At 46.4% G+C, this 134270-nt stretch overlaps 1 protein-coding gene across 1 annotated transcript; it reads left to right on the top strand.

Annotated features, from left to right (window-relative positions):
* The first annotated feature begins 13276 nt into the window (after positions 1–13276).
* LOC121874412 (lachesin-like) lies at positions 13277–92598 on the top strand. Its single transcript, XM_042378541.1, is given in 10 exon segments — positions 13277–13869; positions 41374–41492; positions 55089–55296; positions 64513–64671; positions 79690–79797; positions 79860–79913; positions 81799–81874; positions 81876–81934; positions 92131–92220; positions 92507–92598. Coding segments are annotated over 10 exon segments (1029 nt in total). The 5' UTR covers positions 13277–13805.
* Positions 92599–134270: the final 41672 nt, after the last annotated feature.

Below are 134270 nucleotides of genomic sequence, written 5' to 3'. Positions count from 1 at the left end.
TCTGTATCCTGTACTGTCTAGGTACATTGTTTGTATACCTGTACTGTCTAGGTATATTGTCTGTATACCTGTACTGTCTAGGTACATTGTTTGTATACCTGTACTGTCTAGGTACATTGTTTGTATACCTGTACTGTCTAGGTACATTGTTTGTATACCTGTACTGTCTAGGTACATTGTTTGTATACCTGTACTGTCTAGGTACATTGTCTGTATACCTGTACTGTCTAGGTACATTGTTTGTATACCTGCACTGTCTAGGTACATTGTTTGTATACCTGTACTGTCTAGGTACATTGTTTGTATACCTGTACTGTCTAGGTACATTGTTTGTATACCTGTACTGTCTAGGTATATTGTTTGTATACCTGCACTGTCTAGGTACATTGTTTGTATACCTGTACTGTCTAGGTATATTGTTTGTATACCTGTACTGTCTAGGTATATTGTTTGTATACCTGTACTGTCTAGGTACATTGTTTGTATACCTGTACTGTCTAGTTACATTGTTTGTATACCTGTACTGTCTAGTTACATTGTTTGTATACCTGTACTGTCTAGGTACATTGTTTGTATACCTGCACTGTCTAGTTACATTGTTTGTATACCTGTACTGTCTAGGTACATTGTTTGTGTACCTGTACTGTCTAAGTACATTGTTTGTATACCTGTACTGTCTAGTTACATTGTTTGTATACCTGTACTGTCTAGGTACATTGTTTGTGTACCTGCACTGTCTAGGTACATTGTTTGTATACCTGTACTGTCTAGGTACATTGTTTGTATACCTGTACTGTCTAGGTACATTGTTTGTATACCTGTACTGTCTAGGTACATTGTTTGTGTACCTGCACTGTCTAGGTACATTGTTTGTATACCTGTACTGTCTAGGTACATTGTTTGTATACCTGTACTGTCTAGGTACATTGTTTGTATACCTGTACTGTCTAGGTACATTGTTTGTATACCTGTACTGTCTAGGTACATTGTCTGTATACCTGTACTGTTTAGGTACATTGTTTGTATACCTGTACTGTCTAGGTACATTGTCTGTATACCTGTACAGTCTAGGTACATTGTTTGTATACCTGTACTGTCTAGGTACATTGTCTGTATACCTGTACTGTCTAGGTACATTGTTTGTATACCTGTACTGTCTAGGTACATTGTTTGTATACCTGTACTGTCTAGGTATATTGTTTGTATACCTGTACTGTCTAGGTACATTGTTTGTGTACCTGTACTGTCTAGGTATATTGTTTGTGTACCTGTACTGTCTAGGTATATTGTTTGTGTACCTGTACTGTCTAGGTACATTGTTTGTATACCTGTACTGTCTAGGTACATTGTTTGTATACCTGTACTGTCTAGGTACATTGTTTGTATACCTGTACTGTCTAGGTACATTGTCTGTATACCTGTACTGTCTAGGTACATTGTTTGTATACCTGTACTGTCTAGGTACATTGTTTGTATACCTGTACTGTCTAGGTACATTGTTTGTATACCTGTACTGTCTAGGTACATTGTTTGTATACCTGTACTGTCTAGGTACATTGTTTGTATACCTGTACTGTCTAGGTACATTGTTTGTATACCTGTACTGTCTAGGTACATTGTTTGTATACCTGTACTGTCTAGGTACATTGTTTGTATACCTGTACTGTCTAGGTACATTGTCTGTATACCTGTACTGTCTAGGTACATTGTTTGTGTACCTGTACTGTCTAGGTACATTGTTTGTATACCTGTACTGTCTAGGTGCATTGTCTGTATACCTGTACTGTCTAGGTACATTGTTTGTATACCTGTACGGTCTAGGTACATTGTTTGTATACCTGTACTGTCTAGGTGCATTGTCTGTATACCTGTACTGTCTAGGTACATTGTTTGTATACCTGTCTAGGTACATTGTTTGTATACCTGTACTGTTCCTAAAATTACATTGTTTATTATCTACTATACTATCTAAATTGTGTTTATGCTCACCTGTACTATACATTTTGTGTTTGCCCTATTACTGTCTAGGTACATTGTTTGTATACCTGTACTGCCTAGGTGCATTGTTTGTATACCTGTACTGTCTAGGTACATTGTTTGTATACCTGTACTGTCTAGGTGCATTGTCTGTATACCTGTACTGTCTAGGTACATTGTTTGTATACCTGTACTGTCTAAATACATTGTTTGTATACCTGCACTGTCTAGGTACATTGTTTGTATACCTGTACTGTCTAGGTACATTGTTTGTATACCTGCACTGTCTAGGTACATTGTTTGTATACCTGTACTGTCTAGGTACATTGTTTATATACCTGTACTGTCTAGGTACATTGTTTGTATACCTGCACTGCCTAGGTACATTGTTTGTATACCTGTACTGTCTAGGTACATTGTTTGTATACCTGTACTGTCTAGGTACATTGTTTGTATACCTGTACTGTCTAGGTACATTGTTTGTATACCTGCACTGTCTCTCACATTGTTTGTATACCTGTACTGTCTACGTGCATTGTTTGTGTTACCTGCTGTCTAAGTACATTGTTTAACCTTTATACTGTCTCATTGCATTGTTCACTGTCTAGGTACATTGTTTGTATACCTGCACTGTCTAGGTACATTGTTTGTGTACCTGTACTGTCTAGGTACATTGTTTGTATACCTGTACTGTCTAGGTGCATTGTCTGTATACCTGTACTGTCTAGGTACATTGTCTGTATACCTGCACTGTCTACACTCATGCTAATTGTTGAACCAATGTGAATTTGTGTGACAAATTTCCTGAATCTCTCTCTCTCTCCCTCTCCATAAGAAGGTCCCCGTTACATGGCTAAGGATCAAGGGATATATATGCAGTAATTCCCACATCCACCCTCACGTAACCCCTTCATTACTTGACCTAAAGGACGAGCCAAGCTTTTAGAGGGACCAACATGCTGAACTTCCCTCTCAATAACACACGGTCACTATGGTGGTCCCTTACCCATTAAAACATTAAAGAGGAGGAAAATTGATGAAAATTGATGGAAATTGATGGAAATTGATGGAAATCGAGGAAAATGGTTTAATACGGGTTAGAGAGATTATGTAGATTAACTGGTTTATTTTAGCGAATTAAACTAGGTAGATTAGATACATTGATATTGTTTTATGCTGTAGATTAAATCGATTACTATAGATAAGATAGATTAAATAAATTCATATTACTTTCATAGATTAAACGGATATGATAAATTGTATCGATTAAAGCAGAAACACTTTTACCAGCAACACTCTTCACTGGAACCTCTTTATAGCAACACTCTTTACTGGAACCTCTTTATAGCAACACTCTTCACTGGAACCTCTTTATAGCAACACTCTTTACTGGAACCTCTTTATAGCAACACTCTTTACTGGAACCTCTTTATAGCAACACTCTTTACTGGAACCTCTTTATAGCAACACTCTTCACTGGAACCTCTTTATAGCAACACTCTTCACTGGAACCTCTTTATAGCAACACTCTTCACTGGAACCTCTTTATAGCAACACTCTTTACTGGAACCTCTTTATAGCAACACTCTTCACTGGAACCTCTTTATAGCAACACTCCTTACTGAAACCTCTTTATAGCAACACTCTTTACTGAAACCTCTTTATAGCAACACTCTTTACTGGAACCTCTTTATAGCAACACTCTTCACTGGAACCTCTTTATAGCAACACTCTTCACTGGAACCTCTTTATAGCAACACTCTTCACTGGAACATCTTTATAGCAACACTCCTTACTGAAACCTCTTTATAGCAACACTTTAAAATAAATCTTTTAACAGACAATTTGAGTGAGATTTTATCCCCTTCACTTTTTGTTCTATTTTATTTGTTTAACAGACGATTTTATTCAACAGTGAGATCCCCGGACACAAGGGGTTTAACAGACAAATTTAACACACACTTTTATCACACACTTTTAACATGCACTTTTGACATGCACTTTAACAGACACTTTTAACAGACACTTCAGCGGACACTTTTAACAGACACCTTAGCGGACACTTTTAACAGACACTTTAGCGGACACTATTAACAGACACTTTAGCGGACATTTTTAAGACACTTTAGCGGACACTTTTAACAGACACTTTAGCGGACACTTTAGCGGGCACTTTTAACAGACACTATTCAGAGAGACAAAACCAGCCGCCTGTCGTCCAATCCTCGTTTAGCCTCAGCCTGACCCCAGCACATGAGCCTAATTCACTGAGGCATCCCATATTTATTTACTAGTGTCATGTTCTTGATGTTGTTGTTATTGTTGTTGTTGTTGTTGTTAATGTTGTTGTTGTTGTTTTTGAGGCTGTTGTTGTTGTTGTTGTTGTTGTTGTTGTTGTTGTTGTTGATGTTGTTGTTACTGTTGTTGTTGTTGTTGTTGTTAATGTTGTTGTTGTTGTTTTTGAGGCTGTTGTTGTTGTTGTTGTTGTTGTTGTTGTTGGATGTTGCTGTTACCGTTGTTGTTGTTGTTAATGTTGGGTTGTTGTTGTTTTCTGAGTGGGGCTGTTGTTGTTGCTGTTGTTGTTGTTGTTGCTGTTGTTGTTGTTGTTAATGTTGTTGTTGTTGTTTTTGAGGCTGTTGTTGTTGTTGTTGTTGTTGTTGTTGTTGTTGTTGTTGTTGTTGTTGTTAATGTTGTTGTTGTTGTTGTTTTTGAGGTTGTTGTTGTTGTTGTTGTTGTTGTTGTTTTTGTGGTCACGAGAGATTTAACTATTTGATGTACGAGAAAATTTGGTCTATAATTCCTTCTGTGTTAGCTGTAGAAGTGATGACTCCCCAGTGGTTGATATATGGTCTCTCTCTCTCTCTCTCTCTCTCTCTCTCTCTCTCTCTCTCTCTCTCTCTCTCTCTCTCTCTGCGTCACACAGCATTATTCTATGTACTGTGTGGACATACGTTGCTGTACCTATTAGAGTTACATCAATAAACACGGAACTATCAATTCCCTTTCTTGGTACAAAACAATAACCTAACCTAACCTAACCTAACCTAGCCTAACCTAACCTAACCTAACCTAACCTAACCTTAGAGAACATAACACCCCCTTTTTCTCGGGGCGACACATCACACTGGACGGTCAACAAGAAACAGGAGGAGCCGAAAGTGTGTCCAAAAACCTCATTAACGGCCCACCAGGTGTGTTAATTAGTGGTGATAGTTGTGTTATCGTCCCATGTGAAGTATTAAATTATCGATAAAAGCCAGAAAAAATCCCAAACTGGTTGAATGTTTTAATTGTAATATTGTTTTTGTTGTGGTTGTGATTTCCAAATGTTAAATGTTGGTTATTATTACGAGTTGTGTTGTTATAGTAAGTTTTGTCAGGTCAAACTAAGCCAGTAGAAAAACGTACATCTATGAGGTTATTGTTTGTATTATGTAAGGATGGATTATCGCCTCAGAGGCTATTCTTGATACTGTCCATGATATTACCATGATAACTGTCTATTGTGTCATCAGTTCTCTGGTAAGGAAGTTTTGGTCTTGGCGGGAGGTGTAATGATTGTTTATCAGACCACAACTTACAGCCCAGAGAAATACAACACATATAACAGTAAGTAGATGACCACGTGGTAACCCACATAGGTTGACACACCCTACAGTGACAGTAGGAGAGGTCACGGCCACTAGGTACCTGAGTTAACCCGGCGTTATAACCATGTTAAAGAAACTACACCTGGACAAGCTGTCCAGACCTGATCCAAGAGAGATCAGTCTCATTGACCCAGAGTTCTCACTGCCACGCAATTAGCTTAACCCGGCGACATGACCGTGGTACTCAAGAAGCTACCCCCCAGCCAGTACACCTGTCACCTGACCAGACACACCCAGATTAGTGACGACACCTTCCGGCTGGAGATCGTCAATATATAGGCTCTACAGCTCCCTTCAAGCGAGTCGCATTCGGATTATTATTGTAATAGGGAAGGAGCCGACACCTCCCTAGAGGAGGACTTCCCTCCCCAACACCGCATCTCCAGCTAGCAGAGTCTCCCACAGGCGACATAGTCCAGCACTCCCTCCAACAGCACCTGCTGGGCCTCCCTCAGGTTACACGTGAGTCTTTGTCAGAGCGATCCAAGGGTGAGTTACTTACGGTGGGAAATGTGTCCATTTTCATGTTTGTGTCCAAGAGTCAGTGTCTAGTAACGTCGGTATATTGATCTATTAATGTTCTTATGCCATTCAGTTAATTAATAAATAGTTGTATTGAAAGTGATGTTTAGAAAGATTTCCCTTACGAATATAATATACAGTTAAATAACTAACCAGCCACGCTACCAAGCTTCCTCTCTTTACAATCCCTCTACTATAAGATATATCTATACTTGTTACCCTCTAAACCCCCCATTACATTATGGTTGTGATAAGTGAAAGTTATGGATCAGGAAATATTGATGGTAATATCTGAGTATTTTCTGTTCGTGATTCTGTGAGTTGTTTTATATATTAGCCAAAGTCTTAAGGGAATATTGACTAGAGTTGTATAAGATGATGTTATTACGTAATAAATATAACCAAACAACTGTGACGTATTTATGAGATACTTACATGATAATAACCTAACCTAACCTACCCTAACCTAACCTAACCTACCCTAACCTAACCTCTGTACGAGTAAACATGGAGACACTCTGCCTTAATTAAGTAGTGTTTCAACAACTTTAGTTCAGTATTCTTTTTATTCAGTATCAACACTTAACAAACTTAACAAAATACTAAGTGAGTACAACTTGGCGACCACTTAAGTTAAGTTGGTTTAGATGGAGTAAAAGTAAAGTTATTGGCGACGACTGGCTATACTGACACCAACTCCGCGAGGTGACTCAGACGATACAGACAGAGCGATACATTGCGATAGATTTCTACGATCACCCTGAGAGAGAGAGAGAGAGGCGCCTGGAAATATTTTAAGTGCAAATTGGGAAGGTAGAGGTGTTGGGCAAGTCGTACCATTAATAAGTTGTCTTGTGTTTAGAGGTGGGTAGAGGGAGAGAGAGAGGGGGGCAATGCTGGTTGTGGTGTGCCATCTGATGTTAAGGGGGAGGGGAGGTGAGGGGGAGATCATTTGTATAATTTCTCTGTATTTTTCCTACAGTTGTACATTCTGTCATCATTTTCTACAGTATCTCCTTACATTTATTATTTAGACAATCTTCTGGAGCCTTGGTTAAGTTCTTTGGTAGCCTTAATTCGTCTTATTAATTATAACATTATTTTTATTACACGTCTGGTTCTTGTTTATCAAAGTCTTCCTCCAGCTGTAGTGAACATATGTTTTGGATTTCAAAGTCATAATTTTTCCCCTGCCTCTATTTTTAGCTTCACTAAATTCATTACTGGGACGTGGTCTAACCCACACTCTGCCCCTGGATAGGTCTTGGTTTGGGTCACTGAAGTTCTAAATCTTTCCTGAGTTATAATGTAATCTGTTTGACTCCTGACTATGGTGTTTACATTGTCCTGGGGTGAGACCCATTTATACAGATGCCTAGGGTGTTACTCAAACCAAGTATTGGCAATTATCATCTTGTTTTCCTTACAAACGTCAATTAATATTTCTCCTCTCTCATTTCTGTTACCCAACCCATGTGGTCCTACTTCAGGTGCTACTTTCCCTTTCCCAACTTTGGCGTTAAAATCAACCATTATAATCAGACATTCGTTAAACTTTACTGTGTCTTTTGCTTTCTTTAAATCTTCATAATATTTTTCTAAGACTTCATCCTCACTATCATTTGTTGGTGCATAAACCTGTATTATTACCAAGTTCGTCGGTTGAGCATTAAACTTGACTAACACAACTCTCACACTGCCCGGTATCCCTTTACATAACTGCTCATCTTCTGGTCTATAACAATACCAACACTTATCTCATGTTTTTTCACCACCTGACTATATGCTGTTTGAACCAGTCCAGCTTACTTAACTTAATCCCACAATGTCCCACTGCCTTCTGTTCATTTCCCTACAAACAGATGCGTACTTACCAGCCTCATACAGTGGCCTCACATTCCCCGTTCTAATTTTTATTTTGTGTTTATTTAATTTTAAACTTTCCTTCATGTTTAATGTCCAAGACTTTGTTTTGCTCGGACAGTATTTGCTAGCTCTCGATGGCACACTGCCCACCAACACGGGAGACAACACCGTTGGACCTTTAGATTAAGTTAGGTTCGAATGGGATAAGTTAAGTTAGGTTAAGGTCTAATTGGTTATAATTATTAAACTAGACTAAATTCGAATTGGTTGTGTCAAGTTAGAATAAGTTACGTTTCATTAAGTTGAGGTCGAATAGACTATTTTAAGTTAGGTTAGGTTAGGTTAGGTTAGGTTAGGTCCGGGTCGTTAATCTTAGAGGGAAATCGGTGAGTCTCGCTTCCCAGTTCGTAAACTGGGTGACTCACGACGGAAAGGAACATACACCGCGATTCGGCCTTGTAATATATTAATACTGAGTCACTGGGGGATATATGTGTGTACCATCCCTCCTGCCTGAGAGAGCGAGAGGGAGATGGCCAGTGTAGAGGGAGAGGGCCAGTGTAGAGGGAGAGGGTCAGTGTATAGGACGAGGGAGATGGCCAGTGTAGAGGGAGATGGCCAGTGTAGAGCGAGAGGGAGATGGCCAGTGTAGAGGGAGATGGCCAGTGTAGAGCGAGAGGTAGATGGCCAGTGTAGAGGGAGAGGGAGATGGCCAGTGTAGAGGGAGAGGGTCAGTGTATAGGACGAGGGAGATGGCCAGTGTAGAGGAGAGGAGAGATGGCCAGTGTAGGGGGAGAGGGGTCAGTGTAGAGGACGAGGGAGATGGCCAGTGTGGGGGGAACAGCAGTGTGGGGCAGGGGAGATGGCCAGTGTGGGGGAGATGGCCAGTGTGGGCGGAGGTAGATGTGGTGTGGGGGGAGAGGGAGATGGCCAGTGTGGGGAGATGGCCAGTGTGGAGAGGGTCAGTGTATGGGACGGGGAGATGGCCAGTGTGGGGAGATGGCCAGTGTGGAGCGGGGAGATGGCCAGTGTGGGGGAGGGTCAGTGTATGGGACGAGGAGATGGCCAGTGTGGGGGAGAGGGAGATGGCCAGTGTGGGGGAGAGGAGATGGCCAGAGTATGAGAGAGAGGGCCAGTGTGGGGGAGAGGGTCAGTGTATGGGACGAGGGAGATGGCCAGGTATAGGGAGGAGGGGGCAGTGTGGGGAGAGGGAATGGCCAGGTATAGGGAGAGGAGAGGGCCAGTGTGAGGGAGGGTCAGTGTATAGGGAGATGGCCAGTGTGGGGGAGAGGGAGATGGCCAGTGTAGAGGGAGAGGCCAGAGGGAGAGAAGGGTTGGAGAGAGGCCAGTAGAGGAGAGGGTCGTGTGGGGGAGAGGAGAGGCCAGTGTAGAGGGAGATGGCCAGTGTATAGGAAGAGGCCAGTGTATAGAGAGGGTCAGTGTAGAGGAGAGAGAGGTCATGTATAGGGAGATGGCCAGTGAGTGAGAGGAGATGCATGGTAGAGGAGAGATGGCCAGTGTAGAGGGAGAGGAGATGGCCAGTGTAGGGGAGAGGGAGATGGCCAGTGTAGAGGGGAGATGGCCAGTGTAGAGGGAGAGGGAGATGGCCATGTAGAGGGAGGAGGGAGACACAGTGTAGAGGGAGAGGAGATGGCCAGTAGAGGAGAGGAGATGTAGAGGGAGGGAGAGGCCAGTGTAGAGGAGAGGGTCAGTGTATAGGAGGCCAGTGTAGAGGGAGAGGGAGATGGCCAGTGAGGGAGAGAGATGGCCAGTGTAGAGGGAGATGGCCAGTGTGGAGGGAGAGGAGATGGCCAGTGTAGAGGAGAGGGCCAGTGTAGAGGGGAGAGGAGATGGCCAGTGTAGAGGAGAGGCAGTGTAGAGGGGAGAGGAGATGGCCAGTAGGAGAGGGAGATGGCCATATAGGAGAGGGAGAGGCCAGTGTAGGAGAGGAGAGCACAGTGTAGAGGGAGATGGCCAGTGTAGAGGGGAGGAGGAGATGCAGTGTATAGGAGGAGATGGCCAGTGTAGAGGGAGAGGAGATGCATGTAGGAGAGGGAGAGCAGAGTGTAGAGGGAGATGCAGAGTGTATGGGGAGAGGGAGAGATGGCCAGTGTAGAGGAGAGAGGGAGATGTCGTGTAGAGGGAGAGGGAGATGGCCAGTGAGAGGGAGAGGCTATGTATAGAGAGAGGCTGTGTAGAGGAGAGAGGAGATGGCCAGTGTAGAGGGAGAGGGAGATGGCCAGAGTATAGGGAGAGGGGAGAGGCCATGTAGAGGGAGAGGGTCAGTGTATGGGAGAGGAGATGGCCAGTGTATAGAGGGAGAGAATAGTGTAGAGGGAGAGAGCAGAGTATAGGGAGAGGGAGGTGAGGAGAGGGTCAGTGTATAGGGATGGCCAGTGTAGAGGGAGAGGAGACGGCTGTGTGAGGAGGGCCATTGTAGAGGAGAGGGAGATGGCCAGAGTATAGGAGAGGGTGTGTAGAGGAGGTCAGTGAGGAGGGTCAGTGTAGAGGAGAGCCAGTGTAGAGGGAGATGCCAGTGGGAGGAGAGGGCCAGTGGAGAGGGTCAGTGGTAGGGAGAGGGAGGGTCAGTGTGTATAGGAGATGGCCAGTAGGAGAGGGAGATGGCCAGTGTGGTAGGAGAGGGAGAGCACAGAGGGAGAGGGAGCCAGTGTAGGGGAGAGGGAGACAGCTGTGTGAGAGGCACAGTGTGAGAGGAGAGAGGGAGATGGCCAGTGTAGAGGGAGAGGGAGATGGCAGTAGAGGGAGAGGAGATGGCCAGTGTAGAGGAGAGGAGAGGCCAGTGTAGAGGAGAGGTAGAGGAGATGGCCAGTGTAGGAGGGGGGAGATGGCCAGTAGAGGAGATGGCCACAGTGTAGAGGGAGAGAGGGTGGCCAGTGTAGAGTGAGAGAGGCCAGTGTAGAGGAGAGGGAGATGGCCAGTGTAGCAGTGTGTGGAGGAGAGGAGATACAGTGTAGGGAGAGGGAGATGGCCAGAGATGTAGGGAGAGGGTGGGAGGAGGCCATATAGAGAGATAGTGAGAGGAGATGCCAGTGTAGAGGGAGAGAGGAATGGCCAGTGTAGAGGGAGAGGGAGATGTGTAGAGAAGAGATGGCCAGTGTAGAGGAGATGGGGTTGAGAGGGGATGCCAGTGTAGAGGGGAGAGGGAGATGGCCGTGTATAGGGGAGAGGGAGATGAAGGTGAGAGGGGAGGGGAGATGGCCAGTGTAGAGAGACAAGTGGGAGAGGGAGATGGCCAGTGTATAGGAGAGGAGATGGACAGTAGAGGGGGAGAGGGAGATGGCCAGTGGAGGGGAGATGGCTGGTGTAGAGGAGAGGGAGAGGCCAGTGTAGGGGAGAGGGAGGCCAGTGTAGAGGAGATGGCCAGTGTAGAGGGAGAGGAGATACACAGTAGAGGGGAGAGGGGCCAGTGTATAGGGGAGAGGGAGAGACAGAGTAGGGGAGAGAGGGAGAGGCAGGGTAGAGAGGGGAGATGCAGAGAGGGAGAGGGAGATGGCCAGTGTATAGGGGAGAGGGAGATGCATGAGTATGGGGAGAGAGATGCACAGTGGGGAGAGGAGACCAGTGTAGAGGGGAGAGGGAGAGGCAGTGTAGAGGGGAGAGGGGAGATGGCCAGTGTAGGGGAGAGGGGAGATGGCCAGGTAGGGAGAGGAGACACAGTATGGGGAGAGGGAGATGGCCAGAGTAGGGGAGAGGGAGATGCCAGTGTAGAGGGGGAGAGGGGCAGTGTAGAGGGGAGAGGAGATGGCCGAGTAGGGGAGAGGGAGATCAGTGTAGAGGGGAGACCAGGTAGGGGAGAGGGATGGCCAGGTAGAGGGAGAGAGGGAGATGGCCAGTGTAGGGGAGAGGGAGATGGCCAGAGTATAGGGGAGAGGGAGACACAGTGTAGGGGGAGAGGGGAGGCCAGTGTATAGGGAGGGAGATGGGCTGTAGAGGGGAGAGGGAGATGGCCAGGAGAGGAGATGGCCAGTGGGGGAGAGGGAGACCAGTGTAGAGGAGAGGAGAGGGCAGTATAGGGAGAGGGAGACACAGAGTATAGGGGAGAGGGAGATGGCCAGTGTAGAGGGAGAGGGAGACATGGAGTGTATAGGGAGAGGAGAGGCCAGGTGGGAGAGAGGGAGATGGCTGGGGAGAGGGAGAGGGAGACGCAGTGATAGGGGAGAGGATACAGAGTATAGGGAGAGAGACAGAGAGCAGGAGAGGGAGAGGCCAGTGCAGAGGAGAGAGGGAGAGACAGTGTAGAGGGGAGAGGGACAGTGTAGAGGGAGAGGAGATGGCCAGTGAGAGGGAGAGGGGAGATGGCCAGTGTATAGGGGAGAGGGAGAGGCTAGAGGAGAGGGAGAGGGGAGAGGCTGCAAGAGGGGAGAGGGAGATGGCTGTGTGGAGAGGAAGATGGCCAGTGTAGGGAGGAGATGCACAGTGTAGGGAGAGGGCCAGTGTAGAGGGGAGAGGGAGATGGCAGTGTAGGGAGATGGCCAGTGTAGGGAGAGGGAGAGGAGATGGCCAGTGTAGAGGGGAGAGAAGGCCAGTGTATAGGAGAGGGAGACAGAGAAGGGGAGGAGAGGCCAGTGTAGAGAGGGGAGAGGGAGATGGCCAGTGTAGAGGAGACCAGTGTAGAGGGGAGAGGGAGATGGCAGTGAGGGGAGAGGGAGATGGCCAGTGTGAGAGGGAGAGGGAGATGGCCAGTGTAGGAGGGGAAGAGGGCCAGTGTAGAGGAGAGGGCCAGTGTAGAGGGAGGGGTCAGTGTAGAGGGAGAGGCCAGTGTAGAGGGAGATGGCCGGGTATAGAGGGAGAGAGTGTGGAGGAGGGCCAGTGTAGAGGGACACAGAGTAGAGGAGAGGGTCAGTGTAGAGGGAGAGGGCCAGTGTTGCCATGTGTTGTCTAAATACGTTCATTACCTGTGTACTGAATCATCATAAACTTGAATTTATCTTAACCAACAATTTCTAACAAAACGAAGACAAATTTATTGCATTAGGCACACACACACGCACACCCACACACACACACACACACACACACACACACACACACACACATCTCACACACACACACACACACACACACACACACACACACACACACACACACACACACACACACACGCACACACACACGCACACACACACACACCACACACACACACACACACATACACCTATGTTTATGAAAATGTTAATTATTTCTATATATTTTCTAAAATCTTGAATACTAATTCCTCTTTTCTCTTTATTTACAGATACTGACTAATACAAGAAGGTCAACCACAGCCGCCTACTCCACCATACAGTAATACACTCAACCAAACTGACTCATTAATCTAACAGTGACTCAGCAACCTCAACCTAACTGACTCACCATCTAACAGTGACTACCCATGTAGTGTGAGTTGAGAGAATATCTAGTATTGACTGACTCATCTGAGAGACCACCTGGTATTGACTGACTCACCTTAGAGACCACCTGGATCACTAACTGGCTCACCTAAATACGTAACATTTATCGACAAGTTGAAAATAAGGAAACAGGTTCACAGCAGCAGAAAAAAATAAATCAGTTTTAAACCAATTCAACACCGATTCGAATCATGTATTAATGCTGTTCACTAAACCAAAATGAATGAAACCAAATTTTCAAGTTTAACGCTGCTGTAAGTTACATCTTGGCGCGATAAAGAACAACAGAGCCATGAGAGACGGAACGATTATCCCTCAAACATCCAGTTCTCAGAGGCCAATGGATTCATGAGAAGTGAAGCAGTGTTGTTTCAAGATGGCTCGTTGTCCAGCAGCTCTGTCGGTGAATCTCGCCTTTCTGACCATCGCGTCGCTTGGAGGTGAGATGTATAGCAGTGTATGTATCCGAGGGGTTGGGGAGGGGAGGTTAGATAGTGCTATGCCACCATGGAGACATTATATAAGACGGTAGTGACTTTTATCGGGGAATATATTTTTTTTCCTCGCTCTGTCTTGATGTGTGTATAAGATTTTTGGCGTCGTGTGATTCATTCCGTTAAGCCTGGAGCCGCAGAGAGTGTTGGCAAGATATGTGATTCTCTCTTTCTCTCAACCCTAATTTTTCTTCATCCCAGACTTTTTCTTTCTCTAGCCCCATTCTTCTATCCCCTCCTCCTTCTACTACTCTCTGTGTACCTGTCTGATTAGTTGGACGTAGAAGCATCAAGAAGAAGAAGGAACAGGAGGTTGAGAAGAAGGAGGCGAAGGCTAAGAAGGAGTAGGAGGAAACGAAGAACATGGAGGATTATGTGTGAGTGTGTGTATGTGTGTTACGGTCGAGGGATAGTCCACCACCACAACCACCCCCACCACCACCCCTACAACCACCACAACCACCAACCACCACCACAACCACCCCACCCACCCCCACCCCACCACCACCACACCCCTACAACCACCACCTCTCACCACCACCACCACCTCCACCACCCCACTCACCCTGCACCCCACCACCACCCCCACAACCACCACCACAACCACCACCACAACCACCCCCACCACCACCACTCCCCCACCACCACCACTCCCACCACCACCACCCTGCAACCACCCCCACCACCACCCCCACCACCACACCACCACACCACCACCACCACCACCACCACCACCACCACCTCACCACCACACCACCACCACCACCACCCCCAACACCACCCCTACAACCACCCCCACCCTACAACCACCCCCACCATCACCACCCACCACACAACCACCACCCCCAAACCACCACCACTCCCCCACAATCACCACCAACACCCCCACCACCACCCCCATTAACCACCATTGCCAACCACCCACCTCCCACCACCCCCCACCACCACCACACCACTACAACCACCACAACCACCACCACCATCCCCACCACCACACAACCACCCCCACAACCACCACCACAACCACCCCCACCACCAATTTCAACCACCACACCAACACCACCACCACCACCCCACCACCATCACCCCCACCACCACCCCACAACCACCACAACCATCCCACCACCAACACCACCACAACCACCACCACCCCCACAATCACCTCACCACCACCCCACCACCACCCCCACAACCACCACACACAAACACCTTTACCCCACAACCACACCACACAACCACCACCCCCCACCACCACAACCACCACCCTCACAACCACCTACACCCCCAATAATCACCACCACCACCACCCCACAACCACCTCACAACCAATCTCCCCACCACCCACCACAACCACTCACCCTCACAACCACCAACGCCCCCACAGTCACCACCACCACCACAACCACCACCAACCCCCTCTAACCACCCCACCACCCCCACTCACCACCCTACAACCAACCCTACAACCACCACCCCACCACCCCCCACCACCCCACCACCCCACCACCACCACCCCACAACCACCCCCACCACCACCACCACCACCACCCCGCCACCACCACCACCACCACCACCCACCCACCACCCACCACCACCCACCACCACCACCCCCACCCCCACCCCCACAACCCATCTCCTTTGCCCCCACCACCCCTGCCCCACCACCACCACCCCACAACCACCCCACCACCACCACCACCACCCCTGCCACCACCACCACCACACTCCACCACCACCACCACCACCACCCACACCCACCCCCACACCACCTTCAACCACACCACCCCACCACCACTGGCAGCAGCAGCAGCAACACATAGCGGCCGTCTTCAGCACCTCCCACAGCAACATTCCAGTAGCAGTTGATCACCCAGTCTGGCGCCGCCACCGACTCTCCTCTCTGAACCTAAACACTTTAAATGGGATTTCTGTTTTTCACTCATATATTGTAGCAGCAGTGGAAGAGCCAGAGTTTTACACACCTCTTATTCCCTTAGTTATTGTTGTTCCGTGTCCTTGTGTTTTGCTTTATTTTATTGTTGTTACGACCTCTTACTGCCTGGATCCTCACTCTACCTGATTGTGTAAGATGGTGAGGGTGTAGGCGTGTGTGTGTGTGTGTGTGTGTGTGTGTGTGTGTGTGTGTGTGTGTGTGTATTATGGTGTGTGTGTGTGTGTGTGTGTGTGTGTGTGTATTATGTAGTGTGTGTGTGTGTGTGTGTGTGTGTGTGTGTGTGTGTGTGTGTGTGTGTGTGTGAAGGCGTATTATCTAGGTGTGTATGTGCGTGTGTAATAATAATAATAATAATAATAATAATAATAATAATAAACTATTTATTAATAGAGTTGCAGCCGGTGGTTGAAAATATACAAACTTACATTTGATTTAGATATAATGATATAATATGCGTTGAATACAATTACAGGGTTGTACAGTACATAAATCAGGAGTTGTTTATTATTTTAACAATAGATGGGATGGTGCTGTTCTTATATCTATCAGTGCAGACTCTTATGGGCTGAATTTTGTTGTAGTGGCGGACTGCGCGAGGTGGGTGGGGGACTGCCGGTGGCAGGAGGTGGCGATGACGAGGATGGTGCACTAGTCCACTGCCAAACCTTGCTAGTGCTTGGTGGTGGAGGTCACTGAGGGATGGCATTTCCAGGGTGGAGAGAGCGTTGTTGTAGCCGGAGTAGTCTGTGCCGAGCATGATTCTGCAGGCCCTTTTCTGTACCTTCTCTAGCTGGCGTTGTTGGGTAGAGTTGAGAGAAGACGACCAGGCTGGTGACGCATACGTTAGTTTGGGGAGAATAAAGGCATTGTAGATAGTCCTCAGCTCTAGCGTGGGTGTCCCAAGTGACCTAAGTCGTCGCAGCATGTAGAGTCGGTCCGAGGCTGCCTTGATTGTGTTGTTTACATGGGCCTTCCAGTCCAGTTTGTGGTCTATGGTAACACCCAGGAGTTTGGCAGACTGCACTAACTGGAGAGGATGGGCACCCACTGTGACTGCTCGAGCTTGCACTGGAGTGGTGGCGGTATTGATGTGCATGACTACGATTTTGGTGTGGTTGATGGTGACCTTATTCTCCGTAGTCCATGCCTATAGCCTGTCCAGGGTGCCTTGTAGCGATGAGTAGTACGTGCAGTCATCCACGTACTTCCATCTGTGAGGAGTGTCCGATAGAGCATCGTTGATCAGGATGAGGAAGCACAGTGGTCCCATCTTGGTCCCCTGGGGAACACTGCAGAAGAGGTGTTGGAATGTGGAGACAGAACCCTGGTACCTGATTGCCTGACGACGTTGACTCAAGAAATTAGTGAGTCATGAGACCAGGTTGGTGGGCAGCCCTAGTGCAATGGCCTTGTTAATAACAGTGCAGTGATCAATAAGGTCAAAAGCCTGCCTGAAGTTAACAAGGGCAACGGCCAGTGATGTCTTACGTTTCTGCAGGTTTTTGTGCAGGAAATCCAGGAAACTACCTAAGCAGTATGATGAAGAGGAGGTCCTCATATTGCCAAATTGCTGTGGATCAATTGACTGATAAATTCTAGCAAATGCCCACTCAAAAACAAAGTCTTCACAGAGTAGACTGGGTATAGGGGTAATTGCAACTGGCCTGAGGTCGTTAGGGGACTGTGGGGTGGTGACCTTGGGGATAGGGGTGACAAATGCGGTTTTCCATTCATTAGGGTATTTGCTTTGTCTGAGGGATGCATTAATAATAGAACAGAGGGGGTTGGCAAGTTCGACTGCAAACTCCTTGGAATTTTTTATTGGGAGGTCACTTGGGATTGTGTATGTGTGTGTGTGAGTATTGTTACGTGTCAAAGGAGTAAGGCTCGTAACAAACAAAAAGTGAAGGTATTTAAAGAGAATTACAATATATGGTTCTTAAATTTGTATCGAGAACAACTCCAACTACGGTGTAATGTATGAATTGAATGCAGCCCCTTTTAATAAATGAATACTTGATGACTGGAGTAAAGAAACTTAAATAAAATGTATAACTATATTTACAAACGCTTACCACTAATAACAATGAAATAAGCTAATCACATGAACATACTGGGTTACTTTAAGGTTGCCAGTATCACTAACAACAAAATCAATACACGATTCTAGAACATAAATACATAAAACACCAAAACGGTCAGCCAGCCTCAACGATGATTACCATGAGTACATCACCCGATCAAAGACAGAAGTCAACTGACAACGCAGGCCAGTGGTGGAGGTCCGAAGACTACGCAAAGTTTGTGCTACTAACCCCGGCTCTGAAGCCGTCTGCTTTTATGGGTTGCTTTGAGCAGACTGATCCAAACATCGTACTTAAATGTCACTGTAATACTATTACAGTATTACAGAATTTAATATTATGACTATTCCCACAAAAAACAATGTAATTCTAGTCGGGAAAAATATAAAATTGTCCAATATATATATCAAGAATACTTACTCATATACAGTATGTCTGGCAGGGGCATACAGCTCATTTAATAATTGGTTGTTAAGGGTAGTTATATCATGAGATACGTTGCACGTAATAGTGTGTGTGTGTAGATGGAAAGATGTTGTTAGGAAGTGTTAAGGAGAGGTAGAGAGGGCAGGGCAGGTGTAGCCGGAGACAGTTTGTGCATGAGGAACTCTTTCATCTATTAATGATTCCCAACATGGCTTCACAAGCGGTTGTTCATGTCTAACTAATCCATTAACATTCTTTTCATCAGTTTTCGAATCAGTGGACGAGGGGCACAATTATGATGTGGTATATCTCGACTTTAGCAAAGCCTTCGACAGAGTCCCCCACGAAAGACTAATAAGAAAAGTGGAGGCTCATGGCATTAAAGGAGATATTCTAAAATGGATTAGGGCGTGGTTACTGTTTTGTTCTGGGTAATAAGTTCAATATACAGGAGCGAACACAAACACCTGTATAGATTTTGTAGGTTCGATTTACTGGATAAGAGATATGTACACAAGGAGAGTAGCGCTCTTCGACCTGTCTGCTCGTCAACTGCTCTATAGACGACGTATGGCAAGTGATACATTAGCAGCTTCCATAAGTCGCCAGGCACATTAATTAAGCATGTGGGACATTGATAAATACATTGCCACACGCTACTAGCTAGGCTAAATAAATATTACATAAATGGAGCACATACATAATATACATAGCATAATATAAATACAGCATACAGAGTATACATACAGTTACAGGACAGGAAACAGAGAGTGAGCATTAACGGCACTAAATCCGATTGGAGTAACGTCACTATTGGAGTTCCCCAAGGCTCAGTACTTGGACCATTATTATTTATTATATACATAAACGACATAGATATCGGCGTAAACAGAACTTAAGAAAATTTGCTGATGACACTAAAATAGGCCGTGTAATTAAATCTGACGAGGACTCCGCAAAACTACAGGAAGATCTAAACAAATTCTTCGAATGGTCTGAAAAATGGCAGATGAAATTCAATGTGGACAAATGTAAAGAACTCAGTATAGGAGATGTAAACAGAGAAACCAGATACCAGATGAACAACGATGTTATTAAGAAATGCGACTGCGAGAAAGATTTTGGAGTAATGATAAGCAGGAATCTTAAACCAAGTAGTCAATGTGTATTTGCTCGAAACAAGGCTAATAGAGTACTTGGGTTCGTACAAAGGAGTGTTAGTTACAAGACTAGCGAAGTCGTCTTAAAACTATACCTTGCGCTTGTGAGACCTCACTTGGATTACGCAGTTCAATTCTGGTCACCGTATTACAGAATGGATATAGAATCCTTGGAAAGAATTCAGAGGGGAATGACAAGATTAATCCAAGGCATTAGGAACCCTGAGTACAGAGACAGGTTAAAGAAGCACAATTTGCACTCCTTCGAGAGACGTAGAGTGAGGGGCGATACGATACAGGTGTATAAATGGAAGTCAGGGCTAAACAAAGGTGATATAACAAAGGTACTCAAACTTTCCAACCAGGAGCGAACTAGCAGCAATGGTTTTAAATTAGACATTTAGATTTAGGCGCGAGATAGGTAAACATTAGTTGTAAACTTATTAGTGTTATAGGCAGCGGTACTCCTGTTCAGTGTTATCGGGAATATTACTACTGTACAGTGTTACCGGGAGCGCTACTCCTGTACAGTGTTATCGGCAGCAATACTCTTGCTTAGTGTTATCGGCAGCAATACTCCTGTACAGTGTTATCGGCAGCGCTACTCCTGAATAGTGTTATCGGAAGCAATACTCCTTTACAAAGTTTTTGGGAGGAATACTCCTGTACAGTTTTGTCGGGAGGAATACTCCTGTACAGTTTTATCGGGAGCAATACTCCAGTACAGGAACACCGTGAGATGAGCCAGTTGGAAACACCAACATAAAATAAATAAATAAATAAATAAAAAAACCAATGCCTTGTTGTAGCGCATATTTGTTGACTGGACTGAAACATATATCACATTTTGTTTCCCCGATTTTACATAGGAATATTATCGTATCCGGCACATTTGTTATTTAAAATCTTATAATCCTTTAATGTAATCTGTGCCGGCATAATTATAAAAGCACGAATACCGACGCAAAAATTCGTAACATAGTATAATAATTTCCAAGAATGAGATCATATTTCATTTGTAATTTGTAAGCGATTTTCTGTATAGCGGAACGTCAGCTTCCAGCCAAACTTTAGCAACGTGAGTTATGCGTGCGGGAGGGAGCGGACGGCGGCAAGAGGTACACATCAGCTCTTATTTCCTTGAGTTACCTAAAAAAAAATCACAAGTTTCAAGTCTTCAAAGTGCGCCCTGACAGAACAGTGGTGTGCCAGGCCCGTGTTCATCTCACCCACTGCCCTGTATACTTGGCACTCTGCCTGGCTCTCCTCCCTCAGCTCCCTCCTGCTAGGTAGAGTCAGGTCACTGATGAATGTGATTCTGAATGTTTCTTGTATTCTGAATTGCATTTTAACTGAAAGTAGATTTGTAGTTTAACTTAGAAATGTTTTATTTTCGAGTTTCTTCGTCGTCAAGATTGAGAAGCTCAACAGAGAGGAACATTGGTCACTAACACCTCGCGCGCGCCTCGTAGCTCGCGTCTCTCTAATATAATGCTCACGGTATATTCCCCTGAACGTGTCGCCTCCATGACTTCTCCCACAACCAGCACTGCTCACTGGAGACGATCGTGAACAGCCATACAGCCAGCCAAGAAATGTAAACGACTTAACAAATTGTGTATATATAATATATATATATATATATATATATATATATATATATATACAAGAAAACACTAAATTCAAAGATTTCCATCCATAAGACTTGGCAATGTGTCCAGCCCCTGTTAGTATAGGAAGGCGAACCATCCATAACGCTGTTGATGTAGGAAAACCTCCAGGCAAGATGGATCATCCTTCCCTCCTTACTCCATCTCTCCAAACACGAGGAATCAGCACAGTTCCCTCACTCCATCTCGCTTATGGGAGATAATTAGCACAAAGGAGGATGAGAGGGACTGTTTACCCTAAAGGAGGATGAGAGGGACTGTTTACTCTAAAGGAGGATGAGAGATTAGGTTTGGCGATGTTGGGTTAGGTTAGGTTAGGTTAGGTGTGACTATAGAGGGTTAGGTTAGGTTAGGTTATCCAACGAACGCCTTAAAATAGACCCACTCGGTGTTACATGACATAAACACAGTCAGATATAATTGTTTCCGGATTTATATGCATACAAATATATCACACGTTTACTCCGGTATATTTTGACTTGTCTTCCAAATAGTTCTTTGAGCATAAATAGAATATCTCTGTTTTGTCTCTATGTCTCTCTCTGTCTCTCTCTGTCTCTCTATGTCTCTCTCTGTCTCTCTGTCTCTCTGTCCCTAACTGTCCCTGTCTGTCTCTCTCTGTCCCGCTCTGTCTCTCTCTGTCTCTCTCTGTCTCTCGTTTTCTCTCTCTGTCCCCGTCTGTCTCTCTCTGTCTCTCTGTCCCCCTCTGTCTCTCTGTCCTCTCCTCTCTGTCCCTCTCTGTCCTCTCTGTCTCCTCTGTCCCTCTCTGTCTCTCTCTGTCTCTCTTGTCCCTTACAGTCCCTGTCTGTCTCTCTTGTCCTGGGCCCTGTCTCTCTCTGTCCCTCTCTGTCTCTCTCTGTCCTTCTCTGTCTCTCTCTGTCCCTCTCTGTCTCTCTCTCTCTGTCTCTCTCTGTCCCTCTCTGCCCTCTCTGTCTCTTCTCGCCCTACTGTCCCTGTCTGTCTCTGTCCTCTCTCAGTCCTCTCTGTCTCTCTCTGTCCCTCTCTGTCTCTCTCTCTCTGTCCCTTACTGTCCCTGTCTGTCTCCCTCTGTCCCTCTGTCTCCTCTCTGTCTCTGTCCTCTCTGTCTCTCTCTCTCTGTCTCTCTCTGTCCCTTACTGTCCCTGTCTGTCTCTCTCTGTCCTGCCTGTCTCTGTCCTCGTCTCTCTCTGTCCCCCTCTGTCCCTATCTGTCTCTGTCTTTCTATCCCCTCTGTCTCTCTTCTGTCCCCTCTCTCTCTGTCTTTCTCTGTATCTCTCTCTGTCTCCCTCTGTCCTTCTCTGTCTCTCTCTCTCTGTCTCTCTCTCTGTCTCTTTCTGTCTCTCTCTCTCTGTCTCTCTCTGTCCCTTACTGTCCCTGTCTGTCTCTCTCTGTCCGCTCTGTCTCTCTCTGTCCTTCTCTGTCTCTCTCTGTCCCCCCTGTCCCTATCTCTGTCTTTCTCTATCCCCTCTGTCTCTCTCTCTGTCCCCCTCTGTCTCTCTCTCTCTCTGTCTTTCTCTCTGTCTCTCTCTGTCCCGCTCTGTCTCTCTCTGTCCTTCTCTGTCTCTCTCTGTCCCCTCTGTCCCTATCTGTCTCTGTCTTTCTCTATCCCCTCTGTCTCTCTCTGTCTCCTCTGTCCTTCTCTGTCTCTCTTCTCTCTCTCTCTCTGTCTCTTCCTCTCTCTCTTCTCTCTCTTTGTCTCTCTCTCCCTCTCTGTCTCTCTCCTTCCCTCTGTCCCTCTGTCTCTCTCTCTGTCCCTCTCTGTTCTCTTCCTCTCTCTCTTCCTATCCCCTTTCTAGTCTCTCTGTCTCTCTCTCTCTCTGTCCCTCTGTCTCTCTCTGTCTCTCCCTGTCCCTATCTGTCTCTCTCTCATCCCGCTCCGTCTCTCTCTGTCCCTCTCTGTCCTTATCTGTCTCTCTCTGTCCCTGTCTGACTCTCTCTGTCTCTCTCTGTCTCTCTCTGTCCTTCTCCGTCCCTATCTGTCTCTCTTTGTCTCCCTCTGTCCCTATCTGTCTCTGTCTTTCTCATCCCCCTCTGTCTCTCTCTGTCCCCTCTGTCTCTCTCTCTGTCTTTCTCTCTGTATCTCTCTGTCTCTCTCTGTCTCTCTGTCTTTCTCTCTTCTCTGTATCTCTCTGTCCTTCTGTCTCTCTCTATCTCCCCTCTGTCCCTCTCTGTCTCTCTCTGTCTTTTCTCTGTCTCTCTCTATCTCCCTCTGTCCCTCTCTGTCTCTTTCTGTCCCCCTCTGTCTCTCTCTGTCTTTCTCTGTATCTCTCTGTCCCCCTCTGTCTCTCTCTGTCTTTCTCTGTATCTCTCTGTCTCTCTCTGTCCTTCTCTGTCTTTCTCTGTATCTCTCTGTATCTCTCTGTCTCTCTCTGTCTCTCTCTGTCCCCCTCTGTCTCTCTCTGTCCCTCTCTGTCTCTCTGTCTCTCTCTGTCTCTTTCTGCCCTTTATCTGTTTTATGTATGTCTCTGGTACTGCCCCTCTCTTTGTCTCTATATTCTTTGTTTGTTTGTTTCTTTCTTTCTTTCTTTCTTTCTTTCTTTTCTTTCTTTCTTTTCTTTCTTTTCTTTCTTCTTCTTGTCTCTCTCTCTCTCTCTCTCTCTCTCCACTTCTCTCTCATTCCATCTCTCTCTCTCTCTCTCCCCTTCTCTCACTCTCCTTCTCTCACTCCCCTTCTCTCTCTCTTACTCCCCTTCTCTCTCTCCCCTTCTCTCACTCCCCTTCTCTCTCTCTTACTCCCCCTTCTCTCCCACGCCCACCCTCTCCCTCGCTCAGATAGTCGCCACATTTTAACACAGCCACCTCAACAGTCGCGGGATAACACCAGCCAGCCGTCCACCACCACCAAGTTATATCCTTCAAGGGTCATCATTATTTTACAACAGTTTCACCTGAAGCCCATGTAAACACAGACCTTTTATAGCCTTTTATAATCATGAGCAAGAGATGTGACAAATGTAGAGAAAATACAGGGGATATATAGGGAAATATAGGGAAATACAGGTAAAATACAGGGAAATACAGGTAAAATACAGGTAAAATACATTGAAATACAGGTAAAATGCAGGGAAATTCCGGTAAATACAGGGAAATATAGGTAAAATACAGGGAAATACAGGTAAAATACAGGGAAATACAGGGAAATACAGGTAAAATACAGGTAAAATACATTGAAATACAGGTAAAATGCAGGGAAATTCAGGTAAATACAGGGAAATATAGGTAAAATACAGGTAAAATACAGGGAATACAGGTAAAATACAGGTAAAATACAGGGAAATACAGGTAAAATACAGGTAAAATACAGGTAAAATGCAGGGAATACAGGTAAAATACAGGTAAAATACAGGGAAATATAGGTAAAATACAGGTAAATTACAGGTAAAACAATACACACATTGATATTCGTACGTAGAAATATACATAATTCTCAAAGGTGATTCATTTATATGTAAAAAGAATGGGGGTAAATACACACGTTGTCGGATGATAGTTTAGGAAATATATATTAAAAAAACAACAACAGGAAAATATATATGTTGTAGCAGTAACCTCTAGCGCTCGTGTGATAAGTGTGTTGGTCAAAGCGTGAAATGGCAGACCTGTAGCGTTAAAACAGAGATCAGGGAAGGCCTCAGCTTTACAAAGTACCACTCATTAATCCTGACTATAAAATACATATCCTAGCTTGAATGTTGAAGGGATGGTGAGGTCAGTTGGGATATATGACCTGAACTGACCTGGTCTGACCTGGTCTGACCTGTACATGCGAATTTTTTTCTATCAATGTGAGGGTTTTTTTTTGGGGGGGGGGATGTTTATTTTTTCGCTCTCGTTGGATTTAGCGGTATTTGGCCTCGGTCTCGTTGGATTTAGTGGTATTTGGCCTCGGTCTTGTAGGATTTCGCGGTATTTGGCCTCGGTCTCATTGGATTTAGCGGTATTTGGCCTCGGTCTCGTTGTTTTTATTGGTGTTTGATCTCGATCTTGTTCAGTGTGTGCGTGTTTTTTCGTCCTCGATCTCGTTTAAGTTAGTGATATTTGGCCTCGCTCTCGTCTCTGCCATAGTTATCTTGTATATTATAGCCGGCCTCGTCTGGTCGAGGTAAAGGGTTCATTATGATGTGCATAAATTCTATCTCGTGATCCAGGTGCGTTTTAATTCAGACGAGTGTGTGTGTTAACCCGGAGTACGAAGTAATTGATATATCTGTATAGACTATGCACACACACACATTATATATATATATATATATATATATATATATATATATATATATATATATATATATATATATATATATATATATATATATATATATATATAGGAACTTTAACGGTGTGTGTGTGTGTGTGTAAACAGTGAGGGAGGTTCACTTGATACCTTCCACAAACAGCATCGGGTGAAGGATGGCTCGTCGCTGCTCTCAAATAATTTTACATCCCGACGCAGTTCCAGTCCCAGCCTTTTTTTTCCTCTCCTTTCTCTCTACAAATTTCAAAAGGTTGAAAATGTTTTAGCAGCAGTAGAGAGATAATGTTGGAACAGCCAGCACCACTACCCTCCTCGCTCACTGCCGGGGTGCAAAGGTTCTTAACTCTTAACTGCCAGCCAGGCGGACTGTCTAGCTATGTAAATCTTGTAGCGGAAAGAGAGAATGGCAGACAGAGAGACAGGCAAATATTGATAGATCAAGGGAGAGAGAGAGAGAGAGAGAGAGAGAGAGAGAGAGAGAGAGAGAGAGAGAGATACCTGATATATTTACGAAAAACTGAAAGAAGGGAACAAATTTTAAACCTGAAATAAAATTGACCAAAATAACTATGTAGAACACTTCACAAAATCTCTTTCAAAACGACAATAATTTACATTCTGATGCAGGTAAGGAATATCATCCCTTCTTAGTGCAAGTGACGGCAGGTAATATGAATATTGAAGTTATAATAGTCTGAAAGATACCTGGAATATTTATTATGAGGAAGTATGTTGGTGTATTTGTTTATGGGGGGAGCAGTCGACCTTTAACCCTGAGCAGGAAAGAGAAGAAACCAAGCACCTGAGAATGATGAAATGAATAAAACAAAAATACTCCCTCATTCTCCCCATCTCTGTCCTTCCCATCTCCTTCACTCCCTATCTCTCTCACTGTCCATGTCTCTCACTCCCAATATTTCTCATTCTCGATCTCTCTCATTCCCCATGTGAGTAGTAGTAGTAGTGGCCAGTGGAAGGCATGCCCGCCCAGTGTGTATGTGGAATACTCTACGAAATTAACTACACCATGCTGTGCAATAAAAGGAGGTTTTGTGTAAATGAGGCACGACGAAGTAAGGGACTTTACAGTAAATATGTTAAAAGAAATATGTAGCGACATCACTGTGGAAGTAACCCTCCTCCCATTGGATGGTGAGCGCTTCCTTCACCACCAAACTGCCAACACAACCAACCAACGAAGACTGTGTGGACGTTAATGCTCGAGAGTTGCATGGGCGAGAGGACAGCGAGCCTCTTTTATATCAGGATATTCGATTCCCTGGGAACATGTCACCGTGACCTGTCTATCGAGGCTGCACAAAGGAGGAACGAGAATGAGACGAACAGAGATTAAGCAGAGACTATAGAACATGGGCCAAGTCAGCTTCACTGCTCTGGTGTTCACGACATTGGGTGGGGTGGGACCTATTATAGTGCAAGGTGCTTATATTCCAGACTGACAGAGGTGTTATCAGTACATGAAACAACAACCAAGAAGTTACGTTGTGGCTCTGTTGAGGTATCTCCTATCCTTCTCTTTGCTCAGGTCTGCTCTGCTCTAACTCTGGGGAACAAGATCATTGGCCATTAAAACAACAACAGTCGTAGACATAGACTACGAGGCAACAGTCATCTGAATTCCTGCGGTTTAACTAGCTCAGGGTAGACACTTTTGCCTTATGATTGGTAATAATATAGCGAAGTGAGAGGAGGATCGAGGCCATACCAAAAGTAGTAGTTGTAGTAATTAGAATATTTCAGAGATCTGTTTCTACATATATTCCAGTGACAATATTCCCATATAATAATTAATTCACCAAAACCAAATTTGCACAAACAAAATAATTAATATAACCAAAAATGTTAGACACATAAAATATTATTCTTTCGAGTCGTCAAAGTGGTCACGTGCTTGTGCCTCAGGTGAGCTAAGACTCCAACTTGTTATGTAATGATTCAATTCTCATTACCAACCTTTCTCAGATGTTTTACAGTATCAGATATTCCATGTATTAATCATGATAACCTTTTGTCAGAAATTTAGATATGTCTTGTCTGATGAGAAAGTTTGTGTGTGTGTGTGTGACGTACAGAGATAGGGAGAGAGTGTGTGTGTGCATGTATATATGTGTATGCGTGTGTTTGAGAGAGAGATTGATTGAGTGTGATAATTACATCCCTGGCTGTATGAGAGAGAGAGAGAGAGAGAGAGAGAGAGAGACCTAACTTAACCTAACCTAACCCAGATACCTCAACACTACTGCTCCCACTAACCAATCTTGGTCTCTAAGGGATGAGGCAGGTGAGACAAGAGTCGTTAATAAGTGACGAATCATTTTACCTGGATCTCTGTAGTAATATGTCAGGTACGTCTCTGTGACCAACGCCTCACACTAGAGCGGCTTTGGTCTGGAATAAAATTAGCGGATACCTGTGTGCTGAAGCCTGGGTACATGGAGGTGCTATACTGTTTCAACGTGTGGAGTTTAGATTAAGAATGGTTTCATCTGAGAGCCCCTTATGGGTATGTTGGTAGGGGTATATGAGTGTATTTGTGTATGTACTGTAGGTATGCCTGGGTATGTGTGTATGCATTGTACGTGGGCATGTATGTTTATGTGTATGGCAATATTTGTACGTGTTGTGTAATAATAATAATAATAGTTAATAATTAATGGTTGATTGAAAGAGCATGGCAGGCAGAAGGCTGAAAATATACAGTTACAAAATTGGGGAATGGGTCTCTTGATTGACAAATAATATAGAAGTAACATAAGTGATACAAATATGATATATAATAACTAGGTGGGGAAACAGTCACTCCTACATAGCATTTCAAAATAGTAACAGTGCAAAAGGTAAGACTGACTGGGAGTGAACACACTGGTTAACTACGTGTTGTTGATAATTTTACAATGGTTGGGACTAGACTGTTCTTATAGCAATCAGTACGTGCTCGTATGGGCTAGATGCGGTTGTGGTGTCGAACAGCAATTCACGGACAAGGGATTTCGGGTGGAAGCAGGAGCCGGTGTCGAGATGGTAAAGAAGCTTCTTCCCAAATCATGGTGATGATCCGAGAGAAGCGAGAGGGCCAGTGTGTTGAGCGCTTCTTGATATGTTGAGTAGGAAGAGGAGAGAATAATTTTACACGTCCTCTTTTGCACTTTTTCTAGGTTTTTCCGCTGTGTGGCATTTCGGGAGGAAGAGCAAGCAGGGGAGGCATAGGTGAGCTTGGGAAGTATGAATATTGAGTAAGCACTGAGGAGCTCGGGTGCAGAAATTCCGAGGGACTTGAGTCGGCGGAAGAGGTGGAGACGAAAACTGGAGGAATTGACAATTGTACTGACGTGTATTTTCCAATTCAGTTTGTTATCTATAGTAACGCCGAGGAGCTTAGTGGAATCCACAACCTGGGGTGTGTTGAGGCCCAAAGTAATGGAGAGAGGTGGGACAAGGTCAGAGCAGAGGTTAATGTGCATAGCCATGGTCTTGGTATGGTTGATGGTGACATGTTGTTGGTGGCCCATTTCTGGAGACTGTTCAATACCTTCTGGAGGGCACTGTAGTCGGGAGCCGAGTTGTTCACACAGATCCCAATGGTGTAATCATCGACACATTTCCAGCGAGCGGGAGTTTCTCTAAGGGCATCATTGATGAGCATAAGGAAGCAGATCGGTCCCATTTTGGTGTCTTGGTGTCTCCCCCCCTCCCTCCCTCCCTTCCTTCCTCCCTCCCTCTCTCCCCCACTCCCTCCCTCCGTCTCTCCCTCCCTCCCTTCTCTCACGTACGACCAATCGAACAGTCTCCCGGTAAGTACATATGGATGTGGTATTAACTTGCTAAACGAACCTCCGATGATGTCTCTCTCTTCTGTCTCTCTCTTCTCTGTCTCTCTCTCCTGTCTCTCTCTTCTCTGTCTCTCTCTCCTGTCTCTCTCTTCTCTGTCTCTCTTCTCTGTCTCTCTCTCCTGTCTCTCTCTTCTCTGTCTCTCTCTCCTGTCTCTCTCTTCTCTGTCTCTCTTCTCTGTCTCTCTCTCCTGTTTCTTCTGTCTGCTTTTCTCAACCTATACATTTCTCACTATAAATGTAAAAAACCTAACCTAACCTAACCTAAAGGAAGAGACGAGGGTCAGCGCGTCATCATCACAATACAAATTTGATTCAATGTGACCCAGCCTCTAGGAGTAGGAATATACATACATACATACATACATACATACATACATACATACATACATACCAGGGTTGGATCAAATACTGATTTTTAGCGGTCAAATACAAGCCCAATACCTACATATCAGAATTACATTTTATCATCATTAATGCCCGGAAGATTTCTGGGCTCAACTTAGCTCGCTCAGGAGTGTAAAAATTACCAGCTTTACTAAACACTCTCTCAGAAGGTGCCGACGGTGCACCAGTCTAGAATGCTCTTGGCAAAGTGCCTCAGAATTTTGAAGGTTAGGATATCACGCCAATACTTCAGTGGGTTGATGTCAAAAGGCACAACACCTTCCTCCAGGGACGTTTCAAGCTCCGTCTTCACCACTGTAGTGACTAGTGTGGTTTGTTGACGGGCTTACCATCGATGGCCCAGGTGGAGGCATGTAGGCAAAGAGACCAGGTCGTTTGGCAATTATGCCATCTTTGTCTTGGACCTTCTCCTTGTGGTCCACAATCTTCGAAATCTTTTCTTTCTGCAGTTCCTCACATGGAATCCACGCCAACTTGAACCTGGGGTCCATGGCAGCTGCGGCAATGACATCAATCCTCTCCACAAATGGATGCAAACTCTTTTTGACGAATACAGATACAAAATACATTTTCTTCTGGGTGCCAAAATACAATTATAAATACAAATACATTGAAAATGTATTTAAATACAATTAAAATACAAATATAATTGTATTTGATCCACCCCTGATTATACTTACATACATACATACATACATGCATACATACATACAAAGGAAAATACAAGAATTTTCGGAATCAAACATTTGAGAGTAAATGAGAGAGAGAGAGAGAGAGAGAGAGAGAGAGAGAGAGAGAGAGAGAGGAAGACGTGAAGGAAGAGGAGGAGGAGTGGAGGGGGACAGAGGAGGAGGACGTAAGGAGGAGTGGAGGGGGACAGAGGAGGAGGACGTAAGGAGGAGTGGAAGAAAACGGAGGAGGAGTAAGCTGGTAGAGGGACAGACTCACAGTAGGTCGTGGTCGGTCACAAGACGAACTTATTGGTTGAGTCAATTTCCTGTGTCATTGTGTTAGGCAAATCGTCGCGGCCTAGAAGCTGCCAAACCAAATATCCCGTTGAAAGTTATGCTGTTCCTCTCACCTCTCCCTCTCTCTCACCTCTCCCTCTCTCTCACTTCTCCCTCTCTCTCACTTCTCCCTCTCTCTCACCTCTCCCTCTCTCTCACCTCCCTTGCTGTGATTCCTGGCTGATGCTCTGACGCACATTGATATACATACAAGGAAATATACACACACGTACACAAGACACATACACCCCTCCTCCTCCTCTTCCTCCTCCTCTTCCTCCTCCTCCTCCTCCTCTCCCTCCTCCTCTCCCTCCTCCTCCTCCTCTCCATCCTTCCCGGTACCGGTGATGTTATTTGATTCCCGTCCTCTCCTCCTCCTCCTCCTCCTCTTCTTCCTCCTCCTCCTCTTCTTCTTCAGCCCATACAATGCACATACCTCTAAATACATACACGTGCACACCTACACAAGATCCTGTTACCAGCAGTTGAGTAGTTACCAACGTGTGTGTGTGTTGGTAAGCGTCCTCTACTTGGTTGCTGGGTTTAATGTTAACGTTTCTAAATGTTTTAAATATAAAGTGTATTGATATAAGATGACATTGTACTTGATGTTGTTGATATATAATGTAATGTATTGAGATAAAAGTGTTAAATATAGTTGTTACTTATGTAGAGGACGAGTCACAGTAAACAATGGTAGGTTTGGGATCCCTGAGTCGGGCTGCCGGCGAGAGAGTCAGACGTGGCTCAACTTGGGGAACATTTACTCAGGTTTTGTATATCAGTACTGCTCTAGTGATTTATATTACATGACCATTGGTTGTGTAATTGTGTTATATGTGTGTGTTGTGAGCTTATGAATTAGATTACTGTGACTGTAGCTTTGTTATGGAGAGTCGAACCAGAAACTTTTATTGGTCAATGTCCAGCTTATGATCTACCATACACTAGTTTATCTATATTTAATTGATCATTTGTCAAGCATAGTGCCACATTGACATTGTTACTCACAGTAAATTCCCTTTATTTATTATAAGTGTAATGTAAGATCTTGGAATAGTGAACCCTAACCCTCCCTCTAAAGCAGTCAACAAACCTGCCCCCCCCCCCTTTTTTTTACGGGGATTAGCCCACCCAGGCACAGGTCACTGACCCACATCAGGGCCTGGGGGGCGAAAATGTAATAATAATAATAATAATAATAATAATAATAATAATAATAATAATAATAATAATAATAATAATAATAATAAAGAAATACAAAAATGAAAAAAAGGTCAATAGTGAGAAACAATATATGTATGTTGTGTTGTCAATAGTAAGAGAAACAATTGAGACCCTGCAATTGTGTGTAAATGAGGCAGAAAGTCAGATCATCAACCTGGGACTTGGTCACAGTTTTCGTGATGCCATGTGGCAGCAGGGTTTACTATAGACAACACATTATGCTTCCAATATCTTCCCAGGCTGTAGTACCTCCCTGTTTGGTAGCTACCTACTACCTACTACCTACCATTTATTGTTTGTTACCCCTGGAACTTACAAGTACTGCTATATTAAATTACCCAATCCTATGTCCATATATTATAGTGTACACTCTCACCAAAAACTTCTTGAACGCTATAAGCATGATGCAATCTGAAAAAAATGAACGAAGAATCTGAAACCATTCCGAGATGACAAGCCACATTCTCACATCCACCGTGCCCAGGTGCTCGAGTAGTTTTTGTTGACAGTGTATACATAGATAGACATTTTAGCCATTAAATTATTATAATGTTGTATGCTTTCACAAGACCCTAAACCAAAGCTCCACTTAATTAATGGGGGCTTTATTGAATTTCAACTGAACCCATTACCATTTTTAGTCAGTCTGTGTGCCATTTGGCCTTCCTGGGCAACATTGTAATACATGGCATAACATATACACACACACACACACACACACTTTATCTTCTCCATTATCATGATTTATTGTCCATCTACATTTAACTCTTTTTTTCCTTCATCTCTTCCTTTCTTTCCCATTTCGTTTCTTTATTTGTCATATTTCTATCTTTTTGCCATCTCTCTCTTTCTCGCTCTCTCCACCGTTTTTCTCCTTTCTCTTCCCATTCTCTTATCTGGCGTTTTCTTTCTCTTTCTGTGTTCTGTTCTGCATCACTTCCCTCTACGCTTCATTTAACCCACTTCGTGTTTTTCTCCGTGTTCGTTTTCCTATTCTTTTTCCTTCCCTTTCCTTCTCTCTCCTCCGTGTGACTTTCTCTTCTCTTCGTTTACTCTTCAGCATCTCATTTCTGTCTCTCCTTCTCTTCCTTCTTTTTTCCTCTAGTCCCCCTCTCTTTATTTTTCTCTCTCTTTCTCTCTCTCCCACTCTCCTCTTCTCTTCTCTCTCCCCCTCTTCCTCTCCCTCTTCCAATATCTCTTCCTTTCCCCCCTCTTCTCCCTCTCCCTTATCTCATTGTCTACTCTTCCACATCATATTAATTCTTCTCCCTCTCTCTTCTCCTCCTCCGCCTCCCTGTCTTCCTCTCGGTTCCCACTTACCATCTTCCTCTGTGACGGCCGATGTAAATTAAGTCTGACAAATGAAGATTGATCACCTCTTGTCACGCTGCAGGACGCCACTCAAAATTTCATTCTTTAATTCCCACTAAAAAAATTGGAGATGCCTGAGGATATTTTTTATTTAATTTTAATTCTTTCCTATCTTTCCATTTTCTTTAATTCCCATTGGTATTTTAGGATACTTTAACATCCTTCAGGTGTGGATGTATGTTAAGTGGATGTAGTTAAGTGAATGTATAATAATCGTAGACATGTAATTTGGGAACAATAGACGTGGGCCACGCTCGAAGTCAAATCGCGTGTTAGTTACAAGACTAGCGAGGATATCTTAAAACTATATCTTGCGCTTGTGAGACCTCACCTGGATCACGCGGTTCAGTTCTGGTCACCGTACTACAGAATGGATATAGAATCCCTAGAAAGAATTCAGAGGAGAATGATTAGACTAATCCCGGGCATTAGGAACCTTGAGTACAGAGACAGGTTAAAGCATCTTAATTTGCACTCCCTCGAGAGACGTAGAGTGAGGGGCGATATGATCGAGGTGTATAAATGGAAGTCAGGGTTAAACAAAGGTGATATAACAAAGGTACTCAAACTATCCAACCAGGAACGAACTCGTAGCAATGGTCTTAAATTACCCAAATTTAGATTTAGGGGCGAGATAGGTGAACCATAGTTTGGAAATGTAGTAGTGGATGAGTGGAACAAGTTACCAAACATCATCATTAACTCGAATACGCTGGATAGCTTCAAACATAGGTTGGATGGATATATGAGTGATAGAGGTTGGGTGTACATGGGACTGCCCAGTTTGGGCTAATAGGCCCGCTGTAGTTTCCTCCTTTCTTATATTCTCATGTTCTTATGTTGTAAATGACCCATTTTTGCAAAGGAACACCTTACTTAGAACATGGATTCATCCCCTTCTCATTCTATCGCAACTTTAGTATTTTCTTCTGGCTAGCGCTACACGATTACATTTAGCAGACGATACCTCATCAGTATTGTCAAGATTTTATCCTTCATTGTACTGTAATCACTTCCAACTGATATACTGTACATTTTCCGTCCTCATCCCTCTACTAGTACCCAGTCTCCTCCCCACAGAAAGACAACTATCCCGACACACCCCTCCACTCTCCTTCCTGCTCACTAGCGAATGCTTTGGTTCACACTTGTGAGTTCGAGGGTTCAGACCTCAGGGAGAGAGAGGATTGTCAATGCTAAATGGTAAACGCAGGAGTGGAGCCAACTATACATAAAGTGGATGTACAGTACGTTTAGTGGATGTACAGTTTGGGACTTTCCAACTGTAACACTCAGCATTGTCAATCCACACTCCCAGAGAAGTGTGAACCCCGAGAGTATCGACTCTTGAATCCAAGGCATTCACCTAATCTAGGGTTGATAGGGGATGATCCCTCCTGGAGTCTCTAAACATTGTCTCCTTTTACGACTTTCGTGACCAAATAAATAATGGATGGATTTAATTATATTGAACATTAGCATCAAAACATTAATCTCGTATAATAATAATAATAAGTGTTTTTTGTCTGTAACACACCGGGACAGCTCCTCGTGAAACATATTACCAGACAACTGAATAAAGTCGGGTCGGGGGAGGGTGGGTTAGGCATGAAAAACATTGGTGTTAAGTCTACAGATATAAAATTATTACACGAATGGTATTTGTGTATTTGGCCTCTTTATACCCCACAAAACAACCCTAAATGGGGGTTGGACAATTTCGTTGACAAGTTAGAGTGCACGATGCCACAGTGTTATCATTTTTATTTATTATTATTTTGGGGTAACGGATTAGAAAAAAAGTGACGACAAACACTTCAGGGATCCCACAGGGTATCGTCATCAAGTTTCATAAAAATCGGTAAAGCACTTTTCTGACCTTCTTACGGACGTGTGCTTTAGAATATAAGGCAAACGCTGGCAATTCGAAGGCCTCAGAGGGCCATTATTGTTATTATTATTATTTATTTTTTGGGGGCACACATCATGTCAAAAAAGCGAATTGTGATATGCTTTTTGTGATCAGTGACCCCAATTACCCCTTGGTGCAAAAATTGAGTAATGTTGCTTGCCTGTATCTCAGTTAGAAACTTGATGAGTCACTCAGTCACAACCACCTGTATATAATAGGGGCTTTGAAGCTTGCTGAAAAGCCTATTTTTGGCGAGTGAGCAAAGCTAGTGCACTTGCTATATTAGACCTCAAGATATCACCCTAGGAGGTGACAAGGCCAATATTAACACATCTATATCAGTATAGGTTGCTACTAGCTTGAAGAAAATTGTAAACTTGAGAGAATGGGCACCTTTGCAGAAGAGCTCCTTACTGCCTGCACTGTGCACGGCATACCTGAGTTAGATTCAGGTGGTCATTACTTTCCAAAACCTACATCAAGAATAGCAAGGGGGTGGAGCCGAAGGAAGGGTGGGATAAGTGCGTGCACTAGCTTCGTTCACTCACCGAAAATTGGCTTTTCAGCAAGCTTCAAAGCCTCTATTTTAGTGAGGTGAGTTTTGCTAGAGCAATTGCCATATCCCACAGGAAGGAGGGTGCTAGGATGTAAGGGGACCAGTAAGCACACGAAGGACCATTGAATTTATTTATCCTTAGATTAAGCTACATAACTTGTTTTTTCTAGCGTGCTCCCTGTGGGTTGAGGGGTGAGACTCATTGCCACGCAGGGTATGGCTGACACCTGGTGAGACAGGCATCTTGCTATGAAACAGGAGGCCGATTTCCACTGACCCCCTTCCCGGACTTGTGAGAAGGTGTGGGTCCTCAGGAAGGCCAGTGGAGTCGTAGGGACGTGGGGCCTTCCCAGGGTCACCCTCTTCTATAACCTGCCGCAACCTGTCTGCCAATCCTCTGACTGACAGCAGGCGGACCAACCGAGGATGAACAAAGAGATGACTCTGGCTGGTGGTGTGATCGGCCGTAGCGGAGAGGTATTGGCGGAGGAACCTGACTGGCAGGGTGGTGCTTGCCCTCCACCTTCCATGCCAGAACAGCTACTGTCTGGAGCCTGTGGTTCTCCCTCTTATTTTTCGCCAGGGAGGTGGGAGAAGGTGCCAGGGACACTGCAGAATCTCCTTTGGCGTAAGAGGTCCAGTGGTCGAACCTAGTGAGTGCCATGAGCTGGGAGGACCTGAAGCCCGTGGCCAGTGCTACTAGGAAGAGGGCTTTCTGTAGTAGGCGGTTCTTTGACGTTCGGAAGGTGAATGGATCCTGGGGTAAGACAGATATCAGAATAATCTATGTCCTGGTAAAACCTTCATAGTAACAAGAACATAAGAAAAACAGACAACATAAGGCCAGCAGCCCTCAGGCTAGGTTGTCTGTATAGTTCACAGGACTGAAGGAGTAATGCCGAGTCTGGGTGGAGGGAGTTTGGGTTGTTGGCCAGTGCCTTCAACTTGGCGCCGAGTTGTTCTGGTCCTGCAGTAGTGGAGAAGGCGAGGGCCGCCTTCTGCCTCTACATGGTGTCCTTGGTTAGGGTGGTCTGGGCTATCTGAGAAGGCCTGCATTGGGAGAGAGGACTGGGTTAATTTCGAAGCCCACAGGAACTCCACCAACTTGTCTGGCACCCAGTCATCCTGGGGGGATAAGACTAAAGGGACCAGAGAGGGGGTGAGGTGATGGGGGAGCTGTTCCTTCCAGCCGCCGCCATCCAGATCGACTGGAGGTCCAGGTCCACCTTCTCCCATGGAAAGAGGGCTTAGCCGGCTGCCCAGGCACACCCCATACCGTCCTGTAGCGGTGCCACTCGGTAAGGAACTGCAGTGGACAGCACGGAACAGGAGGCCAGAGAGTCGAAAGCGTCCAGGGTCGCGACTGGGGACGTTCCTAACAGGGCTGGGACCATCTCCCTTCTTGACAGGTGGAGCTGCCAGAACTCAAAGTGCTCTTAACCTAGTTGTCTGCCCGTCGGCCGACCTCTAGGTCGGAACCTGGGAGAGAAAACTAAGTCCTCTCCCCTCTTTATTATCAATAACATGGCCAGTCTCCCCTGGTGCCGGTGCACAAACCAGTCCCGTGGAACCCGAGCCCACTTGTACGCCCCCTGGCTAATGATGTTATCCTGTGTCTTAAAAGAGAGGGGAGCATCCATAGGTGTGGGAAAGTTCCCTTCTCCTGACTAAGGCCTAGGACTTGTAAAGACTGGAGATGTTGCTGAGACCGGTCCCTGGTCCAAGTCGGAGTAGTCAGGCAACCCCTGTGAGGACCCGGCCCTCCTTGGCTTGGAACCCGACTCCGAGAACACTGAAGGGTCTGCGGAGGGGGAGCGAGGGAGGGGTCCCCGAACCAAAGGCGGGTGGTCGGAGGTGGCCTGGGTCTGCTGCTGCTGCAGCTGCTGCAGCTGTTGCGCCCAAAACCAGGAAGACAGAGCCTTCAACATCTCCAGGGGCAAGGCTGGAGGGTGGGTGCACTGCCGGGGGTGGGGGGGGGGCTGCGTCTCTGGCTGCGACGTCTGTGTGGCTGGGGCCAGTCTAGACGGAGCGATGGAAAAGTTAGAGGGACAGTCCCCCCCGGCGACGCCGTGGAGGTTCTCGTGGCCCGGGGAGGCGGAGGGGGTACCTTCTCCTGACGAAGGCCTGGGCCTTGTAGGGGCTGGAGAGGATGCTGAGACCGGCCCCTGATCTGAGCCGCAGGAGTCAGGCAGCCCCTGTGAGGACCAGGCCCTCCTTGGCTCGTAACCGGACTCCGAGAACACTGAAGGGTACGGGGAGGGGGAGCAAGGGCTGGATCTTCATGCCACAAGATGTTGGGTGGAGGGGGCCTGGGCTTGCTGCTGCTGCAGCTGCTGCGCCCCAAACCAGGAAGACAGATCCTCCAACATCTTCAGTGGCAAGGCTAGGGGGATGTGGGTGCACTACTCAGGATGGCCAGCATTTCCAGCTGCGACATCTGGGCGGCTAGGGACTGAACCTAGACAGAGCGATGGAGGAGGTAGAGGGGCCGTCCTCCCCAGTGGCACCGTGGAAGGTCGCCTGACCCGGGGGGAGGGAGCCATAGTAGGTCGGTAGGGGAGAAGGGCCCATCCTAGCCGAGCCACCTGAAGGGAACTGGTGAAGGTCCGAAGGAGGGGTGAGGACTGTCTCTCCAAGGACACTCTGGGCTGCCGGGACAAACCAGCTGGGGCCCTTGCGTTGTAGAGGGGTTCAGAGACTGCCGCTTCCTCCTAGCAAGCTCGCTTCCCCTTGGCCGCTGCACTAGGCTACCTGGGGCGGTGGTGCCTGTTGTAGAACTCCCAGAGCCGTGACGGTGGCGACAGGAGGAAGAGTGAGCACTCAACTCCCTGTGGAAAGCCCGAAGCCCCAGGGTGGAGAGAGGTGGGCTCCCCGGTGGCCGACTGGGACGCTGGAGGAGGAGAGCTCGGCCTGGGGTTCTCGGTAGAGTGGTGTCTACCCATTGGGCCTCGGTGGCAGCACATCCTCAACCGAGAACGGAGATCATGGTCCCTCCAGGAAAGTGGGGTGCCCCTGTGTCTGGCGGAACTGGAGGCTGCCACCCAGCGGTGCCGAAGCTGTTGCTAGAAAATGTGGGAGGTGTCCACATCTCCTTCGGCGTCGCGGAGAAGCCCTGCCACCCACTCAGAGCACACCATACAGTGACTCCAGTCGAACTTGTCATTGTCTACGCACTGGGCATGGGCTGAACAGGCAGAGTGGCCATCCTGTTGGAACCTGGCCAAACCCCTCGGGGCCGAGCAGGGCACCTTCTGGAGCTAGGGATGAAAAACAAACAGGAGAAATAAAACAATGGAGCAGGGAAGAAGAAGGGACTACAAACGTCTGTCTCTGCCACCAAAACCCGGGCCAGACAACGAAACCGAGTAACGACTCGGTGCATGGGGCTAGACGAGAGAAAACACAAGCAGAGGGTGGAAAAAGAGAGCCACCCATGTGGGGAAACCAAACAACGAAGCGACGCCCTTCGTGTGGAGCACCACACAAGAAGGAAAAAAAGGGGGAGGGAAGGGGGGGGACTAAAACATGTAAACAAGGAAAAGCAAAAAAGTCTGAAAATGGCCGAAACAAGGCGGGCACAGGCACAAGCCCAAACAACCCGAATTAGCAATACAACACCCCCCCCCCTCTCCTAAATAACTAAGAAAAGAAAACATCCTAGCAAACTTCTGACTAAAAAACTTAGATAGTGTGAAGAACAACAGACATAGACCATAATGCAAAGAAGAAGCTGAAGCAGAAGAAGAGTCTGGAAACGTTTACCTACAGCAGTGAGGCCAGGAAGAAATGACCACCTGAATCTAATTCAGGTACTCAATGCACGGCACAGGCAGTGAGGAGCTCTTCTGTGCAGGTACCCATTCTCTCAAGTTTACAGATTTCTTCAAGCTAGTAGCAACCTATACTGATATAGATGTATTAATATTGGCCTTGTCACCTCCTAGGGTGATATCATGAGGTCTAATATAGCAAGTGCACTAGCAAAGATCACCTCACTAAAATACTTAATTTTTATGTTCCTTACATCATCTTATATCATATAGCACTTGGGGATGCATGGGTCTGGGGGAGGGGGGCTAAGGGTGAGGGTCGGGGTGGACAGGGGGTGGATCAGGGAAGGTCGTGGTGTCGGGGGATGGGGGTCAGGGGGGGGGTGAGTTCATGGAAGTTCTCTCGGTTCCTGCTGGTATAAAGTAATTTGCCATAAAACATACCCAGAAAGCTGGCAAACACATTTATTATAAATAACAGTAATGCGTATTCATTACCTCTTGGTTGCACCATAAACGGGTATGACAGATCCACACAACCTGAATTATATTGTCAGTAGGGCGTAATAAATATGGCGTCAATCTACAAAAATATTAGTTATCATTCCTAATCCAGTATCATTGTAAAGTCATCTGGAAGTGAGATATGTATTGTAGAAAACATTTTGATTTGGCAACTCTCAAGTGACTTGGCGAGACGTGAGGTGCACACGGCAGTCTGGAACGAGGAGAATATTTTAGAACAACTTGATATAATTTTACTCATTACATGGTCCGGCAACGTTGATGACTCACATGCTTTCTCGTTTACATATGGTCTCAGAGATTAATAGATGTAGCATGGGCGCCTATTACCTAAACAACATGTGTCATTACAGGGGGTTGCTTATGTCATTATTAACGATATGAGTGATTATCGTATTATGAAAGAATAGTATAGTCACAAGTTATATTAAATTATGTAAATTTAGAGGTAACAAAAAGTTATAGTGGGTGTCTCGGCTGTCTGCCTCCTCCCCCCTTCCCTCCCTCCACTCCCCACACAAGTAAAGTTAGAAATGGTTGCCCTTCGTGTATGAGGATGGCCGGCCCTAGGGCCATCTGGGCGTGAATTTATTTAAGGTGCAGAAGCTGTTGCTAACACAACAACCACACCCTAAGTTAACGAGTTGTATGACCCAGTGTCAGGGAATAGTCCGAGAAGACCGGACAACTCGCCAACTGCACTGGCGAACCATTTCCCCGAACACGATCCGCAAACAGATTAACATTCAAGTCCCCAATTACAATTTTATTCAGCTGGGGAAAGTCCATCTCGTAATCAAGGGGTTAGACAAAACTTCGCTGCTTCTACAAGATATAGATTCAATCATATCCACAATCTATGTGCTCATAAATGCCCCTCCCCCGCCAAACTCACATTGTTACCAGATATATGAATCTCTGTCTGTTGCTTCAGAATCCCTAGTCTCACATTCACGGGTTCACCTTTGTGAGTGTGTGTCTAACGTGGAAATGTCCGGGACTGTACGTTAACCTGATATTAACTGTGTGATATTTCCTTTCTACTGAATAAAGGAATAATAATGGGTCACCTTTTTATTCCTTTCATCTGTATATTCAATGTTAGTTTCCTCTGTCCAACACTCTCTTAATCCCTCCCACACTCACCCAGTCCCTCTCACACTCACCCAGTCCCTCTCCCACACACCCAGACTCTCCTACACACACCCACACTTCCCCCGCACAGACCCACTTCTCTCTCACATTTATTCACCCTCTCCCACACACCCTGACTCTCACTGATCTTCTCCTTCGCCCTCCAGGAAGCAGCGAGGACGTGGGACTCCTGCCGAAGTTCACAGATAACGTCCCCAACATCACAGTGACAGTAGGACGGGACGCCCTTCTACCTTGCAACGTTGAGCAATTGAGAGATTATAGGGTAAGGCTTTTGTTTATCTTAAGGTAACCAGGTAAAGGATGTGCCTCCGTTCCCGACTCCGTATCTCACGTATGAACCACAACCCTAGCCATGAACCACAACCCTAGCCATAAACCACAACCCTAGCCATGAACCACAACCCTAGCCATGAACCACAACCCTAGCCATAAACCACAACCCTAGCCATGAACCACAACCCTAGCCATGAACCACAACCCTAGCCATAAACCTCAACCTAGCCATTAACCACAACCCTAGCCATGAACCACAAACCCTAGCCATACAACCCCAGCCATGAACCACAACCCTAGCCATGAACCACAACCCAGCACCACAACCCTAGCCATGAACCACAACCCTAGCCATGAACCACAACCCTAGCCATGAACCACAACCCCAGCCATGAGCCACAACCCTAGCTATGAACCACAACCCTAGCTATGAACCACAATCCTAGCATGAACCACAACCCCACATGAACCACAAACCCAGCCATAACCCTAGCATGAACCACAACCCTAGCATGAACCACAACCTGAACCACAACCCCAGCCATGAACCACAACCCTAGCATGAACCACAACCCTAGCCATGACCCTAGCCATGACCACAACCCCAGCCATGAACCACAACCCAGCTATGAACCACAAAATGAACCACAACCCTAGCCATGAACCACATCCCTAGCCATGAACCACAACCCAGCCATGAGCCACAGCCCTAGCATGAACCACAACCCTAGCCATGAACCACAACCCCAGCCATGAACCACAACCCTAGCCATGAACCACAACCCTAGCCATGAACCACCCTAGCCATGAACCACAACCTATGCCCTAGCCATGAACCACAACCCTAGCCATGAACCACCCCATGTGAACCACAACCCTATGAACCACCCCCATGAAGCCTAGCCATGAACCCAGCCGCAGAACCCCCACCACATCCCTATGTGCCATGACCTACAACCCCCCACAATCCCTATGAACCACAACCCTAGCCATGCACAACCCTAGCCAGCCATGAACCACAACCACAACCCCTAGCCATGAACCACAACCCCAGCCATGAACCACAACCCTAGCCATGAACCACAACCCTAGCCATGAACCACAACCAGCCATGAACCACACCTGCCATGAACCACAACCCCCATGGCCTAATACAGCCCCAGACCAGCCATGAACCACAACCCTAGCCATGAACCACAACCCTAGCCATGAACCACAACCCTAGCCATGAACCACAACCCTAGCCATGAACCACAACCTCAGCTATGAACCATAAGTCCGTAACCACTTACACTCACTTCATCCCCCCATAAAGGCCTCACAGCCTCTCCTATGAATTCCACTTCGGCCTGCCCCTCTCCTCCCAACCCCTTCCTGCCTCTCCCCATACCCCTTCACTCTTGCCTACCTCTCTCTGCATCTCCTTGCTCCTCCCCACTCCAACTCAACATTCCCCAGTCCTCCGCACCCCTTCTCTCCCCACCCTTCCTCTTCCCACCCCTAAACACTCCTCCCAACTCCTCCCTTTCCCACTCCTCCCCATTCCTCCCTTTCCCACTCCTTCCCGCTCCTCCCCTCCACACTCCTCCCCACTCCTCTCTACCCATCCCCACCTTTCCCCGCCCCTCCCCGCCCCCAGGCCGTGACCTCAGCCGAGATAAGGACCACCATAGAAGCCAACAGGGATAATCACGCTTTTCAGAGGTTTCAACCATTTCGACGCTTCGACCCCCGCAAGTAAATTGGTTCTCACAGGCAGTTTAATGCGTCTAAAGGAGAGAATTCCGTCCCCCCTTTTTTCCACTATTTTGGTGATGTCTCGATCTTGGTGTGTGTGTGTGTGTGTGTGTGTGTGTGTGTGTGTGTGTGTGTGTGTGTGTGTGTGTGTGTGTGTGTGTGTGTGTGTAATATTAACAAAGGTCTTTCAGGGACCCATGTCTGCTTGGAGTATGTGTCATCAAGACTGTGGAGTGTATCATCATGTCTGCTGAATGTGTGTGCTGGTTATGTTCTGTTCAGTGTGTACTATCATGTCTGCTGAATGCGTGTGTCATTATGTCTGCTCAGTGTGTGTCATCATGTCTGCTTTAGTTTGTGAGACATCATGTCTGCTGAGTGTGTGTATGCTTCATCATGTCTGCTGAGGTGTGTATGCTTCATCATGTCTGCTGAGTGTGTGTCATCATGTCTGCTGAGTGTGTCATCATGTCTGCTGAGTGTGTGTCATCATGTCTGCTGAGTGTGTGTCATCATGTCTGCTGAGTGTGTCATCATGTCTGCTGAGTTTGTATTATCATGTCTGCTCTGTGTGTGTCATCATGTATGCTGAGTGTTTGTCATCATGTCTGCTGAGTGTGTATGTCTGCTGAGGTGTGTAGAGTCTTAGAATCACGGGAAGACTAAGAAAATCTTAGTGTAGCTTTTTTTCTTCTGTCCTGCTCTCCTGACCCCGGGGTGATGTTCCTCCTCCTTCTGAACCCCGGTGATGTCTCCTCCTCTATGAACCCCGGATGTTCCTCCTCCAGACCCCCGGGGTGATGTCTCCCACCCTGGGGTGATGTTCTCCTGACCCCCGGGATGTCTCCTCCTCCCTGACCCCCGGGGGATGCCTCCTCCACCCTGGGTATGTCTCTTCCCCAGACCCCGGGGTGATGTCTCCTCCTCCAGACCCCGGGGTGATGTCTCCTCCTCTGACCCCCGGGATGTCTCCTCCTCCCCCCCTGGGTGATGTCCTCCACCTCGGGATGTCTCCTCCCAGACCCCTGGGATGTCTCCTCCTCCACCCCCGGGGTGATGTCTCCTCCTCCAGACCCCGGGGTGATGTTCCCTCCTCCTGACCCCCGGGGTGGTTCTCTCCTGACCCCCGGGGGTGATGTTCCTCCTGCGTCCCTCGGGGTGATGTCTCCTCCTCCTGACCCCAGTGATGTCTCCTCCACCCCGGGTGATGTCTCCTGACCCCGGGGTGATGTCTCTCCTCCAGACCCCAGTGGTGTTCTCCTCTCAGACCCCTGATGCCCTCCTGACCCCCGGGGTGATGTCCTCCTCCTGACCCCCAGATGTTCTCCCGTCCCCGGGGTGATGTCTCCTCTGACCCCTGATGTCTCCTCCTGGACCCCCGTGATGTCTCCCTCCAGACCCCCGGGGTGATGTCTCTCCTCCTGACCTCCTGGTATGTCTCCTCAGACCCCGGGGTGATGTCTCCTCCTCCTGACCCCCGGGTGATGTCTCCTCCTCCAGACCCCCGGGTGATGTCTCCTCCTCCAGACCCCCGGGTGATGCTCCTCCTCCTGACCCCCGGGGTGATGTCTCCTGACCCCCTGGGGTGATGTCTCTCCTCCTGACCCCCGGGTGATGTCCTCCTCCTGACCCCCGGGGGATGCCCTCCTCCAGACCCCCGGGTGATGTCTCCTCCTCCAGACCCCGGGGTGATGTCTCCTCCTCCTGACCCCCTGGGGGATGTCTCCTCCTCCAGACCCCCGTGATGTCTCCTCCTCCTGACCCCTCGGATGTCTCCTCCTCCTGACCCCGGGTGATGTCTCCTCCTCCTGACCCCCGGGGTGATGTCTCCTCCTGATCCCAGGTGATTTCTCCTCCTCCTGACCCCGGGGTGATGTCTCCTCCCTGACCCCGGGGTGATGTCTCCTCCTCCTGACCCCTGGGGTGATGTCTCTTCCCCTGACCCCTGGGGTGATGTCTCCTCTCCCAACCCTGGGGTGATGTTTCCTCCTTCTATCCCCAGGTGATGTCTCCTCCTCCTTTGACTCTAGTGGTGATGTCTCTTCCTCCTGACCCGAGTGATGTTCTCCTGACCCCGGGGGTGATGTCTCCTCCTTGTTGCCCACGGGGTGATGTCTCTTCCTCCTAAACCCCGGGGTGATGCCTCCTACCCCGGGGAGATGTGTCCTCCTAACCCCGGGAGATGTCTCCTCCTAACCCCCGGGGGATGTCTCCTCCTGACCCCCGGGGATGTCTCTCCTCCTGACCCCCGGGGTGATGTCTCCTGACCCCGGGTGATTTCTCCTCCCTGACCCCCGGGGTGATGTCTCCTCCTCCTGACCCCCGGGGTGATGTCTCCTCCTCCTGACCCCTGGGGTGATGTCTCCTTCTCCCAACCCCTGGGGTGATGTTTCCTCCTTCTATCCCCAGGGGTGATGTCTCCTCCTCATCTTGACTCTAGTGGTGATGTCTCTTCCTCCTGACCCCCGGAGTGATGTCTCCTCCTGACCCCCGGGGTGATGTCTCCTCCTTGTTGTCCATGGTGTGATGTCTCCTCCTGACCCCCGGAGTGATGTCTCCTCCTAACCCCCGGGGAGATGTCTCCTCCTAACCTCCGGGGAGATGTCTCCTCCTCTCCCCCGGGGTGATGTCTCCTCCTCTTAACCCCCGGGGTGATGTTTCCTCCCAACCCCCGGGGTGATGTCTCCTCCTAACCCCCGGGGTGATGTCACTTCTCCCAACCCTGAGGGAATGTTTCGTTCTCCTCCTCATTCCTCTTCTCTCCTCCATCGTTTTCTTCCTCCTATCTCCTCCTCATCACCCCTGAGGGATGAAAGTTTATCACCCTGCCACACAAACTTCGTTTATCACCCTGCCACACACACTTGGTTTATCACCCTGGCCACACACACTTGGTTTATCACCCTGCCACACACTTTTGGTTTATCACCCTACCACACACACATCACACACACACTTGGATTATCACCCTGCCACACACCTTGGCTTATCACCCTGCCACACACACTTGGTTTATCTGCCCTGCCACACATCACCCTGCCTACCACACACACTTGGTTTATCACCCTGCCACACACTTTTGGTTTATCACCCTACACACACACACTTGGATTATCACCCTGCCACACACTTGGCTTATCACCCTACCACACACACTTGGTTTATCACCCACACACACACTGGTTTATCACCCCCCACACACTTGGTTTATCACCCTGCCACACACACTTGGTTTTATCACCTGCACACACACTTGGTTTATCACCCTGCACACACACTTGGATTATCACCCTACCACACACATTTGGTTTATCACCCTACACACACACACTTGGTTTATCACCCTACCACACACACTTGGATTATCACCCTGCCACACACACTTGGTTTATCACCCCTGCCACACACACTTGTTATCACCTACCACACACACTTGGTTTATCACCCTACCACACACACTTGGTTTATCACCCTACCACACACACTTGGTTTTATCACACCACCACACACACTTGGTTTATCACCTTGCCACACACACTTGGTTTTATCACCCTGCACACACCTGGTTTATCACCCTGCACACACACTTGGTTATCACCCTCCCACCACACACACTTGGTTTATACCTTCACGGTTTATCACACACACACTTGGTTTATCACCCTACCACACACACACTTGGTTTATCACTCCTACCACACACATTATACCACACACACTTGGTTTATTGCACACACACACTTGGTTTATATCACACTTGGCCCACACACACTTGGTTTATCACCCTACCACACACACTTGGTTTATCACCCTGCCACACACACTTGGTTTATCACCTTGCACACACACTGGTTTATCACCCTACCACACACACACTTGGTTTACACCCTACCACACACACTTGGTTTATCACCTGCCACACACACTTGGTTTATCACCCTGCCACACACACTTGGTTTATCACCCACCACACACACTTGGTTTATCACCCTACCACACACACTTGGTTTATCACCTACCACACACACTTGGTTTATCACCCTACACACACACTTGGTTTATCACCCTGCCACACACACTTGGTTTATCACCCTACCACACACACTTGGTTTATCACCCTGCCACACACACTTGGTTTATCACCTTGCCACACACACTTGGTTTATCACCCTACCACACACACACTTGGTTTATCACCTTGCCACACACACTTGGTTTATCACCCTGCCACACACACTTGGTTTATCACCACACACACACACTTGGTTTATCACCCTGCCACACACACTTGGTTTATCACCCTACCACACACACTTGGTTTATCACCCTGCCACACACACTTGGTTTATCACCCTACCACACACACTTGGTTTATCACCCTACCACACACACTTGTTTTATCACCCTGCCACACACACTTGGTTTATCACCCTGCCACACACACTTGGTTTATCACCCTGCCACACACACTTGGTTTATCACCCTACCACACACACATTTGATTTATTAGCAAGTATGGTATTGGGTGAGTGAATACACGCCCGTATTATTAAACATCTTCCCTTGAAGAGGGTCGTCGTGTTTCAACCCGAGTGTTAAACTAAATTAGTTCTGAGGGACACCGCAGTACAGTACTTAACGGGGTGGTGTGGCTTTAGAATTAACTAATTCCAATAAAATTAATTTATGATATTGGAATTAGTTAATTTTACCGCCACACCACCCCGTTAAGTACAGTACTGCGGTGTCTCTCAGGACTCATTTAGTTTAACACTCGGGTTGAAACACGACGACCCTCTTGAAGGCTTTTCGTCTACGACATCTACAGCAAAATATTTCTACTTGTAGGGGAAGTGATCAGGTGTGGTGAGATAATGATAACATAATATCTCTTTTTGTTGTAGACTGAAGTAGAAGCGTTGTATGAAAACTTCTTAAATAAAAAGTCTATTAACCAGTTATTAAGGCAGATAAGATGTAGTTAAACTATGGCAGAGACTTGGGTCATTATATAAAGGCTTGAAATATTTAAAGATAAGTACACTCCCACCCCTCCTAACATTAACCTAACCTATTGTTAATCTAACATTACCTAATCTAACCAAAGAAAAATGAAGATAACCTAACCTAACCAAACCTAACCTAACCAAACAAAACGCTAATCTATTAGAACCTATGAAACACAATCTCCGTTAACTTAACCTAACCTAACCTATCCTAACCTAATCTAACCTAACCTATATTTAATTTATCCAATATCACCTCACTTAACCTAACCCATCCTAACCTAACCTAACCATTCCCCCAGCAAGCATTAGTGTTATATAAACGGGTAAAATAAGCAAAGGCTCTAATCTTAAGGTGATCAGAAACTTCAAGGTAACATTCCTCTACAAGTGATAGTATCTTAAGGCAGAAGAGGGAAGGAAGATGGCGTGAAGAGAATGAAATGATCTAAAGAAAAAAAAACTAAAGCGGTAAGACTTTTTGCTAGTGAAAGAAAGAAAATTTTACTGTGAAACTTGTGAGATCATTAGCATATTTCAGCTTCTTCCATGTTATGTTGAAGCGTTTATTTATGTAGTCTAGACAGGGTTGGAAAAAATCATGATTTTTTAAAAAAAAAATAAAGAAAATCGATTTGATTTGATTTAAATCGGATTTTTTTTATTTAAATCGATTTTTTTTATTTTTTTACTAATTGCATTAAAATAGTATTTTTAAACCATAAAAACAGTATTTTTCAACCAAAGCGTATTCAGGATAATAAACAGAAAATTGGCATTAAGATATTTATGCAGTAGATGTACCAATGGAATTTAACACAAAAATATTCTTTTTGTAAAATAAAAGAAAACTGGTAACATATCTTACATTTGAGTGAACAAATCCAAACGTAATAATGAAATTTAACATAAATGCTCTTATAGGATTACAGTGTTTCAAAAATTCATAACTTAACTTCTTCAAGTTAACAGAATAATATTCTCATTTTGTAACAAAAATAATACTGGAAACAAGTTTATTTTCTTACATTTGTAGGATTATAGTGTATTAAGAATTACCGGTAATAACTTCAAGTCAACACAACATTCTCATTCAGTAAACAACAAAAATAGTTCAAAACATTTAAATTAGCTTAGTTGAACATTGAAATGCTTATGTACTGTGACAAGCTTAGATGCCTTTTCCTGTCCTAGGCGATTTCTTACCATTGAGTACAAATACATATGTGGAAAAAATTCTCTCAACCCCTGATGATGACGCAACAGCTGTAAATAATTGCCTAGGAACAGCCATTACATTTTCTGTCATATCATTGGCCAAATACTGCCACCAAGCAAGGGGTGAGAGAGATTTTACAACATCTTTACCAAAATAGACCTCTTTAAATGGTGCACTTCTTCCATGGAAGGACATTAACGTTGAAAGGAAATGTGGAAGAGACTCGCACACATACTGTTCTGCAATGTCTCGCTGCTCAGGAGTCAGATGTCTGCCCTGATACCTTGGATCTATCACATTAGCTAGAAAATGGGCAGGTGTCAATGCTACTTTGATTCTTTTTTCAAAATTACCCATATCCTTCTTATCTGTTAAATACTCCTTAATATCAGTTTTCAGTTTTACCCACATTTCTACAGCATCACTTAATAGGGTATGTTCTCTCTGGACACAGTCCAATGCCACAGCAATAGGCTTAAGTCTCTCTAAATAGTCTTCTTCAGTTCTTTTTAATGCCTTATCATTAACTTTCCTTTCAATTTTCTTATCAATGTCTTCACTATTTTCTTTGCACACTTTGACAAGGGTCTCCCAGTTCTTTAAATAAGATTCAATAGAATCTGTCACTGTGTTCCATCGTGTGTCTGATGGCATTACTAGCATTGTTCCTCCTGCTCTTCAAACCAAAGATCCTGGGATGTGATGATTTCTGAATTTCAATAGTATTTATTATCTTAGGTAACAATATATTTCATGTAAATATATACATTAATAATGAGACCTTATGATATGATCAAAGTTTCACAAAACTGGAGAGAACAGACTATAGTACAGTACATAATTATGTAAATCCAAATAATGTTATTAACCTGCTGCATTGCATATACTTCTCAATCATGTAGAATAAAAAGAGAAAAAAGTTATTAGTAAAAAAATCATTTTGATTTAAATCATGATTTTTTTACTCAGATTTAAATCGATTTAAATCATGTGATTTAAATCATTTGATTTAAATCATAACAACCCTGAGTCTAGATGAGAATGCCTCTTGTAGTGTAACCTTAGCTCCGATGCCTCTACTGTTTGTCCCTCTAAATCAAAATGCCTCTCCAACTTTTTTTAAGTAAAAACGATAACAAGACGAACCACCTGAAGATTAGACACCCAAACTTATTTCACTTGAAGATCAACCTAACCTAACCTAACCTCCCTCCCAATATAACGATAGAATAGTTAATCTTCAGATGAAATATACTGAGGTGTCTAATCCCCACATGATAACAACCGCTATACAGTAAAACCTTCCCTCTTATCAAAGCATTGCGATGGATAAATAAAAACACCAAGAGAGAGATGCCGTCATTGAGCTGCACAAGATAAAGACGTTGTAAATCTATACTGGACAGCATACACCACATCGTCTTAGCTCTTGAGAATCTGGAACAGCGCCAAACTCTGGTATTTTTCTTGAAGCTCGCTCTATCTACTGCCTGGGGGCCCACTGTCTCTTCTGCCAAATTGCTCACCAGGTTTGTACCGAGTCGAGGTAAATTGTGGCGGCCGGATGCGGTAGTTTCTTCACTGTCGTCTCCGCTCCCCTACCCTACAAGGATGCTTTTTCTTGTATACACACTACTTGTCTCCTCACTCACTCATGTGTCTACAGTAACAGTTTGATTTGGATTTTTTGTTCTGTTTTGTCTCTGTCTTTTGTTCAGTTTTATTTGTCTGTATTTTGTATATTTACTTGATTTGGGTTTTGTTCCTGACAGATATTTTCTTGTGAGTCTTCCTGTCTGTCTGTTTCTCTTTCTCTACCTGTCTGATAATCTCTCTCTCTCTCTCTCTCTCTCTCTCTCTCTCTCTCTCTCTCTCTCTCTCTCTCTCTCTCTCTCACTATTGGCAGACTCATACACCCTCATACAATATAACTTCTTATCTATAAGTGAAAATCTGTGAGCGTTCCTTCCTCCCGGTGGGTGCCGTAGGATCTGTTGTTGTTGCTCTTGTTAATGTTGTTGTTTATGTTGTTGTTAATGTTGTCACTGTTTCTTGTTGTTGTTGTTGATGTCACTGTTTGTTGTTGTTGTTGTTGTTGATGTCACTGTTTATTGTTGTTGTTGTTGATGTAACTGTTTGTTGTTGTTGTTGTTGTTGTTGATGTCATTGTTGTTGTTGTTGTTGTTGTTGTTGATGTCACTGTTTCTTGTTGTTGTTGTTGATGTCACTGTTTGTTGTTGTTGTTGTTGTTGATGTCACTGTTTGTTGTTGTTGTTGTGGATGTCACTGTTTGTTGTTGTTGTTGTTGTTGATGTCACTGTTTGTTGTTGTTGTTGTTGTTGATGTCACTGTTTGTTGTTGTTGTTGTTGATGTCACCGTTTGTTGTTGTTAATGTCACTGTTTGTTGTTGTTGTTGTTGTTGATGTCACTGTTTGGTTGTTGTTGTTGTTGATGTCACTGTTTGTTGTTGTTAATGTCACTGTTTGTTGTTGTTGTTGTTGATGTCACTGTTTGTTGTTGTTATGTCACTGTTGTTGATGTCACTGTTTGTTGTTGTTGTTGTTGTTGATGTCACTGTTTGTTGTTGTTGATGTCACTGTTTGTTGTTGTTGTTGTTGATGTCACTGTTTGTTGTTGTTGTTGTTATGTCACTGTTTGTTGTTGTTAATGTCACTGTTTGTTGTTGTTGTTGTTGTTGATGTCACTGTTTGTTGTTGTTGTTGTTAATGTCACTGTTTGTTGTTGTTGTTGTTGTTGTTGATGTCACTGTTTGTTGTTGTTGTTGTTGATGTCACCGTTTGTTGTTGTTGTCACTGTTATGTGTTTTGTTAATGTCACTGTTTGTTGTTGTTGTTGTTGTTGATGTCACTGTTTGTTGTTGTTGTTGTTGATGTCACTGTTTGTTGTTGTTGTTGTTGATGTCACTGTTGTTGTTGTTAATGTCACTGTTTGTTGTTGTTGTTGTTGATGTCACTGTTTGTTGTTGTTAATGTCACTGTTTGTTGTTGTTGTTGTTGATGTCACTGTGTGGTCATTGTTTGTTGTTCTTGTTGTCATTGTTGTTGTCGTTCTCACTTTTCTTGTTGTTGATAATGTCACTGTTTGTTGTTGTTGTTGTTGATGTCACTGTTTGTTGTTGTTAATGTCACTGTTTGTTGTTGTTGTTGTTGATGTCACTGTTTGTTGTTGTTAATGTCACTGTTTGTTGTTGTTGTTGTTGATGTCACTGTGTGGTCACTGTTTGTTGTTGTTGTTGTCGTTCTCACTTTTCTTGTTGTTGATAATGTCACTGTTTGTTGATTTTGTTGTTGTTGATGTTATTGTTTGTTGTTGTTGTTGATGATGATGTCACTGTTTGTTGTTGTTGTTGTTAATGTTATTGTTCTTGATGCTACTGTTGTTATTGTTGATGTCACTTATTGTTGTTGATGTCACTGCCTGTTTCTGTTGTAGGTAATGGTGTATCCGTTTGTTGTTATTCGTGTTGAGTTTGCTAGTGGTGATGTCACTATCATTTAATGCTCTGTTATTGGTTACGTCACTATGATGATCTATTAATGGTGACGTCACTATCCTGGTATATTATTGGTAACGTCACCATCATAATTTTTTATTGGTGACGTCACTATCATTCTCTATTGTTGGTGATGTCACTACCCATCTTAGTTCTTCTCCATTCCCTTATGTTCTTATGTTCTATCCTAACCTAACCGACCCTAACCTAACCTAACCTAACCTAACCTAGCCTAACCTAACCTAACCTAACCTACCCTAACCCACCCTCCTAACCCTAACCTAACCTAACCTACCCTAGCCTAACCTAACCTAACTTACCTAACCCTACCCTAACCTAACCTAACCTAACCTAACCTAACCTAACCCTAACCTAACCCTAACCTAACCTACCCTAACCCACCCTAACCTAACCTAACCTAACCCACCCTAACCTAACCTACCCTAACCTACCCTAACCTAACTAAATCTTGTATTCAGAGTGGTATTATCAAGCTCATAATGACTCTTACTGTTTTTATCGGACTGTATATATCCAGAACACACTGAGTCAGTTACAGCCTCAACACGTCACACCCTGATAAGCTTACATTAAAACTGGATATAAATTATCACTTGAAAACCCCAGGACAAAAATCACCCCTAAGTGTGTGTGTGTGTGTTGGTCAGAGAGGCAGCCGGTTGGTCTGTGTATAGTAGCACTGCCACGCCTATATGTGCGACGTAAAAAGCTAAAGCTATCCTGGTGTATTATATAATGACGTCACTGGCACGGTTAATGGTGACGTCATTATTATGGTAAGTGTAATATACCCTGCATTATTTTCTCTTCCTTTAATTAATACTCTGATTCACTCACTCACTCACTGGACTGTTATACGAGGTCATCTGAACAAGGACACAAACACCCTAAAGTTTCAAGATAATGATATAATGACCTTAAACGCATTTAAAGTTTATCCATTTCACAATTAAGTATAATGACATAACAAACACATCCAAATTGTCTTCGTCACTTGTCCTGTTCTGCCATGGAGCATCACAATGTCCCAACACAACACGTTACTATGTTCATTAACTCCCAAAATCCGTATAAATGAGAGATTTATCCTAATTATTCTGTTAATGATCCCCAGGTAATGTCACTTAACACACTTGAGTTAAACAAATCGTCCATCTATGTTCTTTAAATACCCTGACTAGTGCCTGATTTTCTAGTAAAAGTCCCTAGCGTATTTTAAATGTATTCTTTGTTGTCCGTGGTGGAGCGGGTATTTAACAACCGAACCAGGTCATTTGAGTCATCCGCTTTTGTTCATGGTAGCGTGGGGGGCTGGTGGGGGCGGGGGTTGGGAAAGAGAGGGGGGTGGGGGGGGGGGGCTAACCATCCACACTATGTTGAGACTCTCACTTGTCCGTTCCTAGATGGCGTGACGGATAGTGATCATCCATATTATATCAGTTTTCACCTTCCTATCCACAGAAGGTGACTTAGTTGTAAGTGAGTCATCCAGGTGGTCTTAACTTCCAAAATATCCCATCCATAGGTGTTGTTATTTACACTGTCAACAAAAACTACTCGAGCACCTGGGCACGGTGGATGTGAGAGTGTGGCTTGTCATCTCGGAATGGTTTCAGATTCTTCGTTCATTTTTCAGATTGCATCATGCTTATAGCGTTCAAGATGTTTTTGGTGAGTGTACGTGAACCATTCAATCAATCCTTACCCTACAAATATCGCCTAACACAGAGACGGACCAACTAACCATTCAAGCTATGGTCTAATTTATCCATCCAGACTCAATCTATAAACTGTCCAAAACTTATTTATGTAGAGAAACAATCTAAGCCTGCCTCCTAACCACCCATCCTTCTATGTAGACTCGGAACCACAGGCCGACCACCCCACCCCTCCTCTTAACCACCAATTCTTCCCGGTCCACAGGTGGCGTGGGTGCGGGTGAACTATGCAGGTAATAATGTGTTCCCACCTTTCCATCACAGGTGGCGTGGGTGCAGGTAATAATGTGTTCCCACCTTTCCATCACAGGTGGCGTGGGTGCGGGTGAACTATGCAGGTAATAATGTGTTCCCACCTTTCCATCACAGGTGGCGTGGGTGCAGGTAGACACACAAACTATCCTTACCATCCACAAGCAAGTCATCACCAGGAATTCAAGGATCGCGCTGCTACACAACGACCACCGCACTTGGCATCTCCAAATCAAGAACGTGAGGGAGATCGACCGTGGGTGGTACATGTGTCAGGTGAACACTGATCCTATGAGGTACCGCCAAGGATACGTTGATGTTGTAGGTGAGTGACTTGGGGTTGTGAGTAGTGTGTATGTGTGAGGTGTGCAAACAGGGTGGTGTAATGCGTCTAGTGTGGGAGCATTATGTTAGTGTTAAGGTGCAGGCACTGCTTGCTTCCTCTTGCTTTCAGTTACTGCCGCTGGCTAGCCCTCGTGGTGAACAGGGAAGCAACCTTAAATAAAACTTCCCCTACCAGAACACAGCCTCTTCACCATCCAGACTCCTGCTGTGCCTCCTCGTGGCAACACACGGTAACTGGGTGCCTCGCGGCCCAAGGCTAGACTACACTGGGATCTCGGAGCAGCAGTGGGCGCCAGAGGGACGGCGCATTGGCCCGCCGACATGTGGACAAGTGCTGGCGCCTACCAACCACTGCCCTGCTGCCTTGCTGATTAACCTTGGTAGGTATAAGGCTACGGGGGTAAACTCCGAAGGAAAATCTGCGGTGGAGCCCCACATCAGGCAGACATGCTTACAGAGATCCAGTAAGACCCCAACGGCAGAATAGGCAATGCAAGATGGACCGGCTACTAAGGCGAAACCCAACAAACTAGGCCATCGGCAGTCCGCTGCGACTCTCCCTCTCTCCAGTCGTTGCAGCTGCTTACACAACTGGATCAGGTAAAGGGAGAGCCAAGATATGTGGCTGCAGTCTGAGCTCCTGCCTCACCTCAATATTTACCAGTTACACTTTCCAAGATACAAGATCTCCCACCAATCACATTTCAGGATGCAATCATTCTGCCAAATATGCTAAGCCTCACCAATTCGTCTAAAATGTCATGGAAGCCACACATCCACAACATTGCTAAAGCTGCCTCCAAAAAGCTGGGAATGCTGTACAGTAGGGAGTGACAGTTTGGCAAAAGTTTTCAAAATCTAATTGCATGGGTTGGATTATTTGTCTATCGGCCACGCTAATTCCGAATATGTTTGAGTTTTTTACATCATTGCATTAGAAGGTTTGTGGATACTTTTGGGTTTGGCATGAAAAACGCGAAAAAACTGTAAATAATAAAGGGACTGGCAATGTGGCACAACCTGTTAAAATCAAGTTATTGAATTGGATTATTCGACGACTGTGTACACTGGTTCATAATATGCTATTGTTTTACAACTCAATGCGCTACAAATTATGCCGATATTTTTGCTGCAAGTCACCACATACATATATTTCGAAAACCAGGGCCCAATATTACCAACGGCGTGGATAGATTCCGTGGAATGAATTCAGGACATTCCCGCTCATGGAACATTACCAAACTCCGTATATGTGCCAATGGCAGGCCAATGGCAATATTTACAGAGTTTGTTGAGGCTCCCTGGACGGGAATGCCCTGAATTTATTCCACGGAATCTATTCACGCCGTTGGTAATATTCGTCCCAGGACTGATCAACGAATTCAGCCCAAGTAGCTTGACTTGGACAGTTAAGGACAAAATCTCAGTCCGTACTTTTGAATAAAATATTGTTCCATAGGTGGTGATATTGAAGTGCTGAAAGTTGTTTTTTCTGTGTTGTTTTGCAGTTAGTTCAAAGGGCCGTCACCAAGATGGGTCGTCCTAAGATTAGCAACACTCAGCTGCGCCAGGGTAACGATAAGGTGTTCGGGGTTCGGATGCCTCTGCCATCTAACAAGTTGCCTCTGAACAAGGAAGTTGGAAGTGCCCTGGCTTATGAAGCAGAAAACGAGAGGTTAAGGAGAAGAACAAATACTTTTGATTATATGGATGCCACCAACAAGGTGACTGAGAAGGTACTGGATGTGTATAGGAAGGCCACTGTCCCCACTATCTCTGAAATCAGGGTGAAAATGAGAGTCCACGACCTGTGGAGGATGCGGAGGGAGACGATGATGATGAAGGGAAATGGACAGAAACAGAAAACGAAGAAAACGAAGAACGGGAAGCTGAAGATGAGGTTCGAGGATATAGCTGAGAAGTTGTTTGATGTGGCAGACGACAGCAAAGTGCACGAACGAGAGAAAAGCTTCCTGGCAGCCCAGAGGAAACCGGGAAGGGAGGGCTGCATTGATGGCGTTGACAAAATTGTGACTGCCAAGCTGAAAGAAGAGAGGGAGAAGGAAGCGAAGAGGGCAAAGAAAAGGGCTGAGGAAGAGAGGAAAACTGAGAAGATGAGGTCAAAGAGTAAGGAGGAGATGGAGAGGATGTCGTGTAAAGTATCGGCAGTGGATGACAGTGCTCAGGAAGAAGATAGTGATTATAAGGATGTCAATGACAATGAGTTCAAGGCTATGGTCGACAGGAGAGCAAGATCAGAGAAAAGGAAAAGGGAGAAAGAAGCCGAGGACAGGATCGGAGAAACTGCTGACAGGTTCAAGGTATCCAATGATGCAGTGGCTCACATCGCAAACACCATCAGAGCTGCAGACAACATCATAACTGAAGGGGACAAGTCTGAAGTGACTAACTGGAAGAAAGTGGAGAGAGTCAGGAAGAGGTCACGAGAACAGAAAAAAGAAAAGTTCAGGGGATTCAAGGTCAGAGGTCTCATGGTAGATGAGAGGATCAATGAGAACAAGATAGTGACTGGTGTAGGTGAGAAGAACCACAAGAGATTCGCCATGGAAAAGAGGGAAGACTGTGCAGTGATCGGCTTCCCTGGTGAGGAGTTCCTTGGTCACCTGGTCCCGGTGGGGGGAAAGGGGGTAGACCTGGCCACCAGCCTGCTGGCCTTCCTGGAGGAGCGCGGTATTGACACCACCGACCTCCTGGTTGTCCTTAGCGACGGTTGCAACAAACTGAGTGGCTATAATCACGGTTTCATCGCCGAGTTTGAAAGGCTGTTGGGACGGCCTCTCCTCCACATCCACTGCCTGATCCACAGTCTGGAGAAGCTCTTCGGCCATCTATTCAACCATTACGCTGGCCCAACCACTGGTCCCGCCTCCTGGAGTGGTGAGGAGGCTCGGAAGCTGACCGGCAACGTGTGGGACCTTCCGGTGGTTGAATTCGAGGCCGTCACCAACACCTACCTCAGGTCTCTCCTGGATGCCATCCCCTCCGTCGTCTGGGAGGAGTTCAGCTGGGACACCCGGTATCTGTTGGAGATGGCCAAGACGGTGGAGTCCGGCCACATTGAGGAGAGATGGGCCAGGGCACGGGCCGGAGCCATGACCAACGCCAGATGGCAAAACACGGAGAGCAGGGAGCTGAGGGCCTACATGAGCACCACCTCCCCCAGCGAGTCACAGAGACGGATGACCTCCTTCATCATCCTTATCTACGTGCCCTCCTTCCTGGAGATCAGGCAGAGGAATCTGCTACTGGAGGGCCCACGCCACCTCCTCGCCATCATCAACCGGGTGAGGACGTACTGCACCCTGGAGGAAGTGGAGCTGCTTACTCCATACCTCCAGTTCAACGGCTACTTCGGCCAGCACGAGGTGGTGCTGGTCTCACTGCTGGCCTCCATGGACAAGAGTGAGAGGGAGTTGGCCCTAAACATCATCAAGCAGCTGAGGAAGAAGGAAAAAAGGCACAAGAGAAAGACAGTGAGGAAAGTGAGGAACCCTCAACTGAATCTGGCAGCCACCAAGCTGTCAGAGTTGGTTGATCTGCAGAAGGCCAGCTCCTCCCCTCCCATCCTGTTCCAGCACAGTGACCAGGAACTGGAGCAATTTCTGGAGGAACCGTACAGTGAGCCAGGTCTGCCCTGCACCACCACCGCAGTGGAAAGAGGAGTGAAGCTCACCACGGAGGCGGCAGACGTGGCCAGCTCTGCCTGGCAGCAGGACCAGGTCACCTGGAACAAGCTGGAGGCCAGGAAGAGAAACAAGCGGAGGGCTAAGAAAGAGGACTACCAGTGCTAGACTGTGGGGACACTGGGACTGAGGGGACACTGTGGGGACAGCCAATGTTAGTGTGCCAACTGTGCTAGTGTGCTGCTGATAAATTGAAGCATACATGCCAATAATAAAGAATGTCTACCATTATTCTTGTTTTTTTTTTATGTCGAACCGAAAAGTATCCACAAACCTTCTAATGCACTGATGTTAAAGATTCAAACATATTCGGAACCAGCGTGGCCGATAGACAAATAATCCAACCCAAGCCACTTGATTTTGAAAACTTTTGCCAAACTGTCACTCCCTACTGTACAGATGCCGTAGCTACTTCACCCCTGAGCAGTTGCTTCAAGTTGCTTCGTCCTAACTTGGGGTATTGCTCTCATATCTGGGGTGGCTCTTCTTCTGTCCAACTGTTAGATAGGGTGGAATCAAAGGCATTTCGTCATATTAACTCTCCTCCTTTAGTTGACAATCCCTCTTCCCTTTCTCTTCGCTGCAATGTTGCTTCACTCTCTCTCTTTTACAAGTATTCCAACGGGCAATGTTCGGTGGATTTGGCATCCTGTGTACCGCCGGCAAGGCCGTGGGCTCGTAAGGCTCATCTTGCCTGTGGTGTCGACCGTTTCTTTGTGGATGTCGATCGCACTAGAATAACCCATTATAGTACATCCTTCTTTCCTCACACAGCCAAACTGTGGAATGCTCTGCTTCCTTCTGTGTTTCCATACTCTTACAATCTGCCTCACTTCAAAAAGCTGGTTTTCCGGCATCTTCGTGGTGTAGATTGATATAGTCTTTTTCTCTTCTATTTTATTTTTTTACGTCTTATTCCCCCCGCCCCCCCCTCAAGGCCTCGTTGTGGGTAGATGACCTGTGCCCGGGTGTTCTCTTCCCCGTAAAAAAAAAAAACCTCCAGCTCATCTTACTTTTTATCAATATCAAAACCCCTAAAAGTCCTATGGCGACAGATGCGTGGCGATGGGGACAGGCAGAAATGGCTGCCGGGAGTATCTAGTCACAACTCTGCACCTGGCAGCATAGATACGATGGTCGTCTATGCACTGAGATCTAGGTAGCAGTGCAATCCTGTCCTGTCTGTGCGACTGAGCAGCCCTTACCAGGAGCCACTCTGCTCACCCCACATGGGGGAGGGGGCTAAAAAAGGTGCCCTAAACAAAGCCTGCCTAAAAAAACAACCTGACTGGGCAACCGCACCCAGTAAGGTCATCCTTATGCGGTCAAAAACATAATGATAGATCAAAGCAAAAACACATTATACAACCTCTTATGGTCGCTTCTGGATACTGATACAAATGAGCATCCTGAAAGAAGAACCGCTCTTGTGGCAAAAGATCTGGTTAGGTATAACATCGACATAACAGCCATTAGTGAGTCCCGGACTCCCGGTTCTCAAACGAGGAACGACTCACAGAACAAGGATCCGGCTATACCTTCTTCTGGAAGGGTAAGACTCCTACGGAGAAAACCCCCATTTATTGAGTTGGATTTGCCATCCGCCAATCCATCCTATATAGGCTAGCTGAAATGCCTGCTGAAGTCAACGAGCACCTCATGACACTCCGAGTCCGAATTACTCACTTTATGCCCTCTTCCTCGATGCATACGCCCTAACGCGGGATGTAGAGGATGACATCAAGGAGGCTATTTACGCTGACCTTGACAGAGTGCTAACCTCTATCTCCCGAGAAGATAAGGTTGTGCTCCTTGGTGACTTCAATGCCAGAGTCGGCAAAGATGCTGACATACAGCAGGGAACCACAGGGAGAAAACTAGTGGGCAAGTTTAATTACATTGGCCTACTCCTCAGCAAGTGTGTGCTGAACAAACCACACTATCACCAAGACTTTGTTTAGGCCAGCCGACAAGTTGAATGGGTCTTGGCAATAACCACAATCCAAACATTGGCATCTCATTGCTCATTGACTCTCCCTTCACTCGTCGATGGTAAAGGTACTGCACTCACTGACTGACGGAACAACCCTCAGTCATGAACCAAAGCTGATACCTTCCACTAGAAGAAAGCGAGAGGCCAGATCAAACTTCGCAATCTAATGAACGAATGGTGGAAAAATGAAGCGTATGCAATGCCAAAAACAAATGCCGATCAACAAAAGTTGCATGAACTTTTCAATTCAATAAAACAATGTATGGCCCAACTACTCAAGGAGCGGCCCCCCTCCTCTCATCCGAAGGCAACTCCCTAATTAAAGATGAAGAAGGCATTCGTCAGCTCTGGAAGGACCACTAATACTCGTTGCTCAACCGGAACACCTATGTGGATGTCCTGACTACCCAGTAGGTCCCAGCAACTAGAACTGACCCATCTCAGCTATTCTCCATCCGGGATGAGGTGGCTACTGCCTGATGGAATTTCAGTTGCGGGTATAAAGTAGGAGGACCTCTGCTTACTAGCCGTCTCCTCTCTTTCCTGGAGAATGTATGGGGGAAGGAGGAAATCCCCCAAGCTCTTAAAGACGCCTCCATCGTCAATATTCCTAAGAACAAGGGAGACCGGTCAGACTGTGCCAACTACCGCAGGATCTCGCTGCTGTCCATAGCTGTCAAGATTGTCGCCAGAGTTCTACGGAATAGACTTCTTCCTGAGTCGGAAACTTCCTCCCATAATCTCAATATGGCTTTAGACCAAAACGTGGCACCACTGACATGATCTTCGCTGCCCACTAGGGACAGGAAAAGTCCAAAGAACAGCGTTTTGACCTGTACATGGCCTTCACCGACCTTCCTAAGGCCAACAGGGAAGCCCTCTGGTGGACCCTCAGTGGTTTTGTTTGACCATCATAATTCATCGCCATTGTGAGGTAATTGCACGATAACATGAACGGCAGTGTCCTGCTCAATGGCACTCAGTCTGAGTTTTTCTCCATCCAAACTAGAGTAAAACATGGGTGTGCATTGGAATTAACTCTCTCTTCAATTTTCTTGGCTGCCTTCCTTACTCGTGCCAGTGCCAATTTAGCCGGATGAAGGGACTTTTCAACATAAGACGACCCCAGGCAGGAACAAAGGTGTCGGCCACTTCCATCACTGAACTTAAGTATGCAGATGACTTCACCCTCGTCGCTCACACTGAACGCAACCTACAGGAGATCCGGAACATGTATGCAGTTGTATATGCACACTTCGGTCTTGAAGTGAATACACGTAAGACTCAGATTCTCTTTCAGCCTGCCTCTGATTCTGCCACAGCTCCACCATCCATCCATCCAGCTTAATGGTACCATCCTCTCTAATGTTACCCACTTCCAGTATCTCGTCTCCCACCTGTCCACCACCGCCGACATCCGATTCAACATTAGATCAGATGTGTATTTCATGGCTTTGGCAGACTCTGTACCCGTGTCTTCTGCTGTAGGGAGCTAAAATCATCTACAAAGCTGCACGTATATAGATCAGTGGTCCTCCCCATCCTGCTATACGGTAGCGAGACATGGGTTACATAAAGGAGGCTACTCAAGACAAGAGAATAAATGCCAGTAGTTTTCTTGACACCAACTGTAGGATCATCGAGGATGTCATTATCCATGAACAACTACGTTGGACTGGCCACGTTACCCACATGGACGACAGTAGACTGCCAAAGCAGCCACTTTAAAGTCGCCTAACGAATGGTAAATGTAGCGCTGGTGGGTAGCGGAAAAGGTGTAGAGATAGTTTTAAGACAAACTTGAAAGAGTGCCAAATCAACCTCCTCACCTGGGAGATGATCACTCCACATCGTAACGCTTGGAGGAGCACCACACATGAAGGTATCAATACTTTCGATTTAGTCCGACTGCAAACCAAGGCAGACAAGCGGTAGTGCCGGAAAAACGCTGCCGCCTCCCATCCCGCACTAGATGTAGCCCTCCACATGTGCAGCATCTGTGGAAGGCCCTGCCGTTCCCGTATCGGCCTCTTCAGTCACCTCAGAACTCACCACCCTAAGTGACATCCCTAATAACTCATATCATTGTATCATAACTGGATGATCGTCATACTCGATTCCGAGTGACAACAAAGTAGTAGTAGGAGTAGGGGTTGTGAGTGATGGGTTGTGAGTGATGGGTTGTGAGTGATGGGCTGTGAGTGATGGGCTGTGAGTGATGGGTTGTGAGTGATGGGCTGTGAGTGATGGGCTGTGAGTGATGGGCTGTGAGTGATGGGCTGTGAGTGATGGGCTGTGAGTGATGGGTTGTGAGTGATGGGCTGTGAGTGATGGGTTGTGAGTGATGGCCAGAGGATGGGCTGGGGAGGATGGCCAGAGTGATGGGTTGTGGAGTGATGGGTCAGGAGTGATGGGCCAGAGTGATGGCTGTGAGATGGTTGTGAGAGGATGGCTGTGAGTGATGGGTTGTGGAGATGGGGAGGATGTGGGTTGTGAGTGATGGGGTCGTGGAATTGCAGGAGTTGTGGATGAGAGACTGTCAGGTTGTGGACGAGTGACTGGGAGATTGTGGACGAGGACTGGGAGATTAGGACGAGTGACTGGGAGATTGTGGACGAGTGACTGTAGATTGTGACTTATAAATCAAGATTGTGGACGAGTAACTGGAGATTGTGACGAGTAATCAGATTGCACTTATGACTGGGAGATTGTGGACGAGTAACTGGGAGATTTGTGGACGAGTGACTGGGGAGATTGGTGGACGAGTGACTGGGAGATTGTGGACGGAGTGATCGGGAGATTGTGGACGAGCAGACTGGGAAGATTGTGGACGTGAGCGACTGGGAGATTGTGGACGAGTAACTGGGAGATTGTGGACTAGTGAGACTGGGAGATTGTGGGACGAGTAACTGGGAGACAGGACGAGTGACTGGGAGATTGTGGACGAGTGACTGGGAGATTGTAGATGGGTGACTGGGAGATTGTAGATGGGTGACTGGGAGATTGTGGACGAGTGACTGGGAGATTGTAGATGGGTGACTGGGAGATTGTGGACGAGTGACTGGGAGATTGTGGACGAGTGACTGGAAGATTGTGGACGAGTGACTGGGAGATTGTGGACGAGTAACTGGGAGGTTATGTAGGAGTGACAAAAGGCGTTATGGGTGAGTTACAAGAGCTCCTAGATACTAGGCTGTGGTTGGTGAGTGACATAATATTATGTGATATGATTTAAGAGTAACGCGCTCTGTGGATGAGTAACGCGCTCTGTGGATGAGTAACGCCGAATCTTAACTAAATGGTGAGTGAGTGAGTGATTATAGCATCTGATAATAATGGATGAATTATGAATTACGATAAAAAATGAGACAAAACAAAATATCCAAATCTGAAGATGTAAAACAAAAACACTTACGTCACATGAATCCGGATTAATCCAACCTCATGGTAAAAACGTAAACAATATTGACTAATCTTGAACCCCTCCTCTATTCCACAGTACCTCCGGATATTATTGACCGGGAATCGTCTGGTGACCTGACCGTGCGTGAAGGTCATGATGTGAACCTTACCTGCCGAGCCAAAGGTCACCCTACACCAAGTATCGTCTGGCGTCGAGAGGACAATCAAGATATTATACTTGACCCAGGACACCCAGGTCAGGTCAGGTGTAACTGGTGGATAGGGATATAGTTTAATAGGGAGTAAAGTAATAGAGAAATAGTGTAATAGGAACATAGTTTAATAGGGAGATAGTGTAATAGGGAGATAGTGTAATAGGCAAAAATAGCTTAGTGAGGAACAGCTAAAGGCCAGATTAAAGGAGACACAGCTACTTGTGCTGGAACAGTAACTTGTTGCTGTTGTTGTGGTGGTGGTGGGGGTGGTGGTGGTAGTGGGGTGGTGGGGGTGATTGGGTGGTGGTGGGGGTGGTGGTAGTGGGGTGGTGGTGGTGGGGTGGTTGGGGTGGTGGTAGTGGGGGGTGGTGGGGGTGGTGAGGGTGGTGGTGGGGTGGTGGTGGGGAGTGGTGGTGGTAGTGGAGGGTGGTGGCGGGTGGTGGTGGTGGTGGAGGGTGTGGCGGGGTTGGTGGTGGTGGTGGTGGGTGGTGGTGGTGGTGGTAGGTGTGGGTGGTGGTGACAAAGGAGGTGTGTTGGTGGTGGTGGTGGTGACAAGGCAGTGTGTTAGTGGTGGTGGTGGTGATGGTGGTGGTGATGAGCGAGGTATGTTAGTGGTGGTGGTGGTGGTGGTGGTGGTGACAAGCGGGAGTGTGTTGAGTGGTGGTGGTGGTGATGGGCAGAGGTAATGTTGGTGGTGGTGGTGACAAGTGTATTTGTGGTGGTGGTGGTGATGGTGGTGGTGGTGGTGGTGGTGACAAGCTGAGGTATGTTAGTGGTGGTGGTGGTGGTGGTGACAGAAGGTGTGTTTTGTGGTGGTGGTGGTGATGGTGGTGGTGACAAGCGAGGTAATGTTGAGGTGGTGGTGGTGGTGGTGAGGTGACAGAGCGAGGGTAATGTTGAGTGGTGTGGTGATGGTGGTGGTGACAAGCGAGGGATGTTAGTGGTGGTGGTGGTGATGGTGGGTGACATGAGGTGATGCTGGTAGTGGTGATGGTGGTGGTGATGGCAGGGTGTGTTAGTGGGTGGTGGTGGTGACAAGCGAGGTAATGTTAGTGGTGGTGGTGGTGGTGGTGACAAGCGAGGTAGTGTTGGTGGTGGTGGTGGTGATGGTGGTGACAAGCGGGTAATGTTAGTGTTGGTGGTGGTGGTGAGGTGACAAGCGGGTGGTGTTAGTGGTGGTGGTGGTGATGGTGGTGACAAGCTGAGTGTGTAAGTGGTGGTGATGGTGGTGGTGGTGGTGACAAGCGAGGTAATGTTAGTGGTGGTGATGGTGACGGCGAGGTAACGCTAGTGGTGGTGATGGTGGTGGTGGTGGTGACGCCGAGGTAATGCTAGTGGTGGTGATGGTGGTGGTGGGACAAGCGAGGTAATGCTAGTGGTGGTGATGGTGGTGGTGGTGGATGACAAGCGAGGTAATGTTAGTGGTGGTGGTGGTGGTGGTGGTGGTGACAAGGAGGTAATGCTAGTGGTGGTGATGGTGGTGGTGGTGACAAGCGAGGTAATGCTAGTGGTGGTGGATGGTGGTGGTGGCGGATGATAAGCGAGGTAATGTTAGTGGTGGTGGTGGTGACAGCGAGGTAATGCCAGGTGGTGCTGGTGGTGGTGGTGACGCTATGTACGTTGGTGGTGGTGGTGGTGACGATGCCGAGGTAATGTTGGTGGTGGTGGTGGTGGTGGTGGTGACATGAGGTAATGTTGGTGGTGGTGGTGGTGGTGGTGATGACATGAGGTAATGTTGGTGGTGGTGGTGGTGGTAGTAATGTTGAGGTAATGTTAGTGGTGGTGGTGATGACGCGAGGTAATGCTAGGTGGTGGTGATGGTGGTGGTGGTGATGACAAGCGAGGTAATGTTAGTGGTGGTGGTGGTGGTGACGCTGAGTGTAATGCTAGTGGTGGTGTTGGTGGTGGTGGTGACAAGAGCGAGGTAATGTTGGTGGTGGTGGTGGTGGTGTAAGGAGTTGAGGTAATGTTAATAATAATAATAATAATTAACGGTTTATTGAAAGAGCATGGCAGCTGGAAGGCTGAAAATATACAGTTACATATTTGGGAAATGGGTTTCGAATTACAATATACAAGTAACATAAGTGATACAAATAAGATTATAATAACTAGATGGGGAAAAGCTCCAAACTACAGTTCATTTCAACATAGTGACAGTGCAAGAAGTAAAGTTTACTGGGAGTGAATACACTGGTTTATTTGGCGTTATTGATAATTTTACAATGGTTGGGACTGGGCTGTTCTATAGCGACTGGGTTCGTGCACGTATGGGCTGGATGCGGTTGTGGTGTCGAACAGACCTCGGCTAGGGATCTCAGGTGGTAGTAAGAGCCGGTGTCGAGGATGGTGTAGCTTCTACCAAATTTGCAGATGAGGTCGTGGTGATGGTCAGTGAGAGTCGAAAGGGTCAGTGTGTTGAGCGCTTCTTGGATATGGAGTAGGAAGGGAGAGAATAATCTTGCATGCCCTCTTTTGCACTTTTTCTAGGTGTTTGTTGTGTGGCATTTAGGGAGGAAGACTGTAGGGGAGGCAAGGCAGTGAGTTTGGGAAGTATGAATGTTGTGTGCTAATTGGAGGAGCTCGGTGCAGGAACCTGGAGGACTTGAGTTGACGGAGGAGGGGAGACGGAACTGGAGGATTTGACAATTCACTGACGTGTGGTTTCCAATTTAGTTTGTTGTTTATGAGGACGCCGAGGAGCTTGTGAATCTACAACCTGGGAGTGTGTTCGACCCAGAGTAATGGAAGGAGGTGGGACAACGTCGGAGGAGAGGTTGATGCATAACCATGGTCTTGGTATGGTCTTGGTATGGTTAGTGGTGGTGGTGGTGACAAGCGAGGTAATGTTAGTGGTGGTGGTGGTGGTGGTGGTGGTGACAAGGAGGTAATGCTAGTGGTGGTGGTGACAAGCGAGGTATTGCTAGTGGTGGTGGTGGTGGCAAGCGAGGTAATGCTAGTGGTGGTGGTGACAAGGAGGTAATGTTAGTGGTGGTGGTGGTGGTGGTGGTGACAAGGAGGTAATGCTAGGTGGTGGTGGTGGTGGTGGTGACAAGCGAGGTAATGTTAGTGGTAGTGGTGGTGGTGGTGGTGGTGACAAGCGAGGTAATGCTAGTGGTGGTGGTGGTGGCAGTGGTGGTGGTGGTGGTGGTGGTGGTGGCAGATGCTTATAATGCTATTGGTGGTGGGGTGGTGGTAGTGGTGGTGGTGGTGGTGGTGACGTTTATGTAACGTTAGTGGTGGTGCACGCTTATAACGTTAGTGGTGGTGGTGGTGGTGGTGGTGACGGCTTATGTAATGCTAGTGGTGGTGGTGGTGGCACGCTTGAGGTAATGCTAGTGGTGGTGGTGACAAGCGAGGTAATGCTATTGGTGGTGGTGGTGTAGTGGTGGTGGTGGTGGTGGTAATGCTTTATGCATGCTATTGGTGGTGGTGGTAACAAGCGAGGTAATGTTAGTGGTGGCAGGAGCGGTGGCAGTGGTGGTGGCAGGTGATAAAGAATTAGCGGTGGTGGCAGGTGATAGAGATAGTGGTGGCAGGAGCGGTGGTGGCAGTGGTGGTGACAGGTGATAAAGAATTAGCGGTGGTGGCAGGTGATAGAGATAGTGGCAGGAGCGGTGGTGGCAGTGGTGGTGGCAGGTAACTGAAAGTTAGTGGTAAGGTGGTGGTAGTAGTGGCAGGTGATAGAGAGTTTGTGATGGTATGGTGGCAGTGCAGGTGGCAGGGTAGATAGTTAGTGGAGCAGTGGTGGTGGCAGGTGATAGATAATTAGTGATGGCAGCAGGCAGCAGTAGTGGTTAATGGTGTCATCAGTGGGTAGCAGGTGATAAAGAGGTAGTGGTGGTGGTGGTGGCAGGTGATAGGAGTTAATGGTGTCATCAGTGGTGGTGGCAGGTGATAGAGTTAATGGGTGGTGGTGGCAGGTGATGGAGAGTTAGTGGCAGTGGCAGGTGATAGAGAGTTAATGGTGGCAGTGGTGGTGGCAGTGGTGGTGATGGCAGGTGATAGAGATAGTGGCAGCAGTGGTGGTGGCAGTGATAGGAGTTAATGGTGTCATCAGCAGGTGATAGAGAGTTAATGGTGGTGCGGTGGTGGCAGTGGTGGGCAGGTGATAGAGAGTTAGTGGGAAAGTGGTGGTGGCAGGTGATAGGAGTTAATGGTGGTGGTGAGCAGGTGATAGAGAGTTAATGGTGGCAGTGGTGGTGGCAGGTGGTGGCAGGTGATAGAGAGTTAGTGGCAGCAGTGGTGGTGGGTGATAGGAGTTAATGGTGTCACTGTGGTAGCAGGTGATAGAGAGTTAATGGTGTCATCAGTGGTAGCAGGTGATAGGGAGTTAATGGTGGCAGTGGTGGTGGCAGTGGTGGTGGCAGTGGGTGATGGCAGGTGAGAGAGAGTTAGTGGCAGCAGTGGTGGTGGCAGGTGATAGGAGTTAATGGTGTCATCAGTGGTGGTAGCAGGTGATAGGAGTTAATGGTGGGCAGTGGTGGCAGTGGTGGTGGCAGTGGTGATGGCAGGTGATAGAGAGTTGTGGCAGAGTGGTGGTGGCAGGTGATAGAGCAATTTGCGGTGCGTGGTGGCAGCGTGATAGAGAGGGTGGTGTCATCAGTGGTGGTAGCAGGTGATGGAGAGTTAAGGTGGTGGCAGTGGTGGTGGCAGTGGGGTGATAGAGAGTTGGTGGCAGTGGTGGGGCAGATAGAGAGTTAAGTGTTGGGTGGTGGTGGCAGGTGATAGGAGTTAATGGTGTCATCAGTGGTGGTAGCAGGTGATAGAGTTAATGGTGTCACTGCAGCAGGTGAGCAGGTAGTTAATGCTCACTGTGGTGGCAGATAGAGTTATGGTGTCAGTGCAGGTGCAAGACAGAGAGCATGGTGGTGGTGGCAGTGGGGTGGTGGCAGGTGATGCAGTGTTAGTGACAGAGCAACATGTAATGTCAGGTTATTCAACACATATGACACTACACAGGTCGCAGTGAGAGAAAGGGGAGGGGAAAGACCAGTGAGAGAACAAGGTGAGGGGAGTAAGACCAGAGGGAGAACAAGGTGAGGGGAGTTAAGACCAGTGGGGAGAACAGGTGAGGGGAGTTAAGACCAGTGAGGGAGAACAAGGTGAGGGGAGTAAGACCAGTGAGGGAGAACAAGGTGAGGGGAGTTTAGACCAGTGAGGAGAACAGGTGAGGGAGTTTAGACCAGTGAGGGGAGAACAGGAGAGGGGGAGAGCTAGAGAGAGGAGAACAGGGTGAGGGGAAAGGACCAGTGAGGGAGAACAGGGAGAGGGGAAGGACCAGTGGAGGAGAACAGGTGAGGGGGAGTTAGACCAGTGAGGGAGAATAGGTGACAGGTTGGGAAGAGGTGACACGTGAGGGGAGAGGTGACAGGTGAGGGGAGGACAGGTGAGGGAAAGGAGACAGGAGGAAGAGGTGACAGGCGAGGAGAGGTGACAAGTGGTGGGAGTAGAGACAGGTGAGGGAGAGGTGACAGGTGAGAGAGTAGAGACAGGTGAGGGATAGGTGACAGGTGAGGAAGAGGTGACAGGTGATTGAGAGGTGACAGGTGAGGAAGAGGTGACAGGTGAGGGAGAGGTGACAGGTGAGGAAGAGGTGACAGGTGAAGGAGACGAGACAGGTGAGGGATTGGTGACAGGTGTGTTATATTCATTAGAACGTTTTTTCGATTTGTATTTATTTATTATTTATTTTTTAGATTTCTAGACAAAATTATTTCTGGAATAGACGAAACTATTAGATATCACTCACGGTAACTGAGGCATCATCCTGTAGCTCTAAAATGCCTTTTATCGTCAGGCGATACTGTACTGCAAGGCTCAACGGGGATGGAGGTGTTATGATAAAACGAACTTTATTAATATTGGAAGACAATGTAATTACCAATCGGTTTACTAATAACCATCGAGAGTTTAATAATAAATGAAGCTTTGCATATGAATACGAAGATAGACACCAAACGTTAACGCGAATTTAATTAACCTAACCTAATCTGCCAGGTAATGTGAAATAAACTTGGGTCTCTAATCTTCAGGCATTTCGACTAATCCATCATTTCTTTAAGACCTTTTCAATCTCTATATATTTACCTTAGGCCTACCTGCTATTACCTCCACTTACCAATATTTATTAGTTACCAATTCGCTCCTTTTTGTGGGTCGCGTGGCTGCGATTATCTAGACAATAGTTCTAAGTAGTCGGCAGCTACCAAACAGGGAGGTACTACCGCCTGGGAAGATATTGGAAGCATAATGTGTTGTCTAATGGTAGACCCTGCTGCCATATGTGACCAAGTCGCAGGTTGCTCATCTGACAATTGCAGGGTCTCAATTGTTTCTCGTACTACTGACAACACAACATACATATATTGTTTCTCACTTTTGATTTTTTTTTATTTTTGTATTTCTTTATTATTATGATTATTATTATTATTATTACTATTATTATTACAGTGTTATTTATTATTCTTATTATTAACATTATTAATTATTATTTTATGTGTATTTTTTTATTTTTTATTATAAATCTTATTTACTATGAATTATTATTATTATTATTATTATTATTATTATTATTATTATTATTATTATTATTATTGTTATATGCCATCCCCAGGCTCTGGCTCAGGGACGTGTGCACTGGCCGTGGGCTAATCCCGTAAAAAAACACAACAAACAAACACACACACACACACACACATATATATATATATATATATATATATATATATATATATATATATATATATATATATATATATATATATATATATATATATATATATATATATATATATATATATATATACAAATGAATCACTGTAGGTGCGCGTGATCTACAGTAGGTATATGCTATTAACCACAAGGAAAGAAGACTAGTCTGTACTCACCCCTGAAGATGTGAATTACGAAAGCGCTTAGAACTTCGTGTTTTCTTCTTCCTTGTGGTTATCCATATATATATATTATATATATATATATATATATATATATATATATATATATATATATATATATATATATATATATATATGTGTGTGTGTGTGTGTAACCGGTCGGAATTCTATTCTCACTTGACTTGGGGTTTATTAATTATTATTAGATGGTAATTGCAGTGGAAGCGCCTCTTGGAGAAAAACCCCGAACCAGCACAAAAACACTTAAATTTACTAACAAAAATTAATTCTCCGTGACCCGTGGAAGGATAGCGTCTGTGACTGGGTTGAATGAGACCCACTGTAAAATTTAGACACTTCTATTCCCTCCAACACTACAGACACAATCAAATAATGGTACACCAACATATGCGCACCTCTTAACCTGAACTTAAAACACTACTCTGGGGAATAAAAGTTATACATGATATAGAAATTATTAGAAACTTAGAAAATGCCTCATTAGACAACAATAAATTCAAAGTATTAAGGATATGTTGTATGCACACATGAACAGGCCTTAAGGGCTTTCAACAAAAATTATGTTACACCAACAGATGCACACCTCCTAACCTGGCTTAAGACACTACACTGGGGAACAAAGGTTATACATGATATTGAAATTATAAAGAAACATTAAATGCATTAAAGGAACTAAATCACAGTATCACTTACAACAGAAACATAAGAACATAAGAAAGTGGGATACTGCAGGAGGCCGACTGGCCCATACAGGGCAGATCCCTTTCACACCCATCCCAGCACTTCCATGTGCCTATCCAACTTCGTCTTGAAGCTCCCTAGCGTCCCCGATCCTACTATAGCACTCGGTAGTCTATTCCACATATCCACAACTCTATTTCCAAACCAGTGCTTGCCTATATCCTTTCTGAATCGGAATTTATCTAATTTAAAGCCATTTGTTCTAGTTATTTCGTTATTACCGAGCTCAGAACACTTTCCATTTTACCCTTGTTAATCCCAATTTCACCAATTTACAGGCCACCTCTATCATATCTCCCAACCTCTACGCCTCTAATGAATGTGTTTCCGCTTTTCAAGGCTTTCATATGCTCTAATATTATGGATCATTTTGTCATCTTCTTTGCACTCTCCAAAGAGTCTATGTCCATTCTATAATGAGATCACCAGAACTGAACCGCATAATCCATGTGTGGCCTCACTCAATGCCAGGTAAAGCTCAAGATAACGTCAGCAGTTCTGTTTACTCAATAGACCTATAGATATGGAACCCAAGAATCCTGTTTGCCTTGTTATGAACGCTAATACATTGTTTTCTAGGTTTCGTCGTTGCTAACAAATACCCCAGATCTTTTCACAAACCGAGCTTTTCATTTCCGTTACCTGTTAAGTACTTAACGTTTGTATTCGTCTTCCCTATCTGTAGTACCTTGCATTTATCAGTATTAAAATTCATTTGCCAGTCTACTGACCACTCATGTAAGGTATCTAGATCTCTTTGAAGGTGTTCAAAGTCACTGTCTGAATTTATCACTCTCCCCATTTTGGTATCATCTGCAAATTTACTAATCCTACTAGTTATGCCTCATCTGAAAAACAGTTCCCTCGTTATCTGACATCAATTAGTGACACAACATTTAAAAACAATACTATCAAAATTATGTAAGGAATATTAACTACACACAGCAAGACAATATCAGTTACTGAAAAATTATTGTCACTATATTAAGAAGTTACTGAGTCCATCAATACCCGTGAAAACATGCTCCTTAACCTCACACATAGATTCCGCACGCACCAGTAGTTTCCTATTTTAAGGCACAAACAAGCCCTTCTCAACTTTGGAAAATGTACCTCTAAGTACCCACTAGACTCCTGGTCTCAGTGTGTGACCATTCATTCACTCAGCTAGCCTCATTTTACACAGTACATCGATGAAACGGAAGGGAGTGAGCCAATACGACCTTGTACAGTTGAGAGAAGCTTTAGCTTCCCGTTAGTAAAAGGTTTTCACTAAACTGCTTGAAGATATGTGATATTGTGAGCCGAGGTAGAGGAGATCTGGCGACCGCAAATGATTATCAACCAAGGAGAGACGATGGTCCCACGTCGTTAGTTGTACACCCAGACAGCTGGTTTCACTCCAATTCTCACCATACTCCACTGCGGTGGCTCAACTCAGGTGAGTGGACGTGTACAGTTCGTAAACGTTTCATACCGTGTGGGCTCTACAGAATCCCTGCAATATACCTTCTGTTAGCTATTGTACTCACTCATTGTTTGTTCCTACGCCCCTATCTAAGCTCTGAGAGATTGAATAAAACTCACTTGTTAATACTGATGTTAAATAAACGAAGGAAACCAGTTCACATGGTCGTCTCTCCTGGATACAACGCAGGGGTGGTCCTTTCTGTTTGACCCCTTCTCACGACTGACCAAACCACGCGCTCTTACAAGGCGTCACGCGTTGAAGGAGTGCCTTATTTACCAGACGACTAACAGCTTAATTAGGACGTATGCAACATTTTAAGACTGGGAAACGATCTATAATCATTTTTAATTTAATAACTGATATTTAATTTCATAATTCGCCTCCAAACTAAGTCGCCAGAGTATACTGTACTTAACATTATATGGGTGCAGTTCAAGAAGCTCTCACTACTGTTTTGGGAGCGCTGTCCTCCCTCAGACGACCTTGAAAACTCAGTATCGCCAATATGGCATGGCGTCTCTAAATATTGCACTGAAATTTCTGAATATTATATATATATATATATATATATATATATATATATATATATATATATATATATATATATATATATATATATATATATATATATATATATATATATATATATATATATATATATATATATATATATATATATATATATATATATATATATATATATATATATATATATATATATATATATATATATATTAATGAGCATCTGGGCATTGATTTGACCTTAAAGTGGGAGACTCGATAAGCGTATCTGTCACCACCTTCACCTGAGTGTCGCTCGCCCTTGTAATTAAGGTGAGGAGGAAGTCGTTTATTCCACGTCATTGGAAATGTTTTGTCTATCACCTGAAGGTTTGTCCCAACTTATTTTACCTTAAGATTAACATCTCTAATGCTAACCTAACCTAACCTAACCTAACCTAACCTAACCTAACCTAACCTCTATCCTTAAGTTTTCAAGCTGGAAAATATTTAACAGCTATTTAAGGTCAAGGAAGTATTATGACGAGTGCTTAAAGAGGGAGTTGATTAAGGGACAGGTGACATGTAGTTGATCAGAGGACAGGTAGTTGATCAGGAGCAGGTGACAGGTAGCTGGTTATGAAGGACGGGTGACAGGTAGTTGATCAGGGATAGGTGACAGGTAGTTGATTATGAAGGACAGGTGACAGGTAGTTGATTATGAAGGACGGGTGACAGGTAGTTGATTATGAAGGACAGGTGACCGGTAGTTGATTATGAAGGACAGGTGACAGGTAGTTGATTATGAAGGACGGGTGACAGGTAGTTGATTATGAAGGACAGGTGACAGGTAGTTGATTATGAAGGACAGGTGACAGGTAGTTGATTATGAAGGACAGGTGACAGGTAGTTGATTATGAAGGACAGGTGACAGTAGAGTAGCTGCATATCAAAATAACTTACAATAATCAATACTTTTATTTACCTATGAATTAAATTGATCACGTGTAATGAAGGAAGCTTGATTAGTATTGTATGCTTCTGGTGTGAAAGAGTTAGGTTAGGTTCGGTTAGGTTAGGTTAAATGAATCAATGAAAGGATTTAACCTGTAATGTATATATTGTAACTTTAATGTTTTAATAATAAAAAAGGGACTTGAATTAATACTTATCACCTGTCAGTTAAAGTTATACAAATTTAACCTTACTCTTAGTACTAATTCATAAATGGAGTGGCGTTGATAATAATTCCGTGTTATATATGACAGATTTTGAGTATTTTTCTATTAATATCCGATGTCTTTAATTATTGATGTTGTTGGACAGATTACGGTGACGTTGAAGTTGGTTTCCTTGTTTCATTGTGTGTCTGAGCAGCATGAGTGATAATGCAGCAGGTTATTTTGGATGATAAGTTTGATGGAATTAAAGGAATTGAGTGTCATACCAGTGTCAAAGCTACCACGAGTTATGTGTGTGTGTGTGTGTGTGTCGGGTTTAAAGATCAGTGCCATACCAACATAAACACCTACATGAACCTATGAAATTAATCCTTTAGCCCAAACACACGCAACAGCTATCTTCTTTACACACAAACACACACTACAGCTATATAACAACCTATGCATTATGGGGGATTTCAACTTCAGAAATATTGACTGGGACAACATTGTAGGCGACTATGAATCTGAAGACTTCCTAGATGCAGTACAGGACAATTTTTTGAAACAACTAATTACAGAACCTACTAGAGGTGACAATATATTAGACCTAGTATTAACAAATAAAGAAAATATTATCAGAGATATCACAGTAGGGGAAGAACTAGGTAACAGTGATCACAGAGAAATCAGGTTCACCCGAAATTGGGAAACGAAAAACAATGACAATATGGTCAGAGTCCCAAACTTTCGGTTGGCGGATTATCAGGGGTTAAGAAGGTACCTAGGTGAGGTCACCTGGGAACAGTCACGTCAGTCCCCAGTAGGAAGTGGTGAGGTCATAGATGACACAACAATTGATCATGACTATAATGTATTCACCAGTATACTACATAAAGCACAAGAACAAAATATACCACACAGAAAAATTAGGTCAAGTATGAATGAGCCAAGGTGGATGACCAGAAAACTTAAACATGACATAGGAATAAAGAAAGGAATATATAAGAAATTAAAGGGAGGGGAGGAGCAGCTCAGAAACAGGTATAATGAACTATCTAGGAATGTTAAGGAAAATGTAAGGAAAGCAAAGAGACTATGAAATCAAAATAGCAAGAGAATCCAAGGCGAATCCCAAGGGATTTTTCCAGGTATATAGGACAAAGGTCAAGGACAAAGTTGGGCCTTTAAAGTCAGGGAGGGGAGAATTTATAAATGGCAGTGAAGACATGAGCAAAGCATTGAACAGCTGCTACTTATCAGTTTTCACAGAAGAAATTTGCGATGAAATTCCGGAGGTGGAACTGATATTTAAGGGAAAGGAAGAAGAGAAATTAAAGAAAATCACTATCAGAAAAGAGGATGTTCTTAAGAAGATAAATAAACTAAAGAACACAAAATCCCCAGGGCCGGATGAAATTTTTCCTCGAGTCTTAAAAGAGTGTAGGGAACAGATTAGCGGACCCCTCGTAAACTTATTTACAAAATCATTAGACACTGGAGTTGTGCCAGAGTTGAGGAAACAGGCGAATGTAGTACCCATATTTAAAAAGGGAGACAGAGCATCAGCGTCAAATTACCGGCCGATCAGTTTGACGTCAGTAGTGGGGAAATTTCTTGAATCAATTATAGCAGATAGCATCCGATCGCATCTAGAGAAAAGCAAATTAATCTACGAGTCTCAACATGGGTTTACAAAGGGAAAATCTTGTCTAACAAATCTGCTAACGTTTTTTAGGAAAGTCTTCGAGGTAGTAGATAATGACGAAAATTACGATGTTATTTACTTAGACTTTAGCAAAGCATTTGACAGAATACCGCATCAGAGGCTTCTGAGAAAAATTAAGGCTCATGGTATCGAGGGGAAAGTTTTAAATTGGATAAAATCATGGCTCACCGATAGAATGCAGAGGGTCAGCGTAGATGATGTTAAATCTGAGTGGGGCCGTGTAACCAGTGGGGTTCCCCAGGGGTCAGTACTAGGCCCACTCTTGTTCATAATCTATATAAACGATTTAGATACTGGGATCAGCAGTGACATAAGCAAGTTTGCGGATGACACCAAAATAGGGCGGCAAATTAATTCAGGGCAGGATACAAATGCATTACAGGAGGATCTAAATAAACTGCAGGGGTGGTCTGAAAAATGGCAAATGAAATTCAACATCAGCAAGTGCAGCGTACTTAATATTGGAAGAACAAATACTTATAATATGGCATACAGCCTTAACAACATCAACCTAGAAGTCGACTTGTGAAAGAGACCTAGAAATTTACTTATAAGCCCGGACCTACGGCCTAGAAAACAGTGCTTTAATGTTTGAAATAAGGCAAGCAAGAGTATTGGGTTTTTATATCTAGAAGTGTAAGTAACAAGAGTGCAGAGGTCTTATTGCAACTATATCTTGCGCTAGTTAGGCCACTTTTTACTAAATTATGCGGTTCAGTTCTGGTGCCCTATTATAGAATGGATATAAATTCACTAGAGTCGGTGCAGCGAAGAATGACAAAAAATAGTTCGGGACTTAGAAACCTTCCATATCAGGATAGGTTAAAGAAACTTAACACATACCCTAGAAAGACGAAGAGTGCGAGGGGAGATATGATAGAAGTATTTAAGTGGGTGAAAGGAATCAATAAAGGGGATATAGATAACGTTCTTATAATATCGAGCAGGATGGGACTCGGAGCAACGGATTCAAGTTGGATAGGTTTAGAGTTTAGGAGGAGATGGGAAGAAACTGGTTCTGGAAATAGGAGGGTGGACAGGTGGAACAAGCTTAGCAACTTTGTAGTAAGTGCGGGAACTCTGGAAAGTTTCAAAGGAGGCTAGATAGATTCATGTGGATGATAGAGAGTGGTAGTAACTCTCGACAGGAGCTGCCATGCACAGGCCAACCGGCCCTGTGCAGACTCCTTATGTTCTTATGTTCTTATAGTATTTACACACAAACACACGCAATAGCTATCTTTTTTACAAGCAAACACACGCAAGAGCTGCCTTATTTACACACAAACACACGCAACAGCTACCTTCTTTACACACAAACACACACTACAGCTATCTTCTTTACACACAAACAAACACTACAGCTATATTCTTTACACACAAACACACGCAACAGCTATCTTTTTTACAAGCAAACACACGCAAGAGCCCTTTATTTACACACAAACACACGCAACAGCTACCTTCTTTACACACACACACTACAGCTATCTTCTTTACACACACACACACACACACACACACACCACAGCTACCTTATTTACACACAAACACACGCAAGAGCTGCCTTATTTACACAAACTACACGAACACACAAATGTTATAACTCACAGTATCGACCAAACTTTGAAGCTCTCACTAGACTATTGGGCTTATATTGTGTAGAAGTGATGTTGATCTAAGATAGTCGATACACCTAATTTATCTGTGAAGGTTATTATTATTATTATTATTATTATTATTATTATTATTATTATTATTATTACTGTCTGTCAGTCTGCTGTCAGCTGTCGTTCTGTGCCTGCTGCTGTCGTGCTGCTGCTTGTCAGTTGTGCTGTCAGCTGCTGCCTGCTGTCTGCTGTCTGTCAGTTTCTGGTCTGCTGTGCCTGCGTCACTTGCTGCTGCCTGCTGTCAGCTGGCTGCCTGTTCTGCCTGCTGCCTGTTCTGTGCTTGCTGCTGTCTGCTGCTGCCGTTGTCGTTGTTGTTGCTGCTGCTGGCTGTCGTTTGCTGCTGCTTGCTGTTGCCGTTGCTGCTTGCTGTTGCTGCTGTTTGCTGCTGCTGCTGTTGTTGCTGCTGTTGCTGCTGTTGTTGTTGTTGTTGTTGTTGTTGTTGTTGTTGCTTGCTGTTGTTGTTGTTGTTGTTGCTGTTGTGTTGTTGCTGTTGTTGTTGTTGTTGTTGTTGTGTTGTGTATTGCTGTGTTGTGTTGTTGTGTTGTTGGTTGTTTTGTTGTTGTTGTTGTTGTGTTGTTTGTTTGTGTTGTTTGTTTGACATTTACTAAAGATCTCTTTCATGCTGATCCTCTCCTGAATATTTATATACATCAGTAAACGCATGTTACCGGTATTATTATTGTTATTATGCATATTATTAATGTTAGTGGTATTACTGAAGCTTCTACTATGAATAAACACATTTTTTATTTTAATTTATTACACAAATGTTTCACCAAAAAATCTAATTTACAGAAGACTTATTTTATTTATTTTTTTTTAATATAATTTGTGTGACTAAACTTGTATTCTCGTAAATTATCTCACCAGGAGGGAGCGGCAGTGGCCCTTCAGAAACCCATGGCAGACGAAGAGGAGGAGGAGGAGGAGGAGGAGGAGGAGGATGGACGAGGCATGGGTGGTGGGTCAGCGAGGGAGGTACTCTGGGAGACGCTACTACTGAAGAAGGTATCGCGTCTCCAGATGGGTTTCACCATGGCCTTCCAACGGCATCCCGCCATCCATCAGCAAGAGGGCCCACCTTAGTGTCCAGTGTGAGCGGTTCAGATATACCGATACAGGGATTAGTTTATGTGTGTGACAGAGATGATGTACTGTAGAGAAGCACTACAGTTAGAGACGGACGGACGGACAGAGAGAGAGAGAGAGAGAGAGTATGTGTGTGTGTGGGAGAGAGAGAGAGTATGTGTGTGTGAGAGAGAGAGAGAGAGTGTGTGTGAGAGAGAGAGAGAGGTGTGTGTGTGTGTGTGAGAGAGAGAGAGAGAGAGAGAGGAGAGAGAGAGAGAGAGAGAGAGAGAGAGAGAGAGAGAGCATCAGGGTCAACAGCCCCTATGTACATTTATTATCCACTGCTGTTCAGTGGCTATCCTCCACCCTCTTACTCTCCTCCCCACCCTGTCACTCTCCTCCCCACCTCTCACTCTCCTTCCACCTCTTACCTCTCCCACCCCTGTCACTCTCCTCCCCACCTTCTCACCTCCTCCCCACCTCTCACTCTCCTCCCCCACCCTGTCATCTCCTCCCTCCCCACCCTCCTCACTCTCCCTCCCCACCCTCTTACTCTCCTCCCCACCCTTCACTCTCCTCCCACCTCCTCACTCTCCTCCCAACCTCTCACTCTCCTCCCACCTCTCACTCTCCTCCCCCACCCTCTCACTCCTCCCCCACCCTCTCACCTCCTCCCACCCTCCCACCTCCTCCCCAATCTCTCACCTCCCTCCCCACCCTCTCACCTCCTCCCCCACCCCTCACTCTCCCTCCCCACCCTCACCCTCCCCCTCCCACCCCTCTCACTCTCCTCCCCACCTCCCCACCTCCTCCCACCCTCCCCACTCTCCCCACCCTCTCACCTCCCTCCCTCACCCTCCCACCTCTCCTCCCACCTCCTCACTCTCCTCCCCACCCTCCTCACCTCCCTCCCCACCCTCTCACTCTCCTCCTCCCCACCCTCTCCTCACCTCCTCCCCCACCCTCTCACTCTCCCTCCCCACCCTCTCTCCTCACCTCCTCCCCCACTCTCTCACCTCCTCCCCACCCCCCACCTCCTCCCCTACCCTCACCCCCACCCCCTCCCCACTCTCCCCCTCCCCCACCTGTCACTCTCCCTCCCCACCTCTGTCACTCTCCTCCCCACCCTCTGTCACCTCCCTCCCCCACCCTGTCACCTCCTCCCCACCTCCTCACTCTCCTCCCCACCCTCTCACCTCCTCCCCCACCTGTCACCTCCTCCCCACCCTCCCACCTCCTCCCCCATCTCCTCACCCTCCTCCCCAACCCCTCCTCACCTCCTCCCCACCTCCCTCACTCTCCTCCCCACCTCCTCACCCCCTCCCCACCCTCCTCACCTCCCTCCCCCACTCCCTCCACTCTCCCTCCCCACCCTCCCACTCTCCCTCCTCCCCCCTCTCACTCTCCCTCCCTAACCTCTCACCTCCTCCCCACCCCTCTCACCTCCCTCCCCACCTCCCACTCTCCTCCCCTCCCCCCACCCTCTCACTCTCCCTCCCCACCTCCCCACTCTCCCTCCCCACCCTCTCACTCCTCCCCACCCTCTCACTCTCCCCACCTCCCACTCCTCCCAACCTCTCCTCACCTCCATCTGTATGCCCCATTCTTTCATTAAGTTCCTCCCCACAATCCCTGCACTTCAACACAATCCCCAAACTCTCCTTTCCTTAGACCATACTCTCACCCCTGTTCTCCTTTAGGTCACCCCTGACCCTCCCTTTACCCCTCTAATATCCCTTCGCCCTTTCCTTTATAATGTCTCGCCCATATCCTTTCGTCTCTCGTTCTTTCTCCTTATATAATCTCGTTCATATCCGTTTCACTATCTCTCGTGTCATGTCCACCTAACATTTCTCCTCTTAGTTATTCCCCTTTTCATTGTCACCCCTTCCCTCTTTTCTTCTTGGGCAGTCCCGCCGATGACCTGGGTGCCACAGCAGCTGGAGGGTGCCTACGTGGGCCAGGACCTGACCATTGAGTGCCACACGAGCTTTACCCAAGAGTATCAACTATTGGACCAACGCTAACGGTGACATGATAGTGCCAGGTGAGTATGTCTCTCTCTCTCTTCTCTCTCAGATGTCAACGTATATATCTATCTTCCTCTATCTTTCTGTATATTTATTAATTTTAATTATTTATTTATCTTTCCATTTACATATCTACCTCTTTTTGCTTTTGTCTGGTTGTGGCTGTTTGTCACACACACACACACACACACACACACACACACACACACACACACACACACACACACACACACACACACACACACACACACACATACACACACATACACACACACACACTACTACTTTGTCACTCGAAATCGAGTATGACAATCATCCAAATATGATACAATGATATGAGTTATTAGGGATGTCACCTAGGTAGAGTGAGTTTTGAGGTGACAAAAACGGCTGATACGGGACCCGCAGCATCGTTCACATTCGTTGCAAATGTGGAGGGCTCCATCTACTGTGGAGGGGTGGTAACGTCTTTCCAACGTTGGCTCTTGTGTGCCTCGGTTTGCATCTGCTAACTCGAAAGTATTGATACCTCCTCGTGTGGTGCTCTCCGCGTTACTATGTGGAGTAATCGACTCCCAGGTGAGGGGCCTGACTTTGCACCTTTTCAGGTTTGTCTTAAGACTATCCTTATACCTTTTCAGTTGCCCGCCAGCGTTACATTTACTATTCGTTAGGTGACTGTAAAGTAGCTGCTTTGGCAGTCTACTTTAGTCTATGCGGGCAACATGGTCAGTCCAACGTAGTTGTTCATGGAAAATGGTAGCCTCGATGCTCCTACAGTTGGTGTCAGCAAGAATACTGGCATTTGTTTTCTTATCTTCCCAGAGAACTCGGAGGATGGAACGTACACTATGTTGGTGAAAGTTTTCAAGTGCCTTGAGGTGCCTCCTTTGTGTGACCCATGTCTCGCTGCCATATAGCAGGGTGGGAGGACCACTGGTCGGTATACGTGTAACTTTGTAGATAATTTCAGCTCCCTACAGCTGAAGACACGGTTTCGGATTCTGCCAAAGGCTTGAGATGCACATCTGATCCGATGCTGAATCTCTTCATCGATGTCCGCGGTGGTGGACAGGTGGGAGCCGAAATATCGAAAGTGGGCAACATTAGAGAGGGTAGTACCGTTGAGATGGATGGATGGTGGAGATGTGTCTTGAACCAGGGGCAGGATGTAAGAGAATATGAGTCTTACGTACATTCCGCTCAAGGCCGAAGTGTGCATACGCATCTGCGTTGGTGTTCAGGATCTCCTGTGGGTCGCGTTCAGTGTGAGCAACGAAGGTGAAGTCGTCTCCATACTGAAGTTCAGTAATGGAAGCGGCCGACAACTTTGTTCTTGCCTGGAGTCGTCTTATGTTGAAAAGACCTCCCTTCACTCGGTACTCGATGTCCACCCCGCCGGCTAAATTGGTACTAGCATGAGTAAGGAAGGCAGCCAAGGAAATGGAAAAGAGAGCTGGATCCAGTACACACCCTTGAATGGCCCATGAAGTATTTGGTGGAGTTGAAAAATTCGTGCATCTTGTGCTGATCTGCAAATTTTTGTGTTCATGTTTTATTTTTAAACCAGTCGTTCTTTAGATTGCGAAGTTCTGTGGGCCATCCTTTTCTTGCAGAAGGTATAAAGTTTGGTTCGAGACTGAGGGTTGTTCTGCCAGTCACTTAAAGCAGCACGTTTATCATCGATGAGTATATTGATTACCGGGTCATTTTCATCAAACCAGTCCTGGTGTATTCTCTCGATCTGGCCGAGGGTCTCTGTAGGTTTTTGCCATGATAGTGTTGAGAATATCCCATTCGGCACTGGGATTTGGGTTGTTCTTTGTCGGGTTGTTTATCAGCCCCTGTACGACCTGTTCTCTGAAGGCATGTGCTATCATTGGATCCTCCAGATCATTAGTGTTAAAACCTCTTCTGGAGGATTGCTGCCTTCACCGTTTTAGGCAGCCCACACACACACACACACACACACACACACACACACACACTTTTGTAGGTGGCTAGATATAGAGGTGTGAAGGTGAAGCGATTGTCTCTCATGATCATTACAGCAAGGTCAAGGTGCAACTCAATGTCCTCAGGTTTAGTCGTCTTAAAGATTCAGGTGGCGTTTGCTGATCACCTGAAGATTACGTACCCTGGCTTATTTCACCTGTTGATTAACCTTTCTAACCTAACCTGACCTAACCCAACCTGACCTAACCTAACCTAACCTAACCTAACCTAACCTAACCTAACCTAGCCTAATCAAACCTAATCCAACATAAATCAATCTAAAATAACCTCACATTATCTAACCCAATTTTTTTTAACCTAACTTAACCGAACAGCTTAACCTAATCTAGCCTACAGCTTTAACTTACCTAACCTAACCTAACCTAACCTAGCCGAACATAACCTAACCTAACATGCCCTTGTGTGTCTACTATCCACTCACAACCCGCCCTTGTGTGTCTACTATCCACTCACAACCCTCCCTGTGTCTCTACTATCCACCACCTCCCTTGTGTCTCTACTATCCACTCACAACCCCGCCCTTGTGTGTCTACTATCCACTCACAACCCTCCCTTGTGTCTCTGCTATCCACTCCCCCCTTGTTCTACTATCCACTACAACCCGCCCTTGTGTCTCTACTATCCACTCACAACCCCTCCTTGTGTCTCTGCTATCCACTCACAACCCGCTCCTTGTGTCTCTACTATCCACTCCACAGCCCTGCCCCTTGTGTGTCTACTATCCACTAACCCCGCCCTTTGTGTCTCTACTATCCACCACTAACCTGCCTTGTGTGTCTACTATCCACTCACAACCCGCCCTTGTGTCTCTACTATCCACTCACAACCCCTGCCCTTGTGTGTCTACTATCCACTCACAACCTCCCCTTGTGTCTCTGCTATCCACTCACAACCCGCCCTTGTGTGTCTACTATCCACTCCACAACCCGCCCTTGTGTCTCTACTATCCACTCACAACCCGCCCTTGTGTCTCTACTATCCACTCATAACCTCCCTGTGTCTCTACTATCCACTCACAACCCCGCCTTTGTGTCTCTACTATCCACTCTACAACCCCGCCCTTGTGTGTCACTATCCACTCCACAACCCCCCTCCCTTGTGTCTCTGCTATCCACCACAACCCGCCTTGTGTCTCACTATCCACCACACCCCGCCCCTTGTGTGTCTACTATCCACCACAACCGGCCCTTGTGTCTCTACTATCCACTCACAACCCGGCCCCTGGTCTCTACTATCCACTCACAACCCCTCCTTGTGTCTCTACTATCCACTCCAACCCGCCTTGTGTCTCTACTATCCACTCACAACCCTCCCCTGTGTCTCTACTATCCACTCACACACCCCTCCCTTGTGTCTCTACTATCCACTCACAACCCTCCCTTGTGTCTCTACTATCCACTCACAACCCTCCCTTGTGTCTCTACTATCCACCACAACCCCCTCCTTGTGTCTCTGCTATCCACCACAACCCCTCCCTTGTGTCTCTGCTATCCACCATAACCTCGCCCCCTTGTGTCTCTACTATCCACCACAACCCTCCCTTGTGTCTCTACTATCCACTCACAACCCCTCCCTTGTGTCTCTACTATCCACTCACAACCTCCTTGTGTCTCTACTATCCACTCACACCCTCCCTTGTGTCTCTACTATCCACTAACAACCCTCCTCTGGTCTCTACTATCCACTCATTAACCCCTCCCTTGTGTCTCTACTATCCACTCACAACCCGCCCCCTTGTGTCTCTACTATCCACTCCACACCCTGCCCTTGTGTCTCTACTATCCACTCACACCCCTTCCTTGTGTCTCTACATCCACCACAACCCCTCCCTTGTGTCTCTACTATCCACTCACAACCCTTCCTTGTGTCTCTACTATCCACCACAACCCCTTCCTTGTGTCTCTACTATCCCTCACAACCCTCCCTTGGTCTCTACTATCCACTAACAGCCCTCCTGTGTCTCTACTATCCCTCCACCTCCTTGTGTCTCTACTATCCACCACAACCCTCCCTTGTGTCTCTACTATCCACTAACAACCCTCCTTGTGTCTCTACTATCCACTACACCCTCCCTTGTGCTTCCTACTATCCACTCACAACCCCTCCTTGTGTCTCTACTATCCACTCCACCCCTCCCTTGTGTCTCTACTATCCACCTCACAGCCCCCTCCTTGTGTCTCCACTATCCACTCCAACCCTCCCTGTGTCTCTCATCCACTCACAACCCCTCCCTTGTGTCTCTACTATCCACTCCAGCCCGCCCTTGTGTTCTACTATCCCTCACCCCCCTTGTGTCTCTACTATCCACCCAACCCCTCCCTTGTGTCTCTTACTATCCACCACACCCTCCCTTGTGTCTCTACTATCCCTCAAACCCCTCCTTGTGTCTCTACTATCCACTCTCCCTTCCTTGGTCTCTACTATCCACTCACCACCCTCCCCTTGTGTCTCTACTATCCACTCCACAACCCCTTCCCTTGTGTCTCTACTCATCCACCACAACCCCCCCTTGTGTCTCTACTATCCACACAACCCCTTCCTTGTGTCTCTACTATCCACTCTTAACCCGCCCTTGTGTCTCTACTATCCACTCCAGCCCCCCCTTGTGTCTCTCCTCCCTCCCCTTTCCCTTGGTCTCTACTATCCACTCACCACCCCTCCCTTGTGTCTCTACTATCCACTCACAACCTCCCTTGTGTCTCTACTATCCACTACACCCCTTGTGTCTCTCTCACCCCTCCCTTGTGTCTCTACTATCCACTCACAACCCCTTCCTTGTGTCTCACCTTAGTACATTTATCAGGTGTGGTTGCAGTGTTGACGTTATCTCCTCCCTGCCTTATTTAAGCCTTCCTCCTTAACTTATCTGTCCTGCAAACTCTCGCAGATAAAAAGCTGACACCACACACACACACACACACACACACACACACACACACACACACACAGGTCAACTGTTGTTGGCCCATACCAACCCTCCCTGAACCTCCTCCCCACCTGAATATCAACAAGTTCTCGCCAGAAGTTACAATTTCATTTTAGGAAAGGAACGAACCAGTGTTAAACAGAGGTGAACAGTGGTGAACAGTGCTTGTCAGTGAGAACAACTCAACAGTAACAGTCACCTGTTAACCTTCACACAGTGAGGTCCCAGGTACCCAGTGATAACGGCCCGTGAGACCCAACAACAACCAGCGATGTGTTAATCCGTCTACGATAGGAAGGCCTGGGCACACCTCACTCATATAACACCAGTAATTCAATTTCAATTTCAATTGTTTATTCCTTGATAGAGAAGCGGGATCCTAGTGCTGTCACTAGGTACCCTTGTACAATGACACCAGAATCATCTGGCAAGTGGAAAAGTATATACAGTATAAATATTATAAAGGCTTACTAAAGCCTAAGGAAGGATGTTCCTTTAACACATAATCAATATTATTTACAAATCTGGCCAGTATTGGGAGGATCATCGTGTCTCCGTCAGGGGTTTATAACACCATCTGTGAGGGAATTACTACACCACGTCAAGTCCTCATAACACCATCTGTGAGGAATTACTACATACGTGATGCCCTCATAACACCATCTGTGAGGGAGTTACTACACCACGTCAAGTCCTCATAACACCATCTGTGAGGAATTACTACATCACGTGAGGCCCTCATAACACCATCTGTGAGGGAGTTCTACACCGTCGTCCTCATACCATCTGTGAAGGAATTACTACACCACGATGCCTCATAACACCATCTGTGAGGAATTCGTACACTACGTGATGCCCCATAACACCATCTGTGAGGGAGTTACTACACCACGTGAGGCCCTCATAACATCATCTATGAGGAATTACTACACCACGTCAGTCCCCATAACACCATCTGTGAGGAGTTACTACACCACGTGAGGCCCCTCATAACACCATCTGTGAGGAATTACTACACCACGTGAGGCCCCTATAACACCATCTATGAGGGAATTACTACACCACGATGCCCTCATAACACCATCTGTGAGGAATTACTACACCACGAGGTCCCTCCTAACACCATCTGGAGGGAGTTACTACACTACGTGTTTGCTGTTCAACACCTACATTAATCTGTATGTTCATCATGTTCCTTTACCTTTCTCTAATGAAGGCTTTTGTTAAACCACCAATGTATGTATGTCATTTATGTCCAATGTATATTTTCAGCCTTTCGGCTGCAGAACTTTTTCAATAAACCGTTAATTATCATTATTATTATTATTATTAAGAGTATCAACATTGCTATTTCAGTATTCTTGTTTCAATATTACTTAAAACTGTTACATTAGTTTTACCAAATTTAATAAATCTTCAGAAAATGTAATTATTATTCATTACATTTTTTTCAGTTCACTACAATAACTACAACTTCTTCATAAACGAATGAATATTAAAGTGTACATTTCAGAAACAAACACTAGACCACTATATCATCAAGGTCATTTACTCTATTTCCTTATCACTTAACTGAAGTATTTCCATAAGGTATACACTAATTAATACACACAAGATACTTAAGTTTATTACAAGTTGTGTGTGATCATATTAACGCCCATAACCTCACCTTCACCTGACAGTAACTCACCTTCACCTGACAGTAACTCGCCTTCACCCGACAGTAACTCACCTTCACCTGACAGTAACTCACCTTCACCTGACAGTAACTCATCTTCACCTGACAGTAACTCACCTTCACCTGACAGTAACTCACCTTCACCTGACAGTAACTCACCTTCACCTGACAGTAACTCACCCTCACCTGACAGTAACTCACCTTCACCTGACAGTAACTCACCCTTCACCCGACAGCAACTCACTTTCACCTGACAGTAACTCACCTTCACCTGACAGTAACTCACCTTCACCTGACAGTAACTCACCTTCACCTGACAGTAACTCACCTTCACCTGACAGAACTCACCTTCACCTGACAGTAACTCACCTTCACCTGACAGTAACTCACCTTCACCTGACAGTAACTCACCTTCACCTGACAGTAACTCACCTTCACCTGACAGTAACTCACCTTCACCTGACAGTAACTCACCTTCACCTGAGTAACTCACCTTCACCTGACAGTAACTCACCTTCACCTGACAGTAACTCACCTTCACCTGACAGTAACTCACCTTCACCTGACAGTAACTCACCTTCACCTGACAGTAACTCACCTTCACCTGACAGTAACTCACCTTCACCTGACAGTAACTCACCTTCACCTGACAGTAACTCACCTTCACCTGACAGTAACTCACCTTCACCCATTAACTCACCTTCTGACAGTAACTCACCTTCACCTGACAGTAACTCACCTTCACCCGACAGTAACTCACCTTCACCTGACAGTAACTCCCTTCACCTGACAGTAACTCACCTTCACCTGATAACTCACCTTCACCTGACAGTAACTCACCTTCACCTGACAGTAACTCACCTTCACCTGACAGTAACTCACCTTCACCGACAGTAACTCACCTTCACGACGTAACTACTTCACCCACAGTAACTCACCTTCACCTGACAGTAACTCACCTTCACCTGACAGTAACTCACCTTCACCTGACAGTAACTCACCTTCACCTGACAGTAACTCACCTTCACCTGACAGTAACTCACCTTCACCTGACAGTAACTCACCTTCACCTGACAGTAACTCACCTTCACCGACAGTAACTCACCTTCACCTGACAGTAACTCACCTTCACCTGACAGTAACTCACCTTCACCTGACAGTAACTCACCCTTCACCCGAAGTAACTCACCTTCACCTGACAGTAACTCACCTTCACCTGACAGTAACTCACCTTCACCTGACAGTAACTCACCTTCACACCAGTAACTCACCTTCACCTGACAGTAACTCACCTTCACCTGACAGTAACTCACCTTCACCTGACAGTAACTCACCTTCACCTGCAGTAACTCACCTTCACCCGACAGTAACTCACCTTCACCTGACAACTCACCTTCACCGACAGTAACTCACCTTCACCCGACAGTAACTCATCTTCACCTAACAGTAACTCACCTTCACCTGACAGTAACTCACCTTCACCTGACAGTAACTCACCTACCGACAGTAACTCACCTTCACCTGACAGTAACTCACCTTCACCCGACAGTACTCACCTTCACCTGACAGTAACTCACCTTCACCTGACAGTAACTCACCTTCACCTGACAGTAACTCACCTTCCTGACAGTAACTCACCTTCACCTAAGTAACTCACCTTCACCCAGTAACTCATCTTCACCTGACAGTAACTCACCTTCACCTGACATAACTCACCTTCACCTGACAGTAACTCACCTTCACCTGACAGTAACTCACCTTCACCCGACAGTAACTCATCTTCACCTGACAGTAACTCACCTTCACCTGGCAGTAACTCACCTTCACCTGACAGTAACTCACCTTCACCTGACAGTAACTCACCTTCACCTGACAGTAACTCACCTTCACCTGACAGTACTCACCTTCACCTGACAGTACTCACCTTCACCTGACAGTAACTCACCTTCACCTGACAGTAACTCATCTTCACCTGACAGTAACTCACCTTCACCTGACAGTAACTCACCTTCACCTGACAGTAACTCACCTTCACCCGACAGTAACTCACCTTCACCCGACAATACTCACCTTCACCTGACAGTAACTCACCTTCACTGACAGTAACTCACCTTCACCTGACAGTAACTCACCTTGACGTCTCACCTTCTGACAGTAACTCACCTTCACCTGACAGTAACTCACCTTCACCTGACAGTAACTCACCTTCACCGACAGTAACTCACCTTCACCTGACAGTAACTCACCTTCACCCGACAGTAACTCACCTTCACCTGACAGTAACTCACCTTCATGACAGTAACTCACCTTCACCTGACAGTAACTCACCTTCACCCACAGTAACTCACCTTCACTTGACAGTAACTCACCTTCACCTGACAGTAACTCACCTTCACCTGACAGGAGCCGGTGCAGCCCATCCTCGCAGGCTCCACAGCTAGGCTCAGAATACGGCGGCTGGAGGTGAGCGACTCGGCTCCTATCACTGTGTGGCCAAGAACAGCCAGGAGACCGACGGTACAATCAGGATCTACTGTGTGTGTGTGTGTGTGTGTGTGTGTGTGTGTGTGTGTGTGTGTGTGTGTGTGTGTGTGTGTGTGTGTGTGAAGTGTAATATATTTTTACTCATTTAATCTGAATAAAATATGATGTCGAGTAAATGAGTTTAGAAAGTCGCCTGGCCGGGCTGTGAGCAGGTGTATGGTCTTTGATGACGAACCCTGGGTGATTACCTGAAATTGAATATAAAGGAGCAGCGTCTTCTACCTCTTTTTTGCTTTTTCGCCTCCCTACTTCCTGCCTCTCTCCTCTCCTTCCTCCCTCCTTCTCCTCCTCCATCTCACTTCTCCCTGCCCTTCCCACCTCCTTGCTGCTTCTTTCTCCTACCCCCTCTCCTTGCCTCTTTTTTATGCCTCCCTTTCCTAGCTCTCTTAGTTCCCTCTTCCCCTCCTCCTTTCTTTCCCTTCCTCCTCCTTCCCTCCTTCTCCTTACCTCTCCTTCTTCCCAAACTCATCTCCCCTTTCCCTCCTTCCTTCCTCTCCCTTCCCCCCTCTCTTTCTCTCTTTCCCTCCCTCCTCTTGCCTCTCCTTCATTCCTCCTTCTCCCTGCTCTTCTTACCTTTCTCTCCTTCTCCCTCCTTTCTTCTTTCCCTCCTCCTTCTCCTCCTTTCTTACTGCCTCTCCCTCCTTCCTTCCTCTTCTCCTTCCTTCCTCCTTCCTTCCCCCCTTTCTTGCCTCTCATTGTCCATCCTCTCTCTTTTTGCCTCTCCTTCTCCCCCTGCCCCACCTTCCTCCCTGCTCCTTCCTCCACTTCCTGCTCCTCTCTCTCTCGGTTCCTCTCTCTGCCTTTCACCTCTTCTCCTTGCCCATCTCTGTGCCTCCCCATCCCGTCCGACCACCCACCTCACCACCTCACTACCCATCATCCACCTCACCACCCACCATCCACCTCACTACCCATCATCCACCTCACCACCCATCATCCACCTCACCACCCACCATCCACCTCACCACCCACCATCCACCTCTCACCCACCTCACCCATCAAAATATACTCGCAGGCGTGAGATTATGCCGACCATCCTGCCGCCACAGAGTCCCAGCCGCCCAGGACTACGGTGGAGGTTGAATCGGGGGTGGAGGAGAAGAACACTCGGGGGCATCAGGTGGTCTCCGGCTCAACAGGTAAGTTGTCGCCTCCTTCACCCTTCTGAGAGGACTGAGGTTTCCTTATATTGGATCAACTAGAAAGTAAATTTTTGTGTCAAATCTTTTTAGAGACAAGTTGTAGAATGATTGATATTTATTGAAATTTGTGTCCGGAAATATCAAATTTTAAACAAACAAATCTCAACGTAACATAACTTTGTTTAAGTTAACTTAAGCTTAACCTAACTTAACTTAGCCTAACATCAACCTACTCTAACTTTGCTTAACCTAACCTAACCCATCACTTTGACCCACCCTACAGATCGCAAGAAGTACCAGAATTTCCTTCACCCTAAAGGCATTAATGATATCTCAGACCAACACCACCTCGGCAAGTCCTACGAGCAAAGGTAATGTCTACATGTCCAATCTCCTCTCTCTCTCTCTCTCTCTCTCTCTCTCTCTCTCCTCTCTCTCTCTCTCTCTCTCTCTCTCTCTCTCTCTAACCATTGTCTTCAAGGTAATTTTCTTTATCTTCCCAACAATCAACATTACATTCTAAATCACCCATATAGGTACAGTCCCCTCCACTAGTGCGTTTACAGGGGCTCGTCTAATCAACATTGCACAAATCATTACATTGAGATATTTGTTTTACTATTATTTTACTTTGATTCCATATTGCAGTTCCTTCTGTTGAATGTAAGCAAACGCAGGGCTGCCACACTGCACAAATCCTGAAGCCCTATAAATGCACAAGTGAAGGGTACCGTACAGTCTCACCCAAAAGTTGGGTGACAGCAGTTAGCACTCTGTCAAGGTCGGCATAAAAGGCCTCCTTGATGTCATCCTCTGCATTCAGTGTTGGGGCTAATGAAGAAGTTTTGACATGAGTGATTTAGTGGGACTCAGGTGTCCCAACAGACATATCAGTTATCTTATGTTGGATGCATTGGCGGATGGCAAAGCCAACTAGATAAATGCGGTTTATATCTGCAGCAGGCTTACCCTTCCCAAAGATGGTATAGCCAGACCCTCGTTCTGTGAGTCGACCCTCGGCTGGGAACCGGGACTCACTAATGGCTGCGATGTCGATGTAATCCCTAACCAGCTCTTTTGTCACAAGGGCAGTTCTTCTTTCAGGATTCTTATTTGTGTCAGTATCTGTAATTATGATTGTGTTTTCGACTGCATAAGGATGACTTACTGGGTGTGGTTACCGAGTCAGGTTAGTTCTTTTGGCAGGCTATGTTTAGGGTGCCTTTTCTAGCCCCCTTCCCATGTGGGGTGAGCAGAGTGGGTTCTCGAGAAGTCTGCTCAGTCGCATAGACAAGACCGGATTGCACTCCTGCCTAGATCCTAGTGCATAAACGATCATCTTATCCATGCCGCCCATGTGCAGAGCTGTGACTAGAGACTCCCGGCAGTCATCTCTGCCTGTCTCCGTTGCCATTCGTCCGTCGCCTTAGGATTTTTGGGGGTATAGGAGTTTGATGGTGATCAGAAGTATGATGAGCTGGATGATGGCTGCGCGTGAGTTGATTTATGTGGTGAGGCAGGAGCGCAGGCTGCCCCTTGGCTCTCCCTTCCGATCCAGTGGTGCAAGTGTTGCCGACTGGGGAGGTGCAATGGACTGCCGATAGCGTAGTTTGTTGGGTTTCGCCTTAGTAGCCTGTCCATCATGCATTGCCTTCGTCTGCCGGTGTAGTCGTTGGGTTCCCATGTTGGTCAGGTCTTCCACCTTTACCGCCGTTGGGGTCTTGTTGGAGCTCTGTAAGCATGTCTGCCTGATGCGGGGCTCCACCGCAGATTTTTCGTTCGGGGTTTACTCCCGTAGCCCTTACCTGCCATGGTTAATCCGCAAGGCAACGGTTGGTAAGCGCCAGGACGTGTCCACATGCCAGTGGGCCCATGCGCTGTCCCTCTGGGGCCCACTGCTGCTCTGAGATCCCCTGCTGGTCTAGCCTGAGCCCACGAGACACCCAGTTACCGTGTGTTGCCACGAGGAGGCACAGCAGGAGTCTTGATGGTGAAGAGGCTGTGTACTGGCAGGGGAAGAGTTATGCAAGTTCTTCCCTGTTCACCACAAGGGCTAGCCAGCGGCGGCAGCTGAAATCGAGAGGGAGCAAGCATTGCTTGCACTTTGACACTAACAGAATGCTGCCACAGTAGACGCATTACACCACCGTGTGTGACCCGGGCAAATACCTTAACCACTTATAACATTCCACTTAACCACTTACTTGAAACACACTTCACTTAACCACTTATAACAGACTCCAATTTCCACTAAACATCCACTTACCACTTACAACACGATCCACTTAACCACTTACTTACATTACTCTCCACTTAACCACTTACAGCACACTCTACTTAACCACGTGGAACACACTTCACTTAACCACTTAACTCAACCTTCTCTACCTCAGACCGACAGTCTAAAAGTAATATAACTCTCTCTCTTTTACGCACTCTTTTATGCTAGAGTGATTCTGGTTCTTCCTCTGGTCAGAACAGTTATAAAGAGAGGTTGTACCGTGTAAGTAGTGACACTGAGAGCAATATTTACACTTACACAGGTAATATGATACTCTATGTAACCTAACCTAACCTAACCTAACCTAACCTTTCACCTAGAACTAATCTGGTGTTAAGATATCATAGCAGAAGCGAAAATGTCTTATCGTCTTTTCCTCATCAATTTCTTGAGACACAATGAATAAGAATGACGAAGAGAAAATATGTTATTCAACGGAGAATTCTATTATTCACTGTGTCTTAAAGGAAGAATCTTCGTGGGTGATGTATCTTGGAGGCTACCTTGTTTACTTAATGTATAACACTTTGTTTATAAGTCTATTTATACGCTCAGGTTAGTGTAATACAAGGAGTGTTTATTTGAGGGAATCTCGTGACGCATAGAGTTATATGATGAGACTGGGTTACTGTGCGTGTGTCTCTCTCTCACTCTCTCACTCTCTCTCGCCTTTTCTTTTTGTTTCTGTCAGCGTGTTTTTTTCTGTCTGTTTATCTGTCTGTCTGTCTGTCACTCTGTGTGTGTGTGTGTGTGTGTGTGTGTGTGTGTGTGTGACATAAACACTCTCTCGTTAAGCAGCAAAACCTGTAATTCCTTCCACATTGACCCATGTCCCCACCCTCACCTCTTGTCACACCTTGATACACTTCGTCTGTTCTCAAGGTACAGACGCCAGCCACCACGAACATATCTTCCCATATTATGTTGGTTGCCTGTGGTGGGTATCTCTCACCCCTGTTCACGTGGTCAGCTGATTATCTTTTCTTTATTATTTCTATTCGCTTTTTCTGTTACCACACACACACACACACACACACACACACACACACACACACACAGCATGAAATTCCTCCTCTTTGCAATTGGTGTTCATCCCTTATTTAATCCTGAATTTTGTTCACTCGTTCACAGTATTTGACAAGGAAGAGGGAGTAACAAGCAGTTGCCATTCGCCTGTCTAATTGTTTCACCGCTGACAGCAATAAATTCGGATCCATTGTTGTTTTTTATGTGTAATTCAATTAAATCTTTCCTGTCTCTCCTTCCCTTCCTTCTACCTACCTACTGCTCTCTCTCTCTCTCTCTCTCTTCAGCTGGTTGTGAGTGAACGGTGTTGGTCTGCCTCAGTGAGAAGCAGAAGAACCACGAGAGACACACATACACCTAACTGAAGCTCTTCCCAGGTGCAGGGGTGGTGGAGTTCGCGTGAATGTTTGTTTTGCAAGATTGTCCTCACTATTTGGAGTCCTCATTTATCATTAGGTGAGGAAAAGGCTTGCTGTTGTTATACAAAAATTCACTACAAGATTAAGATCATTTTGGTCCACTGTTTCCAGACCAGCGAGGCCCAGCGACACCAGGGCAGCGTCCAGGGTATGGCGCCCCAGCCCACGACAACGGCCGTGGGACCAATACCTCCTTCAGTAACTTCCTCATGCTGGGGGGCGTCACAGCCGTGCTGGTGTATAACGTGCTCCTCGTCTCCTCGTCAGGGACGCATCTGTAACAGCGGCTGTGATAGATAAATACTGTACTGTACATTGGCTGCTTCTAACCCATAGTGCTTACTTTTATGATAGTCTATTGAGATCCTTAACTCACTGATTACTGTTCTTAATCTATTATCTCTCTGTGTCAGAAGAATCAGGTGATCCACTTACATATTTGTTCGCCTCTACACGTTAGTAGTTATAAAAAGACTATGACCTTGCTTGTTAATATGGCGGACGTCGTAAAGTGTGTGTGTGTGTGTGTGTGTGTGTGTGTGTGTGTGTGTGTGTGTGTGTGTGTGTGTGTGTGTGTGTGTGTGTGTGTGTGTGTGTGTGTGTGTGTGTGTGTGTGTGTGCGTGCGCTACTTGTATTAGTGGTTAAGTTATATTGCTCATGTGTGTATACGTATGTACTGTATATAACCAACTGCAACCTCTCCTGTAATAGTATTCCCTTATCACCAACACTAATATGAAAGACAAAGATTTATGAAGGATTGTGAGCAATAAAACAGTGTTGGTGGCAGCTCCCGGCCCTGTAACGCTCCAGGCTGGATGATATAGACTTTCTGCAATAATACTGTATTGTTACACATTGTTTACATTTTGTTATGAACTGCATCTCATGTGCTGTAAAATACCATGGATTTAAGTTGTTGTTTTATCATCATGTCAGATATTTACGATTACATTACCAAGATGGATGTGTCGAGCGGCTGAACCATTCCATCAACTATGGCGAAGAATATTAGGAGAGTTAAATAATTCTGCTTGCGTTTTTATGACTCTCTCTCTCTCTCTCTCCCTCCATCCCTCTCAAGTCGGTCGTCAATCAGAACTCTCTACAGTATATCTCCAGCAATATAAATCTAAAGTTAAAATAGCCATAATATATTTCTTCTTGGGTGAGGTAAATGACCCGTGCTGTGAGGAAGGAACTATTGTGCACGTAAAACACTGAAGCCACGGCAGCTACATTATGAGGACAACTTATAGGTGTTGTTGGATAATTGTCTTACTGATTTGACTTGATACGATATTGCATCAACATTCTTCATTCTCTGTCTGTCTGTCTGCCTCTTTCCTCTCCATATAATACGTTCATAAAAGTTGCGTGTAAAAACTATGAATTTTACTTTTTGTCCATTTAATGAAAAAATTATGAGTAACTGTTTATTTTGTATTCATTTAAAACATTATGAGTAAATGTTTATACCTTACTCATATTAAAACATCATGAGTAAATGTTTCCTTTTTATTCAATTAAAATGTTATGAGTAAACGTTTATTATTTCATCCGCATATATAACCTTATGAGTATCCCAACTGTGTCATTTTACTCATTGAAAAAATTATGAGTCAAAATTAATCCTCGACTCTTTCGAACATTATGAGTAAAAGTTTATTCCTTACTCATAAAAATTTCCTCTGACTAACCACATTTCCGTGTGAGTCATCGGGGGTGTAGTATAAGATGTTTCCTTAGACCGCACCTCACAGGAGACCGAGAGCCAGGCCCTTCATGCAGGTTCTGATGAGAGTAATGTAGTCTGTAGTCTATCATCATCATCATCATCATCATCATCATCATCATCATCATTGATTTCTTATTGTTGACTAGCCAAACATCCCAAGAGAGCTTATAAGATGCACCAACAGGAAGTAAACCATGGTTGTTCCTCCTCCTCCTCCAGCCTTGATGTGTGTCATGGTTGTTCCTCCTCCTCCTCCAGCCTGGATGATTGTTGTTCCTCCTCCTCCTCAGCCTTGATGTGTGTCATGGTTTTCCTCCTCCAGCCTTGATGTGTGTCATGGTTGTTCTCCTCCTCCTCCAGCCTGATGTGTGTCATGGTTGTCTCCTCCTCCTCCAGACTTGTGTGTCATGGTTGTTCCTCCTCCAGCTTTGATGAGTGTCATGGTTGTTCCTCCTCAGCCTCGATGTGTGTCACTGTTGTTCCTCCTCCAGCCTTGATGTGTGTCATGGTTGTTCCTCCTCAACCTTGATGTGTGTCATGGTTGTTCCTCCTCCCCCTTTTGTGTGTCATGGTTGTTCCTCCTCCAGCCTTGATGTGTGTCATGGTTGTTCCTCCTCCAGCCTGGATGTGTGTCATGGTTATTCTCCTCCTCCAGCCTTGATGTGTGTCATGGTTGTTCCTCCTCAGCCTTGATGTGTGTCATGGTTTGTTCCTCCTCCAGCCTTGTGTGTGTCATGGTTGTTCCTCCTCCAGCCTGGATGTGTGTCATGGTTGTTCTCCTCTCCTCCAGCCTTGATGTGTGTCATGGTTGTTCCTCCTCCTCCTCCAGCCTTGATGTGTGTCATGGTTGTTCCTCCTCCAGCCTTGATGTGTGTCATGGTTGTTCCTCCTCCAGCTTTGATGGTGTCATGGTTGTTCCTCTCCAGCCTGGATGTGTCTCTGTTGTTCCTCCTCCAACCTTGATGAGTGTCATGGTTGTTCTCCTCCAGCCTGGATGTGTGTCTGTTGTTCCTCCTCCAGCCTTGATGTGTGTCATGGTTGTTCCTCCTCCAGCTTTGATGAGTGTCATGGTTGTTCCTCCTCCAGCCTGGATGTGTGTCATGGTTGTTCCTCCTCCAGCCTTGATGTGTGTCATGGTTGTTCCTCTCCAGCCTGGATGTGTGTCACTGTTGTTCTCCTCCTCCAGCCTTGATGTGTGTCATGGTTGTTCCTCCTCCACCCTGGATGGTGTCATGGTTGTTCCTCCTCCAGCCTTGATGTGTGTCATGGTTGTTCCTCCTCCTCCAGCCTTGATGTGTGTCACTGTTGTTCCTCCTCCTCCAGCCTGGATGTGTGTCATGGTTGTTCCTCCTCCAGCCTGGATGTGTGTCATGGTTGTTCCTCCTCCAGCCTTGATGTGTGTCATGGTTGTTCCTCCTCAACCTGGATGTGTGTCACTGTTCCTCCTCCTCAGCCTTGATGTGTGTCATGGTTTGTTCCTCCTCCAGCCTGGATGTGTGTCATGGTTGTTCCTCCTCCAGCCTTGATGTGTGTCTTGTGTTCCTCCTCCCTGGATGTGTGTCATGTTGTTCCTCCTCCTCCAGCCTTGATGTGTGTCATGGTTGTTCCTCCTCCAGCCTTGATGTGTGTCATGGTTGTTCCTCCTCCAGCCTTGATGTGTGTCATGGTTTGTTCCTCCTCCAGCCTTGATGTGTGTCATGGTTGTTCCTCCTCCAGCCTTGATGTGTGTCATGGTTGTTCCTCCTCCTCCAGCACCTTGATGTGTGTCATGGTTGTTCCTCCTCCAGCTGATGTGTGTCGTTCCTCCTCCTCCAGCCTTGATGTGTGTCATGGTTGTTCCTCCTCCTCCAGCCTTGATGTGTGTCATGGTTGTTCCTCCTCCAGCCTTGATGTGTGTCATGGTTGTTCCTCCTCCAGCCTTGATGTGTGTCATGGTTGTTCTCCTCCAGCCTTGATGTGTGTCATGGTTGTTCCTCCTCCAGCCTTGATGTGTGTCATGGTTGTTCCTCTCCCTCCTTGGTGTGTGTCATGTTGTTCCTCCTCCAGCCTTGATGTGTCATGTGTTGTTCCTCCTCCAGCCTTGATGTGTGTCATGGTTGTTCCTCCTCCACCTTGATGTGTGTCATGGTTGTTCCTCCTCCAGCCTTGATGTGTGTCATGGTTGTTCCTCTCCTCCTCTAGCCTTGATGTGTGTTCATGGTTGTTCCTCCTCCAGCCTTGATGTGTGTCATGGTTGTTCCTCCTCTTCCAGCCTTGATGTGTGTCATGGTTGTTCCTCCTCCTCCAGCCTTGATGTGTGTCATGGTTGTCTCCTCCTCTCCTCCTCCAGCCTTGATGTGTGTCATGGTTGTTCCTCCTCCAGCCTTGATGTGTGTCATGTTTGTTCCTCCTCCAGCCTTGATGTGTGTCATGGTTGTTCCTCCTCCCAGCCTTGATGTGATGGTTGTTCCTCCTCCAGCCTTGATGTGTGTCATGGTTGTTCCTCCTCCAGCCTTGATGTGTGTCATGGTTGTTCCTCCTCCTCCAGCCTTGATGTGTGTCATGGTTGTTCCTCCTCCTTTGATGTGTGTCATGGTTGTTCCTCCTCCTCCTCTTGAGTGTGTGTCATGGTTGTTCCTCCTCCAGCCTTGATGTGTGTCATGGTTGTTCCTCCTCCTCCAGCCTTGATGTGTGTCATGGTTGTTCCTCCTCCTCCAGCCTTGATGTGTGTCATGGTTGTCCTCCTCCTCCTCCTCCTCCTCCAGCCTTGATGTGTGTCATGGTTGTTCCTCCTCCCAGCCTTGTGTGTGTCATGGTTGTTCCTCCTCAGCCTTGATGTGTGTCCATGGTTGTTCCTCCTCCAGCCTTGATGTGTGTAGTTGTTCCTCCTCCAGCCTTGATGTGTGTCATGGTTGTTCCTCCTCCAGCCTTGATGTGTGTCATAGTTGTTCCTCCTCCAGCCTGATGTGTGTCTGTTGTTCCTCCTCAGCGTGTGTGTCATGGTTGTTCCTCCTCCAGCCTTGATGTGTGTCATGGTTGTTCTCCTCCAGCCTTGATGTGTGTCATGGTTGTTCCTCCTCCAGCCTTGATGTGTGTCATGTTCCTTCTCCAGCCTTGATGTGTGTATGGTTGTTCCTCCTCCCAGCCTTGATGTGTGTCTGGTTCCTCCTCAGCCTTGATGTGTCATGGTGTTCCTCCTCCTCAGCCTTGATGTGTCATGGTTGTCCTCTCCTCCTCCTCCTCCTCCAGCCTTGATGTGTGTCATGGTTGTTCCTCCTCCTCCAGCCTTGGTGTGTGTGCATGGTTGTTCCTCCTCAGCCTGATGTGTGTGTCATGGTTGTTCCTCCTCCTCCTCCAGCGTGATGTCATGGTTGTTTCCTCCTCCTCCTCCTCCTCCTCCAGCCTTGATGTGTGTCATGGTTGTTCCTCCTCCTCCTCTCCTCCTCCAGCTGATGTGTGTCATGGTTGTTCCTCCTCCAGCCTTGATGTGTGTCATAGTTGTTCCTCCTCCAGCCTTGATGTGTGTCATGGTTGTTCCTCCTCCACCTTGATGTGTGTCATGGTTGTTCCTCCTCCTCCTCCAGCCTTGATGTGTGTGTCATGGTGTTTCCTCCTCCAGCCTTGATGTGTGTCATGGTTGTTCCTCCTCCAGCCTTGATGTGTGTCATGGTTGTTCTCCTCCAGCCTTGATGTGTCATGTTGTTCCTCCTCCTCCAGCCTTGATGTGTGTCATGGTTGTTCCTCCTCCCTCCAGCCTTGATGTGTGCTGGGTTGTTTCCTCCAGCCTTTGTGTGTCATGGTTCTCTCCAGCCTTGATGTGTGTCATGGTTGTCCTCCTCCAGCCTTGATGTGTGTCATGGTGTTCCTCCTCCAGCCTTGATGTTCCTCCCTTGATGGTGTGTCAGGTTGTTCCTCCTCCAGCCTTGTGTGTGTGTCATGGTTGTTCTCCTCCAGCCTTGATGTGTCATGCCCTCAGCTTATGTGTGGTTTTCCTCCTCCAGCCTTGATGTGTCATGGTTGTTCCTCCTCCTCCAGCCTTGATGTGTCATGGTTGTTCCCTCCTCCAGCCTTGATGTGGTCATGGTTGCTCCTCCTCCAGCCTTGATGTGTCATGGTTGTTCCTCCTCCCCTCCAGCCTTGATGTGCTGTTGTTCCTCCTCCTCCAGCCTTGATGTGTGTCAGGTTGTTCCTCCAGCCTTGATGTGTCATGGTTGTTCTCCCTCCTCCAGCCTTGATGTGTCATGTTGTTCCTCCTCCTCCAGTGTGTGTGTCATGGTTGTTCCTCCTCCAGCTTGATGTTCCAGCCTTGATGTGTCATGGTTGTTCCTCCCAGCCTTGATGTGTGTGGTTGTTCTCCCCAGCCTGATGTGCGGTTGTTCTCCTCCAGCCTTGATGTGTCATGGTTGCTCCTCGCCCTTGATGTGTCATGTTGTTCCTCCTCCAGCCTGAGTGTGTCATGGTTGTTCTCCTCCTCCCCAGCCTTGATGTGTCATGTTGTTCCTCCTCCAGCCTTGATGTGTCATGGTTGTTCCTCCAGCCTTGATGTGTGTCATGGTTGTTCCTCCAGCCTTGATGTGTGTCATGGTTGTTCTCCTCCAGCCTTGATGTGTGTCATGGTTGTTTCTCCAGCCTTGATGTGTCATGGTTGTTCCTCCAGCCTTGTGTCCTCCTCCAGCCTTGATGTGTGTCATGGTTGTTCCTCCTCCAGCCTTGATGTGTCATGGTTGTTCCTCCTCCAGCCTTGATGTGTGTCAGTTGTTCCTCCTCCTCCAGCCTGATGTGTCTATGGTTGTTCCTCCTCCAGCCTGATGTGTCGGTTGCTCCCTCCAGCCTTGATGTGTCATGGTTGTTCTCCTCCAGCCTTGATGTGTCATGGTTGTTCCTCCTCCTCCAGCCTGATGTGTCATGGTTGTTCTCCTCCAGCCTTGTGTGTCATGGTTGTTCCTCCTTGGTTGTTCTCCAGCCTTGATGTGTGTCATGGTTGTTCTCCCTCCAGCCTTGATGTGTAGGTCATGGTTGTTCTCCTCCAGCCTTGAGTGTCATGGTTGTTCCTCCTCCAGCCTTGATGTGTGCAGTTGTTCTCCTCCAGCCTTGATGTGTGTCTGTTTCTTCCTTCCTAGCCTTGATGTGTGTCATGGTTGTCCTCCTCCAGCCTTGATGTGTCATGGTTGTCTCCTCCTCCAGCCTTGATGTGTGTCATGGTTGTCCTCCTCCTCTCCTCCAGCCTTGATGTGTCATGGTTGTTCCTCCTCCAGCCTTGATGTGTGCATGGTTGTTTCCCTCCAGCCTTGATGTGTGTGGTTGTTCCTCCTCCTCCTTCCAGCCTTGATGTGTGTCATGTTCTCTCCTCCAGCCTTGATGGTCATGGTTGTTCCTCCTCCAGCCTTGATGTGTGTCATGGTTGTTCCTCCTCCAGCCTTGATGTGTCATGGTTGTTCTCCTCCTCCCCAGCCTTGATGTGTCATGGTTGTTCCCCCCAGCCTTGATGTGTGCGGTTGTTCCTCCCAGCCTTGATGTGTCATGGTTGTTCCTCCTCCCCTTATGTGTGTCAGGTTGTTCCTCCAGCCTTGATGTGTGTCAGGTTGTTCTCCTGTGTCTCCGGGTCTCCTCCAGCCTTGATGTGTGTCATGGTTGTTCCTCCTCCAGCGATGTGTGTCATGGTTGTTCCTCCTCCAGCCTGATGTGTCATGGTTGTTCCTCCTCCCTTGATGTGTGTCATGGTTGTTCCTCCTCCAGCCTGATGTGTGCATGGTTGTTTCCTCCTCCAGCCTTGATGTGTGTCATGGTTGTTCCTCCTCTCCAGCCTTGATGTGTGTCATGGTTGTTCCTCCTCCTCCTTGATGTGTGTCATGGTTGTTCCTCCTCCAGCCTTGATGTGTGTCATGGTTGTTCCTCCTCCTAGCCTTGATGTGTCTTGGTTGTTCCTCCTCCAGCCTTGATGTGTGTCATGGTTGTTCCTCCTCCAGCCTTGATGTGTGTCATGGTTGTTCCTCCTCCTTGATGTTGTTGTTCTCCTCCAGCCTTGATGTGTGTCATGGTTGTTCCTCCTCCTCCAGCCTTGATTCTTGATGTGTGTCATGGTTGTTCCTCCTCCAGCCTTGATGTGTGTCATGGTTGTTCCCTCCCTCCAGCCTTGATGTGTGTCATGGTTGTTCCTCCTCAACCTTGATGTGTGTCATGGTTGTTCCTCCTCCAGCCTTGATGTGTGTGTGGTTGTTCCTCCTCCAGCCTTGATGTGTGTCATGGTTGTTCCTCCTCCTCCAGCCTTGATGTGTGTCATGGTTGTGCTCCTCCAGCCTTGATGTGTGTCATGGTTGTTCTCCTCCCGGCCTTGATGTGTGTCATGGTTGTTCCTCCTCCTCCAGCCTTGATGTGTGTCATGGTTTGTTCCTCCTCCAGCCTTGATGTGTGTCATGGTTGTTCTCCTCCAGCCTGTGATGTGTGTCATGGTTGTTCCTCCTCCTCCAGCATTAGCTGTGTCATGGTTGTTCCTCCTCCAGCCTTAATGTGTGTCTGTGTTGTTCCTCCTCAGCCTTGATGTGTGTCATGGTTGCTCCTCCTCCTCCAGCCTTGATGTGTGTCATGGTTGTTCCTCCTCCAGCAGTGTGTGTCATGGTTGTTCCTCCTCCAGCCTTGATGTGTGTCATGGTTGTTCCTCCTCCAGCCTTGATGTGTGTCATGGTTGTTCCTCCTCCAGCCTTGATGTTGTCATGGTTGTTCCTCCTCCAGCCTTGATGTGTGTCATGGTTGTTCCTCCTCCAGCCTTGATGTGTGTCATGGTTGTTCTCTCAGCCTTGATGTGTGTCATGGTTGTTCCTCCTCCAGCCTTGATGTGTGTCATGGTTGTTCCTCCTCCAGCCTTGATGTGTCAGGTCTTCAACATGAAAATAAAACTTTTAAAGGGTAAACGATTATTCCTTTGTTGACCTTCTCAGCTGCTGAGACAACGCCCTGATGTGAAAATGTCAGCTATGTCTCTCTATCTGTCTGTCTGTCTGCCTGCCTGTCTGCTTGTCTGTCTGTCTGTCTGTCTGTCTGTCTGTTTCGCATATTTCATATCCTCTCTGTCTCTTTTTTCTGTCTTATTTTTCACTGAAGAAATCAATTGTTACTCACACAAAACATTTCTTGACACAATATTTTAACAATAAACACACAGACAACCAACAGATACATGCAGACAAACAGCAGACACACAGACAACCAACAGATACATGCAGACAAACAGACACACAGACAACCAACAGATACATGCAGACAAACAGCAGACACACAGACAACCAACAGATACATGCAGACAAACAGCAGACACACAGACAACCAACAGATACATGCAGACAAACAGCAGACACACAGACAACCAACAGATACATGCAGACAAACAGCAGACACACAGACAACCAACAGATACATGCAGACAAACAGCAGACACAGACAACCAACAGATACATGCAGACAAACAGCAGACACACAAACATAAATAATCAAACAATTAGAAATAAACACAATAATAATAATCACAAGACGAAGAAACAAAGATAAATGAAGGAAAATGAGAGAGAAATCCAGAAAATAAAAGAGAAGAAAAATAAAGCAGAAAAGATTGAATTATTGTTATTTATTAATGTTTCCAAGACAATAGTGAGACGCCAGGTAAGTCATTAAGTGTTTTTACTGATTTTATTTTTATTATTTCTGTGATGGTGATTCAGAAATTATGGCTATAGCAACTCTTACCTCACTCATTACTGTTCCCCCTACCCCTTCATTACTGCTCCCCACCCCTTCATTACTGCTCCCCTACCCTCATTACTGCTCCCCCACCCCTTCATAACTGCTCCTCCCCACATTGCTCCCTTTCCCACTGACTTAGCAGAAGAGTTTGAAGTAGCAGAGCTGATGGACAAACTGAAGTTAAAGAGTTCCACCACCCCCATTGACTTACCGATGAAACTCTACAATGAGTTCTCCCTGGAGCTAGCTAAACCCTCCTGCTCCATCATCAGTGCTTCCCTTAACCAACCAAGATGCCCAGCTGACTGGAAGACCTCATATGTGTCACCAGTGCCCAAGTCAGCCAGCACATAACTCTAAATGAGCTATGACACATTGCCATCACCCCAATACCCAGCCTAATCTATGAAAGTTTCGTGTTTGACTGGGCCTATGCTGATATTGCAGGCGCCATAGATCCTCAGCAGTTTGGCAATATGAAAACTTCCTCCATCACTCACTGTCTTGTCAGCTTTCTCGACTACATATACCGCCATCTGAAAACAAAAACATCTGTGGCTGAGGCCTTCATTGACTTCACCAAAGTCGACCACAATTTAATCATCACCAAAGCTATCGACCTCGGGTTTTGAAGAGGTCTTATACCATGGCTTACAGACTTCCTTAGTGACCGACGCCAAACTGTACGCTTCCGAGGGGCTGTCTCCACTTTTCTGTCACTCGCCTATGGCGTCCCCCAAAGGCCAAGATGGGACCGATCTGCTTCCTTATGCTTATCAATGATGCCCAAAAAGAAACCCCTGCTCGCTGGAAATATGTCGACGACTCCAGCATTGGGATCAGTATCAACAACTCGGATCCCGACTATAACGCCCTCAAGGATTTATTGAACAGTTTCCAAAATTGGGCCACCAACAACCAATTCACCATTAACCATACCAAGACCATGGTTATGCACATCAACCTCTCCTCCGACGTTGTCCCACCCCCTTCCATTACTTTATGACCCAACACACTCCAGGTTGTAGACGCCACTAAGCTCCTCGGCGTCACCAAAGACAACAAACTAAATTGGAAAACACACGTCAGTGAAGTTGCCAAATCCACCAGTTTCCATCTCCACCTCCTCCGCCGACTCAAGTCCCTCAGGTTCCTGCGCCCAAGCTTTTTTTGGGCACCCCTACATCCTTGTGTAGGTGAAGCGCAGAAGCGTTTACAGCGCCCAACAGGAAGCATGCTAGTTCATGCTTGCCTTTATGTCTCATGAGTTATGGGCGTAGAAGCCTGAAGAGTCAAGAGCGTAGAAGCCTGAAGAGTCAAGGGCGTGAAGCCTGAAGAGTCAATGGTTTTATATCATCAAGTTGTTGAAGCTCAACAACTCCTGAACTGAATTCGCAACTTTCGATTTACAACAGGTTCCTACTTTACTGCTAGGTGAACAGGGACTAATGGGGGCTAGGAAGTATGTCCAAACAACTTCCACCGGCCCGGGAATCGAACCCGTGACATCTCGCTTGCGAGGCAAGAGCGGTACCGCTCTACCACCAGCGCCCCCTGCGCCCAAGCTCCTCAGTGTTTACTCAACATTCATACTTCCCAAGCTCATCTATGCCTCCCCTGCCTAGTCTTCCTCCCTAAATGCCACGCAACGTAAACACCTAGAAAAAGTGCAAAAAAGGGCATGCAAGATTATTCTCTCCCCTTCCTACTCCACATATCAAGAAGCGCTCAACACATTGACCCTCTCGGCTCTCTCTGACCATCACCACGACCTCATCTGCAAATTTAGTTGACTTCTGCACCATCCTCGATACCAGCTCTTACTACCACCCGAGATCCTTCGTCCGAGAATTGCTGTTCGACACCACAACCGCACCCAGCCCATACGCGCACGTACTGTTCGTTATGAGAACAGCCCAGTCCCAACCATTGTAAAAATTATCAACAACCTATAATCAACCAGTGTGTTCACTCCTAGTCAATCTTCACTTTTTCCACTGTCACTATATTGAAACGCCCTGTAGTATGACCTTCTCCCCACCTAGTTATTATATATCATATTTATATCACTTATGTTAATTGTATATTATTTGTCAATCAAGAGACCCATTCCTCAATTATGTAACTGTATATTTTCAGCCTTCTGGCTGCCATGCTCTTTCAATAAACCGTTAATTATTATTATTATTATAATTTTCATCACCCCTACCACCTCATCACCACCCCTACCCCCTCATCACCACCCCTACCACCTCATCACCACCCCTACCCCCTCATCACCACCCTACCCCCTCATCACCACCCCTACCCCTCATCACCACCCCTAACACCTCATCACCACCCCTAACACCTCATCACCACCCCCTACCCCCTCATCACCACCCTACCCCCTCATCCACCACCCCTACCCCTCATCACCCCCTACCCCATCATCCCACCCCTAACACCCTCATCACCACCCCTACCCCCTCATCACCACCCCTACCCCGTCATCACACCCCTACCCCCCTCATCACCACCCCCTACCCCGTCATCACCACCCCCCCTACCCCTCATCACCACCCCTACCCCTCATCACCCCCCTACCCGTCATCCACCACCCCTACCCCTCATCACCACCCCTACCCCCTCATCACCACCCCTACCCCCTCATCACCCACCCCCTACCCCCTCATCACCACCCCTACCCCGTCATCACCACCCCTACCCCCCCCTCATCACCACCCCTACCCCTCATCACCACCCCTACCCCCATCCCACCACCCCTACCTACCTCTCCCCTGCTTTACAGTCACACTCACCTGCTCACCTGATGTACAGTCACCCAAGTCTGTCGCGAACCACGATTCAGACTCGTAGGCCAAGCAGTAGACACTGATACATTATTCTGTCCATAAATGCTTCGATTCAGAGTCTGAATCTCGGAGTTTATGGTTTGCGACAAGACTTTTTGGGTGACTGTACCCTGAGCAGATAACAGCGAGACATTGGTAACTATTGTTGTAAATTAGTCATTCATAAGGTCAGGGTCAAGTCGTGAGACACCAGAATATTGGTCTATGATTGACGTGTTATTTTTTAACGCAATTTGTGAATTTTCTTCCACTTATAACTGTCCAGAGGGTTTATAGCTGACTGGTGGAGTTAACTGTTCACGATTGGTTGAGAGGTCGGGGTGGAGAGGGTATTATGACTGGTGGAGCTAATTTTTCATGACTGGTAGAAGCTTCCAGAGACGGTGTTAGGACTGGTGAAATAACTGTTTATTACTGGTAGAAGTTTCAACGGTGTAATGGTGGTACTCACAGTTTCAAAAAATATATATATATTAAAACCACTAACAAAGAGGCGTCATCTCACTGAGTAGATTGTGACCATTCAGTATTTCTTACCAACAAATAATGGGTTAAGAGCTATGTATAGAATTTATGTATTAACCTTTTATATTATGCACTATTCAGTTGGCAGGAAGGCGAGCATAGTGGAACTGTGAGAGTCTTGAGAGAAGTATAGGTAAAGCGGCCGGCAAGTTCGAGGAAAACTGTTATGCTTTAATGGTACCATAATGGTGCCATACTGTCAGGGTTTCATACGTCAACGAGGAGAAAGTACTTGTGGATGTTTTGCATGGCTGGGAACATCATGGCGTTACACACACACACAAACACACACCAGCTTCCGAGATACTCCAGGTTATTGATGAGATGAGTGTTTATCAGAGAACGACCTGGTATAGACTGTGTTGCTGGTTCTTTGTACTGGAATGACGGGCGTGTACTCCGCGGTCACTGAAAGAATTCGCACTGTTGTAAATGCTGCTTTTCAGGATACACACCAGGAAAAGCCTACAAACAAACAGATAGTCCGTGAACTGTCTGAATGTATAAAAGTAGTCAATATGTGGAGATGGGAGTATCAGTATTACACCTTCAACTGCATACTGGAGTGATATGGTAAAGGCGTGGAGCGGTGTTGTCCCCAGCTCTTCAACTGGAGAAAATTATAATTTTTCTTATTTATTATTTTTTTGTGGGGGGTCGTTTTAATCCGAGCCAGCAAAGTTGATAAACAATACTGACTGGATTTCAAAACTGACATACACGGTAGATATTTAGGCCGCTAAATCAACTTAATTTACCGATACAGGGTCCATTGATTCATCCTTCTGTCTCGCCACCAAAGATAGAAATGCTAAAAAATAAATTGGTTATTGGAAAAAAAAAGAGAAGAGAAGAGATTGTTGAGGGAATATTTGATAAGTTTCAAAACTTTTCATTCGTAGCAGACACCACCTAAGAGACATCCAAGTGAGGGCGATATGATGGAGGTGTATAAATGGAAGTCAGGGCTAAACAAAGGGGACATTACAAAGGTACTCAAACTATCCAACCGGGAGCGAACTCGTAACAATTCAATGGTTCTAAATTAGACAAATTTAGATTTAGGCGTGAAATAGGTAAACACTGGTTGGGAAACAGAGTAGTGGATGAGTGGAACAAGTTACCAAATATCATCATTAACAAATACGCTGGGTAGCTTCAAACATAGGTTGGATGGATATATGAGCAATAGGGGTTGGGTGTAGCAGTATGGGCCCACATGCCCGCTGCAGTTTCCTCCATTCTTATGTTCTTATGTGACTACATTTGTTTCATCACATCTGCCTAACCTGGAGGATTGTAGGCGATGGATTCTTTCATTGTCGTTAACGGTGAAACAAGCAAATTATCACTTCCAGATTCAAAGGACGATAATCTCAGTGAATTATCAAGTGATCTAAGAAATGAAAGAATTATTTAAAGATTCACCTATGGATACTTCACTACGTGGACGCCATTTTTAATATTTTATTTGGCTAACACCAGATGATTTCATTCAGCTCAGAAGGACGCCCGTACACAAGGGTTAAAAACTATTAGTACTCTTTTTCTTCCACATATCTTCGTGAGTAAATCTCTGTCATGACAACTATAAACTTTAAGCACAGAAACCGTCTTCAACTTGAGGCAGATCTTCGAGTTAATGCTTCAATTATTACCCCGAGAACCAAACGCTGGTCAAGTAAATACAACCACAGGCTTCCTAATAACGACTAAATCATTATTTCAATATTTATTTAATTAATCAATAGAACTTACTCTCGGTAATATTACAGGAATTTATAAATGTGTAAAACTTTTCGTGAATGGTTAATGAAATACTAAAATGCATATAAACGTAAAACTCCACTACTGTATTTGGAAAAGATGGTAATTAGTCAAGGTAGTGCCGCGGCTTATAACAATATGGGACCAGAGATATTATGATGGTAGGACTGTCACATGAGACTTATAGAAATTGATGTAACGAGTACTGGTAGTTGACACAGGGTGCAACATAGTGTGTGCGTCTGTGTGTGCGTGATACGTAAGATATATAGTTGATATTGTCTTTCACTAAATCTTTACATTGAAATTTTGATTGATTGTAGAAAAAAAACCACGGCATATAATTGGTTGTAAATCGATTAAAAAAAAAACAGTTTTGTGATTACGGTTCGGACAGTCACCACCCGTCCAAACTCAAGGGGTCAGTGTGGATGACGTGGCTGGTTGGGTAGGTAAACACTCCAGGTTACTTCGGCTTGAAATCGAGTCACAAAGATTCACCCACGGCAACTTAATAACCAAGGGCTACACCAACTTCCCAGGGCTACACCACCTTCCCAGTACTATACCATCTTCCCAGTGCTATACCATCTTCCCAGTGCTATACCATCTTCTCAGTGCTATACCATCTTCCCAGTGTCACCTTTTCAGTGCTATACCATCTTACCAGTGCTACACCACCTTCTCTGCTACACCATGTTCCCAGTGCTACACCACCTTCCCAGTGCTACACCACCTTCTCAGTGCTATTCCACCACATCAGTGCTATACCACCTTCACAGTGCTATACCACCACATCAGTGGTATACCACTTTCTCAGTGCTATTCAACCACATCAGTGCTACACCACCACATCAGTGCTACACCACCTTCAGTGTTACACCACCACACCAGCGCTACGCCACCTTCTCTGCTACGACCACACCAGTGGTACACCCACCAGTGTGCCACCTCACCAGTGCTACACCACCTCTGGTGCTACACCACCTCACCAGTGCTACCACCTCACTAGTGCTACACCACCTCACAATGGTACACCACCTCACCAGTGCTACACCACCTCACCAGTGCTACACCACCTCACCAGTACACCACCTCACTAGTGCTACACCACCTCACCAGTGGTACACCACCTCACTAGTGCTACCACCTCACTAGTGCTACACCACCTCACTAGTGCGACACCACCTCACTAGTGCTACACCACCTCACCAGTGCTACACCACCTCACTAGTGCAACACCCTCATCAGTGCTACACCACCTCACCAGTGGTACACCACCTCACTAGTGCTACACCACCTCACCAGTGGTACACCACCTCACTAGTGCTACACCACCTCACTAGTGCTACACCACACCACCAGTGCTACACCGCCTCACCAGTGCTACACCACCTCACCAGCGCTACACCACCTCACCAGCGCTACACCACCTCACCAGCGCTACACCACCTCACCAGTGCTACACCACCTCACCAGTGCTACACCACCTCACCAGTGCTACACCACCTCACCAGTGCTACACCACCTCACTAGCTACACCACCTCACCAGTGCTACCACCTCACCAGTGGTACACCTCCTGGTGCTACACCACCTCACCTAATTGCTACACCACCTCACCAATGGTACACCCTCACTAGTGCTACATCACCTCACCAGTGGTACACCACCTCACTAGTGCTACACCACCTCACTAGTGCTACACCACCTCACCAGTGCTACACCACCTCACCAGTGGTTACCACCTCACCTAGTGCTACACCACCTCACTAGTGCTACACCACCTCACCAATGGTACACCACCTCACTAGTGGTACACCTCACTAGTGCTACACCACCTCACCAATGGTACACCACCTCACTAGTGCTACACCACCTCACCAGTGCTACACCACCTCACCAGTGGTACACCACCTCACTAGTGCTACACCACCTCACTAGTGCTACACCACCTCACCAGTGGTACCACCTCACTAATTCTACACCACCTCACCAGTGTTACCACCTCACAGTCTACACCACCTCATCAGTGGTACACCACCTCCAGTGCTACACCACCGCACCAGTGCTACACCACCACACCTAGTGCTACCACCTCACTAGTGCTACACCACCTCACTAGTGCTACACCACCTCACCAGTGCTACACCACCTCACCAGTGGTACACCACCTCACCAGTGCTACCACCGCACCAGTGCTACACCACCTCACTAGTGCCACCTCACTAGTGCTACACCACCACCGTGCTACACCACCTCACCAGTGCTACACCACCTCACTAGTGGTACACACCACACACTAGTGCACCACCTCACTAGTGCTACACCACCGCACCAGTGCTACACCACCACACCAGTGCTACACCACCTCACCAGTGCTACACCACCTCACTAGTGCTACACCACCGCACCAGTGCTACACCACCTCACCAGTGCTACACCACCTCACTAGTGGTACACCACCACACCTAGTGCTACACCACCTCACTAGTGCTACACCACCTCACTAGTGCTACACCACCGCACCAGTGCTACACCACACCAGTGCTACACCACCTCACCAGTGCTACACACCACCTCACTAGTGCTACACCACCGCACCAGTGCTACACCACCACCAGTGCTACACCACCTCACCAGTGCTACACCACCTCACTAGTGCTACACACCTCACTAGTGCTACACCACCTCATCAGTGCTACACCACCTCACCAGTGCTACACCACCTCACCAGTGGTACACCCCTCATCAATGCTACACCACCACACTAGTGCTACACCACCTCACTAGTGCTACACCACCTCACTAGTGCTACACCACCTCACTAGTGCACTACACCTCACCGTGCTACCCACCTCACCAGTGCTACACCACCTCACCAGTGCTACCACCTCACTAGTGCTACACCACCTCACTAGTGCTACACCACCATTTCTACACCACCTCACAGTGCTGCCACCTCACCAGTGCCACCACCTCACCAGTGCTACACCACCTCACCAGTGCTACACCACCTCACCAGTGCTACACCACCTCATCAGTGCTACACCACCTCACTAGTGCTACACACCACCAGTGCTACCTCACAGTGCTACACCACCTCACTAGTGGTACACCTCACTAGTGCTACACCACCCACCAGTGCTCACACCCTACCACCTCACTAGTTCACACTCCTCACCAGTGCTACACCTCACTAGTGCTACACCCTCCAGTGCCCCACCGCACCAGTGCTACACCACCCTCCTCCAGTGCTACACCACCTCACCAGTGCTACACCACCTCACCAGTGGTACCACCTCACCAGTGCTACACCACCTCACCAGTGCTACACCACCACACCAGTGCTACACCACCTCACTAGTGCTACACCACCTCACCAGTGCTACACCACCTCACCAGTGCTACACCACCTCACTAGTGCTACACCACCTCACCAGTGCTGCACCACCTCATCAGTGCTACATCACCTCACCAGTGGTACACCACCTCATCAGTGCTCACCACCTCACTAGTGCCACTACCTCACTAGTGCTACACTACTTCAGCAGTGGTACACCACCTCACTAGTGCTACCACACCTCACTAGTGGTACACCACCTCACCAGTGCTACACCACCTCACCAGTGCTACACCTCACCAGTGCTACACCACCTCACTAGTGCTACACCACCCTCACCAGTGCTACACCACCTCACCAGTGCTACACCACTCACCTGGTGCCACACACCACTAGTGCTACACCACCTCACCAGTGCTACACCACCTCCAGTGGTACACCACCTCACCAGTGCTACACCACCTCACCAGTGCTACACCACCTCACCAGTGGTACCTCACCAGTGCTACACCCTCACCAGTGCTACACCACCTCACCAGTGCTACACCACCTCACCAGTGCTACACCACCTCACTAGTGCTACACCACCTCACCAGTGGTACACCACCTCACCAGTGCTACACCACTCACCAGTGCCACCTCACCATACCTCACCAGTGTCCTCACCAGTGCTACACCACCTCACAGTGGTACACCACCTCACCAGTGGTACACCACCTCACCAGTGCTACACCACCTCACCAGTGCTACACCACCTCACCAGTGCTACACCACCCACCAGTGCTACACCACCTCACCAGTGCTACACCACCTCACCAGTGCTACCACCTCACCAGTGGTACCACCTCACCAGTGCTACACCACCTCACCAGGTGCTACACCACCTCACCAGTGCTACACCACCTCACCAGTGCTACACCACCTCACCAGTGCTCACCTCACCAGTGCTACACACCACACCAGTGCTACACACTACCAGTGCTACACCACCACCAGTGCTACACCACTACCAGTGTCACCACCCACCAGGTACACCACCATAGTGCTACACCACCACCAGTGCTACACCACCTCACCAGTGCTACACCACCTCACCAGTGCTACACCACCTCACCAGTGCATGAGGTATGGACAGTGTGTGGAAGAGAAATAATAAGATAATTTGTCCCCAACCGTTTTCATCGGTAATATTTTTCGATTATTTGAACTAATAAATTACTAAGAATATTATTTGTTTAAAGTGGCTAGGGCTTTGAAGTAGAGGGTAAATATGGGGTAAAATAAGTAAAAGAACAACAAACAAATCTTTGAAAACCTTAACCTAAAGTTTCCTAATTTATAAAAAGGTTAAAAATTGAATTAGGTAAACTTCTTACAGTCTTCGGATTTTTTTAGGTTAGCAAAAGTTAGGTAAGGTTTGCAAGCTTTTTTTTTTGTATTTATCGCACATGTTCCCCCTACTTCAACGTCCTGCCCACTTTGATCAACTAATATTATCAGTAAGTGGGGAGGTCATATCGGTTAAAATACTCAAAAAATATAAATTTCCGACGTAAAAGCTATTAATTTTTTTTATTTTTTCCATTTCCCTCCACTTATGATTCAATAGGGTATATAAGTAGGTGTTGATAACTGCTAAATATTTACCAAACTTCCGAGCAGACATACAGGGTATGTGAAACAACCTAATCTTTACTACTATTACTACTACTGAAACTACTACGCTATTGTAACTCGGAATCATGTATAACGATCATCCAGCTATGATAAAATGATATGAGGTTAAGGATGTCACCTTCGTTGGTCAGTTCTGAGGTGACTAGCGATGCCGATAAGGGACCAGCAGAGTCGTCCGTAGATGTTACACATGTGGAGGGCTATATCTAGTGTGGGAGAGGCGGCGACAGCGTCTTTCTCGGCTTGCAGTCGGCCTAACTTCAAAGTATTGACATCTTCTCGTGTGGTGCTCCTCCAAGCATTATGGTGTGGAGTAATCGTCTCCCAGGTGAGGGTGTCAAGTTGGCACTTTTTCTGGCTGTCTTAAGAATTTCCTTCTACTTTTTCCGTTGCCCGCCAGCGTTACGTTTACTATTCGTTAGGTGACTGTAAATTAGTTTCTTTGGCAGTCTACTGACGTCCATACAGGTAACATGGCCAGTCCAACGTAGTTGTTCGTGGATAATGGTAGCCTCGATGCTCTTACGTTTGGTGTCAGCAAGAATATTGGCATTGGTTCTCTTGTCTTCCCAGCGAACTCGGACGATAGAACGTACACTACGTTGGTGAAAGTTATGGTCCTCCCCACCCTACTATATAGCAGGGTGGGGAGGACCACTGCTCGATATGCGTGCAACTTTGTAGATAATTTCAGCTTCCTACAGCTGAAGACACGGGTACGGAGTTCGCCAAAGGCTCGATTTGCACATCTGATCCGATGTTGAATCTCTTAATCGATGTCCGTGATAGTGGACAGGTGGGAGCTGAGATACTAAAAGTAGGCAACATTAGAGAGGGTAGTACCGTTAATGATGGATGGTGGAGGTGTGGCTCAACCAGGGCTAGGCTGAAAAAGAATCTGAGTCCTACGTACATTCACCTCAAGGCCGAAGTGTGCATAAACATCTGTGTAGGTGTTCAGAATCTCCTGTAGGTCGGGATCAGTGTAAGCGACAAGGGTGAGGTCGTCTGCATACTGAAGTTCAGTAAGGCTGCCGACACCTTTGCTCGTGCCTGGAGTCGTCTTACGTTGAAAAGACCCTTCATCCAGTATTCGATGTCCACCCACCGATTAAAGTGACACTGGCACGAGTAAAGAAGGCAGCCAAGAAAATGGAAAAGAGAGTTGGTGCCAGTACACATCCTTGTTTTATCCCCGTTTGGATGGTGAAGAACTCAGACTGTGTGCCATTGTGTAGGACACTGCCGTTCATGCCATCGTGGAGTTGCCTCACAATGGCAATGAATTTTCATAGGCATGTTAGTGGTGCCTCATGATGGTCTAAAGCCACGTAGTAGGCAGCTACCAAGCAGGGAGGTACTACCGCCTGGGAAGATATTGGAAGCATAATGTATTGTCTAATGGTAGACCCTGCTGCCATATGGCATCACGAAAATTGTGACCAAGTCCCAGGTTACTGATCTGACTTTCTGCCTCATTTACACACAATTGCAGTGTCCCAATTGTTTCTCATGGCAACACAACATACATATATTGTTTTTCACTTTTGATCTTTTTTTCATTTTTGTATTTCTGATTATAAAATGTATTTACTATAAATTATTATTATTTATTATTTATTATTTATTATTATTATTACATCCCAGGCCCAGATGTGGGTCAGTGACCTATGCCCAGGTGGGCTAATCCCGATAAAAAATGAGATTCTGGGAGAAAGTTGTCTGCCTTAGGAAGAAGTCTGTTTAGGAGGACTCGGGTGGTAATCTTGCCAGCTACGGACAACAGCGAGATCCCACAGTATTGCCACAGTCTGACCGGTCTCCCTTGTTTTTATAAATATTGACCATGGCGGCGTCTTTAAGAACTTGGGAGGGATTTCCTCCCTTTCCCATATATTCTCCAGGAGAGTGGAGATGGCTGGTAAGCAGAGGTCCTCCTGCTTTATATATACCTAGGCTGGGATTCCATCAGGCCCTGAGATTTTGTTATTTTTCATCTGTTTGATGGCAGTATCTACCTCATCCAGGGATGGAGGATAGCTGAGGTGGGTCAGCTCTGGATGCTGAGGGACCTGCTAGGTAGTCAGGACATCCACATCGGTGTTTCGAGTGAGCAATAAATGGTAGTGCTCTTTCCAGCACTGAAGGATGCCTTCATCTTTAATTGGGAGTTACCATCAGATTACCAGGGGCTGCGCCATGAGTGATTGGCCCATAAAATGTTTTGGTGCATTTGAAAAATTCGTGCATCTTGTGCTGATCTGGAAGTTTTTGCTTTTCACATGCTTTATTTTTAGACCAGTCGTTTTTTAGATTGTGAAGTTTGCACTGGGTCACCCCTTTCTTCTTGCGGAAGGTATCAGCTTTGGTTCAAGACTGAGGGTTTTTCTACCAGCCAGTTAAAACAGCACGTTTATCCTTAACAAGTAGATTGATTTCTGGGTCATTTTCCTTAAACCAATCCTGGTCTATTCTTTCGATCTGTCCGAGGGTCTTTCTGCAGGTTTTTGTCATGACAGTGACGAGAATATCCCATTCGGCACTGGGATTTGGATTGTTTGTTGTCGAGTTGTTTATTAGCCCATGTTCAAGCTGCCTCTGCAGGCATGTGCTACCGCTGGATCCTGCAGACGCTTCGTGTTAAAACCTTTTTTGGAGGCTTGTTTCCTTCACCGTTTTGGGGCGACGTGAAGTGAGAGTTTGGGTCTGATGATGAAATCTCATCAATCTCTTTCTCTGACAAAATATAGTCATTGAGGTACCAGTGTTTGGATCGTGGGTGTTTACGAACCCTTGAATTTGTCGGCTTCAAGCAAGGTATTGGTGATAGTAAGTGGGTGCAACAAACGTACTGAGAAGGAGTAGGCCGTTGGGGTTACACTTGCCTAGTCCAATTCTCCTCTTGATTCCCTGCCAAATGTCAGTATCTCTGCCAACTCTGGCATTGAAGTCACCTAAACGCATAACCTTGTCTTCTCTGGGGACAAAGGCTAGCACTCTGTCAAGGCCGTCATAAAAGGTCTCCTTGATGTCATCCTCTGCATCAAGTGTTGGGGCGTATGCACTGAAGAAGGCATGATGTGAGTGATTCAGTGGGACTCGGAGCGTCATAGGCGCTCGTTGATCCCAACAGGCATTTCAGTTAGCCTGTGTAGGATGCATTGGTGGATGGCAAAGCCATCTCCATAATTCGAATTGTCTCCGCAGCAGGCTTACCCTTCCAGAAGGTATAGCCAGACCCCCGTTCTGTGAGTCGACACTCATCTGGGAGCCTGGACTCATTAATGGCTGCTATGTCGATATTATACCTATCAGCTTTTTTTGTCACAAGGGCAGTCTATTTTTTCAGGACACTCATTTGTGCCACTTTCCAGAAGGGTTCGGACATTCCGTGCAGCGATCATAAGAGGTGGTATAGTTTGTTTTTGTGTCGATGTGTGATTGTGATTGTGTTTTCGAGCGCATAAGGATGACTTTACTTGGTGCAGTTGCTCAGTCAGGGTGGTTATTTAGGCAGGCTATGTTTAGGGCACCTTTTCTAACCCCCCCTCCCATGTTGGGTGAGCAGAGTGGCTCCTTTGGAGTGCTCCTCAGTTGCATAGATAGGACCGGATTGCTTTGCTGCTCAGATCACAGTGCATAAACGACCATCTTATCTATGCCGCCCATGTGCAGAGTTGTGGTTAGAGACTCCCGGCAGTCATCTCTGCCTGTCCCTATCGCCACGCGTCTGTCGCCATAGGATTTTTGGGGGTATGGGGGTTTTGATGATGATGAGAAGCATGATGAACTGCGTGATGGCTGTGTAAGAGTTGATTTATGTGGTGAGGCAGGGCCGCAGGCTGCAGCCACACATCTTGGCTCTCCCTTTTCCTTTTCCAGTGGTGCAAGTGTTGCAATGACTGGGGAAAGAGAGAATTGCAATGGACTGCCAAAAGCTCAGTTTTGGGGTTTCGCCTTAGTAGACTGTCCATCATGCATTGTGTTTCTCTGCCGGTGTAGTCGTTGGGGGTCTCATGTTGGTCACCTCTTCTACCTAAACCACCGTTGGGGTCTTGTTGGAGGACTGTAAGCATGTTGCCTGATGCGGGGCTCCACTGCAGATTTCTCGTTTAGAATTTTCTCCCGTAGCCTTATACCTACCAAGGTTAATCCGCAGGCAGTGGGCAGTAGTTGGTAGGTGCCAGGACGTGTCCACATGCCAGTGGGCCTATGCGCCGTCCCTCCGGGGCCCACTGCTGCTCCGAGATCTTCTGCTGATCTAGGATGGACCCACGAGGCACCTAGTTACCGCTTGTTGCCACGAGGCACCTAGTTACCGTGTGTTGCCACGAGGAGGCACAGCAGGATATTTGATGGTGAGGAGGCTGTGTACTGGCTGGGGAATAGTTATGCAAGTTGCTTCCCTGTTCGCCACGAGGACTAGCCAACGGCGGCAGCTGAAAGCGAGAGAGAGCAAGCAGTGCTTGCACCTTAACACTAATATGGTGTTGCCACACTAGATGCACTACACCTCCTTGCGTGCGCGCGAACACACACACACACAGGCCTTAACCTTTACACATTTACTAAGGCCAGCATTAGCCTATGTTGTGAGTTAATAATAGTTATCAATATAATTATGGTGATTAGTTACGTAATTTCTCAACGCTTTAACCTTTCTGATACCATTCCTGCATGATATTAATTCTGAATAACCACACACAATTTTGTGTTACTTTTTAATAAGTAACCAGGTAACATCATGGTGGGACCAGGGATTTTATCATGGTGGGACCAGGGTTTTTATCACGGTGGACCGGGTTTATATCACGGTGGGACCAGGGTTTATATCATGGTGGGACCAGGGTTTATATCACGGTAGGACCGGGGTTTATATCATGGTGGGACAGGGTTTTTATCATGGTGGACCAGGGTTTTTTCACGGTGGGACCGGGTTTATATCACGGTGAACCGGTTTATATCATGGTGGGACCGGGTTTTATCACGGTGGAACCAGGGTTTATATCATGGTGGGACAGGGTTTTTTCATGGTGGGACCAGGGTTTATATCAGGTGGGACCAGGTTTATATCAGGTGGGACCAGGGTTTTTTTCAGTGGGACCAGGGTTTTTTATCATGGTGGGACCAGGGTTTTTTATCACGGTGGGACAGGGTTTATATCACGGTGACCGGGGTTTATATCATGGTGAACAGTTTATATCACGGTGGGAGATTTTATCTGGTGGGACAGTTTTATCATGGTGGACCAGGGTTTTTATCACGGTGGACCAGGGTTTATATCACGGTGGGACCAGGGTTTATATCATGGTGGAACGAGGTTTTTTCATGTGGTAGAACGGCTTTTATCATGGTGAGACCTGGGTTTTATATCATGGTGGGACAGGGTTTTATCATGGTGGGACCAGATTTATCATGTGGTGGGACCAGGGTTTATATCACGGTGGGACAGGTTTTTATCATGGACCAGGGTTTTATCATGGTGGGACCAGGGTTTTTATATCATGGTGGGACCAGGGCTTTTATCATGGTGAGACCTGGTTTTTTATATCATGGTGGGACCAGGCTTTTTCATGGTGGGACGGTTTTTATCATGGAGACCGGGTTTTTATCATGGTGAACAGGGTTTATATCACAGGTAGGGTTTTTTTCATGGTGGGACGGTTTTTCATGGCCAATTTATCATGGTGGGACCAGGGTTTTATCACTGGTGGGACCGGTTTTTATCATGGTGGGACGAGATTTATCATGTGGACCAGGTTTTTTTTCATGTGGTGACCAGGGATTTATCATGGTGGACCAGGGTTTTTATCACGGTGGGACAGGGTTTTTTTCATGGTGGGACCAGGGTTTTATCATGGTGGACCAGGGTTTATCATGGTGGGACAGGGTTTTTTATGTGGTGGAACAATGAATGATAAACTTCTGAACAAAAAGAATCACTAACAAGTTTATATAATACCGAAGAAAAATCATCGTACGATATATATCTAAAGTGTGTAGTCATTTAGCCTCGGTGCATCATGAAGACACAACGTTGAATATTTATAAGTAATGACTAGAGATAATTTATTTCACAACGAAGGTCATTGAGTGTGACTTCTAATAGTCTAAAAACTGGGGAGACGTTCGTAGTACTGTGAGACTGGATGGTCAACAGAGTCATTATTACACCATACACCCTCAACACCTGCCATCACACACACCTACACCCTCAACACCTGCCATCACACTCACCCTACACCTCAACACCTGCCATCACCACACCACCCCTCAACACGTGCCATCACACCTACACCTCAACACCTGCCATCACACCACACCCCACCCCTCACCTACCATCACACCACCTACACCCCTCAACACCTGCCATCACCACACCCTACACCCTCAACCTGCACACCACACCTACCTCAGCACACATCACACCACACCCCTACACCCTCAACACCTGCCATCACACCACACCTACACCTCAACACCTGCCACCACACCCACCTACCCCACACCTGTCCCCACCCTCAACACCTGCCATCACACCACCACCTCAACATGCCATCACACACCTCACCCTCAACACCTGCCATCACACCACCCACACTGCCATCCACCCCCCCCTCAACACCTGCCATCACACTACACCTCACACCTCAACACCTGCCATCACCCTCACCTATCACACACTACACCCTCAACACCTGCCATCACACACCTACACCCTCAGCACCTGCCATCCCACACTACACCTCAACACCTGCCATCACCACCTACACCCTCAACCTGCCATCACACTACACCTTTACCATCACCCACCTACACCCTCAACACCTGCCATCACACCACACCTACACCCTCAACACCCATCACACTACACCTCACCTCAACACCTGCCATCACACTCTCACCCTCAACACCTGCCATCACACCACACCTCACCCTCAACACCTGCCATCACACCACACCTACACCTCAACACCTGCCATCACACCACCCACACCCCTCAACACTGCCACACCACACACCTACACCTCAACTCCCATCACACCACACCCACACCTCAACACCTGCCATCACACTACACCTACACCTCAACACCTGCCATCACACTACACCTACACCTCAACACCTGCCATCACACTACACCTACACTTCAACACCTGCCATCACACCACATTACACTCTCACACAACATTAAAGCAAAATCAACATAGGATGATTTTTACACAACCAAGACAAAGAAAGACAAATCTAGGGTCGGTTTACAGGCCACAGTTATCAAAACACGAGTGATTTATTATTGCAAAGATTATAATATTAATATCTAATATACACAGACACGTTCCACAAAAACCATATTATAACTTGATCCTTGAGTTATTCCCTTTACCTCTGTGTGCGAAGTTGGCAAGTGAACGGAAATAAATGTAAAACGTCCCAAAGTTTTCTATTTCCAAAGGTGACCTATTGTTGAATTGTTGATTGATAAAATATGACTAACATCTTGGCGTATAAAAGAGATTGGAGGAAGAGGTAATTCTTTTTTGTGATCTGTGTTAGTCTATCACCTCAACACCCACCTCACTTACTACTAAAGTATTCACCAGATGAAGAAAGTTGGGGGACTCTTATCAGTCACTTTACATATCTCACTTCTTTCACACACACACGCCTTCCTTCTCTTTCCCCTCGTTTTCCCCTCTCCTCCTCCTCCTCCCTACTCCTCTCTTCACCATCCTCCCTACCACTACAAAACAAAAACACGTCTACACACCCGCATATACAACCCAAAGCCGATAGAAAATTGTTCTCCTCTCACACGGGATTCGCTTAACCTCTCACAACAATACCATGATAGGTGTCGAGTTGTTGCCCACATATCCCCAGAGACGACCTAACCTGTCACCCGGCAGTAAGATATTATATTCAGTGTACTCGGGTCAGTGTCCTAATAGAGATCATAGGAATGCTCACATATACGACCGGCTGTGTTTATGGACGGTTATAAATATTTCTCTTCTGACCCCGTGTGTTGTATGAGCCATGCGCCGTGTGTGTGTGTGTGTGTGTGTGTGTGTGTGTGTGTGTGTGTGTGTGTGTGTGTGTGTGTGTGTGTGTGTGTGTGTGTGTGTGTAATATTAATTATTTGTTATGAAAAGCATGGCAACTGCAAGGCTGAAAATATACAGTTACATAATTAAGGAATGGGTCTTGATTTACAAATAATATACAAGTAATATAAGTGATACAAATATGATAAATAATGACTAGGTGGGAAGGTCATACTCCAGGCATTTCAACATAATAAGAGTGCAAAAGGTAAGTTTTATCTGGGAGTGAATACACTGGTTGATTACGAGTTGTTGATAATCTTTCATAGGTTGGGACTTGTTCTTATAGCGACCAGTACGTGTTCGTATGGGCTGATGCGGTGTGTGTAGAACAGCACCTTGACGAGGGATCTCGGTTGGTAGTAGGAGCCGGTGTCGAGGATGGTACAGAAGCTTTCACCAAATCTGCAGATGAGGTTGATGACAGAAGCAGAGAGAGTTGTGGTGTGGAGGTTTTGAAATGTGGAGTAGGAAGGAGAGAATAATCTTGCATGCCCTCTTTAACACTTTTTCTAGGTGTTTACTGTGTGCCATTTAGGAGGAAGACCAGGCAGGGAAGGCATAGGTGAGCTTGGGAAGTGATGAATGTTGAGTAAACACTGAGGAGCTTGGGCGCAGGAACCTGAGGACTTGAGTCGGTGAAGGAGGTGGAGACGGAAACTGGAGGATTTGTCAACTGTACTGACGTGTGGTTTCAATTCAGTTGTCTATAGTGACTGAGGAGCTTAGTGGAATCTACAACCTGGAGTGTGTTGGGACCTAAAGTAATGGAAGGGTGGGAAAACGTATGAGGAGAGGTTGATGTGCATAACCATGGTCTTGGTGTTTGATGTGACGTGTTGCTGGTTTGTGTGTGTGTGTGTGTGTGAGCGCGTGCGTGATTGTCTGTTTGTCTCTTGTTGTCGCTGTCTGATTGTCTGTCTGTTTAATTGTCTGTCTGTCCATCTCTATATATGTCTCTGTGTCTGATTAATTATCTGTCTGTCTGGCGGTAATTCTGTCTCTCTCCCTCACATTCCTGAGCTCCCTACTACTGCACTCCTCGGGACCCTCACTCCTTCTCAACCACCCACTACCCGTAGCCCCACTCACCCTCCACCACCCATTCCTGGCTCCCTAACACCCACACCGGCTCCCACCACCCACTCCCCTACTCCACCACCCAGTCCCCATTCTCTACCACCCACTCCCGGCTCCAAAATGAGGCCCTAAGATTTGTCACAGGTGAAGATACCTCTTTCACCAGAACCACAGCCGAGAGATACATAGTGACTTGAGAATAAAACCATCAACCAGCAGCTGCACACCGTGGCCAGCAGAGTCTGGCAAAATAGTCCTTCAAAGACCCCACGAGACAACGACAATAACCATACATGGTTCCCAAAAGTTCCTAAATCAGGTCCATTACCACCCCTGACGAGTATGGCCAGGCAATAGACAACCTCTTCTAGACCAGCATCCGCCAGTATGGTCGGATGGAATATGAAATAAGGCCTCAAAACACCCATATATGGGATAGGGTAGGATGCCTAGTGTACTGCTGACAGACACACCAACCCATGACACAACCCTAACACACTATTAGCTTAGCTAGGCGGTCAGCTCACCCTCTCTTACCCTCCTAAATTTCTTTAAATTTCCGAACTATAATCTTCTTCCCACCTCTAATCTTTCTTTTCACCTTTCTTTTTCTACAGTACAAAAAAGAAACTCGTCCTCGGCTTCTAACACCCACTCCCTGGCTTCCTAACACCCACTCCCTGGCTTCCTAACACCCATCTCCCTTCCCACCACCCACTCCCCTTCCCACCACCCCATCCTCCCTTCCCCTCTACCCCTCTCCTCCCTCCTCCTACCCATTCCCTTTCCTCAACACTCCTGGCTCCCATCAACTCCCTCACCCCTCCTCTTCCCCACCACCCCTCCCCAGCTTCCCACCACCCATTCCTAATAACCCCTCTCTACCCCCTCCTTCCCACCACTCTCTACCCCTACTCCCTCCCACCCACCACCGTGTCGCCAGCGCTTTACATGGTCAACACACAGAGGCTGTGCCACTGCTGGGACGGGAAGGTAAATGTTGGCATCGAAGTGAGAAGAGTATTTGCTCACTGGTGTATCCCTCGGGACCAGACCTACTGTTACCTGTTGCTGTTACCTGTTGGTGTTTCCTGTTGGTGTCCCTGTTGGTGTTACCTGTTGTTGTTACCTGTTGGTGTTCCCTGTTGGTGTTACCTGTTGTTGTTACCTGTTGTTGTTACTTGTTGGTGTTCCCCGTTGTTACTCTGTTGTTGTTACCTGTAGTTGTTACCTGTTGGTGTTACTTGTTGTTGTCACCTGTTATTACTCATTGATGTTATAGGCGCTGTTATTTGGTTGTTTAGGTGCTGTTATTACTGCTTAGGTGCTGTTATTGCTGTTTATGTACTGTTATTGCTTGTTTTGTACCGTTATTGCTGTTTAGGGGTTGTTATTGTTGTTGAGTGCTGTTATTGCTGTTGAGGTGCTGTTATTGGTTGTTTAGGTGCTGTTATTGCTGTTTAGGTGCTGTTGTTGCTGTTTAGGTGCTGTTATTGCTGTTTATTTACAGTTATTCCTGTTTAGGGGCTGTTATTGCTGTTTAGGTGCTGTTATTGCTGTTGAGGTGCTGTTATTGCTGTTTATATAATAGTTTTGTGCTTTTGTACAGTTATGCTGTTTAGGTGCTGTTATTGCTGTTGAGGTGCTATTATTGCTGTTTAGGTGCTGTTATTGCTGTTTATATACAGTTATTGCTGTTTAGGGGCTGTTATTGCTGTTGAGGTGCTGTTATTGCTGTTTATATACAGTTATTGCTGTTTTGTACAGTTATTGCTGTTTAGGTGCTGTTATTGCTGTTTGAGGTGCTGTTATTGCTGTTTAGGTGCTGTTATTTGCTGTTTATATAAATATTGCTGTTTAGCTAGTTATTGCTGTTGAGGTGCTGTTATTGTTGTTTAGGTGCTGTTATTGCTGTTTATATATGTTATTGCAGTTTTGGTACAGTTGTTGCTGTTTAGGTGCGTGTTATTGCTGTTTAGGGTGCTGTTATTGGTTGTTGAGGTGCTGTTATTGCTGTTTAGGGGCTGTTATTGCTGTTTAGGGCTGTTATTGCTGTTTAGGTGCGTTATTGCTGTTTAGGGGCTGTCATTGCTGTTTAGGGCTGTTATTGCTGTTTAGGGTTGTTAATGCTGTTTAGGTGCTGTTTTGCTGTTTAGGGCTGTTATTGCTGTTTAGGGCTGGTAATGCTGTTTAGGGCTGTTAATGCTGTTGAGGTGCTGTTATTGCTGTTTAGGGCTGTTATTGCTGTTATGCTGTTATTGCTGTTTAATGTTATTGCTGTTGGGGTGCTGTTGTGTTAAGGTGCTGTTATTGCTGTTTAGGGCTGTTATTGCTGTTTAGGGCTGTTAATGCTGTTGAGGTGCTGTTATTGCTGTTGGGGGGTTATTGTTGTTTATAGGGGCTGTTATTGCTGTTTAGGGGCTGTTATTGCTGTTTAGGTGCTGTTATTGCTGTTGTTTAGGGTCATTGCTGTTTAGGGCTGTTATTGCTGTTTAGGGTTAATGCTGTTTAGGTGCTGTTATTGTTGTTTAGGGGCTGTTATTGCTGTTTAGGGTTGGTGATGCTGTTTAGGGGCTGTCATTGCTGTTTAGGGTCTTATTGCTGTTTAGGGGTGTTAATGCTGTTTAGGTGCTGTTATTGCTGTTTAGGGCTGTTATTGCTGTTTAGGGCTGGTATGCTGTTTAGGGCTGTTAATGCTGTTGAGGTGCTGTTATTGCTGTTTAGGGCTGTTATTGCTGTTAAGGTGCTGTTATTGCTGTTTAGGGTGTTGTTGTTGTTGGGGTGCTGTTGTTGCTGTTAAGGTGCTGTTATTGCTGTTTGGGCTGTTATTGCTGTTTAGGCTGTTAATGCTGTTGAGGTGCTGTTATTGCTGTTGGGGTGCTGTTATTGCTGTTAAGGTGCTTTTATTGCTGTTTAGGGCTGTTATTGCTGTTTAGGGGCTGTTAATGCTGTTGAGGTGCTGTTAGTGCTGGTTGTGGTGCTATTGCTGTTAAGTGCTGTTATTGCTGTTTAGGTGCTGTTATTGCTGTATGTACCGTTATTGATGTCTATATACCATTATTGCTGTTTAGGGGCTGTTGTTGCTGTTTAGGGGCTGTTATTGCTGTTTAGGGCTAGTAATGCTGTTTAGGGCTGTTAATGCTGTTGGGGTGCTGTTATTGGCTGTTGAGGTGCTGTTATTGCTGTTGGGGTGCTGTTATTGCTGTTTAGGTGTTGTTGTTGCTGTATGTACCGTTATTGATGTTTATATACCATTATTGCTGCTTTAGGGGCTGTTATTGCTGTTTAGGGGGCTTTTGCTGTTTAGCTGGTAATGTTGTTTAGGGCTGGTAATGCTGTTGAGGTGCTGTTATTGCTGTTAAGGTGTTGGTTATTGCTGTTGGGGTGCTGTTATGCTGTTAAGGGTGCTGTTATTGCTGTTTAGGGCTGTTATTGCGTTTAGGGCTGTTAATGCTGTTGAGGTGTTGTGCTGTTGTTGTGTTGTTATTGCCTCTCTGGCGCCTTTATTTGTTGTGTTCGTGCTGTTGCAGTTGTTGTAGGTACGCAAAATTCATGAAAAAGAATGACACTGGAAAAATTTGTCCCCAATATCACCAGGGAAAGGTTAGGTTAGGTTTAGGTTAGGTTAGGTTAGGTGATGGGTTAGGTTAGGTTAGTTAGGTTAGGTTAGTTTAGGTTATTTTTTACCTAATTGATCAATTCTCCCAAAACAAGATAAAAATGTTACAAAAAACAAATTTGTCCATCATTTGAAAGATAACGGACAACAGTAAGGCTGACTGCCAACAAGAAGGTCGACACAGTTGACAGCCGACAGGAATAAGACAGAGTTGGCAGCCAACGGGTTCAGACACAGAGTTGGCAGCCAACGGGTTCAGACACAGAGTTGGCAGCCAACGGGTTCAGACACAGAGTTGGCAGCCAACGGGTTCAGACACAGAGTTGGCAGCCAACGGGTTCAGACATGGAACTGACAAAAAGAATGGCTGACGAAGGAATGGCTCTCTAAGAATGGCCTGGTGGCTGACAACAGAACAAAAAAACTATCTGGCAACGAGTTGATGGCTGACAAAAGAATGACTAGCCGACACGGACCTGATACCTTAACAATGGAATAAATGGCTGGTTGACATCCAACTGGTGAATGACAACCAACTGATGGCTGACAACCAACTGATGGCTGACAACCAACTGATGGCTGACAACCAACTGATGGCTGACAACCAACGGGATGGAATATCAACCGTCAAGATAAGATCTAATTGCCTGATAACTAGACAGGTGGAACTAGATGGTGCAGCAGCTGGGTAATAACTGAACAGATGATGCACATGTTCGTATCTGAGTGGTGGGTGATGTGAGTGTGTGGCTCCCGTATGAATATTCTCCTGCGAATCAAAGGCTGGAATGTGTGCAAATCAGAGAATGGTCAGTGAGTCGCCCACACGCCCACTGTGGAGGGGAGCTACAGGGATACTGTATGTGGGAGGGGGGGATGTGGGGTATGTGTGTGGGGGTATGTGCGTGTGTAGTGTATGCGTGTGTAGGGGGGTGGAGGGAGGGGTAGGTTTGTGTGAGTGTAGGGAGGATGAGTGGAGAGAGAGAGAGAGAGAGAGAGAGTAATCTGGTCCTGTCTGTGACTGAGCAGCCCTTTGAGGAGCCTCTCTCCTCACCCCACATGGGGAGGGGGCAGAAAAGGTGCCCTAAACATAGCCTGACTAAAGAACCAACCTGACTCAGTAAGGTCATATGCGGTAAAAACAAAATTATAACTCATATCAAAACAAAACAAACTATACAACCTCTTATGGTCGCTTCATGGAATGTCAGGACCTTCTGGATACTGGCACAAATGAGCGTCCTGAAAGAAGAACTGCCCCTTGTGGCAAAAAGAGCTGGTTAGGTATAACATCGACGGACAGTCATTAATAGTCAAAGCACCCAGACGAGGACCGTCTCACAGAACGGAATGGCAATACCTTCGTCTGGAAGGTAAGCCTGCTGCAGAGAGAAACTGTATTTATGGAGTTGGATTTGCCATCCGCCAACGCATCCTACACAGGCTAACTGAAATTCTTGTTGGGATCAACGAGGCGCCTCATGACGCTCAGTATCCCACTGAATCACTCACGTCATGCCTTTTCATCAGTGCATATGCCCCAACACTGGATGCAGAGGATGACATCAAGAGGCCTCAATCCGACCAAGAAAGAGTGCTAACCTCTTTCCCCCAGACAATATAAGGTTGTGCTCCTTGGTAACTTCAATATAGATTTGGCAGAGATGCTGACATTTGGCAGAAACCAGAGGGAGGAATGGACTTGGCAAGTGTAATCTCAATGGCCTACTCCTCTCAGCAAATCTGCTGCACATCTCACTATCACCAATACTTTGTTTGAAGCAAGCAGACAAGTTCAAGGGTTCGTGGCAACACTCACGATCAAACACTGGCATCTCATTAACTGTCAGAGAAAGAGATCGACGAGATGTCCTCATCACCCGTGCCATACGTGGCTCAGACCCTTTGCGATGCTGATCATCGGCTCGTCAGTACTAAGCTCTACTTCAAGTCGCCCCAAAACGGCGAAGGCAACAAGCCTCCAGAAGACGGTTTACCACTAAGCGTTTGGAGGATCCAGTGGTAGCACATGCTTTGAGACAGCTCAAACATAGTCTGATAAACAACCCAACAGCAAAACAAATCCCAGTGCCAAATGGGGTATTTCTCTACACTGTCATGACAAAAACCTGCAGAAAGATCCTCGGCCAGATCGAAAGAATACACCAGGATTGGTTTGATGAAAATGACTCGGAAATGAGTGTACTATTCGAGGATACACGTGTTGCTTTAACTGAGTGGCAGAACAACACCTACGCCCGTATTATTAAACAACATCTTCCCTTGCAGAGGGTCGTCGTGTTTCAACCCGACGTTTAAACGAAATGAGTCCTGAGGGACACCGCAGTACAGTACTTAACGGGGTGGTGTGGCGGTAATGTTAGCTAATTCCAATATTATAAATTAATTTTATTGGAAGAAAGCAGCAGCCAGCACGAAGTTTGCAAACTAAGGAACGGCTGATTTAAAAATATAGCAGGTGAAACAAAAAACTTGCAGATCAACACAAGATGCGCGAAATTTCAATTCCACTAAAACAGTTTATGGGCCAATCACTCAAAACGGCCCCTCTTTGCTCATCCGACGGTAACTCCCTCATTAATAGGGAAGAAGGCATCCGTCAGCGCAGGAAAGAGCACTACCATTCGCTGCTCAACCGAAACACCGATGTGGATGTCCTGACTACCCAGCATGTGTCTCAGCATCCACAGCTGACCCATCTGAGTTATCCCCCATCCTTGGACGAGATCGCTGCTGCCATTAAACTGATGAAAAATAACAAAGCCTCAGGGCCTGATGGAATCTAAGCCGAGGTGAATAAAGCAGGACGACCTCTGCTTACTAGTCGTCTCCACTCTCTCCTGGACAATATACGGGAAAAGGAGAAAATCACGTAAGCTCTTCAAGACGCCTCCATCATCAATATTTATAAGAACAAGGAAGACCAGTCAGGCTGTGGCAACTACCATGGGATCTCGCTGCTGTCCGCATCTAGCAAGATTATCGCCCGAGTCCTTCTAAACAGACTTCTTCCTGAGGCAGAAAACTCCTTCCCAGAATCTCAATGTTGCTTTAGACCATCACATGACCTTTGCTGCCCGCCAGATAGAGGAAAGGTGCTGAGAACAGTGTCGTGACCAATACCTGGCCTTCATCGATCTAACAAAGGCCCTCGACTCGGTCAACAGGGAAGCCCTCCTGCGGACCCTCAGCCATTTAGGCTGCCCACCAAAGTTCATCACCATGTGAGGCAACTGCACGATGGCATGAACGGCAGTGCCCTGCACAATAGCACCCAGTCTGATTTCTTCCCCATCCAAACGAGGGTAAAACAAGGATGTGTACTGGCACCAACTCTCTTTTCCATTTTCTTAGCTGCCTTTGTTACTGTTGCCAGTGCCAATTTAGCCGGTGGGGTGGACATCCAGTAGCGGATGAAGGATGTTTTCAACATAAGACGACTCCAAGTAGGAACAAAGGTGTCGGCAGCTTCAATTACTGAACTTCAGAATGCAGACGACCTCACCCTTGTCGCTCACACTGAACGCGACCTACAGAAGATCCTGTACACCTACTCAGATGCGTCTGCACACTTCGGCAAAAAGGTGACTGTATGTATGACTCGGATTCTCTTTCAGCCTGCTCCTGGTTCAACCACACCTCCACCTGGTTCAACCACACCTCCACCATCCATCCAGCATAATGTTACTACCCTCTCTAATGTTACCCACTTTCGGTATCTCGGTTCCCCACCTGTCCACCACCGTGGACATCGATGAAGAGATTCAGCACCGGATAAGATGTGCATCTCAAGCCTTTGGGAGACCTCCGAGGCTATTATAAGGTATTGGCCAGTAGGGTTAAGACCGAGATAAGAAAAGCAAAAAGGAATAATGAACTAAAGGTAGCAAGGGAGGCGAGGTCAAACCTCAAGGGATTCTTGCAAATGTATCAAAATAAAACACGAGACAAGATTGGACCAATACAGTCAGATACCGGCGAGCTAACTGATAACGACGGAGAAATGAGGAATCTAAACATATTTTGCAACAGTTTTCACCACCGAAAATTCAAACATGATACCAGAGGCACCGACTATATACAGAGATAGTGAATAAAATAGATTAAGCGAGATAGTAGTGACTCGTGGCGATGTTAGTAAGCAAATAGACAAGGAATATAAGGAAGGGCTTAGTATGCCATTAGCAAATATGTGGTGTAGATTAACACAGTATAAACCTCTTTCTTCTCTATTTTCAATTTCTTTGTTATTTTTTTCGCCCTCAGGCCCCGTTGTGATTCGTTTGATCGGTGCCAAGGGTGGGCTAATTCCCGCAAAAAATACAAAAAACAAAAATAATTTCGGAAATATTGTGGATGAGTGGAACTAGTTACCAATAGGCCCGTTGCAGTTTCCTCCATTCCTATGTTCTTGTGTTCTTATGTGACGCTGTTGGGCAACGGCAAAGGTATAAGGATGACCTTAAGACAAACCCGAAAAAGTGCCAAATCGACCCCCTCACCTAGGAGACGATCATTCCACGCCGTAACGCTTGGAGGAGAACCATTCAAGAAGGTGTCAATACTTTCGAGTTGGCCCAACTGCATACTGAGGCAGATAAGCGTTAGGGCCGGGAAAAACGCTGCAACATCTGTGGACGACCTTGCCGGTCCAGTATCGGCCTCTTGAGTCACCTCAGAGTTCACCAACGAAGGTGACATCCGTAATAACTCATATAATTGTTTCATAGTTGAATGATCGTCATACTCGTTTCCGAGTGAGAGCAAAATAGTAGTAGTAGTAGTAGCAGTAGTAGTTGTGTGTGTTTGTATAAAGATAGTAATATTAACAGTAAACGGTTTATTACCAAACACAGTAGCCATAAGTTGAAAATATACAAATAACATAAGTGGTACATATATGATACACAATAATAAGTAGAAGAGGAGGAAATATGGGGTGAAGATAATATGTTAACTCGGGTGTGATAGTTTACAGGGAAGTGGCTAGTGTCAGCCTTAGTGTGGCCCGTGGACTCGGGTCTGAGGATGGCTGGTGCCGTTAGAGAGGACAGTGCAACTGCTTGGCAGAGACCGGTGAATGGAGACCAGGGCCAGTGTACTGAGTGTCTCGGGCCAGTGTACTAAGTGTCTCGAGGGTCAGTGTACTGTGGGTGTTTCGAGGGCCAGTGTACTGAGTGTCTCGAGGGCCAGTGTACTGAGTGTCTCTTGAGGCCAGTGTACTGAGTGTTTCGAGGGCCAGTGTGCACTGAGTGTCTCGAGGCCAGTGTACTGAGTGTCTCTTGAGGGCCAGAGTGTACTGAGTGTTTCGAGGGCCAGTGTACTGGAGTGTCTCTTGAGGGCCAGTGTACTGAGTGTCTCTTGAGGGCCAGTGTACTGAGTGTCTCTTGAGGGATGTACTGAGTGTTTCGAGGCCAGTGTACTGAGTGTCTCGAGGGCCAGTGTACTGAGTGTTTCGAGGGCCAGTGTACTGGAGTGTCTCGAGGCCAGTGTACTGAGTGTCTGAGGCTGTGCAGGTGTCTCGAGGGCCAGTGTACTGAGTGTTTCGAGGGCCAGTGTACTGAGGTGTCTCAGGCCAGTGTACTGAGTGTCTCTTGAGGGCCAGTGTACTGAGTGTCTCGAGGGCCAGTGTACTGAGTGTCTCGGGGGCCAGTGTACTGAGTGTCTCGAGGGCCAGTGTGCTATGAGTGTTTCGAGGGCCAGTGTACTGGTGTCTGAGCCAGTGTGCTGAGTGTCTCAGTGCCAGTGTACTGAGTGTTTCGAGGCCAGTGTACTGAGTGTCTCGAGGGCCAGTGTACTGAGTGTCTCGAGGGCCAGTGTGCTAGTGTCTCGAGGCCAGTGTACTGAGTGTCTCGAGGCCAGTGTACTGTGTCCC

This window comes from Homarus americanus, unplaced genomic scaffold, assembly GCF_018991925.1.
Source record: "Homarus americanus isolate GMGI-L3 unplaced genomic scaffold, GMGI_Hamer_2.0 scaffold31813, whole genome shotgun sequence".
In the NCBI taxonomy this organism is placed as follows: domain Eukaryota; kingdom Metazoa; phylum Arthropoda; class Malacostraca; order Decapoda; family Nephropidae; genus Homarus; species Homarus americanus.
The sequence above is the reverse complement of the archived record's forward strand: the minus strand, read 5'-3'. Positions and strand labels throughout refer to the sequence as shown.